The 126,064-nt window shown below is 37.5% G+C and overlaps 1 protein-coding gene across 4 annotated transcripts; it reads left to right on the forward strand.

The window, feature by feature from the left end:
• Positions 1-1,656: 1,656 nt before the first annotated feature.
• LOC5568595 (dual specificity protein phosphatase Mpk3) lies at positions 1,657-114,930 on the forward strand. Of its 4 annotated transcripts, none has more exons than XM_021855939.1 (6): positions 1,657-1,898; positions 2,576-3,327; positions 94,583-94,691; positions 111,967-112,159; positions 112,538-112,673; positions 112,760-114,930. In XM_021855939.1, exons 2-6 carry the CDS (start codon positions 2,937-2,939, stop codon positions 113,299-113,301), a joined length of 1,371 nt encoding a protein of 456 aa, XP_021711631.1. In that variant the 5' UTR covers positions 1,657-1,898; positions 2,576-2,936; the 3' UTR covers positions 113,302-114,930. The 4 variants fall into 4 exon arrangements, with proteins under 4 accessions (XP_021711631.1, XP_021711632.1, XP_021711629.1 ...); XM_021855940.1 differs by having other exon boundaries at positions 2,597-3,327; XM_021855937.1 differs by lacking the exon at positions 1,657-1,898 and having other exon boundaries at positions 2,404-3,327.
• The last annotated feature ends 11,134 nt before the right edge of the window (positions 114,931-126,064 follow it).

Below are 126,064 nucleotides of genomic sequence, written 5' to 3' on the forward strand. Positions count from 1 at the left end.
TCAAATTAACCAACTCAGTGGTCTGGAACTTTTCTGGAAAATGACTGGAAGGTCAGGGAAAGTCAGGGAATTATGTATTCAAAATTGAGTCGCCACCCTGGCATATTAACTAATTATTTGAGGAAATTAATGAACAAAATGTATGTAATACTGTAATCAATAGTTCATTGATTCATTTGAGTGCAAAGTTGGGTGCGAAAACATCGCTTTTTCAATGTAATTGGAGTAAATGGAGCATAAAAGTGTTCACGACTTCTATCGCGTTTTTCTTAGGGGCGTTGTTTTGCTAGTGGGACTGGTATGCATTTATGGACAGTTAAGTCTATGAACAAGTTTTCCAAACATAACATCATTATATTTTGAGTCATTTTCAAGTTATTTGCGAAAATTACTGTCCACAATTGAGGACGCTGGGCGTTAACTGGTTAAAGTAGTTGAGGTGTATCGTGGCTTGATTTGCCAAATTTTATGAAGAACAAAACTCAGCGAATTGCATCTTGAGCAATTTCTATTGGCAAATCACCCTTTTAAAGATTTACCGAAAGAGATTACTCATAAAATAGTTTTCGACGATTTCTTGCACAAATTCATTCAAGTGACTTCCGTTTGAATTGCGTCGTCCGATCAAGAAGGTGCTTTCTTCTTAAGCGATTCCAAGCCCGAATTTCCCACGCATCTAGATAGATAAAAAAACACGTTTTCATATTGGAGGGACTGAAACCAGCATCTTCCATACGTTCTACTTAAATCAAGCATCAATCCAATTACCCTCATGCCCACTAGTTTGTTTCTATTTTAGTACAACTTGGTTTAACGAAAAAAGTTACTAATTGAAACCCTTTTCTCAGATTAATAAGCGACTCGGGACTTTCCATGATCCCTGCACAATCATATTCAATGACACACTCGTTCCAATGCCTAACTCTAAACCTATTAGGCGATGTATTTGATTCAACTCAGTAGTGTACCCCACTATCGCAAACAGAGGGCTGCAACCCAACACATTACCCAACCCCACACAGATTGCAAACTTTTGCAACCGAAGGTCATCATATCCACATCCTCCGGTGCACTTGCATAACCCCCCGTACGAACGCGCCTGCTAAACTGGCCTGAATTCGTGTGCTATGTGCACACATCTACCCTTCCATACCCTCCGTTCCAAAACGACGTGGTCCTTTCTCGTTAGACATCAGCAGGCCAAAGGATGCCAAATTTTAGTGCCTGTCTCGGTACGTCCTTCAAATTTTCAACCAATACCAATCTGTTGCATACATGCAGGATGCACGCGTTGTGTGTGCGCGGTCCGAATGACGGTGAGGCCATAGTAACGCGTCTGCGTCCGCGAACGCGATGCGATCAAAGGATTTCCTGTTGTTGATATTCTGCTTTGCGGGCTCGCACACGCGGACGCGTCGCTCGACGCGTTTACTATGGCAGCGCCCTGAGGCAGTAGGCTTTGCGAGGCACCCAACAACCCTCCAATGCATTTGTGTTCCCGATCGACACACGGTCTACTTGTGATGCACAAATTCAGCGGGCGCGCCGGGAGAGTGAAGGAATGTTGCTTTCGAATGGGTTGGCAATGTAGGCGCGTTCAGTGCGCATGTGCCATACTGGTTGCATATCTGCTGGCAACACACAGCCCAAGAATTTCCTTCTCCAAAACGGCATCGGCAGAGGCAGAACGACTGCCCGTGAGATCCGGGAGAGAGTGTGATGTTTTGTACAATTTAGCATTATAGACTGCTGGGTGTTGTTATAATTTTCCGGTTTCCCGTTTAGTTTTGATGCCCCCGTGCATCGAAATCTCAAGTGTCCTCAAAGTTGTGAAACGGAATGTAATGAGTGATGTTTTATTCGTGAGTTGTTGATGGGTTTTTCAGCTGTGAAAAAAGGTGTGCATTGTGGGTGGAATGACGGGTGATGTTTTTTTTTTTTGTCAACGGTGGGAGGGGATGCTGCGCGTGCTACAGAAGATGCGAACGGAGTCCAAAAGGAAAGGACCACATCACAGCGGCTAGATTACGCAATTTAGTTTTGTGGACGACGGAAGTTGGCCTTGAAAGTGTTTCGTGATAGATTATTTCGCATAATTGCAACAAAGTTGGCCATGTCAATTCATCTATCTAACTATCGAACCAGTTTACCAGAATTTGAATCTGGTTCCTTTGATTATTTTCCAACCCCTGATGTTTTGAAGCTGCAAATGGCTAACGCTGTCTATTCCCCCGTCGATGTCAAAATTCATTGAAGACTTACACAAACTCAAGGGCCAACACTCACGCAAAGCGCCGTTGGTTCTCTGCTTGTGTTCAGCAGCGCAGCACACATTGCCATGCTTCAGCCTACTCCATTGGTATGCGTTCGCCCCAACACATGAACAGGCGATTTTAATTCATTATTTCAGTCGGATTTCGTTCAGAAAGAACACTTCGCGGTCTCTGCTTTACTTGGTGGAGTCTCTTCAAACGCTACGGTGGTGTGGTCCCGTTCTGATGTCCCGGTCGTGTCGTTATCTGTAACCATACGCAGTAGTCCGTGTTTCGTGCCTCCAATGCATACAATATTGCAGCTCTAGTGTTAATCTGTCCAGTGTCACACAAGCGTCGAGCACAGTTGATGCATAATAATAGATAGCTCTTTGATTGGAAAGCCGTGTCATAGTTTCGAATTAGAGAAAAAAAAACAATAACAAATTGATTTGTGTGATGAGTAACATCTAGGTGTGTCGATAAAAGTCTTCAAAAGTCGTCGCGATCCAAGTGACCCGTAGAGGAAGTTTTTGATAGTTGTCATGAAGAAGTGAATTCCGTTGGTGACCGTGAAAGCATCTGATTTACAGCATCGCAGTAGGCGGTGCAGTGTGTTGATTACCATAGTGATTGTTGTTTTTTTTTTCGAGTGTTGTTCGTGCAGTAGGCTTAGTGTCCGAGATGCCTGACCACGATATCGAGATAATAACAAGCGAGCAGTTGCACAGCGAACTGCGAAAATCGCACAAAAATTTTATCATTCTCGACTGTCGCAGTTCAAATGAGTTTACCGAGAGCCACATCCGTACGGCGGTAAACTTCAGCATTCCGAGCATTATGCTCCGAAGGTTTGCCGCTGGTAAGATCGACATCACGTCAACGATCAAGTGCCGAGATTTGAAAGAAAGGATACTGTCCTGCTACAAGGAGAGCACCTTCGTGTTGTACAACAATAGCAACGATGGGGTGATCAACGATCCTGGCTACAATAATCAAACGACAAATGACACTACAATCAACGTGTTGCACAGAAAACTAAAGCAAGATGGCTGCCGAGTGGTGTGTCTTGAAGGTTAATATACACAACTGTTTAATTCCTTACTATCGCCCAGTTTCCGCCCATTTCACCCAGCTAGCGATACCCGATCCCACCAGCTGTATCCATTTAAAGCCATTTCCTTATTGATGTGATCCAGATCTTAGTCATCGCCATTCATCATTAATTGATTTAAAAGGAAATATCATTAGTGCTGTGTTGCTCTGCGCTTCTGCTGTTGTGTAGAAAATAATTATTATTCATAGCCTGCTACGGTGGTGTTCGTACATGGAATCCAGCGGTGCCAGTTATTCCAGTTTTGTCGGTGGTCTGACTAGACATTAGAATTGTGCAAAACATTCTCTTCTGAAATGCGGGTGCAAATTATTTATGTCAAAACTAATGCGATTTTTTGGCATTCTAAATGGCAGCATCAAAAAATTACTTCAGTTATTTAGAATGTTTATTGAATATGGAGGGTAAGGAGCGAAGTGAATGATGATTGTGGCGAAGACTAGTTTCAAATACTAAACAAGAGTGTAATTATTACCAAAATTGGTGTGTGATACTTCGAAATCTACTAGTTTATTTTGAATATTCAAACTTTTTTGTCTGAATCTAACAATCTAAACAATGCGGAATTGCTCCAAACTGTGGAAAAGCTTCTCGTTCAGAACCTTTGAGGTTGTCTTTTAGAAGCTTTCTCTCATAATCTAAGAAATATCTCACTAGAAATTGGAAAACCTCTCGTTAAAAGCTGGAAAACTTCTTTTCCAGATATGAGAAAGCTGGAAATCTTCTCTTCCAGAAGCTGGAAAGCTTCTCTTCCAGAAGCTGGAAAGCTCTCTTCCAGAAGCAGGAAAGCTTCTCTGCCAAAAGCTGGAAAGCTTCTCTTCCAGAAGCTGGACAGCTTCTCTTCTAGAAGCTTGAAAGCTTCTCTTCCAGAAGCTGGAAAGTTTCTCTTCCAAAAGCTGAAAAACTTTTCTTCCTGAAGCTGGAAAGCTTCTCTTCTAGAAGCTGGAAAGCCTCTCTTCTAAAAGCTGGAAAGCTTCTCTTCCATAAGCTGGACAGCTTCTCTTCTAGAAGCTGATAAGCTTCTCTTCCAGAAGCTGGAAAGCTTCTCTTCCAAAAGCTGGAAAGCTTCTCTTCCAGAAGCTGGAAAGCTTCTCTTCCAGAAGCAGGAAAGCTTCTCTTCCAGATTCATACTAATATTTTTTTACTTTTTCATTCGTTTTGCTGTTATCCACGTTATCTGTTTGTCTTATTTCGTTTAGTATGTGATGCATCCCGCAATGTAAAAGTTACCTGCATTATCGAAGATACCCCGTTTTACGGTACTCTACTTGAGACTTAAGTCAATTGAATCTTTTCTGTTGAATGGAAAAAAAGAGAAGGTGGGTTTCCTGAATATGATGCTGTTTTCAGAAATGTTCCAGCACGTCTGTAGTAAAACAGTTGTTATCAGTTTCAGAGTTTATTTGAGAATGATGTCTGGTCAGTAGAATGTCAATGATTATCCTAAGTCATAGTCTACTATGATTGGGAGTAGCTTAGTATCTAATTATTATAATTAACAATAGAACATACTATATTCGGTCATCCTGACTCGTCGATGTCCCCATCGACGTCATAATTAGAATTTAAATTGGAATCTGAGAGCCATTTTCGCATATTATTTGGTGAACAAACTGAACTGAATGGTATATTTGATATTTGAAAACCGTCTATATCTGTGACAAAGTACCGATCATTTGGCAAAACCTTCTTTATGATGTATGGACCTATAAACTTTCTTGATAATCTATTATTAACTTCAGTTTTAAGCACAATAAAATCGCCTTCTTTGTAATTTTGAACAGCTTTTCGCTTTCTTTTGCTTCTGATCGAATTTCCAATATATTTTGATTTCGCGATGGAAGTTGTTTATTTTTACTAACGTTTCTATGTTATTGCTTTCTTTGTTTGAATTGTTCTGGAGTGTACCAAAAAGCAAAATACTTGGAAAATTTTTAATAACCCGTATTATTATAAACATATTCTAAATTTGGTAACAAAATATCCCATTTTAGATTCGTATCTTCAATTAATTTGGCTAACATGGGAGTGAGTGTTCTATTGATTCTTTCAGCTTGGCCATTCGCTTCAGGGGTATAGGCTGCTGTTTTAATATGCTCGATACAACGATCCAAACAAAAGTTTTTGAAACTTGTAGATGTAAAACAACTACCTCTATCAGTAATAATTCTTAATGGTCGGCTATAATGGTTGATATATAATTTTAAATTTTCAATAACTTCTTTAGTGTTAGTCGTTTTAGTAGGATAAAATTTAACATATTTTGTGAATGCACCTACTACTACAAGAATGTACTTAAAATGTTTAGATGATCGTTGGTCAATCGGACCATAATGGTCTAAATGAAGAGTGTGAAATGGGATTTGTCCTTTATCGATAATTTTGAGAAATCCTTCTTTTTTCGTATCTGATGGACTATAAAATATACAACTTAAACAGTTATTTATATATTTTTTAACAATTTTTCTCATGCTTGAAAACCAATAAAAATGTTTAATCTCTATTATTGTTTTCTCTATGCCAATATGCCCTAATTGATCATGACATATTCGTATGATACTATCAATCATTATTTTAGGCACAACCAGTAAAAGTTTTTGATTATCTTTCCTAAATAATATTCCATTTTTTAATTCAAAATTTGGAAAAGTATTTGATTCTAAGTGAATTTTGATATTTCTTATTTTATCATCTTGTTCCTGTGCTAAAATCACATTTCGTTCAATGTCCTCAGTATTCAATAAGCATATATGCTGCTCTTGACTGTAATCCAGCTTATGCTTTCCTGATTTTTTCTCAACATCACCCATTGATAATCTGCTTAAGGCATCTACATGTTGCATTTTCATTCCATCTCTATATTCTAAACTATAATTATAATTTTCTAAGAACAAGGCCCATCGACTTATTTTAGGATTAATTTCTTTTTTAGCCAAAGTTTGTGCTAAAGCATTACAGTCAGTGAAAATTTTAAATTTTATACCAGACAAATAAACATGAAAACGTTTTAAGGAATGAATTACTGCCAGAGTTTCTAATTCGAAGCTGTGTAACTTACTTTCATATTCATCCGTTTTTTTACTGAAGAAGCTCACAGGGTGATAATTCCCATTATTTTGTTTTTGTAAAAGAATCGCACCGAAACCATGTGAGCTTGCATCACAATGTAATTGCGTTTCCGCTTTTGGATCATAAATGGCTAATACTGGAGCTGATTGCAGTTTATCTCTTAACATTTCGAAAGCTTTAACTTCATTTTCATCAAAAACAAATTCAGCATCCTTTTTCAACAAATTATGCAGTGGCCTGGCGATTGATGCAAATTTTCTTATAAATTTCCTAAAAAACTAGTCAAACCTAAAAATCTTCGAACATCTTTCGTACTCTTTGGTAATGGAAAATTGGAAATAGATTCAATGTGAGATTTACTCGGTTTTCTTCCATATTTATTTATAGTATAGCCTAAATAATCAATTTCATCAAAACAAAATTTACATTTTTTAAGATTTAGTTCTAATAAATTCCCACTTAAAATTTTTAAAACCATTCCTAATGTAGGCCAAAAGGAACTTTTAAATATTCATATTGTCCATTTGGAGTAACAAAAGAAGTGTATTTGGTACACTCAGAAGCCATTTTAATTTGATGGAAACCTGATTTTAGATCCAAAATTGTATAAACTGATTTACATTTAAGCTTGTCAAAAATATCTTCTATCAATGGTAAAGGGTAATTATCGCGATATGTATCTTTATTTAATTTTCCATAATCTACGCACAATCGTATTTCATCATCTTTCTTAGGAATAACCACAATTGGACTAGCAAATGGAGAATCACTTTTCTTAATGATTCCCATTTTTAGTAGTTCATCAACTTTTTTATTTACTTTAGCTTTATCATTTTGAGAAAGTCTTCTTGGCTTAAAATGAAATGGTGCAGCAGATTTAAGCACTATTTTCATTTCATAATCTACTTCAGGAGAAACAGGACGTTGACAGTTAAAATAATACATTTTTAAAATATGATGTAATCTTGCCAAATAATCTTTACCTATATCTCCTACATGCTCGACAGATTTCAAATTGCAAACAATGTTTGTATTTTTTACCTTTGTTTCAGCTTCGTTTGTATCATGTTTAATTTCTTTTTTAAATACGCGAATTTTGCTCTTTTCAATAATAGTTTTCATCATGGGATCAAGAATAACATCTCTTCCAATTATTACGTCATAGGAATGTATAACCGAGTCAGGAACAACTAAAAAAATAATTCTGAAAAATAAATTTTGAATTTTTACATTAGTAACTAATCTACCAACAATCTTTAGTCCAGTTCCTCCAATACCCTTGTAAAAGCTTTTACTAATATAAGGTAAAATGTTTCCACGTTTCGCTAAACCAAGACGTATTAAACAAACTGGACTACCTGTATCAAACAATGCTTTTAAATCAATTTTAAATTCAGTCAACGTAATATCTACCAATCCGTCGTGCTCTAAGTCATCTGTCTTGTATTCAATGTCTTGGTTCTGGACAACTGCAATCCTTGACGGTTTGTCATATACAAGTTTCCCTCTGTCATCAGGACTCCATTTGGATGCAGTTCCTTTGAATGTTGATCTGCTGTAGTGTTTTCGCGGCCTCGTACATTTCGCAGCTATATGTCCAGGTAGATTACAATTGAAGCAAACAGGAGCATTTGACACGGGTTTCTTGGACAGATGAATCGTTTGAAAAGCTTTCAGTAGACTTGAAATTGATGAAAATCCACCCATTTTGGCTTGGTTCTTCAAGTGACGATCAGGAATACCTTCAATCACATAGTCAATGAGCTCATCTTCATCCATTTTCAACGGCATGGCTAGACTTCTTTTTTCAACAAAATATTCCAGAAATGTCTCCTCCATTCTCCACTTTCGCAGTTCAAGTTTTCTTCTTACTTCAAATGCACTAATTGTAATAGTGAAGGTCGTTTGAATAAGATTGAGTACTTCTGAGTATGTCTTGTTGAACAAATTTGATTGTGACGATAGCCAAAGCTTTGCGTTTTTCTGCAGGTGTTTGAAAATTATAAGTTTCATAACTTCTTCTTCAACCTTGAACGTTTTTCTTGTCTGCTCTACGGTATTGATGAAAAAATTCACGTCTTCATTTGGCGATCCCGAAAAGAACGGCAAGAAAGCAGATAATTCATCCAACTTGATGGCGTGCGTTTTAGCTTGGTTTAACTCAACTTCAACATTACAGCTACGTTCTCCGCTAATTTGACTAATCGAATGACTTGGTCCTGCGATCATCGTATCGGATTCATTGATGGCATCTTGAGAAGGAAGACCACTTCCGAGATTCTCTGGTGCTTCATTTTCCGACCTCAAACGGCTTCGCAGGAACATTTTTCGTATCCCACTTCTGATATTTGTAGTAAAACAGTTGTTATCAGTTTCAGAGTTTATTTGAGAATGATGTCTGGTCAGTAGAATGTCAATGATTATCCTAAGTCATAGTCTACTATGATTGGGAGTAGCTTAATGTTCTATTGTTAATTATAATAATTAGATACTAAGCTACTCCCAATCATAGTAGACTATGACTTAGGAGTAGCTTAGTATCAAATTATTATAATTAACAATAGAACATACTGTAACGTCACAGTTTTGAGCTACATGTCGTTAAAATTCTATGAATGTTTACATGCAATTTATACTAAAATTTATCATTCTTTTTAGTAATCTAACTTATCAAATATGCAGAATAGGACTCAAACTTTCATGTAGGGTATAGTTTGATTTAAATTGAATTATTAAATTTCGATTAAATAGATATTTTTTTTGGCAAGTGTCGTTTCCAAAAAAATTTTTTCGTTGCTTCCATATGCCGAGATACAACACTTTTCTAAAGCAGCAACAAACAGCTTTCGATCATCAAAAGTATTATGATCTTTAATACGCAAAGTTTAAATTCTGTCCTAAATTAAGCTAATAAATCGCAATACAAGCTGGTAAACTTGTATACAAGTTGGCTAAAATTGTTAAATAATGTTCTATAATAAATAATTGTGTGTGATATGATATTTTAGAAAAAGGAAATGGTTTCAACATTCTTAGAATAAGTAAATAGCAGTATTTTGGCGCTTGAGAGAAAAAAATGTCCGCATTGTAATTTTGGCATGACTCCTTGTGGTAGGCACCACCTTCTAAGATCTTATGTGAATTCAAGATGTGTGATCCTTGGCAATATTCCTTAGTGGTAATAGCATGAAATCATACATTTATCATTTTCTCAGGATTTTTATTGAAAATTAATTAAGATCCTTTGGAAAACCCTGGACAAATTCCCAGATAAATCCTCGATGAATTACCGGCGATTTTTCTTAGATACTCTTTTGCATACTCCTAATCAGATTCTCGACGATTTCCTCTCGAAATTCTTAGATTTTTGATAACTAAACTTCCTTTTGATGGATTCCTATTGAATAGATCTGGATCTGGAATGATCTTGGGGGACATCGTAGAGCGTCTTTGTATTCCTCATAGATCCTTCATTAATTTGTTGACCTGGTATACTATCCAACAATTCATTTAATAATTGGAGATTTTAATCAAGCTACAGAATCAGTAATAGATTTATTTCATCCATCTAATTTTTAGTAAACTTTCCGCCTATTTTTTTTTTTTTTTTTTTGGAAATCAATGTTTTGCGTCGTCTGGCATCACTCTACTGCGAGAATTCAATACCACCACTCGGGAACACAATATTGTATGAATGAGATTTCCATTCCTATACACATGGCCTCCTATGATCGCTGGCGGTTGTCAGTTTCATTATAAACTTGTCCAGAGATTCCACCACTGAGTGTTGGTGCACATAGCGCATACCTACACAGAGACATGTGCCCATGTTCGTCGCACAGGTTGTTCACTGTGTCCCCATACCGATCTGCCTACATCCCGAACGCCGTTTCCAGCAGGCTATAAAACGCGCCTGCGCATTGTTTATATATTTACAGTCGATTACTGTGGCCCGACATTGCGCCTCCCTTCCGCTCACCCTCCCCACACCTCCTTGCTCCTTGTTTGTGCGCGCGTGTCTTCCCAATTCAACTATCGCCTTCCATCCTGCCCCAAACCGAAACCAAACACCCTCTCCACCCACTCCCTCGCACACACTCGCGTCTCGCCCATAATCAAGATTTCATTCAGTTTTATCAACCCAACCTACGCGAACCTCAAACGAGAGGCATTTATATAGTAGACCAGCGTAGTTTTTTTTGCGCTCGTGCCATTTCTTTCCAACCAACGGTCGTTTGTTCTCGCTTAGCTATTTTCCCTCCCCGCCGAGAGCTAACTTCTCGGGCCAAGGGAAATTCGGAGGGAAAACTCCCAGCACCTACGCTGCTTAGCTAACAATTCCGAACGATTACGTTGGGCCGTTGCGAATGTAACCAGGTCTCATCCCATCATCGGCAGCTGCCATCGGTGCCAATATAGTAAATTACTGCTCCGGGCGCTTCGATGTAGAGCTCCTAGGTACATGAGTAAATGAGACCGCTGAACAATCGGAAAACTCCCCCGCCCTAAACGCCCAGGCACACTACGATGGCGACGCCACATTTTCATTCATCTTTTTCCCCCCGATCGGCGACGAGGAGCGTGTCGATATGTCGTCGCAGAAGCAGACATAGGAGGCGATGCGACGTCGTCAAACGGAGTGTGCGGAATCCCAGTTGGCCTTGATGACGAGGTTCTTCCTTGGCTCGTGGCGCAAGGGGGGGAGTAGAGGAGGAACATTGGAAAACGAGGCCTGCTACGGTGATCATTTCTTTCCCAGAAGAAGCGCGGCAGGGTTTTTCCAAAGATGGAACATTGATGGGGAACCCATCCGTCCGCCGGTACACGCCTTTTGTGTCGAGCCCACGCGCACAGCGGAAGCACTGCAAGTGGGTGGCGTACCTAATATTGAATGGGGCGCTGGACGTTTCACCTTTTTAGATTGACGCTCCTGACTTTCGATTTGGGATGCCTCTGATGAAGAAAACGTTGCGATTGATGCACATGTTCAGGTGAATTACCGATACACGGATGAGGGATCTAGACGGTCCCAAAGTTCCGATGCACATGATAGGTATCGCAATGTTGGGTTTTAGACAGGAAAATATTTTAACGATACCTTGATAAAACCATGACAATTTAAACACCAAAAGCTTTTTGTTCAAAAGGAACATTTTGCAATTTCTTTCTTGAATTTTACACGCATCAAGATATGCTTCAAAAGAATTTTTTAGCCTATTTTAATGTGTGCAAAATTCTGACAAGGAATTGATCAAGAATGCGATTTTTTATTCGTACGAATTTGAAAATTAAACGAAGCTGACTTAGTAAAGTTTTGCTAGGAATTGACAACAATTTTCGAGCGATTATTTTACGTCCGATTTATATCTCGATTGCCTCCAGGAACAATCCCAGAAATCACTACAGGGATTCTTTGATCAAAATTTGCTGAAGGAATGAATTCAAAGATCACCCTCGAATTTTCCCAAGATTTTTTGAGAATACTACAAGTATCAAACGATAAATTTTTCTAAGGATACATTTAGACATACTTAAAAAGTTTCTCAAGGAATTTATCTGGATCGCTAGATTCAAAAGTTACTTCAATTTTCTCGAGAATATCTTTTAGGACACCTACAAGAATTCCTCAAGGAAATTGTAAAATAAATTCATTAAAATATATCTTCTCGCTTTACACGAATAGTTGCTGCCTGAGAGAGAGAGGAGACAGCTCACTGACAGTTGGCATGTTGTCTTGCCTTCTTTGACTTATTTCTTGGGTTGTGCACAACGGTCGGATGAACTTATTTTGGTTTTTGCGAACGTTTGGAGGGCGAAGATTTCTTTGAAGTTTATGCTGTGTTTTCCACTGAGGAGGAATTGTTGTGAACTTTGGACTGAGGACTTCTTTTTCGAACTGTTGGTGGCAAGCTGTTCAAGAGAACTTTTGGCTTTAGAAGCGTTCCAGTTTCTGTATTGCGTGGATTTTGAAGTTTGAAGTTGACTTTCAAGAAGAGAAACTTTGACGTTTTTTGATTGAGCTGAGTACAATTTTTATGTTTCTTATTCCTACAATTTTCTTCATTTGTAGCTTTTATTAGGTTTTTTTTTGTTGATTTATATTCCCCGTTGTTTTCCAATTATGGAAACCGACGGGGATTCACCAAATTCAAAAGAGGATGATCATTCTGCACCTCTTGAGGCAGCATCCAAACCATTTCGAGTTAAGTTATTTCCTGCCAGTTTTCTTGGTCCATATCCAGTTTATTTTCGGAAAAAGGACAAACCTATAAATGTTTTGTTGATTTCTGCAGAGGTGTATAAACAATACAAATCTGTTAAAGAAATCAAAAAAATATCTTTGGATAAGTTAAGAGTAGTTTTTGGTTCTCGTGGAGATGCGAATGCTCTACTTGAATCTAACTTATTTTCAAATTAATATAGAGTGTACGCACCTTGCGACTCATGCGAAATTAGTGGTGTCATTTATGACGAATTTTTGAGTTGTAATGATGTTATTGATTATGGTTTAGGAATTTTTAGAAATAAATCAATTTAACCTGTGAAAATTCTAGATTGTAATAGATTATCCAAATTATCATTTAATGGCAGTAATACAAATTATGTCCATTCTGATTGTATGAAAATTACTTTTGCGGGCTCTGTGATTCCCGATTTTGTTTCAATTGACAATGTTACATAAAGTGTGAGACTTTATTATCCTAGGCTAATGCATTGTACTCGTTGCCTTTTGTTTGGACATACTTCAAATTATTGTTCAAACAAACCAAAATGCTCGAAATGTGGTGAATCCCATTCGTCATCAGAATGTGATAAACATTCTGATGTTTGTATTTATTGTAAATTAAATCATAGTTCAATCAAAGAGTGTTCAGTTTACAAAGCAAATCAACAAAAGTTCAATCAACAAATTAAATTAAAAAATCGTTTCTCTTATTCAGAAATTTTAAAAGCTTCTGGAGATTTTGCTTCTTCTAATATTTATGAAACATTATCAGATTATGATGATGATAATTTAAATGAAAATTCTAATCAATTTATATACAAACCTCCAACCAAGAGAAAGAGACCAAATTTATTATCTGGTAAAATTAATGATAATTGTGATCCTCAGCCATCTACTTCATTTGATAAAAGTTTTCCTCCTCTTGATACTACTTCAAATCCCAAAAGTATACCAGGATTTCCAAGAGTAAATGATGATTGTTCCAACAATAAAAACTCTAAAGAAAATATTGATGATTCTGCAAAAAAAATTGACAATCATGATAATTCCATTTTGAGCATTTTGGAACAGGTAATAGATTTATTAGAATTAAATGATTTTTGGAAAAAACTGATTAAAAAATGTTTACCAGCTTTAGCTTTTCTTCTTGATAAATTAAATTCTTTTGGGTCCCTCTTTTCTTCATTATTCTAATGGCTTCAATCGATTCTAAGACCCTGAATGTTTTACAATGGAATTGTCGTAGTATAATTCCTAAACTTGATAGATTAAAATCATTGCTGTCAAATTACAATATTGATGTATTTTGTTTAAATGAAACTTGGTTGGTTGAATGCAAAAACATACATATTTCGTCATATAATATTATTAGGAAAGATAGAAACACTCCATCTGGAGGGGTTCTTATTGGGATTCGTGATGGTATTCAGTTTAAATATTTGGATTTACCTCCTAATTCATCTGTAAAATGCATTGCTGTTACTATTAAACATAATAACATTCAATTTTCGATTATTTGTTTTTACATTCCTCCAAATTCTGTTTTTTCTTTAACACAAATTAAAAATATTTTGGATAGTGTTCCTTCTCCATTTTATATATTAGGAGATTTTAATGCTCATAATATAGAATGGGGTAGTAATAATACTGATGGCAGGGGAAATTTGATAATGGAATTGGTTGATGTACTCAATTTAAATATCCTTAATGATGGATCATTCACTAGAATTGCTGTTCCACCTGCCCATCATACATGTATTGATTTATCTCTTTGTTCCAATACTTTATCTTTTTTTTCTTCTTGGAAAATTATCAATGATCCTAATGGTAGTGATCATCTACCTATTTTAATTGAAATTTCTTGTTCTAATTGTAATTCTACATGGAATGAATCATTTGTTCCTGATCTGTATAGAAATGTAGACTGGGAAAAATTTTCTGATCTAATTTCCTTTTCATTAATCAGTTTTGATTATTCTTTACCACCACTAGAAAATTATAAACAATTTTCTAAGACATTAAATCATTGTTTACTGAAATCTCAAAGTAAAAAAATTAAATCAAGTATTGGCACTAAAAACAGACGTCATTCATTTTGGTGGGATAATGATTGTTCAATAGCACTTAAAAATAAATCAGAAGCTTTCAAAAAATTCCGTCGTATTGGATCAAGGGAAAATTATTTTTCATATTGTAAAGCTGAAGCTCAATTTACTCGAGTTACTAAATATAAAAAAAGAAATTATCGGAGAAATTTTGTTGAGAATCTTGATAGAAATTCTGGTTTGTCTTCTTTATGGTCGGTAGCTAGAAAATTGAGAAATTTTAATTTTTCTCCTCCAAATATTTTAGAGTATTCCGAGGATTGGATTGATACATTTGCATCTAAAATTTGTCCAGCTTTTGTTCCTCGCGCTACTTCTTTCAAAAATAATCAAAAATATAATTATTTTCCTGAGCTTTGCGCATTGTTTTCTTTAGAAGAGCTTGATTTAGCGTTATCTATTACTAAAAACACTTCACCAGGAATAGATAACATAAAATTTATTGTATTGCAAAATCTACCCCATGAAGGAAAGTCTCATTTATTGGCATTGTATAATTCATTTCTTCAGCAAAACATTTTCCCTTCTGAATGGCGTTCAGTTAAGGTTGTTAGTATTGTAAAACCAGGCAAGGATCCTTCGTTGGTTGATAGTCGTAGACCAATTAGTTTATTGTCATGTCTTCGCAAACTCATGGAAAGAATGTTACTAAATCGTCTTGAATTATGGGCTGAAAATAATCAAATTTTATCATCTTCTCAATTTGGATTCAGGAAACGTTGTTGTAGTACTCGTGATGGCACTGCCCTTTTAGCTTCGCAAATTAATCTTTGCTTTAATAGAAAGCAGGATATGGTTTCTACTTTTCTCGATGTTTCAGGAGCTTATGATTCTGTTTAAATTGATCTACTTTTTTATAAATTAAATAGTTTTAAAATTCCATATATAATTACAAATTTTTTATATAATTTATTCTCTTTTAAAATAATGCATTTTTTTCATGATGGTTCTTCTAAACTTATTCGTTATAGTTATTTTGGACTTCCTCAAGGTTCTCCTTGTTTGAGTCCATTTTTATATAATTTATTTACGAGTGATATTTCTTCTGTTATTCCAAACGGTTGTCAATTTTATCAATTTGCTGATAAAATCAGCAAATCAGGATCATTTACCCAATGTATTGCTTGTTTTGGAGTGTATAATCATTATTCAGCATATTTTTTCAAACTCCAATCACCTTGTTCAATTTTCGTAGCTGAATTAACAGCCTTATATTTTACGTGTTCTTTGATTAAACAATTTTTACCCAATATTTTTATCATATGTTCAGACAGCTTGAGTTGTTTGAATGCAATTAAAACTATAAATTTTAATTCTAAAACTCATCATATCATTTTGAAACTTAAAGAAGAACTATTTTGTCTACATACTCAGGGATACATTATTAAATTTGTTTGGGTTCCTTCTCATTCCAATATTTATGGTAATGAGCAGGCTGATTCATTAGCTAAATTGGGTGTTCGCTGTGGAATATGGTATGATCGTCAAATTGCATCATCTGAATATTACACTGAATTAAGAAAATATTCTTTAATCAATTGGCAGATTTCTTGGAATTCTAGTGATAAAGGACGTTGGTGTCATTCTATTTTTCCTATTGTAATCAAACTACGTGGTACAAAAAAATATCTGTTGGAAGAAATTTTATTTGTACATTATCAAGAATAATTTCTAATCATTATATTTGTAATAGTCACTTGTATCGTATTGATATAAGTGATTCTAATTTATGTGATTCTTGTGAAACTTATGAAGATATTGATCATATAGTTTTCCACTGTACTCGATACATTATTCCAAGAAATAAATTTGTTAGCGATTTAAAGAACCATCATGATCATCTTCCTTCATCTGTACGAGACATATTAGGAAGTAGATTCCTACCATCTTTGAAATTACTTTATAGATTTTTGAATGATGCTTCATATTATGTTTGATACTTGTTTCTTTTTTATTTCAGAATTGGTTTGAAGAAAATTTTCCCAGATTTGTCCCGTTTTGATGATTTCAAGTAGATTCTGGTTCCTGGTCCTTCTTGAAGATTGTGGCTCTGCTATGGATTAATGCCGTTTGAGCCTTTAGTTTATAATTTTTTTATAACGATTTTAGAAAAGATAAAGAGGTTTTATGCCTTTTTTAGAACGATTTCTTTAATGATAATCACTCAAAGGGGCTTTTCCCTCTTTCTAAATTATTTAGTTAAAATAAATAAATAAACTTATTTTGGTCAAAATCATATTCGCTTCGTGTTGTTCACTATGAAAATGGATACGAATATCGAAAAATCAATAAGAGTTTGCCAACACACAACTGTATTTAGATATTCGACTTGTTAAAATGTGAAAACATGGTAAAGCACCTGGAAGCTCTGCCCTTCGAATGTGCGGATTTTCTGTGACATTTGGTGACAGGTTCCATTGACTTTTGGTACCTCGCAATCTATGCCAGCTGTCTCCTCTCTCTCAGGTTAGAGTAAGGTGGGGCAAAAGTTCGACCTTAGTGGTATAATCAAAGTTTCCAAGAAAATAATAGCAGATTAAACAAAACAAATACCATACAGCGAACCTTCAAGATATTGGCTATAATTTTGCTCAACAAACTTGTGTCAAAATATTTACCCATTTTTAGTTATAACAGTTTCAAAATTGATTGTCTTAAGCGAACTTTTGCCCCACCGGTGGGGCAAAAGTTCGAATCTAGTGTGGGGCAAAAGTTCGTTGGCTAAAACACAAAATATCAATACTTTTATGCCAGTCATACTTTATACCAGCCGTAAACTTATGTTTGCAGAAAAATACACACTAAATTTTCATCAAAAATGTGCCCAAAATAGGGTTAATTGTAGTACACCCAAAATATAGCAGTTTTTCGCGAAACTAAGTGGAAATGTAAAATTTTTGAGACATTTTTCGCACGATCAGGCAAATTTTGCTAAATTTAAAGATAATATATAGACTTCAGGCAATTTGAAAATTTTTCCGTGAGTTTATACATGGGTCGAACTTTTGCCCCGCAGATTCGAACTTTTGCCCCGCTATGGGCCAAATTTTTTTTCCAATAATTTATGCAAAATCTAATACACGTAAAAGCATCCTTATGATAGGCCTAGAAACGCCCTTACATAAAATATTGAAAAATATTTTATCTTCATTTGGTTCCATGCATCGAAAGTTTGACCAAAAATTACAATATTCACGTCGAAAAACAACAAATAGCCATAACTTTTCCAAATCTCAATCGATTTTTATAATATTTGGAGTGAAAGTCTCTTACTTGAATAACATTCGAACCACCATGACATTTACGAGATTTGTTTTGAATTGAGCTAGAAATCTTAAAAAGAAACTCTTACCCCACTCGAACTTTTGCCCCACTTTACTCTACTGCTAGATTTAAATTATCCAAATAGTTGACTTCGATCGTTTATCTTTCGCATTAGGTTGAAAAATTGCCAATATATCAATTTATAGCATCGAAGAACTGATTAAAAGTGAGGTTGTCAGACGCTTGTTCTTTCGCAACATAACCTCATATTTATTCGCCAGTCGGGTGTAGCCACAAAGGCAAAAAAAGTACTCTGGCAAAAAGCTCTGAGTTGATAATTGTGGAGGTGTTTGTAAGACGCTGAGAAGAAGGCATTTTCTTAGTTGTGGATTAATTACATAAAGGAAAAAAGAAGCAGAAAGATGAGGATGAGAAAAGCAGGTTGTTTTTTTTATTGTTGAGTCTTACCTCAAAAAAATCGAGATCAGCTTCACCTGAAATACTTTAACATTTACTACTCTTGTAATTCCCCTCAACATGCTTCTAATTTATTAGGAGAATATTTTCAAGAACGATTTGCCTTCTCTCCATAATTTTCAGAGGAATTCTCTTTAAAACATCTCTGGAACATCTCTAGATTCCTTATTCTGAAAACAATTTCAAAGATTCCTAGAACTATCTATTTCTGTGTTATTTCGAATATAATCCATAAATAACTTCAACAATCGCTCAACGTTCAAGGATCCATACTTGAAATTTCTCAGCCATTTTTCTATTCAAATCTGATATTTATTCGTCGAAAATTATTTTTTTTTTTCACTGTTTTGCGGTTGGAGAATCCAGTTTAAGGGGGCAGGATCCGTCATCAATTTGAGAATTTTCAAAAGCAGCTCAATTCAGCTTTTTACGAGCGCTGATGCCACGCATGAGCTCACTTTTTGGTAAAGCTAAATATGCTGTTCTGCTCAATAAAGGTTGGTTTGCTACTGACAAGGAAAGGAATCGCCCATCTCGTTGCGTGGAAATTTCTTCCCAGAAATTGTCCAGTAAATACCTTTTTCTTATCGCAGTACGCAGTTGAGAAGTACTTTTCTGTTGAACTGGCTTGGGTCGTTTGAGAGCTGATCGACAAGTTTGATAATCGATCTCAATGGTTTTTGTCAAACGACCCAAGTCAAACTTCAGAACGCTTGATTCCTACCAGAAAACGAATTTGCTTGTGGCGGCCATTAGCGCTCGTTAAAAGCTGGATAGAATACAGTGAACACGCTTTCATGTAAAGTTTTATGATATTGATCGAAAAAAAAACCGCTTTTGATAATTCTAAAATTAATGACGGATTCTGCCCCCTTAAACTGTTCTTTCAGTATTTCTTCAAGAGATTCCGCCAGATTTTTTTACAGGCAACACTGTTAAAAATAATGAAGATTACACATCATGTAAACTTCATTTATGCCATGTAAACATGATGTCATGTAAATGTAAGTCAGAAATCTTGTAAAAATGTGTTATATGTCATGTAATCACTCAGAATCCTGCTGGATTAAATGACATATAATTGAAGTTTACATGACATATCATGTAAATATCCATGGTATTCCACGCTCCAATTATGTGCATTATATGCCTCAGAAATTTACACGTTTCGTTCGAATAATACTTATTTATGAAAATCGAAGCAAGCCGTGCGCGAGGGCGGCAACGTTTTGAATTTTCTGTCACGTTCACTTCGGTTCCGCGGCATTTTTTTCAATTTGGCCGGTGAAAACAGATTCGGGTCGTGCTAATTTAGGTAGGTTACGGTTCAGACTTTACTGTCCAAAGCGTGAATAGTTCATTTGTTACACGATTTGTGGTGTTTATTGGATGGTTTAAGATTACAGCTAGAAAGTGATCCGTTTGTGGACCCGATTTGTGTCCGAAAGATGAAAAAAGGACGTAGTCAGGTGTGTGAAGAGAAGCTAGTTTACTACATTGGACATTTTGGCGAAATATGCAATGTTATGAATTTGCTCATCTTGAAGCTCTACTAGAGTGTCCAATTCCCGGTCATTTTTATCGTCCCGGGATTCGACACAAAAATCATAGCTTGTCCCGGGAAATCCCGAGATCCCGGGATTTATAAAATTTTCAATAAAACTAGTATTTTGTTGTGTATTATGTTTTTAAATGAAATAAAAAGATAATGTTGCTTTCCAATAACACAGCGCAACAAAAATGACATTTTTGCGTGTCTCAAGGATCAAATTATGTGTCTCTATTAGATTAAGGGTTGCTGAATCTGATGCCGTTCTCAGAAATTTCCCAGCACGTCACAATTTTTAGCTACAGGTCGCCAAAGTTGTATAAAACATTGGTTTTATTGATGTTTACCTAAAATTTGAAGCATATATTTTCAAACTTTTTTGTGATCTTATCCACCAAGCATGCAAAAGAGGACTTAAACTTTCGGTTTAGATATATTTTGGTGGAAATTTCACGATCAAATTTAGATTAAACCGATCTTTTTCAACATGCTTGCAGTCTCCATACAAAATTCTTCATTTCTCTTATATGGCAAAATACAATACTTTTCTAAATCATCAATAAATAACTTTTCCGCATCAAAAATATTATAAACTTTGATGATAAGTATTGTTATACACATAAAGTTTGAATTCTGTGACAAATTAAGCAAGTAAATTGCCTTACAAGCTGGCAAACTTGCATGCAAGTTGGCTGAAATAGTCAATTTTTGCATTTTCAACAACCAATATCTCAAAAACTAGACGTGCTATGACATTTCTGTAAACGGCAATGGATTCGGCAACCCTTAATTGAGTAAATAGAGGTATTTTGATGCTGGAGACAAAAACGTGTTCCGCAGTGTAATTAAAACAAATAATATCTCATTTATGGTTTTCGTCTTCTGTTGAAGTAACTAAACAAAAATCAAAACTTAGCTTGACTAATTATGGGTTTGCTTTGTATTTTTTCGAATTCTCTTTAACACTTATGAATGGAAGTATGGTAAAAAATAAAGTCATAATATTAAAGCAATTTGCTTCAGACATTTGAAAATTTATCATAAAACAAATTTAAAGATATTTGAAGGTTATGTTGAATATCATGCTAAAAGTTAATAACTTAAAATTATTGACTGAAGTTTAGATGTACTTTCAAATTCGCTTTCTCAGAATCGGCTAATAAAAATGGCTAATGTTGAGGAAAAAAGCATTAAAACATTACAACAAGACAAATAAGAATATGCGTTTCTTACTTGGTACATTGGTCTTGAAAATAATTACTATTTACTAGAGTGTCCATCCCGGGACATCCCGGGACAAAAAATCCCGGGATTTGACAAATTTCGGGATTTCCCTTTTCCCGGGATATTAGTTCTGACATCCCGGGAATCCCGGGATTCCCGAAATGTACGTAGAATTTGATTAAAACCGCTATATTTCAATGAAAAACAATGACATTTTTCTTATTTGATGAAATAGAAAAGTATCATTGTAAGTTTCTTTGAAGGGATTCCTTCCAAGGAATTGTTTCGAATATTAATCAACAATTGTTCAACAATTGCTCCAAGAATTGTTTTAGGATTTCTTCCTAAATCATCAGGGATTTAGCGAGAAATTCGTACCGGGATTTCTACGTGTATTGTTGTCCAAAACTGGATCGAAAGATCGAGTTTTCTTAAAAACATTCTTCTTCCTAAGAACTGCTTTGAAAATATTCTGAAGATTTCTTCGTAGCAAGCCTCCGGAATATGCTCCAGAGTTTTTTCTTCTCTTTGAGAGATTCCTTTGAAAACTACAAAGAATTATTCATCCAAAAATAACTTCAAAGATTTATCCAAGGGTTCTTCTAGAGTTACTTCCAAACGATTCCACATAGGGAAGTATTTTTATTTAAAAAGGATTTTCTGAAAAAAAAATCTCAGAAGTAACCTTAAGATGACTGGAAATTTGTTGATTACAGATTTACAGATTATGTCGAAATATTACGCCTGGGACATAAGAACTATTTCAATATTCGATATTTACAGTTATCATTTGAATAGCACGTTGTGCTCACCAATAATATATATTGAATGATATGCCAACCTAGCAAGCATTTCTGGATTAAAAACTCCTAAATGGGTTTACAACAGACGTGATTTCTTGAGCTTTTTTTTCGTAGGAACAGCACGGAAAATCTCGAAGGAATCTCTGTAAGAAATCTTTGAATAAATCCTAGATACAATTCTTCTAGATAGATTAACAAAGAATCGAAGAATTAATACTAATCTCTGAGAGAAGTAGTAGAAACAAACCCTTACAGGAGTTCTATGAAAATTGTCTGAAGTAATTTTTAAAAATCCTATAGGGAAACTAACTATAGCGATTTTAACCCTGGTTTAGAAATCTTTGGCTGGAGGCCACTTTCCGGAAATTCAAAGGAGCTTCATTGTTATAGGAGCTTACTTGTTAAAACAAAGCCAATGTTCTGAAAACATTCAACCAGGTCCGTCACACTCGGGCTCAGATTGTGTACCACTTCTAGTACTGCATTTGGTCCCTCGGTAGTACAAAAGGTACCCAAGTTTGACAGATCGCAGTACACTTTTCACGGCATTCTAGATTACCTTATGAGCCATACATTTTTGAGCAACTGCAAGGGACATCGAGGTCTTTAATTTGTCTTTGATTCAACTTCAATCGATAGATATAGGTTATCAAGCTTAATCTCAATTGAGTGCTAATGTAAACCTTCACCTGACGTTTCATAACTTCTTGCCTGTACTCTGTGTACTTTGTGCCTACCCATTCATTCGGAGCAGTGCTGTCACCCCATATCGCAAGTGTTTTTTCCCATGTGCGAACTCGCTGTGAAATTACGAGCAGTCTCACGATATATCAAATACCTAGTAGGTACCTACTTGCAACAACAACACCACATCAAGCTTCGTCGCCAACTAGCTACAAGCATTGCCCATACCGCGTGAACGTGATTCCATCGGTGGCGCTGCAGTAGGAATGCCAATCGCAGTAGGCCGCGTCGCGACTTCAATGCAACCCAGCTCCGAAGTGGTGTGTAGGTGCATCACTATACTACTCTCAGCGATCGAACGACGAGAAATACCTCACCGCCTCAAAGCAAAGCAGGCGTTGCTGTGGAGGAGGAAAGAGTGAATGCAGATCCAAACTGCAAACTCAACTCAACCACCCAGCAAAACGTTGTGAGTTGTGATGCCGCTTTGACATACTGGACGATGTGACAGGGAGGGGAAGGAAGGTGTGAGCAGAACACGAAGGACGATTTCCGCTCATTCATTTGCTACTCTTCACAACTCATTCATTTAGCTGGTGCGATTTTTTTGCGCTGCCTCACGGTCAGGGCTGGTAGCAAAGTTTTTGTAAGAGACTTGGTCACTATTTCAATGCAAGTCTCTGAAAAGTCTTAAGGTATCTGATGTCTTTTTTTCCAAAATGGTCTATAAAGTCACTTTTTCACACTTTTTTTCATGTATTTGAATCCTATGAACAGAATTTCGATAGAGAATCAGAAAAGTAAATTTAAGTACCTTGCACCTTTTAATTCCGCCCTAATTGCTTATCTTTGACAGATACGCGTATTTCGACTACCACTTGTAGCCTTCTTCAGTGTCAGTTACTCGTATCCACTTCAGAGATTTCTATCCATTTCTTCAGAGATTTGTACTGAAATACTTTCAGGGACTCCTTCGGCTATCCTTCTACCCTTCTGAAGATTTCTCCTGAGTTTGCCTGAAGAAATCGTTCGAGCACAATGCTACTACCTTCAGTAATTTCCATAGAGAATTCGTAACCGATAAAATTTCTTTGAAAATTTTCCCAGGGGCTAACCCAGTATTTCCTCCAGAGATTTACCTAGTTTAATCTTTTATTAGTACTTGCCTTGTCTCTTTTTCAGGCACAAGCTCCTATTTTTAGGACACATAGTCGCTACCAACCCTGCACGATCTATGGCACTACACGTTTGTATTTTGTGGTTACTCGTTTCACCCACTCGTTTCACGCGATCGGGCCGTCGTCAGCACCCGGGTCACCTCCGCCAGTCAAGCTCATTCATAAACATTCGATATTAAAGGAGGAAGCACAGTCAAACCTGACTAGATCGATATTCTTCTATTCAAAAATGGTTTCTGAAATCTTAGTAGGCTAGCAACACCTTACGAGTTTCTTTACTTTACAGAAAATCTGTTGCTCCATATGGCTGTTCTTTGTCTCAAAGTCGCTCCCCGCCAAGATCATCCGGCTTACGGGGGATTAGCTGTGACAAATCACAAACATGCCGCACCATTACTGGTGGCGATGACGACAACTTTGCTCGCCTACCTCGACGGGTGGCGGCGGCGGCGTCCGGTGAATGACACAACATAATGTGTCAGATGAAAACGGATTATTCAAAAACAAAATGAAAAACAGCGAATACACTATAGGCGGTTTCCATACAGACTGGCGGCCAAAAATATTTTTTCCATCTCATGTCGTATTTATGAGTTTTATGATACAAATTTGATGTTTTATTTTCAAAAACAAGTTTTCGAGACTAACTTTTGAATAGGGCCTATAGCGAAATATTAAACTTTGTTATTTATAATGCATATAAGCCATTTATGCGATTAACGTTTTGCAAACCATTATATATATTAAAACTTACATAAAAATGATGATTTGAATGATTTAGCGAAATTCAGTTATTTTCTGAATCAGTTTTTAGCTCTTTTCAATAGAAAATGGTTAAAAACATTGGAAAAATTCAAAAAGCCTTATATTAAAAAAGTGCAAATTTGTGCAGCTAAATTCTTCACGATCCTTTAGTTTACATCTCAAAGTACCCTTGGAACTGAATTTAAGCCTGGGACAACTTGGGACAAAAAAGTACTCGATGTGTTAACTGTAAGCTTATTCGGTTTTTTAACCGCTTTTTAAAAAAAACATCATAAAAGCCACTATTTTGAAGCTTTTTTTTAGTTTTTTATTATTTCTAGGAAGCCTTTTTTGTAAGTTTTCAAATGGTGTAAAAACATTTTTCGTAAGTATTATAGAAAAAAAGTTATATTCATTTGAGTAAACCATAGTTTTTGTTAATAAAAACAAGTTTTTCTCCATTGGCCCAACTTTGGCATCTCATATCTGAGTGTGCAATGCAAATCATGCCCTAATATTTTGGGGATTTCTTAGCAGACATGTTTACAATGAAATGGCGAACAAGAATTGAAATTTGGGGCACATCACTTTTTTGATTATTGGCCACCTAATAAGCCATAGTGGAATACGAGTGCGTATGTCCGCTATGGCTACTGGCTCCTTCTAGTCTCGAGTGGTGTAGGAAAAACAACCAGGGGCAGTACGAAGGAAACGGACCATCCGTCTATATACGGAAGCCGCCTAGGGTTACCAGACGTACAGTAAAATAATACAGTCAACACCGTAATCGAGTTATAAAACAAAAGTAGAAGTTGCTGCTCATGGCTACCTGGATGATTCCTTGGATCGCATTCGCACTTGATTACTGTTTTATAACTCAATGGTCCCTTCAATATCGAGTTAACCGTAAAACTTAGTTTCGACGACACAAAAAATATCTACGGTATCCGTGGAGGACCTTTGAATGGCGTTGAAATTTATATTGATGTTTATTTTTTTTTTTTTTTTCATTATTTTGAAAATAAGTTCAGTGTACTCTTTTGCACTCTTTTACAGAGATGAAAAAATGTATTCTGTCCGGTTAGAACAAATATGGTAACCCCGAAGCCGCCGCCCGTGAAAAGGAATGAAAAATGGAAGGACCAATCAGTATTGTAAACGTCGTCGTCGGCGTCTCTGACAAAAGTCAAATGGATCCCATCGTAGTAGTCGTTGGCGGTGGCGTTGTCGTCGCGTTGTCATCGAGTTAGCGGCGTAGTACGCTGCCCATAACTGCAAAACAGTCACATTCTACATTTTTGACAAAATGGAGTTAATACCATGGAGAGTCATCAAATGATAAATACTTTCGATCAACTTACTGAAATCTGTGAGATTGTTCTAGAAAATTCGAAAAAAATACCAAGTTGTTTTGTCACATTGGTAATTATAACCGCATAACAGTCACATTGAGATTATAAATGAGCCTCGTAATGTGATAGCAATGAAATTTCTATCAGAATTATTTTCTGACAATTAACCTAGTATGCGATATGAGTTGTACAAAATATCAGCCTCAAATAAGCACTTTTGAGTTCCTGGTATTTTTTAGAAATTTTAGTTTTCTCCCATACTGCCATAAAATGCATACTTGGTGTTCCATTTACTCAATGCCTACTTTTGTCGAATGTTACAAATATGCAGTTATGGGCAGTACGGTGCATTAGGTACTGTTTGCTCCGCCTTTGAACCCAAATGACTCAAATGACTTGAGCATTCAACGGCAAAATGACTGACTGTAGAGCTCTGTAGCAGCCGGATGGGATGAATGAATCGTTGAATTGAAATAACCGGACGCGAACCGCGTGGCCGGGACTGCAAAAGGGGCCACTTGTCGTCGCAGCGACTGATTCAGTCGAGCTTCAGATGAGCGTCTTCTTAATAGAGGCTGCAGGAGGAAGGGGGATAAAGGCTAACTGCAGTTATAGGGTTAATATTACATGAGTAGACACAGTTGAGTTTTATGTACAGTAATCTCTCCCTTATTCGATATTCGGTATCTCGATATCGAGTAAGAGAACAATAGCAAAAGTTGATTTTCATGGCTACCTCGACGATCCCTTGAATCGCAATGGCACTGGTTTTGTGTTCTATAACTTGATATCTCCCTAACTTTATGACCCTTTCAATATCGGGTTATGGACAGTTGACTGTAGCTTGCACAGCCTAGCGTGTAAATTCGCAAGTAAATTATTCTATTCCATGATACTTGACCATTCATCAATCTGTTTGCAAAACTAAATTTAATTCAATCTCTTTCATTCTCAAGACTTCTATAATTATAATCTGGCGCACAAAGATTTTTTTTGGGAAACGAAGACTTTTTCAAAGAGAGATAGGGTGTCTGATCCAGTCATAGTGTGTGTACCAATAATAGTGGTAGTGCCGTTTCAAGCGTGTTATAGCCAATTTTTATTTTTATGTGTATTTTTCTAACATGGACATTGTCAAAATGATATGAATGTGTGAAAAAAAATCTTGTGAAATAGTAAGGAAATAGTAGAAAACAATTAAAATCCTTAACTTTTTTGCTCCTTTGCACCAGTTATAGTGGGGCGTTCCTATAATAGTGAGTTTCAATGGGAAATCAATGTAAACCACTATTATAGGAACAAAAGTTAGCAAATACCACTATTACTGGAACGTGTTCCAGTAATGGAGGAAATGCTTTTTTGATAGATTTAATGATTTTATCATTCTAAGATTATTTTTTACGTGAAATATAATAAAAAAGCTTTCGAATGACGTATTCAGATATAAAAAACGAGTTTCCGTTATTTTTTGGCGATTTTTTATTCCTCAACCCGTTACTATTGCCACTATCACTGATACAGACGCCCTACGTTCGTCAATGTCTACAAGATAATTAATAAATTTCAAACGAGATCGTTGTCTAATTACTGAAAAATCAGTATATTGACTAAATCTTGGTAGATTACTCTTAAGATCCTTGTCAGATGCTTTGTGTGATTTTAAATATCAGACGAAATTCATAGAAGATTCTTTAATAGCTCTAAGAGTATCTATTCTTAAAGTCCATAGCACATTTCTTGCTAGATCTTTGCGATAGCTTATCAACTTCCGTATTATTAGACAATGTTTAAGACAAATGTTCGGACCAGATCGTCGCTTCTTATTCCATTATTGGTATCCCGAAGAACCTAATGAATTAAAGAGGCCCTTCAAAATAGGGGTGACTAGTCAACAGAGATGGTAGTGTCTAAGAATCTCTATATATAAACTATGCCTAAAACGCGTGTTCAAAAACAGACTGATTAGTGTGTGGGTACGAAAGGGTTCCCTACACAAAGTGTGCTCGGAGCTTAACTTCCAGTGGGATTACACTCAATATGAGATCCAGCACAGCAGGCCTTGGCTTGCATCGAATATCATCCACTCACTCACTGTTTCTCCCTCGTCCGGGTAAGAGACATGCTGCGCTATTGTGCTTTGCTGGGTGATTCCTTTCCGGCCATTATTCGATTATTCACAACCAGGAGCTAGGTTCAATAGACGACTCCTCAGAGAATCCAACTGTTCATTTCTCAGAGGGTCTTTCTAAAAAATTCTGTGGTGATTTCTAGTTACATTACGCCAAATGTAACCATATGTATTTAAAGATTTCCTGAAACCAAAATTCAGATGTTTGCTTGAAGATTTCTTCAGGAGTACATAAAGTGATTCATTCACAAATTTTGCAAGAAAGTCCTCCCAGATTTTCGTTCGGGATACAAAAATTTCCTCCCAAAAAAACCTCTGAAAATAATCCTAGAATTTTTTTAAAGATTAATTTCTCAAGCAAGTGATCTTTCTCGGAACTCATCCAGCGATTTTTCTATAGAATCCAGAAATAACTTTTGAGTTTCCTTCGGGATTTTTTAAATTTCTTCTTATTTTCGTTGATTTTTTTTTTAATATTTCTTTAATTTATGTAACAATATCTTGAGAGATTTTGCTTTAGGAATTCTTCAACAGGTTCTTCCCAAATTTTCCAGGATTTTTCTAAGAATGCATTCAAGAAGATTCTTAGGAAATTTTCCAGAAATAATGAAATCCGGTGGATATTTCCATACTTAATCCTGAAGATATCACTGATTCTGGTAAAATTGATGATAAATTTCTAGAAGAGAGAAGCATTACAAAGATCTACGGATTTATTCTAGATTCTTGAGATAGTTTTAAATAAGTATCCCGAAAAACTGATAAAGTAATTATTGGAAAATTAACTGAACCCTGGAAAAACTCGAGTTGAACTTTTAAAGGAATTGCGGAACTGATTGCTGTAGCATTTTGTGGTCTTAAACCAAAAACGAAATAAAGACCTCCATATTTCCATAATTTATGAAACAATTCCTGTGATTATCTGAGGGATAATTCCTGAAGAAGTGGTTCTGAAATGACACAAAGTAATACTGAAAAATGAACATAAGAGCTTTTCTTATTTGATTTCTAAAACAAACATCACGTTTTTTTTTCAATCGTTGAATAAACCTATGTATAATATCCGGAAGTATTCTTGTAGGAATATTTTTCTAGTTATTGCTTTGAGATGGTAATTACTAACAAAAATCTTTTAAACTGAAAAAAAAAATTTTAGAAATTCTGTAACAATGTTAGACTGACGATTTCCTGTAGTAAATTCTGAAGAAATTTCTTTAGAGCATAGCTTGAGAAATCGTTTGTTGATTTTCAAATCGAATTTCTGAGGGAAACACTAGAGGAATCTTTATAATAATTTCTGGGGGGATCCCTGGAAAAGTCTTTGGATGTATTCCTGAAAAAAAAAGGCTCTAGACAAATCACTAGGAGGATCCCTGGAGCTTTTCCATGATGAATTTGTAAACCTATATAATACTTGTTTAGTAATCTTTAAAAGGGATGATTCTGAAGTAGTTGCTGACCTTCTCTGGCTCAAGCTATAGAGGGCCCCTGATATTTGATGATTAACAGAATAGTGTACTTTTGAATCCAAAACACGACGTTCTGTTTAAATTTACAGTTCTATAAGGTTAAAATAAATGCTGTTTATCAGTATGAATGAATGCTTCAAACCTGATTTTTTCCTTTTTGTACACAGTTCAGTTTATTTAAAAACTGAATTTCTACTGCTATAGGAAATATTCACAATGATCTCGGGGTCCTGTGCGGACCGCACCCCCCTAGCTACGCTACTGCAAAGCCTTGATTCAGACCAATTTGATAAGCTCAAGACAAAAATTAAGTCACATTATTCGAACTTTTAACATACAAATTTTGCTTATTTGTTCCTCATAAATCCAAAGAAATTTTCCATAAATAATTTATTTATGATCTTATCAAGCAACCAGAAAATGTTTCTTGCACGTTCAGCAGAAACTTTTCAGAGGTCTTAAGAATAATCCATCAAGAATATTTCGAGATCTCAATTGAAATCGCATCGATCTGCAAAGTTTTTCTTACGAGATTTAACTAGTTTTATTTTTAGAAATCCGAAAAAGGAACTATCTACAAAGCGATTTTTTAAAGGTTCAAAAACTGTTTACCGCTAAGATCTTGCAAATACTTCAACAAAAAAAATCGGTTTCGGGAATCCCCAAAGTTTTTCATAGGAAATCGTGAAGGATTGCCTTGAGAATTTGTGAAACAAGAAATGCCTCAAACATCGAGGATTATCTAAAAAAAAATCAAATCGTCGAGCATCATCTCAATTTTATAGAACGTTCTAAGCAATGCTGTTAGACTCGCACTCAAATCTCAATCATTGAGTTCTCTCGCGAGAGCAAACTCATTTGACATCTGTTTCACAAAACTCACTCATAATATTTTGATGAATACAAGCCAATGTATCAAACAGATGAGTCAACTCATGCCTGTTGTTCTGGCTGTTGAGTTGTGTAACTCAAGCGACAAAAAATCTCAAGCATGAGATTCGCTCAAAGCTGGTTCTGAGGGTACTTCAAGTTTATCATGAACTAGAATAGATCTTCATAAGACTTTTTACCGCCAACGAACTTGTCGATGTTTCGTGAATTAGTCACTCATCTTTAGCCAAACAATCACTCTTATTCACTAAACGTAAAAAAAGGAAACTTTCCTCCATTTATAATATAGATAAAAGATAAACAGAAAAAGTATCCATGAACTAGAAAACTGAAAGGCAAAGCACATTTCTCGCTCAACTTTTCAAAAGGACCTATCTTACATTGAGAGGTTCTCTTTTTTTACTTTTTCTTCTATCAACAGCTGAATGGTTAATGTACATCCTCTGTTGCGTATTTTTTCTAATGAATCGCTAATCAAGGAAATTGCCTTTCGATCCAAAGTGAAAAACTTCTCAAAAGCTTTAGTATTCCACTGTTATAATCAAAAGAGAGCGAGAGAGGAGAGAATCTCTCATTTGTACATAGGTCTTTTGTACATGCTTCTCCCTTTTGGTTCGGGTAGGGGAAATCGACCGAGTATATCGTGAGTTTCTGGGAAACAATGTTCGAAGAATGAGAGAGAGAAATATACGAAAGGTATGACGCATGTCGCGCAAAAGGGAGTGAACCGCTCTTTTTTCCGTTCGCTCGGTTCAGTTCGCTATTCCTTTGTGAGCCGCTGAGCCACTGAATCGTTCAAAAGATCCGGTTCACTAGAACGAATGATTCGGATCGGATCCGTTCAATAAAATGAGCCGTTTTGCCCATCTCTAATTCTTACAGAGAAGACTCTTGTTAGGCTTTTAGCGAGATCATTCTTAGGAAGAATCACTTCTAGCACTTTATCTTTTGATTTTATCAACAACGTCATCAGTATTCCAGCAATGTTTCGTCATTGATACATGGTGCGATTTTTCGTATATTAGTCAAAAAAAAAAGGAACAGGTTTCTTACATGTTCTATAGTATTTACCAAACGAATTTTTTTTAGATTTCACTAAAAAGCATTCACAGTTGAGGGGGGCAAGCGCAAAGGGGTGTAAATGTTATTTTGGTCGTTTCCGATTTGGGTACACAAAATTCTACGGTTTCCAAGCTTTCCAACGGTATTTTAAGAGGGTTTTTTCAACCTACAGGAAAAAAATAGATAATTCTTAGAACGTCTTTTTTTTTGGTCCCCATACTATTAGAATGGAATCATAAATTACTGCTCAAAAGCAGAATTTTGTCACTTACACCTCTTCGCTTCCAACCCTCTCATTTGTTTCGTGATATAAAAATATTTGTGAAGATTTTTTCCGGACCTCCAAGCAGGTTTCTTCCAATGGATTTCTAACAACATTGATACCTGGTGGATGGCTAAAAGCATTTTTGGTAGACTGATTACAATTTTCATAGAGAAAATCCTGAGGTAATTTGTAGCAAATCCTGAATTCTCCATGCATTTTCAACGACAATACTCATGTTAAGAAAGATCCTTCTTGGAAGCTCCCTGCGAGTAGTTTAAATTCATAAAAGCAGGCATTGCAGAATTCGTTCGCATTTGATTTTGAAACACGATCAAAGCAAGCGAAGAAAAACATTCCAACTGTATCGGTCCATGATCTGCAATGTTTTGCTACTTGTAGCAAGCTTGATAAATGACTGCAGCGTACGAGGATCCCAAAAGAGTGCGTTGATAAAATCCATTTTTTTGCTTGTTTATCATTGGAGGTGTTTTATTTTACTAGCACGATAAACAATCCTCGAACATCCGACAGCAATAGTGCCCCCAGGTTTGGAACTTTTCTAGATATGTTTTATTATGCATTGCTATCCCCACGATCTAATCAGAGCTGTAGCGGTATATGATAAACAGGCTCACATCATAATCTCTCAATTATCTCAGAATTCAATCCCTTCCTTCATAACAGTTTTGTCGAGAATCACGCCAAGATTTTCACAACTACCTCTCAATGTATCTGTAAGTGCTTACGAGGTTCAAGCAATGTTTGTCAATTTCATCTAAAATGCTTGTCAATTTAATTCCAAAGATGTCAGCCAATTCTTACATGATCGATGGTCACTCGAGACTCTTGATGGTGTTTGGGTTCGATTCCCGGTCGGTCCAGGATCTTTTCGTAAAGGAAATTTCTTTGACTTCTCTGGGCATAAAGTATCATCGTACCTGCCACACGATATACGATTGCAAAATATGGTAACTTTGGCAAAGATAGCTCTCAGTTAATAAGTGTGGAAATGCTCATAGGAACACTGCGAAGCAGGCTTTGTCCCAGTGGAGACGTAATGCCATAGAGAAGAAAACATCTTTGGATCGAACATCTTATTCAAAAATTAAATTCAATGCTCTAGTAGTTTGTGAAATCTCACGAATTTTGTATTAAGGAGCCTTCTTTATGACCCGGGCCTGCCAAGCCCAAGCTACACTGCACCTATGGTCGCTAAAATGATGACTTAGATCATGAACGTTTCCTAAGAAACCTAAGAAAGATTGATTTCCTAAAGTACAGTCCTTGAAGGTGTCAAAGCATACTCTAAAAAATTAGATTCAAAAACATAAAAATTAGGCCATCTGCATACAGTGACCGGTGAAAAAAAGATCATTTTACCGTTTTCCATACAAAATGGCCAAATTTGGTGATTTGGATATTTTTTACCGCAACTAGGAAATAACTTGAAATTTGTGCAGTGAAAAATTGACAACATTTTGATCACCAACATTAAAGTTATCTCCAGTGCTGTTAAATGTCAAAATTTTGGAAAAAAAATAGAATGCTCATAGGAACCTCCTATGCAAAATATCACATCAGCACATAATACCAACCGATAGTAGTAAGGAAAAGGTCACCGGAAAAACGCTTTTCCGATTACTTTTTCCACGGGGGTCGATGATATTAGCAATATTCAATTGTCGAAGTCACGTGAATTCATAACATTTAACAGCTCTGATTATCTCAAATTCCCCATGTTGTAAAAAATGCTATTTTCTCATTTTGAACTATTTTTGAAACGAAAAAAAATAGGGCAATATGGCAAAAATGTTTGATATATCAATACCAAAATTTTGACATTTCTTTCAATATGGGACATTTACGATAACTTCAAATTGTGTGATCAAGTTTCTAAACTTGGCCATTTTCTATGAAAAACGTAAAAATGATATTTTTTCGCCGATCACTGTATTATCTTACAAGGAGTCCGTCACTGTTGATTACTGGTAAAATTCTTGAGGAATTCTTTCCGGGAATCCAGACTGAATATCACTCTAGACCCTTCGTGAATGCTTTGCGATTGTTAAACCCCTCTTCCAAATGATTTCTAATACCATTTAGTGATGGGCGATTTTTAATCGATGTTCCAAAAATCGATTTTCTCGTTCCGATTAATCGATTTTTTGAATCGATGTTTGGAGCACTCAAAATCGAGTGAATCGATTTTCTTTACTCGATTTTTGTTTCGATTCGTAAGGTAGAAATTGATAAGATTTTTAAACGAGTTGATGACCCATAAGCCTAGTTTTGCATCCACCTTGAAGTGTTTGATACATAATTTTTAATTTCAAACGTTATTCAGTTTAAGGAATTTGAAAAATCGTATGCAAATTCATTTGGTCTTATTTGCAGAGCATATTTTGTTAATTTTTCATTTGAGCTTGGAAATCGAATCAATTCAGAAACATCGATTCGAATGGTCAAATTCGCCCAACGCTAATACCATTCATCCTGATTGATTTCTCTACAAGTTCTTTGTAGATCCATTTCAAAGTATGATTGTCTTTGAAACCTGGGATGAAATACTTTTAGGTCTGTATAATTCTTAATATGATCTATTTGTTGAGTTCCCGAGATGAATCTGCATTTAAAGCTTCATGCAATAAACTGAAATAACTTTGTCACAAATCACATTTGTATTTTGCCTAAAGTCTTGTCCGACACTCTACTGCTTCTGAAAATGCCTAGTGATTTTTTTTCCAAAACTTTTCAGCAAATCTCACAAACATTGAAGCTGGTTCATTCTAAATTATTTCGAAATGATGAACGAAACTCTTGAGGAATTGTAGTAGTGTTTTTCTACGTAGATTTGAAATGAGATTCTAATGAGTTTCATGGTGGATTTCAGGCAAAATTTCTAGTGGTATTTGGATGAATGTTTCATAAGACTACCGAATTCAAGACTTGTCTAAGCGTGATTATTAATAAATGTTTAATACATTGAATACGACAGCATTACCTGACAGAAAAAAATAAAATCGCATGACTGCTTATAATATTCTACTAAAAAATTAAATCCACCAACACATAATCATCCTACGTCATACTACATCGTTAAATTTCATAACTGTTAGAATTTGCATAATATTTCAAACTGAATATCGATGAAAATGAACGGAAATAAATCAATCCAGGACGGTACTAAACGAATGAATTGATTACTACTCATCTTACTGAACCAAGACAGCAACCTTAGTATATGGACCAGAAATAAAAATGTATATGAATTAGACAATTTCATAAGATCTCGTAAACATCTACACTGAGGAGTAATCGCAGCAACCGTAGCGATATCATACGCCACCGGCCTACTAGATAACCCCGAGTGTGTCGAATACTCCTTTCAAAAATGGCAAGGCTTGCTATTAGCGCTCATCCATCATCGGTGATCGAGTGCTTCCCACGACTTCCTTGGCTAAGACCGACCAGCATAAGTAGTAGGAGCCCCATTTGGTGGTGCAGTTAGCCAAGAAGGCGACCATGTGACCGAACATGTTCTCGTCCGGTCATTGAAAACGATCACCTACGCGCCAACGACAACTTTTCTGGGCCGGAGCTGTTTTGTTATTGTCCTAACTCTGACTAAGCTCGGAGCGCGACGCGTGGGCAAGCCAACTTGAGCGGATCGTTGAAAAAAAAAAGCCCACGAGACCCGGTGTGGTCTACTGCTGCTGTGAAAGCAAACGGGGCAAGGCGAATTAGCACGCACCTTCCGAAGTTGGATTGCACCATTTCCTCTCCAATTCTATCGCTATCGTAAAATGACAACGCGTAACCGTCGTCGGTCGTTGCCGTAATAGGTTTGCCCATCCGGTCGAAACGAGCACGATCGAATCGAAAGGAAAAAGTAAAACAGTGACTGATAAGGTTTTCTATCAATCGAGCACCATCTTGCCATCAACCCTTGCGGCGTCACCGTATACCTACGGAGATTAGATAGGAAGCAACTTCCGGTCAAACGGTGCACACCGATCCAATTGTGCATTCGCTGACGATCGGCTATTAACATGGCTCTTGCATGTGTATTAGGGTGTCCCAGATAAAATCAACGTTCGAAAAATCCCGTGCACATGTTTGTAGAACAAATCAACTATCTATGAAATCGTTCAGAGGTTCCGTAGGACGATTTATGAAAATATCGAAGGTTTATATTTTTCTGGGACACCCTAACGTGAACCCCAGCGGCGTTTGATAAGAAATTGTTTGCAATGAAATCGAAAGATTACAGTATGCAGAACAACAGCTGCATTTAGCTGACCTGTGATCGAGACTACGAAGTAGCAAGATTGGTAAGAAACCTCATTCCAAAGCCTACTCATGCACGTTTTGTTGGATAAAGAACGCGTTTCGTAGATGAGAATGATGAAGTCAGCCATGACGTCAGGATGACGATATCGACATTCAGCGAATTCATTGCCTACTGCCATGTCTGTCTGTCCGTATGTAGAAAATAAATCGATTTACCCGTTTGCAAAGCCTGCTTGGACGCCAGTGAGTAAACATTTACAAATAACACTCTGTAAAGTTTGCCATCACTAGCGGCGAGCACAAAAAAAAACAGCAAATAAACACACTTTACTCGGAAAGGCCGTTGTTTAATCTCGCGCCGGTCAACTCCCGTCTGATGACCTAATAATTAGCAACCATTCGATAATTCCCACATTGCTTTCCGGCAAAATTCTCACGAGTTCAGCTCATATAGCCTCCAGCAGATTCATAATGCTCGCAACGAGAAGAACATTCCGAGAATCCGACTCCAAAAGAGAATCTCCAAGTAGGCTGGTCAGCGCATCAGGATCGCCACGGCGCGCAGTCGACGCCCATGTAACGCAGACTTTTTCGCATCACGCCGACAAAAACATCAACGCGAACTGATCATTCGATTAACGAAGAACAAGTTTAAAAATCAGAATGAACGCCCACCAACGAACGGAAGAAGACGGACAAAAATTTGTGTCTGGTGTGATGGTGGTGCTGAAAGGCAGACAGACATCAAAATTCATGAATGAAATCCCCCGACACGTTTATGTAGGATACACGTAAGGTCGAATGGCTTTCGGTCATAGTGGTAGACATGGGTTCCCACATAAAAAAAGCAGAAACTGTTTTACTTCGTCGTCATCATTTACCTACCATACATACACACCAGAAAGCACCATAGTCAAAGCACTTTGTGAAGCACCGTCATCATTGCATTGTCGTCGTAGTAGGCGACGACGAAGTAAAGCAGCCGTCAGTGGTCAGTGTGGGAAAAGCGATATGAATGGTTTCTCCTTTCTCAGTCAACAGAGAACGCCAACCGACCGGACTGCTTGGATGAACAAGTTTTTAGGGGGCAATTATTCTGGACGCTTTTCATTCATCGGGGAATAGCAGGCTGTGTGTGTTCATTGAGATGTTGCGGCAGGGGTACTGGCTGTATAGTGCTCATGTTGGAGAATCGGCTAATCTGTTGAGGATTATACGTTTTATTAGGTTCATGATATCATTTATGAGTCAGCCTCAAAGTGTGAAGATTTAATCAGGTCCGTCCCACTCGGGCTCAAATTGGGTACCACTTCTAGTACTGCATTTGGTCCCTCGGTAATGCAAAAGGTACCCAAGTTTGACAGATCGCAGTACACTTTTCACGGCATTCTAGATTACCTTATGAGCCATAAAATTTTGGGCAATTGCATGGGACATGGAGGTATCTATTTGTCCCTGATTTAATGAAAATTTCCCAATAGATTACAGAATTACATGTTCGGGTTTTCATCTATCTAAGCCACCTAATTTGGAGCTACGTTGAGTGTAAGGTCAAAAAATGGTGGTATGTCAATGGTCCTCGCTTGACCCTCTTACTTTTTTGTAAGTGTATGTATTTTGACTGCCCTTGATAGCCGATGATTCCTCCCAGGAATCTGGAACTATAATTCGAGTTTCCTAAGAGATTTACATTTAGTTTAATTGAGCAAATTTGTATTTAACCTGAGAGAGACTCGCGAAAAGGAAAAATATCAACGTCATATGCAGCCCAGATTCCCCTCTCACGAAACGTCAAATGCAGCCCACCGTTTTTATGGCTGAAAATGTGAAAAGTATTGTGTTCAAAGTAAATTGTTATTAAAAACTTCTATCAGCGGAGCAGTTTTTTCCAAAGTTGCTGATAAATCTAAGCAGAAGATTAATTATTTCTAATGTCTGCTACGTTTATTGGCATGAAATTTCACTCAAACGGCTATTTATGATTCGATGTGATGCAAAGTCAATCATTTTTTGCTGAGAGGTTCATGTGAGGATTTGAACGGCTTGCGCATAATTGGTATAAACACAAAGTGGAATAAGAAAAAAAACTCAGCAATCACAGAAAAAGAAGACCGTCTTCGCGAGTCTCGTCTCAGTATTTAACCACTTCTACATTTATAAGTTTCTAGAAAAAAAAACATTGTTTTTTTAACTATTCTTTGAGTAATTCCTTCTTTTAATGTCACTTGTTGTTCTTTTGGTATTCTATCTTGAATAACTTAGTGATTTCACCTGTAAATCCGTCCAAATCTTCTTGTTCTTCTTAGCATTAACGTCCCCAATAGAACAGGGCCGGCTTCTCAGCTTAGTGTTCTTATGAGCACTTCCACAGTTATTAACTGAGAGCTTTCTATGCCTAAACTGCCATTTTTGCATTCGTGTGGCAGGTACGATGATACTCAATGCCCCCAAAAAAAGTTCGACGAATCATACATGTGACGCATCAAAAAATCTCAAAGAAGTGTTTTAGTGCTTCATTAAAAAAAATCCGCTTATTTTGCTATTGAATTTCTTTAAGAATAATTTCTTAAAATATTCTTTACAAGGATCCTAAGATATAGGGAACCTAAGATCCTAGGACAAAGCATCACACCATATAATGGAGCTAATTTAATCTTAGAACCAAAGGATCAAATGATACATACTCTAGTGGAATTAAATGGTCTAGTACTAAGTTCGATTTTTTCATCTATTTATCTTAGAATCTCCAAAAACAACTCTTGAATTTGTCAAATAATTTCACAAGAAAATTTCATAAAAAGTCCTTTTATAGAAATCTCCAATGTATTCGATCAGAAAAAAGTCATAACTTTTCGGACTTTTTTTCCTGAAGCTCACCCAAAGAATTGCTAACAAATTCCTTATCAAAGTATTACAGGAGTTCCAGTAATCCAGTAGTTTGTTAAGAAGGGCAGGTCTACTGTATGTATTAATAGTGCTCACGTTGAGGAATTAGATAATCTGTTGAGGATTATTTTGCAGGTATTTTTCCAAGTATTTGTTATTTATTTCTACTAGGTTTTTCCAATACATAATGTAGAGTTCCTTCAAGAATTAATCCATCAATTTTCCTAGTAAATCACGTCATATACTTTTGAGTGATTTTTAAATAATTTTCAAAGGAAATACTTTGAAGTGTCTGTTGAAAACATCCTGGGGCTACAACTCATGAAATTCTCTAACGAATTATTTGTACGGTTGTTGTAATTCCTGGAAAAACTAATGTAAACATTTCTTGTGCATTGCGTAGTAATGGAGCAATTTGTAGATTGCATACTGAGAGCTTTCATGTTTTTCTCAATCTTATTCCGAATGCTAATGGAGGGCTATTTTGGAGTGAATAGCCATCCGATCAAAGTTCAGAGTTTTTAAGACATGAGAGCACCGACGGGATTTTGGTGGGTGGGAAGGTGATGGTCAAGGATTCACCATAAAAGAGTGATAGGATCAGGTTATGACCGTTAGGAGTGGTATTGCCAGGGTGGCCACCGAACCGGGAAAAACGGGAAAAGCGGGAAAAAGACGGGAATTTGAATCCACCGGGTAAAAGACGGGAAAAACCGGGAATTTGAGAAGATCACCGGGAAAATCGTTTTGAACGAACATCTTCAAGCTGTAATCTACACACCAACTTCCAAAATAAGTTATAGAAAGTAGTTATGTTTAATGATATTGCCATGAGACATCCTAAATTTTGAACAAATATCTTTCAAACATTAATGATTTAATTTCTACTATCCTACACCATATTTCTTACAAAATGTTTCACTCTTAGCAATGTTTCGAACTATTTTTTTGATTTTTTGTGCTCGCACTGTCAGGGCCAATGTTTTTTCAACTTTTCTCTAACTTTTTGTACTCGACTTTTTGAGTCAAAGTTTAATTACTTATTGCAGATTGGTTTTGTTCTCTTCTGTAATTGCTGAATACCACAACTTTAAAACAAGTCTTTATTTATAAAATCTTTCAATATGTCACTAGTAATCTAATCGACAAAATTTTGAATAAGGGCTCATTTAAGGCTCATTTAATAACGATCAAGCTGTTACAGCTCATATAAAATGTGTAGTGCTGAAATTTTGTTCGTTTTATGATCACCAGAATACAACAAATCCATCAAATTTTCAAAGCGTACGGTTGTCACGTTCTATAGATCTTGACACTTGAACATGAAAATTCGAAGTTTGGCTTAAAGGTTATATTGTTGGTAAATATGGTTCAAATAGCATTCAAATTAAACCCCTGTCGTGTCAAGAGTAGGATCTGTTTTATTGATACTGTGGTAGCTCGACAAATGTCTGTGACTTTTGAAAATTAATTATTATTGTTGAGCTGTCAAGTCTATAAGTACCACATTGGCGACGAGCAAGAACCTTCTGCGGATAAGTTGAAAATTCTAGTTGGCACCTGTAACTAGAGGTAAATATAAATTGTCTGCATTCCTGACGGATAGCATCTGATCGGATCAGACAGGAGGAAAAACGAAAAAGTCTCGCCTCCTAGGAGGGAGGCGCCTTAACGGTGGGTGAAAATCCGTTCGGAGAAGGCAAGAATGGCTCGCCTCATAAGAGGGAGTCGCCTTAAATACGGGATGGATGAAAGTCCAGCCATAAGGAGGCAAAAATATCTCGCCTTATAAGAGGGAGATGCCCAAACGGCAGATGAAAATCTGACCGGAGAAGGCAAAAATGTCTCGCCTCGTATATGAGGGAGTCGCTTTAACGACGGGACGGATGAAAATCCAACCGCAGAAAGCAAGAATATCTCGCCTGTTAAGATAGAGATACCCACATGGCCGGTGGAAATCTGACCGGAGAAAGCAAAACAATTCTCGCCTCAGAGGAGGGAGTTCCTTAAAAAGGCAGATAGAATTCTGATCGAAGGAAGCAGAAATGTCTTGATACATTGGAGGGAGACGCCTTGCCGGCTGAGAAAAATCCTACAGGATAAGCCGAAAATGTGCGATAGGGTACACGAGGGAAGCGTTCTTACAACGGGAAAAAACAACCGAAGAAGGCAGGTGGACTGGAAAATCAAAGTTGGAAAACAGAAACAGAAGTTGGAAAAAGTGTTAAAAAGACAGCTTTAAAAACAAGGAAATTTCGAATAAAATATGGTAATGACATAGATTGCGTTACTCGTCGAAGAAAAAGAGATGTGGTAGCTCGACAAACGTCTTAGTAGACCGTGACTTTTGAAAATTAATTATTATTGTTGAGCTGTCAAGTCTATAAGTACCACAGGTACAATTAGCAATCTCTTCCGTATGATATATAGCTCCAGAGCTCCATTGATCTTCGACGAACGCGAGACAAATTGATTCAGATGAATACTATACTATGCCATAGTTTTCAGAATAACATGTTATATAGATTAGAACAATCTAATAGTCGACTTATTGTTCCAATAGTGAAAGTATTGATAAACATTCAAATTACTATGGAAACACAACTAAACAAATTTAAAACGATTAAAAAAAATGAAGTGTTTTTCATAGAAACGATTTAGGAAAAGTTAATTAAAGTCGTTGGAAAGAATGGATCAAAAACCGGGAAAATTTTGTAAAATATACCGGGAAAACCGGGAAAAAAGCGGGAATTTCAAAATCGAAATTGGGTGGCCACCCTGTATTGCTAGGAATGGTTATTTTCACTCCATAGTTATCCGATGGTCTAGGTGTTGAAACACAATAATTTACTCCTAGTGTTCTGGCTCTTATTATAGCTTAGACTCAAGCGCCACTACTCGCTCTCTGGAACAATAAAATGTAAAGAGAGATAAATTTATAAAAAATTGTAATTCCCAACACTTATTATCCTATAACATGATTTCGATAGTTTATATGCGGTATTAGAATATTATTTTGAGAATTGTTGCAGAATGTCTGCTTAGCAAGTGGTCAGTGACATTTTGACGCCAATATTGATATCAGAAAGTAATGTGAGTGAGGAGGTATTGATTTTTTTTTAATAGGCACTCCGTGCTTGTGGCCACTACTGTGCCGGACTCAGTTGATCTGTAGCTTCTTTATCGATACAGATCTATTTTCAACTTATCTATATTTACATCTAGTTTCACTCTCTCCTACACTTTTACTCTCACACCGAGCAGGTAGGAGGGAGCTCTGCTATTAGTGAGGCTAGCTGCCTGCGAAGAGGATCAGTTTGTCTCAGTCACCATCTGATACTGACGGAGGATAGATGTGCTCCCCAAAGCACGGTCCTCCGTGAAGCGTCTTCTGGTGGTTGGACGAGTTTTTTGTGGAGGGGCTGGGAATCGAACCCATGACCTTCCGCTTATGAAGCGAAAGCGTAACCTCAAGGCTACAGACCTCCCTAGAGTTATTGATTTAGACTTTATTCCTATTATTATCTCCTTGAAACCAGATAAAAAATAAATTTGTAATACTAAACCCAGCATCCTCAATACTGGACCGTAAGGCATTGTATGCAAATTTTGATATGCTAAAATGGGACTTTTTCTAATGAAATAATTTCTTGTGCCCCAAAAACAAATACTATGGAATACCCGGAAGATTTTGATCCTAAGAGAAACTCAAATTCCTGAAGGTATGTATACTTTATTCTGTCCACTACTATAAATCAACATTTTTTTTTTATTTTTCTTACAAAATTCATTTAAAGATTCATTGAGTCTTTCCTTATGAAATGTCTATAGGTATTATGATAATTGAAAATGTTTTGTAATTTCTCTCTAAGAAATATTTCCAAGAATTTTTAATGGGTTTTGCTTAGAGATTCAGGTCTTTCTTCTTTGGGAATGCTTTAAAAATCATCTTCTCCTATTCTTTCGGAAAATGGTCTTGCTATTTTTTTCCTCTAGGGTTCTGTTTGTGTAGTTATTTCCGTTTTTTTCAGAAATATTTTAAGGATTTCCCAACATTCCTTGTGAAACACATGTAGAGATTTCTCGTGGAATTTTTTCAGGATTTTTTTTCAGAAATTCTTCCAAATGTTTTTTCTAAATCATATGTTTTTAAATGCGAACCTTCTCAAGTATTGCTTCAAATGGAATGCTCAAGAGATTCCTTTAGGGCTCTTGTAAAAATATCTTGTAAGTTTTCTTGCAGATTTTTTTTGTGCAATCACTCCAAGGATATTTCAATAAAATCCTTCAGAATGCCTATGGAAATACCTCAAATAACAAAAGTTCAACCATGTCTATGGATTATTATTAGCTTCTTTAAGGGGTTCAATTTTAGAAAAAAAAATGAGAGAATCTCTCACTTACCGCTCTTTGTAACAAATTTGATCCCCTACACCATGCCTGCCCAACCTTTTTTAAACCACGGGCCAAATCGCAAGAATAAGTTTGTGTCGCGGGCCACATTTTTAAACGCACAAATATTCCTATGCGATCTGACGAAAGTTAGTAAATGAAGTTCATAAGACCCGACAAAATTCAGTGAACGGAGTAAATTTCATTTGAAGAAATCGATAAAAAAGATAATTGCTGCTGGACATTGTGAGAGTCCCTTTCAAAATTATATAATAATCTAGTCCAGAATATTTTGAAGAATCTACCCAAAAAATTTTGGATCCTGTGAGAATAATATCTAGGATTGTTTTTTAGAACCCTACTCCAAATTCTGTCAGAATCCGACCTAATATTATTAGCATAAGCAGAAGTGTGCTAAAATTCCGATCAAGCTTTTACGAAATTTTTGATCAAAATGTCGAAGATTTTACAACTTTCGTGCCTTGGTTTCCTTCAAAATCTTATTCAATAATCATTTTGAAATGCTATCTATAAATATTTGAAAATGCCTAAATTTCAAAATTAACCTGCTCATAATTTTATTATAAATTCGTTTAGTTTTCTGGCAAAATGTTACATAACGTTATGTTGCAATCTTGCCCAGGATTTTACATACCTATGTACTAAATTCGTTGAAAATTCTGGTTATGGAATCCTGGTAAACATTCTGTGAGAATCTTGTCAATGTTATCCGTGAAAGTCGTGTCCAGAATTCTTAAAAAATCCTGTTCAAGATTTTGAAAAAAAAAATCCTGCCTTTCTTATAATCCCGTCAAGGATCAAATGTTCAAGGACAAATGAATGAATGTCGAAAGAAGCCATGGTAGAAACATTGTATAACACTCATAATTTTAGATTTAGGATTTGAATAAATTTAGTATCTAAGAAGGTTTATAAACAAAACAATATAAATAATTACTATACCAAAATTTTAGGTTGAAACTAAATTAAAAATTAATTAGGTTTTTATGTTCTAATTTCGGGTTGGTAGAATATTCAACGGGCCAACGGGAAGAATCTTCGAACCTTCCGCGGGCCACACAATATGAGGTCGCGGGCCGGATGCGGCCCGCGGGCCGTACGTTGGGTAGCCCTGCCCTACACATCATAAGAGTCTGTTTATCGTCTACTGCTACAGATCTGATTATATCGGGGGAATAACAGCGCTTGATAAAACCCAATTAAACAAGCTCCAAACTTGGGGGACACTATTGCTATCAGATGTGCTGGGATTAGTTATCATGGCAGTAAAGTAAAACAAATAAAAAAAAGATAAATAAGCGTGAAAAATGGATTTTATCATCGCTTTTTATCCTTTTGGGGGTCTGCTTCACCGCTGCGCTTCATCAAGCTTGTTACAACTTGCGAAACATTGCCGTTCATGCACAGAAAGAAAAATCCAAGTAAATTTCAGCGTTTGCACATAAAGGGAATACCAGATTTGTCGCAAATTTACATGACACATCGTGTAAAAATAAATCCACATCATGTAACTTTCTGCGAATTATTGCGTAATCGGTTAGTGTGACTTACATAATGTTATTGTTATATGACGTGCAAATTTGCGACATATCTGGTATTCCCTTCATGTGCATGATTTTATGCTGAAATTTACATGGGTTTTTCTTTCTGTGCATGAACGGCAATGTTTCGCAAGTTGTAACAAGCTTGATAAAGCGCAGCGGTGAAGCAGACCCCCAAAAAGGAAAGCGATGATAAAATCCATTTTTCACGCTTATTTACCTTTTTTTTATTTGTTTACTTGCTGTGTGGACCGATACAGGTGCGATGGTTTTCTTGACTTGCTGTGATCATGCTTCGAAATTAGAATGAATGAATTATTATTATGATGGCTTTTTGGATCTCATCATGTTCATCGCCCTCGAGAAATTGATAAGGAAAACGATTATTAGAGAAACTACTAGAGGAACTACTACTCTGAAGAAATTTTTTTTTGAAATCCCTGGATAACCTTGGAGTTATCCCCAAATTTCCAGGTATCGCCAGATATTCTAGCGGGAATACCTTCAATAACTTACGTTTTCGAAAGACTTTCGATGTTTTTTTTTTTGTAGGATCATTGGAAGAAATCCAAGAATATTCTTCTTCTTCTTTCTGGCGTTACGTCCCAACTGGGACAAAGCCTGCTTCTCAGATTAGTGTTCTTATGAGCACTTCCACAGTTATTAACTGAGAGCTTTCTTCGCCGATTGACCGTTTTTGCATGTGTATATCGTGTGGCAAGTACGAAGATACTCTATGCCCTGGGAATCGAAAACAAATCCTTTACGAAAAGATCCTCGACCAGCGGGATTCGAACCCACGACCCTCAGCATGGTCACGCTGAATAGCTGCGCGTTTACTGCTATGGCTATCTGGGCCCCACGAATCTTGCGAATATCTTGCGATGATTGCGCTTTGAATTCCTTCAAGTATTAATTTTGGAACATCTCCCAGAATGCATTCAAAAAGTTCTTCAAGAATTCTATTCGGCATTCAATCAGAACACTTTTCATCAAGTGTTCATTCAGAATGTTCTCCCAAAATTTCCTTGACTTATTACCGTTTTGACTCTAAATCCAGACACCTAAGCACCGGATTAACTTCAAACATCATTTTTTATAATTTATGATTCCTATTTGCCTTATGTACTGTGATTTATTATGAAGCTAAAAGGTTATTATTTGGCGATAATTATACAAAAAGCGAATGAATATGCAGAAATATAAAATACGTCTTGCTTCGAATTCCGGACACTTCTACTTTGTATGCCAGATACTTCAACTTAACATTTGCATATTATGTATAGAATTCAACTCAATAATAAATATTTTTTAACATTTTGCTACACGTAATTAAGAAAGTCTCGAGTCGTGAAAAATGCTGAAGCTGTCAGAAAGATACAAAAAGTTCTGGCAAAATCGCTGCTCTCGACTTACGCTAGGCCTGGACTCACAAAGGAATCTATGACAAAACATCGAAAGACAAAACGTCGAAAGGACAATAGGTCCTTTTGTCCATAAACCCTCACAATGTACCTTTCCAGATGCATCAGTGCAATACCAACTGATTTTCTTTAATTCGAAATTATGTCATGATTTAGCAACAATCATCAATGACACATACAAACTCTAATTACGGCCTACTTCGCCTTAATAGCAACTGTAAGATGTAAAAATTGGTAGACTATCGTTTCCCTTTTTTTTAGTTTTTTTGTTGCCTACTGCGACTCATTAACATCATTGGCGTAGGAACCCTCCAGAATCATCCAGCCCCCCCCCCCCCCCAGAATTTTTGATGATAATAAAAAAATGAAAACAATTTAACTTTGAAGCAAAACCTTCTGAATCAACTTACATGAGTTTTGTTATTGACAAAAATCGCTTCAGTAGTTTCGTTATTTCATGTTGTACTACTACTATAGTGAGAAAACCTTGCTTGCCTTACACAGCATCAGCCGCCACGGTTCTGATTTCGGTGAATCTTGCGACAACCGAAAGATACCGTCTGGCTGTCGATCGATTGGTTACTATTAGAACTAGCTTCTTGTTGTATGCGATAAGCGCAATTTTTCAACATCCTTGTTGCCAAAAATTACGTGGTACAAAAATCGTCAATATCCTGGTAATTTGATTCCCAAAATTCGTTTTTTTTTTTAATAATTCAAATAATGCTGTGTCAGCATTAAGCAGTATATTCACTGCATTATGATTTATCATGTTGTTTAGGATACCCTGCTCGAGGTATCCGGTAATTATGATTTCCCTTATGAGAATCCACAAAAAAAATTCATTATATTTAACTCGTATAGCGCCCGAAAAAAATAATTAAAAACATGAACAAAATTACTAAAACAATTTCTCAGACAATACATAGCAGGAATTTATGTCGAAAAATAAGGCTATACTTTCAAGAAATTTCAGCATGGCCAAGTTTCCTTCAGATGATTGGCAGAAATCTGGAAAAATGTAATGAAATCGACCATAGTATATTATTTCAGCAATAAATTCTCTCTTTGATTTTGAATCAATTGGTTGAGTATTTTCACATGAATAAAATAATTGCCTAAACTTCTTGAAGAATATATTTTATAATTAGATTAATATCCAACAGATTTGCTACATTTTTTTCAAAAAATCTTTTAGATATTCTTTATAGAATTTCAGTATAATTAAATTCCTCAAGAAATATCGAAGAGTGGCTTCAGAATTTTGTCAAATCTCATGAAAATTAGTCAAATAATATTTCTGGACTTGTTCATACTTTCAAAGCGAATTCATCCTGGTGGACATCCATTCCATCTAAGTTTTTTCATTAGCTAATTGATTCCGGAATATGTTCCCGGATTTGCCTAAAAAATGTTACTTAATCTTTCAAGAGTTCAGTTTTCTCTCGCAATTGTTTTTGAAATGTCTCTAGCTTTCGAATCTTCAGAAGAAATTTGTTGAGAAAAAAAAACAGAATTTTTTGTTTCTGAAATTATTATAGCGGCAAAGAAATTTGTAGAGAAACATGTATCAAAATATCTGGAAGGGATGGAAAAATGTGTTCAGCTTCTTTGAAACACTTTTTTAGAAATTATTTTACTAACTATTTGTAGAATCTATATTCTTGGTTTGAATTTTTGTGCGATACGGGAGTGGAATTTCTAGAGGCTTTCTGGCAGAATTCTAGAAAAAATTAGAAGACAAGGAACGGTAGATTTAAAAGATTGTTTCTAAAGAAGATTTTGATGAAACTTCTTGAAAAAATTGTTTTATTAGTAAATTCATAAGAGAAGTTTTAACTCTCCTGCAATGACCCTTATCTTTCATTGTATTAACTGCTACAACATTTCGTGGTTTCTCCTTCCTCAAAGCGTCATGAGGAACTTCGTAATAAAATCTTTCCAACATTTTGATGAATCTAAAAAATATGTAAATGAGGAGTAGGCAAAAATAAAAGAAAAATTGCAGAATTTTTATAACCATACGATTTCCGAAAGTCCATCAGGACTTCCTCAACATGTTTTCAAAGTAATGCAAAAGTTTCCCCTGAGATTTAAGTTCACATTACAACTTCGGTAATGTTCTTAAAAATATCGGCAATAGTTTTGCGTTAAACTTCTACAGTAATACAAACAATTGACAAAAGACCCTTTAAAAAAGTTTGTTTGGAATTTCTGAAGGTAGGAAAAAAAAGTTCAACATTAATATGTTCACAGTATCATGAAACTTCGGAGTTCATACAAAATATTATCCATGATTTTAGTTACAAATACTTTTAGTAAAAATTCTATCCATTTTAGCTATTTCTTGAACCAGAAAGAATACTTGATGATACTTCTGGATACATATGTGAGAAGTTCAAGAATGAATTGCTAATTCTTAGTAAATATGATGCAAATGTTTTTCAAAAAAAATCCAAATGAATCTTTAGGCCGATGCAAATATTAATTTTTTTTTATGTCAACACCCCCCCAACCCCCCCCCCACCCTTAAAAAATCCGAAAATTTTGAAGGGGATATAAAAAAGATTAATAATTTTTTTGACATCAGTTAGGTTTTTTTCAATTTTTAAAGTAAAAAACAGGTAAAATAATGATCAAGAGGACGTTTGAAAAAAGTTTAACAACTATCGTTAAAAATAAAAATTCGAATTTTTTTTTTTAATTTTTATTTTTTTGTTCCTTATTTATTTTTAACAATAATATGATTCTCTAAGAAATTCCTGAACAAATAATTAGGCAAATTATTGAGTGTATTCGCGGAATAGTTTTTGAAAGAACAGTTGAACGTATTCCGCTATGAACTTTATAGGAATGTTAGAATTCTTTAAATATTTCTTAGTTGGGCATTTTTGAAAATATAAAAAATATATGTTCGAGAAAGTTTTGAAGAATTGCGGGATGTTGCTCCTGGATTTTAAAGAAATAAAAAAATCAGCTAAGGTACTGCGGGGCAAGTGGGTAAATGGGGTAAGTGAAAATAATTGGTATATTTAACTGAATATGTGAATGAACGTTTTAAACTCATGCGTAAGCCTTTGAGGCCATTCAGAACATTACAATAGTTAATAAAATCCTGAAATTTTTCAACCATTATTGCATAATAGAGCGAAAGATTTTTAACCTGTCAACTGTTACTTCGTAACAAGTTGGCGGCGTGCAATCTTATTTTAATATTTTCAGTGGAAAAAAGTTGCGGAAAATAATTTTCTGTTCCGCTTTTAAGTTGTTCTCTCTGATAGTTTCAAACTGAAATAATAAAAGTTTCAGAATTAATTCGACGCGGGCCTAAAAATAACTTAATTAAAACACCGTCATTTTCCTAATCACGTGAGGCAAGTGAAAAGTTTCTCATTAGAGATTGAATTTGTGTTTTCTCTTTAGGTAAACAAGGTTTGCAACTATCATAGAAACACAGAACGTGCTGATCATTCAAGAAAGACTATACTTAAAACGTTAAAAGCTGTTAGGAATCATGGAACTTCTCTAAAAGAGGTTGCCAAACATTACGATTTTAATGTGTCTTCATCGGACAGCCAATTGGAAGGAAGACGTTGATTGAAAAGTTCCAATATAAGAGAACGCACGGAAATCTCGTGGAATGTCTATGTAAAGCTAGTTTAAAATATAAAAACGGGGTATAGGTCTATCCACACAAAAATGATTCTAAATGATTTGTTGAAGGATTCCGTTCCAAGAAATGATTTCTCCTGAAGCGTCCGACGGCATATCCCACTTTCTTAAAAGCATATAACGAGCGATGGAAATTCAACAGAGCAGAAATGCAATTGCTGTCCCATGATGTAAGAACTAACATTGTATATGTTGTAGTTAAAATGTTGTAGAATCCTTTAAACAAAAATAACTGAACAGAAGAAAATTGAAGTGACAAGAATAAAGTTTTCTATGTTTACATATTACTTATGTTGTTGTTCATTGGGATGCCTCAACAATTGTTAAAGTTAACAGAAATCGAGAATACAACTGTTAGTTTTTCAATTTACTGTTCGAAACGACAAACTTTTCACTTGCCTCACTTGTGGGGTAAGTGAAAAGAAGAAAGACATTTTTCAAAAACTTTTTCTGTATTTTTTTCCTTCAATTTTACATAAAAATCAATTTCAGTATACTGCTTATATTTGGTGGTAGTCAAGCTAAAAAATATACACGACCTCATTTATTTCAATATAAAGTCTTTAGAATTTGAAGAATCTCAACTATACGATTCTCATTACCCACTTGCCCCATGGCACCTTATTAAAAAAAATGCAGATAGATCTACAGAGAAATCATGCATTACATTTTCCCAATTGAATTCTTTTCATTTGCTCATGAAATTCTTGTGGAAGAATCATTCAATTTTTTTGCAGGAAGTCTAGATAATTTTTGCTCCGTTTTTTCAAACAATCCTGTAGAGAGACTTTAGGCAGAACTTCCAAAGGTCAAAAAGTCAAATTCATTATTTTGAGTTTTGTGCAACGTAAGAACTATATCGCAATCACACGAAGTGACGCGAAACAGGAGACAACACTTATGCTTCTTACAAATGTAACTGCTGACAAACACTCTGAAGAATTCGTGAAATGAATTCTTGCTTAGTAATCTTGAAAACATTTTTAGTGAGACTCCTAGATTTTTTGTACTATTTTTTTTTAAGAAATCCTCAGTAATTTCTGAGAATTCTAAACTATGTTATAAATGAACAACTTTAAACTAATAATTGGGATTCATATCTAATATGTACATAGAGGACCTTCCAGAATAAATTATTTAAAAAAATTCTAATGCATTCTCTGGCGGAATTTTTCGAGAGATGTTTTAAGCAATTCGATAGATGTTCTTCGAGAAATTTTCTGGAGAGGTCAAAAAGTGTGGGAATGAATTTTCGTCTGAATCCCAGGATGCACTCAGTAAAATCTGGTAAATGGGATCCTGAAGAAAGCACTAAAAAGTACAAAAAAAAAATCATGAAGAAATTCCCGTAGGAATTCTTAGAGGAATCTCTTCAAAGCACATAGTTGAATACCCGAAAAGTTCGTGGAAGAATCACAAAAGAAATTCCTTGTGGTTTTTTGCTAGAATTCTTGGAGAATTTTCGACTGGATTACACAAACAATTGATCTTTTTCGTAGCGCAAATTAAAATTTACAAATACACTGATGTGCCGAGTTAAAATAACTAATAAATGAAATCAATACAAGTCTGTTAAAACTACAGAATTTTGAAAATCTTGATTATTGTGCTCGACATTACTTCTGTAAAAAAATATTTGCTGCCCCCCCCCCCCTTAGGCCCCCTCCAGGAAAAAATCCTAGCTACGCCAATGATTAACATCTACAATATACAAATAAGGTAAAAAAATAGTTTTGTACATACACTGCGGAAAAAATACATAGTTTTTTTAGGTTTTAAATCATGACTTATGAACCAGCCAAATTATTGTTTCATTCAAAGCTTAACCATTTCGAAAATGGGATCATAAGTTTCATAAGCGAGAGCTATTCTTTAAGTTCCATTACTTGAAATAATTTTCACAGGAATCGAACTGCTCCGCTTTGAATGTTGGGTACAAGTTATACATGTCAATTTTTGAGCACGTTTGAAATAAAAGGCAATTATTGATGATGGGTATGTAATTGAGCAATTATCATTAGGTTTATTACCAATTTTCATTGATTGACCTATGAAATTCAGTAATGAAATTCATCTCCAAAATTATATGTAAAACATACAAATTTCAACAATAATCGTCGCGTCAAATCTTAATCATTCCTTGAGAAATTATTAACTTTTTTTGCCTCAATGTAAGTAACATAAGAATTTTTAAATTTATATTGTTAAAAATGTCAAAATAATCATAGTGCCCGGCTTTTGAAACGTCCGGCAATGTGAAGCAAAACGATACTACACGAATTTCTGTAGAAGATGTTGAAATGGGTTTTGAAAGGCTGTTTAACCTTCCTTAGTCCCTAACAAAAAGTTACAAATTGTGACTTAAGCTAAGTATGCTGTTCCGCTCAAGAAAAGTAAAAATTTCTGCGGAAGAAATGGTCAAGAAATTTTGTACAGTGAGCTCCATTTGAAATGACATTTCTTTTCAACTGCGTACTGCGATCAAAGAGAAATGCTTTTCTTGACCATTTCTTGCAAGAAATTTCCCACGCATCGAGATAGGCGATTACTTTTCTGTTCAAGTGCATACTTCGCTTTAGGGTCGTTTTCGACCCGAAAATTCAAACAGCTCGCAATAATCAGTGTGTCCACCGAATTTAGTTCTGTTGGGCTTAAATGAAGGGCACACATGTCTAGTTTCAGAAACCCTCCCGGAGATCCGGATTTGGTCACTGTGGCCACCGGGAACCTGCTACATATGAAAAAAGTCCCTTAAGAGACCCTTACTTTGACGACCTGTAGTTTCGTAACTGAACAAGTAATCTGAACCGCCCTCATATTGTTGAACAGGTATTCACGTGGACTGTGAATAGAGATTCTCAAATCGCTTAGTTATTCATACCCGGTTCCGGAAACCCGGAACATCCGAAAAGTAAGCTTCTATCGTAGTTCTGTATATGTAATTCACATCGGTGCTATTCGGTTGATGGATATTTTGGCATAATTTTTTTCTGTAATAAGGAACACATTCCCTGAAAAATTCGTTCCAGTGAGGTCAATGCGCAACTGGTTCCTGGAGTCCCGGGAGGTGGCCAATCTGGACAAATCGATGAAATTACTCAGATTTGAACCCCAAAACCAAATGCATTGTGTCCAATTCTTTACGATTTCTTATGTTTGGATGTATTTTGCCGAAATAATGAATGAATGGTCCAATGGTCCTTTTGGAGCACCGGAATGGCCACCGGGAAACCCGTAATATGGGACCACAATATTTTAGCACCAAAAATAGGCATGCGACGGCTCAATCTTCATGATTTTGCATCCCCGTGACACTTCTAGTTCAATTATTGATGAATGACCACTTTGGTTCTTCTGGCCCACCGAAATAACTCAGGAATGGCCACCGGAAATACCCGTATTGTGGGACATATCAGTTTTTGCACCAAAACTAGGCATGCGACGGATCAATCTTCATGATTTTGCATCCCTGTGACACTTTTAGTTCAATTATTGATGAATGACCACTTTGGTTCTTCTGGCCCACCGAAATAACTCAGGAATGGCCACCGGAAATACCCGTATTGTGGGACATATCAGTTTTTGCACCAAAACTAGGCATGCGACGGATCAATCTTCATGATTTTGCATCCCTGTGACACTTTTAGTTCAATTATTGATTAATGACCACTTTTGTTCTTCTGGCTCATCGAAATAACCCAGGAAATAACCCAGGTATTGCGACTGGAAATACCCGTATTGTGGGACATTTGAGTTTTTGTACCAAAACTAGGCATGCGACGGCTCAATCTTCATGATTTTGCATCCCTGTGACACTTCTAGTTCAATTATTGATGAATGACCACTTTGGTTCTTCTGGCCCAGCGAAATAACCCAGGAATGGCCACCGAAAATACCCATTTTGAGGGACTTTCCAGTGAATAGTGAACGAATATAAAATCTGAAGTTCGTAGACATAAAAGTCAATTTGGACAAATTGAGATGTAAAATTTGCGATACATAATGGAATTATTCTAGTGAGCTTCGATCCCACGACCCCCAATACGCTAGACTGGGCACGTTAATCAACTACGCCACAGAACGGGTAACGATTCTACAGCGTAGTCGTCCAACCTGAAACCTGAGGACTTGACTGGACTTTTACTTATTATTGTATGAGAAAAGTCACATGCCCGAAAAACTAGGAAGATTGAGCCGTCGAATTTCTTGTTATGGATCAAACACTAATGTACCCCACGATACGGGTTTCTTTGGTGGACATTCCTGGGTTATTTCAATGACAGCAAGAGACCAGACTGGCCATCCATTCATTAGCATGTGAGATGGATCACGTGCTCAGAAAATTTGGAAAATTGAGCTGTCACATGTCAAGTTTTGGAGCAATATCTGAAATGTCCCACAATAGAGATAACACCGATGGTCATGCCTGGGGTTTTCCGGTGGTTATAATGAGCCAGAGTGGTCATTCACTTATAATTTAACTAGAAGAGTCACAAGTATTATAAATCATGAAGATTGATCCATCGCATGCCTAGTTTCGGCAAAACTATTTCAATATCGCATAGAACGGGTATCTAAGGTGTAATTCTTGGGTTATTTTGGTAGTAAAGAAGAACCAAAGTGGTAATTTATCTATAATTGTACTAAAAATGTCACAGGTATTCAAAGTCATGAAGATTGAGCCTTCGTATACCTAGTTTTGGTACAAAACTGAAATGTCCCACAATACGGGAAACTCCATTGGCCATTCCTGAATAATTTAGGTGGTCTCGAAGAGCCAGTGCTCATTCTGCTATAATTGAATTAGAAGAGTCACAGGTATTCAAAATCATAAAGAATTATCCGTCGCATGCCTAGTTTCGGCACAAAAAACCATATATCCCACAATACGGGTATCTCCAGTAGTCATTCCTGGGTTATTTCGGTGGTCCAGAAGAAACAAAGTGGTCATTTATCAATAATTAAAATAGAAAAGTCACAGGTATTCAAAATCATGAAGATTGAGCCGTCGCATACCTAGTTTTGGTACAAAAACTGAAATGTCCCACAATATGCGTATTTCCGGTGGCCATTCCTGGGTTATTTCGATGAGCCAGAAGAACCAAAGTGGCCATTCATCAATAGTTTTGGTACAAAAACTGAAATGTCCCACAATATGGGGATTTCCGGTGGCCATTCCTGGGTTATTCCGATGGGCCAAAAGAACCAAAGCGGTCATTCATCAATAATTGAACTTGCAAAGTCACAGGTATTCAAAATCATGAAGAATGAGCCGTCGCATGCCTAGATTTGGTCAGAGTTGCTTGCTGTCACTATCAACGCTTGAAATTTGCTTATTTTGTACAGGCCGACTGCGATACAATTCGGATCATTCCTTATCACATCAACATCATGCTGCTACTCCATCACCAATGCATTGATGGCGATAGACTGTGGATATCACTGATGGATGGGTCAAGTTAAGCCTTAAATTAAGTCAATTAAATGGCAATTTATCAGTACGATATTCTTGATAGTGCTGCAGACGAATTGAAACTGTGTGTTAGTCACTGAAAAACATTAATAGTATGGGTATTTACCACGTGATTACTCATTCTGCAGTGATTGTGATCTAGAGTGCGATGTCGCATCACCGCTGTTGGTTGTCAGATCAAAATGATATTGATAGTTTGCAACTGATATTGACAGTTTTAGTCCATCAGCCACCAGCGTATATGACTGATATTGTGCAACTCTGGTTTTGGTACAAAAACTGATATGTCCCACAATACGGGCATCTCCGGTGGTCATTCCTGGGTTATTTCGGTAGGCTAGAAGAATCAAAGTGGTCATTCATCAATAATTGAACAAGTAAAATCACAGGTATTCAAAATCATGAAGATTGAGCCGTCGCATGCCTACTTTTGGAACAAAAACTGAAATGTCCCACAATACGGGTATTTCCGGTGGCCATTCCTGGGTTATTTCGAGGGGCCAAAAGAACCAGAGTGGTCATTCATCTAAAATAGTTCTAGAAGTGTCACAGGTATTCAAAATCACGAAGAATGAACCGTCACATGCCTGGTTTTGGTACATAATCTGAAATGTTCCACAATACGGGGATTTCCGGTGGCCATTCTTGGGTTATTTCGATGGGCCAAAAGAACCAAAGTGGTCATTCATCAATAATTGAACTTGCAGAGTCACAGGTATGCAAAATCATGAAGATTGAGACGTCGCATGCCTAGTTTTGGTACAAAAACTGAAATGTCCCACAATACGGGTATTTCCGGTGGTAATTCCTGAGTTATTTCGGTGGGCCAGCAGAACCAAAGTGGTCATTCATCACTAATTGAACTAGAAATGTTACAGGGATGCAAAATCATGAAGATTGAGCCGTCGCATGCCTATTTTTGGTGCTATAATATTGTGGTCCCATATTACGGGTTTCCCGGTGGCCATTCCGGTGCTCCAAAAGGACCATAATAACCATTCATTCATTATTTCGGCAAAATACATCCAAACATAAGAAATCGTAAAGAATTGGACACAATGCATTTGGTTTTGGGGTTCAAATCTGAGTAATTTCATCGATTTGTCCAGATTGGCCACCTCCCGGGACTCCAGGAACCAGTTGCGCATTGACCTCACTGGAACGAATTTTTCAGGGAATGTGTTCCTTATTACAGAAAAAAATTATGCCAAAATATCCATCAACCGAATAGCACCGATGTGAATTACATATACAGAACTACGATAGAAGCTTACTTTTCGGATGTTCCGGGTTTCCGGAACCGGGTATGAATAACTAAGCGATTTGAGAATCTCTATTCACAGTCCACGTGAATACCTGTTCAACAATATGAGGGCGGTTCAGATTACTTGTTCAGTTACGAAACTACAGGTCGTCAAAGTAAGGGTCTCTTAAGGGACTTTTTTCATATGTAGCAGGTTCCCGGTGGCCACAGTGACCAAATCCGGATCTCCGGGAGGGTTTCTGAAACTAGACATGTGTGCCCTTCATTTAAGCCCAACAGAACTAAATTCGGTGGACACACTGATTATTGCGAGCTGTTTGAATTTTCGGGTCGAAAACGACCCTAAGTCACAATTTGTAACTTTTTTTATGGAAGCTCCCCTAGGGGTCATTCAAAACTTTTGTTTCCGCAAAAACAAAATTTCCAACAAAAAAATAATTGTCAGAAAGTTTCAAATTGCTAGGTTATTTTAATCAAAAGTTATATTGATTTGAATTTTGAAATGGGTCGAAAAAGACCCAAGGTCCTTACTAAGGTTAAGGAATTCCTTTTGAAGGTTTTGAAAAAAAATAGATTCTATATTTCATTTAGTAAATCTATCAGAAGTTCCTCTTTTTTATTCTCCTCGTGTTCCTAAGAAATTTAAGAAAACTCGAGGATCTTCAAGCCGATTCAAACGATTCAGAATGTATAGAACATTGTGATTTTTCTGACCCTTCTTGGGGTTATAAGTGTCCTGTTATTGTCCTCAATCATATGGTAGTTTAAAATTTTGAAGCGGGGGACATTGACCATCTTTGTTTTTCATGCATTTGGAATTATCGATGAGAGCCTACTGGCGTCCCCGAACTATAAATGGAACTCACCCTTTATTAGCGACACTTCCTCAAGATGCTACGGAGTATATAAGGACTGTTCATTTTATAAAGTGGACACCTTGTGCATGCTGTATCTTTCTTATTAATCAATGAAATTTCAATCGGTTTTTTGCACATCGTTCGACTAGTATTGTACAATGTTGTGATAATAAAAATTCTCCAAAATAATCAAATTTCACACGAATATGGAACAACGATTAGATCGGTCGATTTTTTGAGGTTATCAAAATCAATGATTGTGAGAAATTGGCTGGAAAAATCGATAATTTGTATTTTCTATTTTCAAAAAAGGCTTGTTCTTCGAAAGCATCATCAATCAGAAGCCTGATGGAAAAAATCAAGTTATTTTTGGAGCAACAATTTTACAGATATAATAAAATAAATTTTCCCGTATATTTTTAAAGAATTTTTTTAAATTTGATGGGAATTGATATGAGTAGAATTTTTTGTGTAAAAGTACGTCCTGACGGAAGTCCTAATATAGTATTAATATGAAAAATAACTTACGCCTTCATAGAGTTACTTAGTAAGTCCCCACGTCACATTCAAAGCACAACAGAAACACAATTATTTTATTCTTAGAAGACCTATCAAAGTACATTGACAATCATCAAAATTGGCAACACTGCTGTAATAAAATCGATTTTATTTTCCACATATTATTTTCATAATATGTTATTCTGAGATTACCAGTTGAAAAATTCGGAGAAAACTGTTTCCAATTTTCTGTAGATCGATAAATATGCATACATGATTTTCAAAGTATGAGACTTTTTAGTAAAACTACCATAAACAGTAAAATTTATACTTAAGACTGCAGTTTAATCTCACGATTTAGCTTTCGTTTATACTAATATAGTTTCTTTTGTAATCCAAACTAGTTTTGAACACGCTTTTTACTTTTCTCTTTTGCTGGGAGTGAATGGATGGTGTATCAGCAAATTTGGCCAAATCACTCAAGTTACCTAATGTCATAGAATGGTGGAATATAATTGATATTTTTAAAGCTTTACCTTTAGTAGAATAGTAAAGGATACAAGCATATAATTTGTTCATAAAAATAAGGATTTTTGTTTTGCGAAAAATAATGTTAAACTTTGACGGACAGCTTTTTCTAAGAGTTTTTGGAAAAAACTATTTAGCTCTTCAACCAAAAGCATTTTCAAAGATTTTATATTTTCATAGCATTTTAGAATAATAGGTCAACGATACACAGAAAACCGATTACGATTTTATCAATAAATAAAAAAGATATAGCATAAACAAAGTGTCCACTTTATAAAATGAACAGTCCTTATCATTCGTACAGAATTTCTAAGGCCAACTCTGTAGATGTTCTTTGATAATTGCAATGAGCACTTCTGGAAATATGTCTTGGAAAATTAGTGGATTATCCATGTAGAACTCACGGGAGATCCCTGAAAAATCGTCGAAACAATGCATGGATTAACTCAAGACCTGTCGGATCGTGTAACGCATCTTGAAAAAAGCTCGCTTCTTATACACAGCACGAGCGTTATGCTGTAGGCGACAGCTGAGGCGGCTTTTGAGCTTCCAAGGCATTGTTGGAAGAATGTTGGCGATTTTTCGAGCGATTCCTACTGAACTCCCGAAGCACACTTTGTAGAAGTTCTTGGTTGAGTTGAATTGATTAATGCCTGGGAAATTACAGAATCAATTTTTCTTGATATATTGTGTCATTATTATAAATCAAATTAGAATCACTAGGAGTGCTTTCAACATTGTTGAAGGAATTCCAGCGAAACAGTTATAGAAGTTTCTGCACGTTTAACCATTTAAGAATCTTCAGCTTGTTCTGAAAAAGTTTACAACAAGTCACGATTGGTTCTGTAAAATTAATAATAAAACATATGAGTTAAACTATATAAGTGTGCCTAATAAAAATGAATCGTTTTCACGACATCTTTATCGAAGTGAAAAGCAAATTTTACAAATTTCATTGAGATTCTAAAATGTCCCAATCCTCTGGAATTTGTTAAACATTTGTATCAAAATCGAGTTTGTAAATTTCTCTGTCCATATTTTCAATGCCCACTTTTAACACGGTAGTCTAAGAATTATTAATGCTCTTGGTAAATTCCAAGCAAGCGGTTTCGTTTTCAACATTGCCGGAGTGAAAGTTTGGCTCAATGTTTGCGTTTTGCTGGGCAGCTTCTTGTTGAACAGTCGAGAATGGATTGTAAACTGGTGAGCTCGTTTCATGATTTTGTTTCTATTGAGTTGTAACAGCGAAAAGGATACTACGTTTGTGTATATATTCAATGAGCAGGCAAGTTTTGCATAATGTGGAAATGCTATTTTTTAAATATTACAAAATCTTTCAATGGTTGTACACTATCATTGCAGACATTGCAAAATTTTTCGAATAGTTCGTCATGGAAGAAGTCGACACATTGGGCGCTCAGTCAAGCTTACAATTGAGGCATTGTTATTGACGTTGAAGCTGGTGTAACACGTAAAAATTATACGTTATTTCTGATTAACTTCTAGGGCTCTTACAATAATTATAACTATAATAGTTGTTTACCAAGACGAATCCTATTATTGAACCCTTTTCTATTTTCCAAACTCCTAGTGATTTCTCGTGGAAGTGCAGAGTACTCAACGGCCAAGCGAGTATTGCGTAAACTTCTCTTTCCAGTCCTAAATTGGCCTGCATTCGGACGCAGCTGGTACCGGTATTGCTTAGTACAAAGAATGGGAAATCCAATATATGCACACTGAGGGTGCAACTAATGTCAAGTAGCATCCGTTGATTCTTTGTGCAAGTATAATTGTTCTTGCAATAACGGGGTAGCAACTGCGGGCGGTCAATCATGCTCATGCTCAAGGTAATCTAAGAATATATAAATACGGGAATTATGGAACAACATCGATAGGTACGTTTGTTCTATGTTTTTTAATCAAAAAATAAATCACTAAGCTGATCTAATTAATGATCTTAAAGTTTCTTCAGTCTTGTTATAATGACCGGCTTGAAAAAACAGTTACTTTCAGTATACGTTATTGGATACCATAAGGCTGAAAAATTTTGACTTCCATGGGAAAAAAGTTTTTACCCATGTTTGTCCTATTCATGGTTTGATTCCAAGGATATTTCAATAAAAATTCTTCAGGATACCTACTGAAACATCTCAAAAAACAAAACTAGGAATCACCCTTCAGGAATTCATCCATGAATTTGATAAGGAATATGGTTATTAGAGTAACTACAAATCTGAAAAAAATCTTTTTGAAATCCCTGGATAACCTTGAAGTTATCTCCAGTATTCCAGGTATTGTCATGTTTTACCGGGAATGCCAAAAGGATTATCTTCAATTATTGTTTTACGTTTTCGATGATTTTTTTTTCAGGATCGCTGGAGGAATTCCAGGAAAATCTTGCGAGGATTGCCCCATAAATTCCTTCAAGTATAAATTTGAGTGTCCTCCCCAAAGCTCATTTGGATGAAAACTGAGTCTGCACCAGGTCTTTAAATTTTGTATGGAAATTACTATGGGAAAAGTATGCAATTCATTCAATCGGTCATAGTGTTTACCTACGTGCTTTTGAGGGTTGGAGAAACGGATACTGTTAGATACATTCGTCAGCTACAACATTGTCGAAGACCAAATATTGCAGAATACGTTTTCTTTTGATTTCGAAAGACGATCAAAGCAAGCGAAGAAAAACATCCCATCTATATCAGTCTATGATAGGCAATGTTTCGCAAATTGTAACAAGCCTGAAAAACAACAGCTGGGAACGAGAGCCCCAGAGAGAGAGAGAAAGCGATGAGAAACCAATTTTTCTCATTCATTTCTCGTTGGGGTAGGAGTCTTACTTCTCTGCCATGCAACAAACCCCGAACATCTGATAGCTATAGTGTCCCCAGGTTTATAGCTTGTTTATATGGGTTTTATCATTAAGTGTTAGCCCCCAATTCAATCATAGCTGATAAATAGATAGTAGATGATAAACTGGTTCTCTTGATGTGCTGCGGATCATAATTGTTGCAGAGAGCGATAAGTGATAGGTACTCTCAATTTTCTCCGAATTGGGTCCTAAAATTTTGAATGAATTCTTGTTTTTATTTATTAATACGAAAGAGCATGTTCTTTCAACTACTTTAGCATTTTTTCCAGCTCAAATAACGACTGTAACATATTTAAACTTTAATTTTAAAAATGATTCAAAATATGAACCTTGACACTTTAGATCATGTTTGACGTTCACTTTGTCGACAAAAATGCCACAGGGGCTCATCTTTTTAACACTGGGGTTGTTCCTATCTGACATTTCGAAAGCGACACGGAAAACAAAATATACCCCAAATTTGAGTTTAAACCAAAAGATGTGACAAAATCTCAAAAATCGTAAAAATAATTTTTGAAAACGAAAACTATTTCAAAATTGAGTAAACATGTGTTTCTGGCCTAAACTTAAGCGTTTGGTACCAAAATTGGGGTAGGGCTTTAGGATCCTATTCATCTCCAGTATTCCAGGTAGTTGAGTACAAATTTGTTGCTGGCATTTAGCAATTTCTATCCGTGGAACAGGTAGCTTTGAGGTTATGGAATAATACTTGATTTCTCCCGAGAATTCCTCTCCGTTTTCGTAAGAGTGCATCCTGGAGGTGCTCCAGTTACAATAAATTCTATAAGAAAATCCCTTCAGCCGCTCTTCTCAATTTTTGTTATCAGGTTTTCCTCCAGAGATTTATGAAAAACCTAGATTACTCTCAAGAACTCTTTTACGTATTATCTTTGGTATTTTTTCGGAAATTACATAGGAAATCCGTTAGTAATAATTCTTGAATTCGTCATTCTACCCTGAATTCAAACAAAAATTCCTCTAGATTATTTTGCAGGGATGTTTAAAAAACTGCTCGAGGAGTTTCTCCTGAAGTTTTCAAATAAATTTCTTCTAAGATCCGTTCGAAAATCCTTTTGGAACTCTTCCGGAGTATTCCTCCAAAACTGCTATGAGGTTTCGTTCCAGACGTTCTTCAATCTTTTATCAGGATTTTTTTTCTGATTCAGAAGTATATATTCTTAAATATACTCATTTTCTATTTCTTTTATATATTACAAACTCCTCCGTTAATTCTAGTATAATTCATTCATAATTTCTAGTAGAATTCTTCTACAGATTTTTTCTGTGTTTTATCAATAAATACTTCTTCGCAATTGATCGAAGAAATCCTCTGGAACCATTTACCCCGTCTACGTAAAACACAGAGAACGAAAATTTTATAAAGCTCTTACATTAGAAGCACCCCATCCTCCTTTTTTAACAATGATTTTGGACCCCCGCTCTTTAAGCGCGTTACGTAATATTTGAAAACCCCATTTGATATCTGATTATATGCCATCAAATCGGATAAAATTTGTTTTGTATTTTATCATCGTAATAGGCCGTTTTCAACATGAAATCTTTTATGAAACGGGTTACTTTGCTACCTCATTGAAAATATAATGACTTTAACGTGTTAATGTGTTGTTCCATGTCTCACATAGCTTCACTTTCAAAAGCACAAGAGCCCATCTTGTCCCCAACCGAACAAATCCTAATTGTTTACATAGACTCACAAATGAGCCTTCCGTTGGGTTCCGAAAAAGATTCCACTTCGCACTGTCTCCTCGGGCTATTTCGGTGCCGGACTCTGCCCACGAAAGTTTCCATCGCATTATCAGCAATCCAAAATCATCGGAGGCATCGTTAGGATGATTGGCATGGACGAATACACAGAACCTGGCAACCAGATCCGCAGGGGCTTTCTGCTCCGAGAACGATGAAGCAGCTATTTTTGCTTGCTCATTTCATGCTTGCTTCGAACCATGTTTCGAGAATTCAAAACTCTAAAAGCATAAATACATTAACGAACAATTTTTCCGGGAAGTTTGGCTGGAGGTGGAATTAGAGCTATATTGGCAATTTGACATAGATTTTTTCGAATTGGGCTTCACATCCTTTCATCTAACATAAACTGTCAATTTACGCTTAATAATCGCCAGAACTTGGATGGCTTTCATATAATTGACACTTTACAGTACTAGACAGAATCAAGAATTAAGCTTTGGCCATTTTTTTAATACAAATTCGTCAAGTTTAGAGGCCTGAATCTCGGATTCTATTGATAACTTGAACATCATTCAGTCTAAAATTTTTATCATTCAAACACAAAGAAGTCAAAAAGCCGGATTCCAAGTCTACAACTTGTCCATTTTGTATGGACTTGCATGGACACTTTATTCCTTCCAGTACTGTGTGTACCTACTCTAGAACATTTCAACCGCACCCCTCTCTCTGCTTCGGTAGCTGAAAGCAAATCCGGGGGTCGAAACATAGCAGGCCGCAATGGCTGGTTTTCGCACGTGGGCGTCGTCGCTATCTTTGATTATCGACCCACTCAGAGTCTATGAATGGAGAGTTGCGCGAAGAGACTTCTTTGAATGGTTGTTCTTCTTCGTCTTCGAAAACAGCCCCTATCTGTTTTGCTGGTCTGCTCGATAGGTAGACGGTTTGACAGTTCGATAGGTAGATTTGGTATCACTCTTCGCGCAACTCTCCATTCATAAACTCTGGACCCACTCATATTCAGCTCGCATACCTACTTTGTTAGGCTCAGTTTTTGTCGCGTAGTCCTGCACTTGTCGCTATTTACCCACGTGCAAAAATGATACGTTCCGCGAAAGTTAACAGTTCTGACGAGCGAAAAAGAAAATCATCGATCATGGATGGCAACAATAAGCGCACTGCAACAGCAGCGGCTGCTGCCAAATTGGTACCTGCTGGGCATATGTAAATTGACAATAGCCGGCAAATGAGCGCCGGAGTTCGCTGCCGCGTGGGACGATTTGCCGTGGAATTGAAGCTTTGCTGTGTCTCTATGTTATGGCTATCAGAAATTTGCCGACAGCGGAAATTCCATTCGACGCACGCACATTTCCGTTTCCCTTCGGTTTGCTGTGTCTCCGGTTTCTACTTTATGAGGACTGTGTCGAAAAGCAAATAGGGACATTTAGGATGCTTGTTCTTCAAGGCATTAATCTTTTTGAAAACCTTCAATATTAAGTTCAAAATAGGACTATTATTTTCTCAAAAAGATTTGTCGCATTAGAAATAGAATTTCCGGTCCAGTTTTCCATGTCTGTTATTCTAAAACGATGTCAATTCCAACCCAACTTTTCTAGAACAGTTGAGAATGTTGCTATAGTACTCTCCATAACTCGATTTTGAAGGGATCATCGATTTAGGGAGATATCGAGTTACAGAACACAAAATTAATGCAAATGCGATCCAAGGGACCATCGAGGTAGCCATGAAAACCAATTTTTACTATGGTTCTCTAATTCGTTATATAGAGATACGAGTTGATTATTGACTTTTCGATACAGTCCTTACTTGGCTGCAGAAAGCAATGACACCCGCGATCGCCAAGTGGGTGTAAAGTGGGATCTCGTTTATTTCAGCACGCGCACTCTATTCCATGACGGATGGAGTGTCTGTGTGTGTGTGTGGTTCTAGCCAAAACATGAACCACCTTCCGTTGTTCCAGAGAACGAAAGCGGACGCATCCGACAGCCGGTTTTCGAACAGGGCAATTAGCAATTCTTCGGGGAAAAAGTCATGATGCAACATTCGACTTTTTGTAAGTTGGAATCCGCACCGATGGCTCATACAGTTTGGTCTCCTATGATGGAACGCTGTCACAGTTCTTCGATTGGTTTGGATAGAAGGTTCACACTTAAATTATTTTACCGAGATTTCGGCATTCCGATTTTTTTGCCGAGATTTCGGCGAACGTTACCGAGATTCGGTAAACGTTTACCGAGATCTCGGTAAAAGTTTTACCGAGAATCGTCAAATTATTACCGAGATATCAGCTGTTGGGTTCTCGGCGAAACCGTTTAAGTGTGTTGGAATTATGCTTGCAGCACTGGTATGCCTTATGCCTATAAGAATGAATCGTTACATCTTGTACCGAAACTGATATCTCGATATCGACTCATGAAACCATACTGAAAAAAATAATTTCTTGGTTGCTATGATGGTCCCCTCAAACAGCTTTTCAAAGCATTTCTGTTCCATTACTCGATATTTCTATGAGTCGATGGTCCCTTCAGATATCGACTCATGGAGGTTTGACTGTGCATACATACATCGGGTCTGGAAATAAATAAACTCATATTGAAAGACAATTTGTAGCTTACTAGTTTTATGTAAACGCTTCAATCAGTTTTCTGTAAAGTTGCTGTTCCATACTCGATAATACAATGAATTGATAGGGGAAAAGCACTATTTTTCGACCCACAAGAATTCTGTGCTAATTTTCGGATTTCCATACAAAGTAGGCTAAAACTGTATGAAGGCCGAAAACTAGTGCTGGGTCGAAGATTGGTGCTCTTCCCCTAAACACAGTAGACATAGGCATATTTTTTGCAATTCCGTTGCAAATCAGCCTACATTTTATCAAGAGAATAGACAACATAACGGCCTACTTTTCCTTCCAAAAGAAACTGTGCTGAAAAGTACTACTTGTTAGCACTAATTTCAGTATCTAAAAGTAGCACTTTTTAGTACTGTTGTTGAGAATGACATAGTCAACTATGTTCTGATTCTACATCCGTATGATGAACCGAATTGTCTCGGATTCGAACTGTAGATTCGGATTTAGATTCAGAAGCTAGTTGACTGTGAGGAATTCTGAGTTGAAATAGGATGCAGAGGAGGCAGTAGAATATGTAATTTCACTACAAAAAAACATGAGCTTCATGGGCGATTCATACAGTAAACGTAGTACGGCTGTACTAACTGCAGTAACGGCAATAGTTGATTTGGCCTCAAAATGATCGGAACTTCATGTACACGGGTTGTGTAGGAAAATTGGCACATCAGAAACAACTGTACAACACAGTACAAGGTTCACGAATTTAGAATATAAGATTTACTTCGGGAGATGCGTGAAAATTTTTGACTGTCATGTTTATGGTCATTCTACTGCATCACAACCTACCTGATTGAATAATATCGAGTCGCTTTAACGCATGAACGCCATGTGGATCCTTTTGAAATATGATTGTGATCCCAAAAATGATTTAACTCAAACGCCATTTTTCGTAATAGAAAAAATGCAACGCGTTGCAAAACTCGATTTTTTCAGCACTCGTTGTATTTATCCAACTCAGCAAACCTCGTCGGAACAATGTACGACTCGTGCTGAAAAATCATCATTTTGCAGCTTGTTGCTTAAAAAACTATTGTCAGTCTAGAAATTCAGGTTTAGCTTTAGTATTTTAAGGCTAAGTAGCCCGTCATTCGGTTTGATAGCCATGTTGACATTGTAACTCTCAATATCCATAAAATAAAACTCAGTTCTCACAGCATGCTGATACTTTCTCAGTTGCGTCAGTGCAATTTTGATTTTCATTTATTCAAAATTGTGACATGATTTAGCTACAATCATCAATGACTGCTACAAATTTCAATCAAGGGCTATTTTGCGTCAAATATTTTAGACTCTAGAGGTGTAGTATTTTTATTAGTAATTCCTCTAAAGATTCTTACAGAAATTTTTCAAGAACATTCTAACATTCATTTAGTTATTCCTCAATCGGTTTCGATTTTCGTTCAAGAGTTCCGTTTAGGACATTTTCGAGAACTCAAGCAATGATTTCTCTAGAGATTTCTCCACCAATCTCTTAGATTTCCTCAAGAACTGTCATTCAGTTTTCAGTTTTCAGTATGCTTTCTAAACTGTTATCAATATCATACAACTAAATGCAGGAAAACAAGTACGACGATGAACCTCATTGGCTCATGTACCGAAATTTTTCAACAAATTTGATGTTAGTGCCCAAAATCGGGTCTAAAATTATAAATCGGGGACTCCCATTTCGGGGTGAAATTGATCACTTGTCAATGATATTATTGTTAGTTTCGAAATCAACTTTACATACTTAATTTGGGCCTCCTGAATCGAAATCTGCTTGCCAAATTCTTAACAAGACAATATTTATAATCAATAATTAAATTTCAAGAATACCGCGAAAAAACGCCTAAATGTAGGCAATTTCCAAAGGATTTCCCTACTCAATTTTTCAACAAAACGAGCAAATTGGTAAGAGTTTTGATATTAAAATCTGTTTTGGAGATATATTGTTAGCATCCTCACAAACTTTCAGGTTTACACCTTGTCCAAATCCTTGTTTAGAACTAGAAGTTTATAGATGATGATCAATTTCACACTAAACTTGATTCTAGACTTTTACTTTATTTTCATAGAAATAAACATTCTGTGGCACAAGAAACTTCACTATACACAATTAGACATTATTTAAGACAAACAACGTTCATTTACTATAAGTTGCAATGAGCTTGGTGCACTATTAGTAAGAAATAAAATCGCGTGACATGGTGATCAATTTCACCCTACTGATCAATTACACCCGAATTTACGGTACTTCTAGAAATAACTCCAGAGATTTCCCTTATAATTTATTAACAAAGTGCAGCTGCAATTTCCCAAAGAATTTGTCTATTAGTATCAACAGGGATGCCTCCATGGAATTATCAAGAATATTTTAAAGACTTCAGAAATTCCTAGAAAAATCTGAAACATTTCCCTAAAACAAATCCTATAATAATCTCCGATAAAAGTTCTGTAGAAATTCATGTTGAACAGTTTCAAAGGCGTCTTGGAGGTTTTTTAGATAAATTTCTATGGATAAAGTCTTGCAGGTTTTACTTGAAACATTTCTTGAACAACACTGTACAGAATTCCTGAATAAACTTGTATATAAATGGGCGGAATAATTTCTTTAATATGGAGATTTTGCTTGAAAATCGCTAGGAAGAACTGCAGGAGTAATTTGTGGATGAACTGTTGGAGAAGTTTCTAGATAAATTTGTAGATGAGTTCAATGAATACTCACTGGTCGAATTTATTGTGAAATTTCTGAAATAGTTCCTTGTGAATTTCCTAGAATAACCCTTGGAACCAATCTTGAGCTTGATTGGCCGCCTGTGGATGCTACTCCAGTATCGCCAGATCAGCTGCACTTGCTCGGGACTAACATTTTTAGACTACGATGACGCCCGCCACGTCAGAATGCTTACCAATGAGGTGAAGGGGGAGGAATTGATTATGCATGCAAAACTGGCCCACAGTAGACCGGATATACCCCTGCATCTACGCCAGTGCATGAGGGAAAGTGTTATGGCAGAGAGGCTTACTGTTTGGTTGGTAGACTGCCTATGTATCAGGCGTGGTATAAGTATGGAAGAATACTATGAACGAAAAGATCAACTGCGATAGATTAAGAGTGGAAGATAGGAGCAAGTGAAAGATACAACTACAAAGTACGAGAAAAGTGGCGGGTCTGGGATTGATCCCATGACATTCTGCTTATGAAGCAGAAGCGATAACCATTAGACCACCAACCCCCTCATGCTGGAATGAATTTGGAATTGTGATAAACATCAGATGATTTCACTAAAAGGTTCATATGAAATTGGCTGAGAAATAACTGAATTGCAGCCATTGCGGCATTGACCCTTCTTTAGACATTCTTGCAGGGGTCTGGAAAAATATTTAACGAATTTCCCCAAAACTCTGTAATAAGTCTTTGCTAATTTTCTTGGAAGAACTCTTTAAACAATCTTTGGAAGATCTGCTACTGGAGAAATCGATGAAAAACTGGAATTGGTGGAAAAATCTCAAAAGAAACTCCTAGACAAGCACTTTACAAAATTTTCATAATAATCACTATGGTAATTCCTAATAGAAGGAAAAAGCGGTGGAAAGACCCATCACACCGAATGACATTACCCAGAATTCCAATATTACGGGGAAATGCATCAATATCATGATGCCAAGATAATTATAAATTCGGGGAAATATCATTTGGGGTAATGGAATTCGAGGTGATGGCATTCGATTAGATACCAAAAAAAAACTATTTTAGGATAAGGCTCTAGATTTTTTGCAAAACTTTTTTTTTTTTTTTGATAATTTTCAAAGTTACTTTAGGGATTTCTCGACATATAATCATTGAAGCGTGATAGATCATTAGGCTAAATGTCGTTTAGCCGAATGCTTCTTCTTCTTCTTCTTCTTCTTCTTAGCATGACGTCCTAACTGGGATAGAGCCTGCTTCTCAGCTTAGTGTTCTTATGAGCACTTCCACAGTTATTAACTGAGAGATTTTTTCGAATCGAATTCAGCATGGCTTTGCTTTGTAGCCGCGTACTCTTACCACTCGCCTAAGGAAGGCCGCATTTGCCGAAAAGATCATTAAAAAGTAAGTCGTGCAGAAAAGAGGTCAGGTCAAAAGGAAAGTTCGGCCTGAACGGCATAAGTGAAACCGACTATAGCGCCAAATGCCATGAAGCAAAATAGAATTCCTTTCTATGATGACATAAGAGGCCGTAAGGCCGAGAGACCAAAATTCCGACAAAATTATTAGATTGACAGCAAAATAACAAACATCAACATCCGCTAGTCCAAAATGAATATTATCATTGTTAAGACCGAAAGATCTGTTAGATTGAAAAGTTCATATGATTAGAAGGATCTTTAGACTGATAAGCACAGTAGGCCGAAGAGTCTTAAAGGAATCAAATAGTAGAGCTGAACATTATAAGACAGAATGCCGTTAGGTAGACTAACATATGAAAAAGAACAACCTTTACAAACAGAAACTTTTCGCATTCAACCCGATTTCAACAACATTTTAACAAATTCTCCTAAACGTTTCCAACTAACAACTAGAGGTAGTAGCTAAACCTACCTTCTAAGGGTGAAAGTTTACGAGAATTATTTGAAATGTGCCTATTGTGTGTGCGAGCAGCTATTGCTTGCAAAGTTTAGTCCGTCTTTTCCACATGTTAGTCATGAATATCGGCTTGAGGCTAACAGTTTTTCTATCCCAAAAACGGTTTGGGCTTTACGGCTTTATCCAACATTCTGTCTTATCTTTGAAAGTAATCTTAGAAATACCTGTAATGATCATTAAAATACTTTTGGGTTGATTTCTTATAAAAACATATACATAATTTCTTAAAAGCTTCCTGGACGAATATGAGTAAACATACTGCAAGCGTCGTATGCGATCTCATGTTCAATATTTGAAGCAGTTCGCGATATACTAGCGAACATATTCTTTGTGGTGTTCCAGGAAGAGATAGAGATATTCTTCATATTGAGAGGACCATCAAATTAGGAAGACATCGATTCATAGAACACAAAATTAGTGCAATCGCGATTCAAAGTACCATCGAGATAGCCATGAAAACAAACTTTTATTCTATAACCTGTAACCACTAAGTAACCGCAGCGCCACCACCAGTGCAGCGGCGGGTTTTGAAATCAAATAGTAAAAAAAAAACTGCCGATATTGAGAACTCCCGTAGATTGGGTTCAGACGGAACTATTTTTTTGAAGGTTTAACCCTCTAATACCCAACCCCGCCTTTAGACGGGGTACACTTTGGAATTTTGTGTATTTTTTCGTAGCTCGGAAATCAAAATGATTTTATTTTCGGCTAATACCTTAACTCATAACAAGCATATAAGACAAGTTTTTTATGACTTTTGAAACTTTTTTGTATTTTTAGAAATTGTTTGAAAAATTGCATTCTTATATAACCTACAAATGCCTGGGCTTCATTTAACGTGTAATATAAAATATCGTACCTTTTATATTTTTCTACGATTAACCTATCACAAAAGAAGAGCCTGGTGGTATTAAAATCATTTCAAACCTGTTTATCCGTTAGTTACACGGAAAACAAAATACGCTCCGAAAAAAATTAAAAATTAAATATTTTTAAAAATACCGTAACAATTTAAATTTTTATTATTGCCAAAAATCCACAACTAGAAGAGGCTTCAAGAAAAAATGAAATAAGCTAGGGATGTTCAAAAATAAAAATTATAAAAATCAAAAACCAAAATTTAAAAATTTGCAAATAAAAATAAATAAATGCCCAAAACGTGTTTAGAACGATTTTAGATAACGAAAAATAATACTTAAATCGAAAATAAAAATTTGGGTATTAGAGGGTTAAGTCTACGCTATAATTGAAGTCGCACAAAACAGAGTTTTGTTGCGCAACATCGGATGATATTCTCCACCCAATCAGAGCAGAACACGTAAGGACCAACTTCGGGTCCCGATTTTGATATGCAAATATTTGCCAGCTCATAGTGATGACCTGATATAGGCTTGGATTATTTCTGTAAGATCCGTGCGAGAGATAAGATCGTAATTGAGTGCCAAGCAGCAAGAAGTTGAATTCAATACCACAAAAGCCAACCAAGTGTGCCTATAGTATAGTGGGTAATAATTTGCCAATCAAGTGAATCTAGTTTAGAAATTATTCAAAAATAATTCTTCTAGTTTTAGTAGCCGAATTTCTGAAGAGAAAAGTTTTAAACCGCATGAAGCTGTGCTTTATATTGCAAAAGTGAGCCCAGCAGATTAAACCGTTATTGTGAATTAAACGAAACTTACCAATTCCTTACCTTAGTTTTAGGCCTTTGCCACTAGTGATACATAGCGCACCCAATATAGAATTGTGATTATAGCCTGTGAGCTATTACCGAAGGTAAATTTTGTTACTTTAGTTGTATTAAATGCATCCACCTAAAAGTGCCGTGTTGTCACCTGAAGAACCTTCAGGCGAAGGTTTTTTTTTGTGATACTAGGTTTCGTCGGATTGGAGATCGATTCCACCACGCCCATACCGGCGTACGCCACGTGTCCGCTTTGAGTAGCTCCTTGGGACCCCAAGTCGCAGCTAGGCGCACGTGTAGCATCGGGCAACCACCCATCGGAGTTGAGCGACTGTTGCAACAACGACCAAACCACGATACATATTGAGGTGACACACAAGCTGTAACTCCAGGTTAGACTAGTCTGTAAAAAAAACGTGCACGTTTAGGGCCATGATAGGGATGTATAGAGAATATATGAACCCTACGAATTTTGTACTCAAAGTTAGACCCTAAACAATCGTCGGATTACGCAGAGAAGATTCCAGCTGTTATCAGATTTATTCGGTTCGATTTCCGTGTAGTTTGGGTTTTAGCCATTGTCTTTACCTGACCTGCCCTGAGAGGACTAGCCGGGTACGGTGATTGAACACGCTCTTCCGCAGTACAAGCTCTCGTACTGGCGCTTAAGCGGGAGAGTTTTCGAAAGGGTAGTTCATTGAAGAACTTGCCGATTTTGCGGACATAGTTCGAAACATTTGGCAGTAAAACATCTACGTTTGATGGATTCACTCGCTGGTTTGCATTATTTCCGCCCTGCTGTCTACTAACTGTTACAAACCTCGAAAAAACGATCTTTCGAGTTATGGAGAGTTGACTGTATCTGAAAATAATCGTTCCCATTCTTGATCTACGGACAAATATTTCGAAGAAACTCCTGAAAATGATTACTAAAATTCACCTGGAGATCACCTAAGCAGACAGAATCGCAAATCGACCACGTTTTGATCGATGGACGGCACTTCTCCGACATAACCGACGTCAGAACCTATCGTGGCGCCAACATTGACTCCGACCACTACCTGGTGATGGTGAAACTGCGCCCAAAACTATCCGTCATCAACAATGTACGGTACCGACGCCCGCCCCGGTACAATCTCGAGCGGCTGAAACAACCGGATGTCGCCAATGCGTACGCGCAGCATCTTGAGGCAGCGTTGCCGGATGAGGGCGAGCTCGATAGGGCCCCTCTTGAGGACTGCTGGAGGACAGTCAAAGCAGCCATTAACGACGCTGCCGAAAGCATTGTCGGATATGTGGAACGGAGCTCAAGAAACGATTGGTTCGACGAGGAGTGCCAGGAGGTTTTAGAGGAGAAGAATGCAGCGCGGGCTGCAATGCTGCAGCATGGTACGCGGCAAAACGTGGAACGATACAGACTGAAGCGGAAACAGCAAACCCGCCTATTCCGGGACAAAAAGCGCCGCCTGGAAGAGGTGGAATGCCAAGAGATGGAGTTGCTGTACCGTTCTCAAAAAACGCAGAAGCTCAACACATCCCGCAAAGGCTTCGTGCCGCGAGCTGAGATGTGCCGGGATAAGGATAGGAGCATCTTGACGGATGGACGCGAGGTGATCGAAAGGTGGAAGCAGCACTACGATGAACACCTGAATGGCGCAGAGAACACAGGCACAGAAGGTCAGGACAGCGAAGGCGATGGCTACGTCAGCACAGCGGACAGCGGAAATCAACCAGCTCCCACGATGGGGGAAGTTAAGGATGCCATTCAACAGCTCAAGAACAACAAAGCCGCTGGCAAGGATGGTATCGGAGCCGAACTCATCAAGATGGGCCCGGACAGGTTGGCCGCTTGTCTGCATCGGCTGATAGTCAGAATCTGGGAAACGGAACAGCTACCGGAGGAGTGGAAGCAAAGCGTTATATGCCCTATCTACAAAAAGGGCGACAAACTGGAGTGTGAAAATTATCGTGCAATAAACGCCGCCTATAAAGTGCTATCCCAGATTCTCTTCCGTCTATCACCTATAGCAAACGAGTTCGTGGGAAGTTATCAAGCAGGTTTCATCGACGGCCGCTCGACAACGGACCAGATCTTTTCCGTGCGGCAAATCCTCCAGAAATGCCGTGAGTACCAGGTCCCTACGCACCATTTGTTCATCGATTTCAAGGCGGCATACGATAGTATCGACCGCATAGAGCTATGGAAAATCATGGACGAGAACAGCTTTCCCGGGAAGCTCACAAGATTGATCAGAGCAACGATGGACGGTGTGCAAAACTGCGTGAAGATCTCGGGCGAACACTCCAGTTCGTTCGAGTCTCGGCGGGGACTACGACAGGGTGACGGACTTTCGTGCCTATTGTTCAATATTGCGCTTGAAGGTGTCATGCGGAGAGCCGGACTTAACAGTCGAGGCACGATTTTCACGAGATCCGGACAATTTGTTTGCTTCGCGGACGACATGGATATTATTGGGAGAAAATTTGAAACGGTGGCAGATTTGTTCACCCGCCTGAAACGCGAAGCAACAAGAGTCGGGCTAATGGTGAATGCGTCGAAAACAAAGTACATGCTGGTTGGCGGAACTAAGCGCGACAGGGCCCGCCTAGGAAGCAGTGTTACGATAGACGGGGATACCTTCGAGGTGGTGGACGAGTTCGTCTACCTCGGATCCTTGTTGACGGCTGACAACAATGTTAGTCGGGAAATACGAAGGCGCATCATCAGCGGAAGTCGTGCCTACTATGGGCTCCAGAAGAAACTGCGGTCAAGAAAGATTCACCCCCGCACCAAATGCACGATGTACAAAACGCTCATAAGACCGGTAGTCCTCTATGGGCATGAGGCGTGGACTATGCTCGAGGAGGACTTGCAAGCTCTTGGGGTTTTCGAACGCCGAGTGCTAAGGACGATCTTCGGCGGCGTGCAGGAGAACGGCGTGTGGCGGCGAAGGATGAACCACGAGCTCGCTCAACTCTACGGCGAACCCAGTATCGTGAAGGTAGCTAAAGCTGGAAGGATACGCTGGGCAGGGCATGTTGCAAGAATGCCGGACAACAACCCTGTAAAGATGGTGTTCGCCACGAATCCGGTCGGAACAAGAAGGCGTGGGGCGCAGCGAGCTAGGTGGATTGACCAGGTACACCAGGACCTGGAGAGCGTGGGTCACAGTCGAGGATGGAGAGAAGCGGCCATGAACCGAGGGAATTGGCGAAATATTGTTGGCGAGGCTTTATCAAGATAATTGATGTAAAGCCAAATAAGTAAGTAAGATTACTAAAATTACTTGGAAGAAATATAAAGAAATATTTAGCCACAGCACGTGCAATTTCCTGAGAAAAGTTCTATGTATAATCGTTAAATAATTTCCTAGAGAAATGCTTGTAGGAATTTCTGTTGTTATCTCAAAGAAGTTCAAGACCTTCAACCAGAAATCCACTGCTTCCCATCGGAACGACTGCCTTTCTTTTTCCAAAAATTTCAATTTTCTACAAACAATCCCCGATTTTCTTCGATTATGCCTTTAGAATTAACAATTCACATTAAAAAAATACTACAATTCCGCTTTGAAATACAAAAACAGTTCTGCACGTAACTTCAGCAACTAGAAATTTCACTTGATTTAACAAAATTGGTGCAGTTTCTGCTCAAAGTACATATTATGGTGTTCACGTAAGCCTACTACGTACTATTTTATTTTGAATACCGTAGTTGACTTTAACTAAATATCGTAGATTACATTGAAGAACGATTTATCAATATTCGGTAAGTGTTTTTGGGATCCAAGGTTTTTGAGGGTCCATTTTTTTTCAGTTTCAGTAATCTGGGATCAGCCTCTTTAACCTAATTCAATTCTATACTAGAATAGACTTAGTCTCATTCTTATCAATTGTGCTCTTCGAGAATAGCCGAATCATACAATATTCAACCAATTCACCTTAAAATAACCAAATACAAGCTAACAAAAAAAAATACCAACTGGATTCTGCCGTAAAACAATTGATAAACTGACAATGACAAAATCCCGCTGCTACTTGACCGCAACTTCCATCAAACCACCCGAAAGCTCATCGAAGCGATTGACGCCAAATGAAACTTCCCACGCCAATCCATTTTCACCGAAAGCTATGACGCAAAAGTGAAACAACCAACGCCATTGCCGCACCGTACCCCCCCCCCCTTCTGGAAGAACCATTTCCATCGGAAACTGTTCTCAAGATTTTGCAATGACGTCACGATCTGCCGTGACCACCCCCCCTCGCGTTTGGTATCCAGAAGTTGGTTGATGATGCTCACGAATTATCATGAAAATCAATAGCAAAACAAACCAATCCAAGCAAGCTGGTGCGACTCAAGTGTCATGCCGCCACCATGAGCAATTTTCCCAAGCGGGTTGCTTAGGTGCTGGTGCTGAATGACGCGACGCCTGCCTTTCCCTAAAATGTCTGCGTCGTCGAGGAATTAAGAAGGATCGGTTCGCTTTTCGGCGGGTGTGAAAATTCTACTACGCCACCGGTGAATGGGTGCAGCGTCAGCGCCATTACAGTCAATCCTCCATTGGTCGATGTTCCAATTCCATCATGGAACCATACCAAAAACAATAATTCATGGTTACTGTGATGATCCCTTCAAACAGTTTTCTAATGTTTTTTTGTTCTATGATCTGATGTTTCCATGCAGGGTTGGGAAAAATTCTGAAATTCACTCTACAGTAGCCACGCAAAGAAAAACACAGTCAGCGAAGCCAGTGAAACTCACGTCCATCGCTGCTGTAGGCAAAAAGCCTTGAAAATTACAAAACACCCGTTGCTAAGGGCAACCCAAAATTACTGTAGAAAAATGTTCTATTTCCCGCTGCATTTCCCGCATTTAGAGCATTCAATGACTAACGTTTTCGAAAATTAATGCACCCAACATAGGCTACTTAATGAGATTTACGTTTTTGAACTACTGTACTGGGAAGAGCCACGTGATTTTCGCGAAATTCAAGCCTACTACTATTACCATTCCCAGCACTGTTCCCATGAGTCGTAGATCTCTTCAATACCAACTCATAAGGGTTTGACTGTATTTCCAATCTGCCCGCCATCCATGTGGGCGGTGGGTGGCAAAAAAGGTCGGCACCCGAAAAGAACTTTTCTCCATGGGTTGCTTCGCTGATTTGTGTCTGCTGCTCGTCCCGACGCCAATGTGTTTTATAGCAGGATCGAAGATATGGCTACTAGATGAGACAAATGCGGGAGGTGCTTCAGATTCCCTCGGCGACGACAAAGCAGGCAGCCGCGGCCGACAGTCTGCCCTCCAGAAGGGTAGTAAGCAAAACAGAATAAACTTACACAGCACGTGTGTAGGCGGGCGGACATAAAAGCAGCGTGGGCGGCAGAACGTCTATGTAATCGACAGTAGACGAGCAAAAGGAACCAAGTTTTGTGTCCATGTACTGGGGTTATGTTTCACGATTACACTTATGTGTCCTTTTTTTTGGGAGCAACCATGTTTTTTGCACCGAGCGAATGTGTTGCCAAACACCTAAGCTCTTAGGCAAATAATTTCAATGTTTGTGTGCAGTACCAACACTAATGATGCAAATGTAGTAAAAGAAATCAATTGTTGTTGTACACACCCACGCAAAGCCTGACAGCTTTCGACAAGCTAAGAAGCCTCGGTTTATCCTAGCAACCTAATGATGCTGCCCGACGCTTTAGGGCAACTCCGTTGCTGGTTCAATTGTTGTAGACCAAACAACAAGCGCATGAGCTGTTTTTCCTAATTTGTTTCGGTCGTAGAATGTAATTGCTGAGTTGTCAAATTGCTGAGGAAATAGATGAAACAGTTCTCTATCAGTATTAAGTTGTAGCAGCTTTTAGTGAAGATGAATGCATTTTAAACTTATTCAAGTATTCTAATATTTTTTATTCACACCTGACTGTATTAATTTTTACAATGCTTTACATTCCTTCACACGAATATTTTTTTTCATTAATTCAATAATTATGAATAATGCATGGTCTTGGTGCCAAGATTATTTTTTTACTTTTATTGTAGACTGTTATAGCTGCTGAAGGAAAATTCAGCATTTCAGAAAATAGCTTTAAAAGAAGCAAGTCACAAGAACTCGTTAAAAGTTTACAATTGAAAATACTCTATAAAATATTTAAGGTAACCTACACAAATACACCAGGAATTCATTCAAGGTTTGATTCTGGATTTTGTCAGAAATTTACATAGCAATTCAGGTACTAAAAAGAAAATTTGGAAAACAATCTTCAAAATTTCATGGATGCGCTTCACCATGGATTTTTCAAGCAATTCTGTTGGAATTCTCTTGTGTTCAGTTTGAAATGACGTTTCTTTTCAACTATACATACTGATATTACGGAGAAAAGTTTTCTTGAACGTCTTTTTGTCAGCTTGCAGGATTTTTTCACTCATTATATAGAGCAATAAATTCCTTTCAAACTGCAAACCCCTCATCATTCTAGTTGAAACTGCAGAATGTAGTAGTTGTTGGAAGATGTTTCTTTGTTTCAACCGAAATTCTTTGAGAACTACTCCGGATTTTGGGCGCATACTATAAAAAGAGCAAGATCCAAGAACTTCCAACTAACAATTTTAGCGCTATAAGCCAAGATTATTTGCTTTGTGCTTTATAACAGTTGAATTGAAGCAGCGAACGCAGCATACAATGAAAGCTGTCAAAAATAGAACGATTAGCGTTAATACAGCTGTAACGCAAACGTTTTGCAGCTACAAATCTTAGCTGAATAAATTTCGTTTGCTGCTTTCACTAAGCTGTAACTCAACACCGTAAAAGATAGCAACCTAATTATGTGGAATAAAACTCGCCATCATCAATTGTCGTTAGTTATACAGCGAGCATACAGCAGTATGCTGTAAAACAACAACTTGTGGCGCATCTACTCAGCTTGTTGGATGTAAACATTGCGTTTGACGTTTCGCACCCTTTTACCGCCTGATGAAGTGGTGTAAGCGCGGCTATGGCATCTTTTACGATCATTATAAAATATTGTGTGAACCGTTTTCGATGTAGAACAAAACGGTGTGTTTTCTTTGCCTTTCGATATAGACTGTGGTGGCAACAAGGACAGCGTCGAGACTTCTGGATGCAGAGATCGTGAGTTCGATGCCAAGCGGTGGCAGGTAACGTTGGGAACATTAAATTCAGATACTTATGATATGAATTCCGGAAGCTGTGAAACAGCTTGAAAATAATATTTAATCGATAATGTATAATAATTATCGAACAGTTGCGAAATGGTTGAGAAAGCGCCTTCCGAAGATGTTACACAGCTACTTGTCGTATAACTGTCGAGATAGAGCAATGATCGGTATGAATAAGAGCTGCCAACACAGCTTAAAAGTAGCTGAGTAGATTCGCCAGATTTGTTGGTAAAAGGATCGCATAGAAGCTTTCGTTCGTATGTACAGCGCCTTTAATCAGCATAAAGCCGTATAAAGAGGGCCTAGAGAATGTTTACATTTGCACTAAATGTTAGTCGGGTTGTCACTAAAACCACCGGAATTCGTTAGATAATAACACTAACATACTCGTACATAAATTACTCTAAGAAATTTCCACAGATATCATACAAAAATGCGCCAGGAGTTCCTACAAAGCCTAATTAAGGATTTCGTTAGAAATTTCTGGAAAGGAAAGGTAACTTCAGGCATCAAAATTTCAACCACTTATTTATGAATAAGTTCTTCGGGCTTTGTGATCGGATGTTACCTTGCTTTCCTGATTAGTTTCATTAAAAATATCGCTTTACATCATTACATTCTAGTTTCCTAAGGTATTTAATGGTAATTGCTATGATTTCTGTAGAAATCCTTGAAAGAATGTATTGCAGAACTCCAGCAGGGTTTTCTTGAAGAAACTTTAGAAAAAAAAATCAATAGGAGAATTAGAAGAATCTCTGGATCCCTGAATAGATTTCTGTTGGAATTCCAGAATCAAGACTTTCTGAAAGAATTTCAAAAGAAATTTTAAGGAGAGTCATCATGAAAAAAAACGTGAATGAGACCATTTTTTTCTTAAATTTTTTGGTATGATCTCTGGATCATTAAATCTACGAAGAATTATTGGACGATTCTGAATAAATTCTTGTGTAGCTCCTAGAGGAATGCCTGATATTTCTTCAATAAATTTCTGATTGTATTCCTGGATTAACTTTTCACACATTGTTGGAGTAATTCATAGGATAATTCTTAATTGAATTTCAGAAAAAGGAATTGATGAAGGAATACATTAAGGGAGGAATAACTACTAGCTCCTGAAGCAATCTCTAGTAGAATTTATATAAGAAACGACTCATGAGTTCCTAATACTCTGCGTAGAAGTTTTTAAGAGATCCTTCAAAGAATCCATGGTGGAACTATTGGAATAATGGTAGAGTTAGGGGATAAATCCCTGAGTAAAAGTTTATAATAATTTCATGAAAAAATGTCCAAGCTAGTTCCTACAGAAGCTTCTAAAGGAATCTTTGAAATCTCCCCAAGCAACATTGATAGCTGAATAACAGCTTGTCCAGCTAAAATACGGTTTATACAGCCTCTTTTCAGCTGGATAAACTGTTATTCAGCTACCAATGCTACCTGGGTCTTTAGGAAATTCTGAGCGGTCAGGGGAATAATTTCCGAAGTATCCCTAGAAAAACTTCGGGGTGTTGAAATTAAGGAAAAATTTCTATAAGACTTCATAGAAAATTCTGAAAAAGTACATAGAAAATTTACTGGAAAAAAATAGAATTACTTAGCGCTTGTTTAAACTCATAGCATTCTTTTTGAAACCATTTTTTTCGGAATATTAAACAATTTTCAGATTTTTTTGTTTATTACGAATTTCTTCCAGTTATACATTTCAAGTAGAAACTAAAGGATCTGGAATATGCTCTAATTGGCTCACGATGACCAAATTATGAGAAAACATGAAATTTGATTTGCCTCACGGCAAGTTTCATGTATGATCATAAGGATCACTTTTTATAAGGCAGGATGCCTTTTAAACCACCAGAAGAATCCCCCGAAAAAATCTTTGAAGTATGTCTTGTAGCCTCGTAATCATATAAAGTAATCCATAAAAGAATCAAAAGATTCTCTGAAGAGATCCATTCAATAATTTCTGGAGTAATCCCTGGGAAAATCTCAAAAGACTTTGAGAAATCATTAGAGGAGACTATGTAACAATCCCTAGACTATTCTAGATGGAATTTTTGGAAAACATCGTAAAGGAATCCTCCCTGAATGAATCTCCTAAGCAATAATTGGAAGAATTCGTTAATGATTTCTACGAGGAATTCATGGAACAATTATCAATGAATTTCTGAACGAATTATAAGAGGAATTTCCTAATGCACAAAAATAAGTATAAACTAATGTACAAATATTTATCATAATATTTTAATAAAATAAAGATTTTTTAATTTTAAAGCCATCAAAATGTAAAGCATAGCACTTATAACAAGAATGACAGTAATATCATTTTTACTATAAATGATTACATCACATTTGTATTGAGAATAGAGTTTTTTTTATAGGTGATCCTCTTACCCCACTATGGTGGAGGCTGCGCGTTTATCGCTGAGGCTCTATGGGTCTCTTAAACATAAAGTTATCATACTTGAATTTTATTTCCGTTATTACCAAATTAGTAAAAAAATGTTATATAAGGAATCGAAATCATTCGACATAATTCTAACTTATAACTATTATAACTTTTGACTTCAATCGCAATTTTGAGACCTGCTCAAATAGGGCACCAGACATCTCCAGGAATTATTTCGAAAATTCCTTCACGAATAATCTCTACCGTAATTCTTACAGCAATTTCTTCACTAGGGCTTTTGCCAGAGATTGCTCCAGGAAGAAAAATTGTTTTCCATGATACATTTTAGACCAGTTTTGATTGGGCTCTTGATAGGCTGAACATCTTAGCAATTCCTCCTGGAGTTTCTCCAGGGATTCGATAAGCAATTCGTCCTAGGATTCCTGCAAACAATATTTACAGGCATTTAATTACCGGCATATCGGTCTATTTTATTTGAAGTAAGAGGGAGCATGGAGAAGAAAGCAATGAATCTAGGTGGATAGGTACCGTAAGGGAACGGCGAGAGAAATTGGATTAGATGTTGAAGAGGGCATACCATATAGAACAGTATTACTTGAAACGTCCTTCCTTTTGGCTAACGTACCCTATGGGAACGGCTTGGCGTGTTGTTTGAATAACACTACCAAGACAGTCAAGACATTTACAGAGATTCCTTTAGAGATTTCACAAGGAGTTTCTGCAAGAATGTCTCTAGTGATTACTAAAGTAATTTTTTTACTGGCATTCTTCCAGCAGTTTCTCCAAGAAATCCTCCAAGATCTGTTCCAGGAATTCTTTCAGGAAAGCTGCGGAACTTTTCCAGATAATTTTAAAAGCGATTTTTTCTGGTATTCTTTCAGAGATTCCTCTAGAAAATCAAGGATTCTTGCAGAGAATCTTCGAGGTAACACTTTTTTTTAATGAAGGGATTGTTAGAGTATGTTAATGTTCATATCTTCATGGTTTCCCCCAGGAATTTCTCTAAGAGTTACACTAGGACATTTTGTTTCAATGGTTACTCAAGATATTTATCCAGTGATTTCTTCAGAATTTTCTCTGATGATTCCTCCACGGAAACATACAAAGATATCTCCAAGTAGTCCTCTCAAGATGCTTCCAGGAATTATTCCGAAAATATTTTCTTGGATTCCTCCCGAAATTAAGAACTACTTCAGGGATTATTTTACGAAAATCTCTACAAATATTCCTCCTGTAAATGCTTTACATTGATTTTTTTGTTAAATCTCGTCATGGAATTATTGATTTCTCTAGTAAAACCTCTACAGCGATTCCTGCAGGGATTTCTTCAGTTTTTACATCAGGAATATCACAAAGGATTGAAAAAAAAAATCTTAAGGATTTCCTCTAGAAATTGTCCAAGGATGGGCTGGTAGACAATCAACTGCACATTTTAATGAAATATGCTTTTCGTCTACGCAGTAGGGTGCGGCTTATTTTTCAAAAGTTCTCAAAACTAAAAATTCGTGTGCTCTACTGAATTTAAATCACATTAAAAGAGAAACCTCAAAATCTGAGCCAAAAATATTAACATTTAGAGGTAGCGCAAGCGTGTTGAAGGTGAATTTCAAGCAATAAAAAATGACCTGCAGTTAAGTAAACATAACTTTGTTATTTTTCAACCGATTTTAAAACTTTTAGCTCCATTTTCTTTCAAATTAAATTTATAAAAAATTTGTAGAACATCAAATTTGTCTAAAATCAAAACTTGTCTTAGTTTAAAATACTTTTATCCAAATTTTTCCTCATTTTGCAAAAAAAATCATTTTTGTTTAACCATAACTTCATTAAAACTCAATCGATTCCAAATCTTTTTACATACTTTTGCAGCAAATTTATTTGTTTTTAAACTGTACCTACAACATTTTTTTCTAAAAAATATTTTTGACTTAGGTATTCAACAAAAACTATCCAAAAACAAGATTTTTCAATGAAAAAATCAAATTTTTTTGGATTATTTAATTTTTTTTTCGCCGAAAATAGCATTTTTTCTATAAAACTTAAATATGTAAAGCATCTTGCCTTTATAACGAGTTGAATAGTGCATATATTTTTTAACATATGCATACATAATTTTGTTTCAAAATTATTTAAAAATTGTTGCAAAGTCCTTCCCAAATGTTTAACAAATGAGGAAAATCAGTTTCAGCTTAACAGACAATATTTAACTGCCAAAGATTTGACAAAACTGGCATTTTTTCGTTAAAAAATAATGTTTTTGTGCAGTTTTTGCTGAATAACTTGGTCAAGACATTTTTTTAGTGAAAAATGATATATGAAAGGTTTGAAAACACTTAAATTAGCTTCAAAAGCATGTAAAAAGATTTGGAATTGGTTGAGTAATCATGAAGTTATGGTCAAACAAAGTTGACATTTTTAGTAAAATGAGGAAAAATTTGGAATAAATTACTTTTTACTAAAACTTGTTTTGATTTTAGATAAATTTGGTGTTCAACAAAGTTTTTACAAATCTAATTTGAAGGTTTTGATGCTAAAAGTTTTAAAATCGGTTGAAAAATAACAAAGTTATGTGTACTTCACTGAAGGTCATTTTTTATAACCTGAAAATTCAACTTCAAGACGCTTGCGCCACCTCTAAATGTTAATATTTTTTCTCAGTTTTTGAGGTTTCTCTTTTAATGTGATTTGAATTCAGTAGAGCACACGAATTTTTGGTTTGCACCCTACTACGCAGTCTTTATTATAAAAAATCCGGTAAAAAAAATAAACAGCGGATCCAAAAAGCATATTTTATGTTCCAGGGATTTTTTTATGAATTCCTCTGGAGAATTCTTCTAAGAACCCCTCGATTGGTTCTTGCAAGAATTATTTCAGACATTTTTCCAGGAATTCAACCGGCGATTCTTCAAGGGATTACTCTATTTTTTTCTAGAATTACAACGCATTTATCCGCATCGACCAAGGAGTGTGGGTTCGATTCCCGCTTCAGTTAGGAAAACTTTTCGTCAAGAACGTGTTTCGATTGTGAAATTGGGCGTTGCATGCTAGTCCGTGGTCTGGTGTGGTGCTTCTTTTAAAGGACAAAAGGTCCACTGGAAGCATTTACGTGAAGGTGTTTTTTTAAGATTTCTCCAGGGATTGCTCTAGGAATCTTTTCAGGACCTCATCTATTTTCTTTCAAACATCTTCTTGAGAAAAAGAATTCCTAGAGGAATTTTTAAAAAAATCGCAGATGAAATTCAGGATGAATTATTATTAATTTTGATGAAATCTCTGGAGGAATTCATAGGTAAATCTATGTAGGAATTTATAGAGGATTCTCGAAGAATTGCCCGGAGGAGTTCTTGGAGGCCCAGAACGAGTCTCTAAAGAAATTTGAAGGGGAAATCCTGGAAAATTACCTGAAAAAATCCTTAGAAGAATTCATGTAGCGATTTTCTGGATGCATGCCTGAGGGAATTCCTAAAGTAAACTTTTGAGGAATCCCTAAAAGAATTCAAGAAGTTATTTATTGTAAAATACCTAGATGATTTTCTCCAGGAGAATTTCGGGAGCGATCCCGGAGGAAGTCTCAGGAATAATTTATAGAAGAATCTCGAGAAGACTACCCGAGAATATTCTGGAGAAACAAATGGAGAAATATCTGGAGTAATGCTTCAAGAAATCGTTGTATTGTAACTTGGAGGAAGCCTTAAACACATCACTGCATAAATCCTTGTAGAAATATTCAAAAATGTGACAAGTTACCCGACCAGAACCACATAACAAAATTATAACACATTCCTATCAGAAGCAGTTAAAAATAACAGAAGTTGATAAAATTTTGTTATCAAGATGGCTTTGTTCTCAACTTGTTATATTTTTAGTAACACATTTATAACAACATATGTTATATTTTTAATATCGCATTTATAAGTTTGTTGCAAATAACATCCGATGTCATAAACAGTCACATAATTTGCAATAACTTTGTTATTTGGTAACATACTTGCAACACATTCTGTAATTATTTTGATATAATTGTAACACAGTTTGTTATATTTTAGTTTAATTTGGTGCAAACTTTGTTAGAATTTTTGTTATTTTAACTACTAACGGTACATGTTTTATAACAACTGGTGATATAAAAAAATCATATCAGGGGAACACATTCTGTTATAATCTTGTTTCTTCCGTCTGGTCGGGTAAGAACAAAGCCATCTTGACAAAGTTATATGAACTTCTGTTAATTTAACAGCTTTTGTTACAATATGTCATAATCTTGTTATGTGATTCTAGACGGGTGTCTAAGAAGCCTGAGTGGCCCAGAAGTTACATATATCTGAAAAAGTTCCCTGAGAAATCGTTCGAGAAATTTCTGGAGAAATTCAAGTTAAAATCTTACTGGATGAATCTTATAGAGGAATCACTGAAGGAACTTCTGGCAATATTCCTGATGGAATTGCTGGTATTTCTGGAGTTCTATCGGAAACGGTCTGGTAGCGAACAAAATTTGTTTCTTGGAGAAATCTCAGGGTAACCACTTGTGGAACCCATGGAAAAATCGATGTAAGGATTACAGTAGAGATTATCTTGGATCTTATGGCTCCTGCACATAAGGCTGCATCACGTGCACAGAATGCAATCAGTGGATTACAACAAAATTGTATCACAATTATATCAAGATTTGTTACAAATTGTTGTACGTTGAGTTGTAACAATGTCCTTACATATTTAAAACAAAATAAGTTATAATAACAAAGGCTTTTTCAAATTTATTTAAATTTATAACATAATTAAAACAAATCGTGATAAAAAATCGGAGGGAAGTTATACATGTGCGCTTTTATTCATGTAAAAAACATAACAAATTTTGTTTTAATTAAGTTATGAATAATGACAAATTGAGTTATATTTTTGTTTGATTTGAAACATAATAAGTTACATTTTTGTTTAAATTATATTATATTTTGTTTCAATTTTGTTTAGTATAGAGGAAAATGTATTGAATTTTTTGTTATTTTATCTACTACCGACTAGTGGATTACAACAATATTGTAGCACGATTATATCAAGATTTGTTACAAATATCAATTTTTGTTTCATTTTTGCTAGAAGTACTTTGAATTCATGGAAGATATTTAAACATAATTGAAACAAAACCATATTAACAAAAGCTGCTTCAAATTTGTTACTAGTTAGAACATAATTATAACACATTTTCCATAAAATTTGTGAGAGCAATTGCTTATAACAAATTGTACAAATAAGTAATGGGAAATAACAAAATGAGTTATATTTGGGTTTGATTCGTGACATAATGAGTTACACTTTTGTTTGAATTATAACATATTTTGTTTCAGTTTAGTGTAGTTTAGAGTAAATTGTGTTATAATTTTTATTATTTCAACTACTAATCATTAAAAATTATAACATACTTTTTTAGAAAAAACGCGATAACGGAATAGCAAAATCTGTTTCAATTTGGCCGTAACGGAAATGATATTCTAATTTAATATTTTTATGTTTGGGAAGCCCAGCGGTAAACACGCAGCATCTCAGCTAGACCAAACTAAGAGGCATGGGTTCGAATCCCACCGGACGAGGATCTTTCCGGGTTGGAAATTTTTTCGACTTCCCAGGCATACAATATCATCGTGCTTGCCAAGCGATATACATAGGCAAAAATAGTCAGATGGCAAACCTCTTCGTTAATAAATGCTGTGAAGCAGGCTCTGTTCTACTAGGTGCGTAACGCCAGGTATATGGCATGGTGTCCATTTACATCTGGATGAAAAATCATGTATTTTGAGCCGTCGCATGATGGTACTATATGATGGTCTGAAAATGTCCACATCACACCCTAGCGGAACCGGATCCGGAACACTCCGAAATACCGGCCAAAGCTAAATGTTGGGCCTTTTGGTGCTCTTGTAAATCGGATTGAAAAACCAAGAAATTCGAACCGTCGTTATATACATGTGTATGAACTGCTGAATATGATATACGCCAGTTCCTTCTGAAACAGGCTCCAGGTTCCCTTGTGCCCTTGTGCCCAGAATGGCCATACTGACAAACAATTTCCAGGGTTCCATTTTTGAGTTCCATATCTTTCATATAAAGCTAAAAGAACGAAAATCGGTTAAGAAATGGATTTTTGAGAGCGTTTTAAAGCCATGGGTCATTTTTGACCCTTAATGCATAATGTGTCACTTTTTTTGTAGCGCCGCTCCTAGAGGTCGCTGAAAGCTTCTTTTAGCACGAAAATGTTCGTTTTCAAAAGTTAGGAAAAGTCAGAAAATTTCAGATTTATATCTCTGTTCTCTACAAAGTTACAGCTTATTTACCGTGTCGATTGGCCAAAAATGACCCCAATGCACAAGGAAGGTTAATAGGAAATAAAGAAAATTTCATTACAAGTAAAATTACATGCGATATTCATTCGGTGGCCGACTTGCCACATATGGGTGGCACACTTGCCCCATAGTGTCGAAAAATAGGTTATTTTGGATGAAATTTGAGAAGCTCCAAAACTAATACTTTTTAAAATTATTTTCTTTTTAAATGGCACAGTGGTTATGAAAAGATGTGAAACTAACATCATGAGGCTAAATTGGTGGATTTTATAAGCTTTAGGCAATGTTAGAGAACAATTTGCTTAAGGTGGCACACTTGCCCCAAATTCCGCTAACTAAGAAAACTCAATCACAAGCCAGTGAAACTCACTCGTATTGCTGCTGTTGGCAAAATGTCTTGAAAGTAGCAAACAATCCGTTGCTAAACGCAACTACTGTAGAAAAATGTACTATTTCTCGTAGTATTTTTCACATTTACATCATGTGATGACAGTACTGATTTAAAAAAAATCATGCTTGATGAGATTCTTGCTTTTAACGTTCAACGCTCCGTCATCGTAATCATCGTCATCATTCAAACTTCAAAAGCAGTTTCTCTGCCCAAACCTAAAAAGTATTCGGTGAAAATGTGTTCACTGTGATTCGGTTAGAGAATAGAATACAGTGAACACATTTTCCTGTAAATTTTCTTGATTATGAACGAGAAAACTGCTTTTGAAAATTCCGAAATCAATGACGGATCCTACCCCCTTAAACCACTGTAGTGATGAGTGCCACGTAGGCTTTGCAAAATCCAAGCCTACTACTATTATCATTCCCAGCCCTGTTCTCGATTCTGGCAGCTGCTGCGATAAAAATCAGAACTGCTCAACAAGCGTTCCACGGTGTGCTGGAACACACATATTATCGAACTTGCATGAACCTCCGATCTTTTTTCACTAAAAGTTAGCCTTGATAGTCAAGAAAAGCTTGCGGAATATTAAAAAATCTTTCATCGGCAAAAAATTGAAAAAAGTCGATTTTTGTATTTTTACCCTTCTCCCATATATGAGTTCATAGGAGAATATTAGAGTTATACTAATTTTGATGCATTGCAGACTTATTTGATATACCTAGATCACGAATCGATTACAAGACGTTTCAAATTGAGCATAATTTCTACCTACATTCACACAATGTGACCAGCCCATTGTGGTATGCCGTTTATTAACGACATCGCATTTTTACATAAATTTATTAAGGTAAACATACTACAACTTATCAAGTTTCAATCAATGTTTCCTATTCTACTGAATAATTGAAATTATTGGAGTTCGTTATTGAACATGAAGCTTTTTTAAGATAACAGACAATTGTATAATTACATGCAACCATTATATAGGGCAATGTACTGTTTCAATTTTGTATGGTATGTTCACTCTAGCTGATCTTGTTATTCACATTTGTTTTGATTGAAAGATATTCCTTGTATGTGTAACTTTTCAAATATTATATAATATATATTTGAAAAGTTGTCATGCCGATTTATATTCAAATCTTGCAGCCGCTGGTTGGGTGCGTTTGCTAAAACCTCACATCATTAACATATCCTTAGTTACCTTCATATACTTAAAACTAAATACATACCATAAAACGGGGTAACTTTGATAGTTTTTTGAGAGAAAACCGATTTTTTTTATTTGTAAAACAAGCACTGGTTTGTTAGTTATCGATTGTACATGAAAGATTGCATAACGGTTCGATCTTAATGAATCTATAGTTTTTCATATAATCGAAAGTCAGTTTTTGGTAATGGGGTAACATTGATAATGAGTAGATAAGCACATGAAAATCCAAAACAAACTATTGTTTGACATCATCACAGTTTGAATTGGATTGGAGAATGTTAATAGAGAAGCTGGTTTGAATTTTATCAATTAAAGTACACAGTTTATTGAACAAAAAACATCTTTAAAAGGGTTTTCAGTCAAAACAAACATAATAAACACCATTATAAGTTGATAATAATGGGTATAAAAATATATCTCTGAATAGATATCTATCGATAATCATGTTTCGACATTGAATTCACCATAAATCAATCGTTTTTGGAACATGAATGAGTATAAATCGACTGAATCCCGTAAAGTACATGAGGCGTTGCATACCTCTAGGTTTTTAATGTTTTATGGGAATTTGTGTCTTTGATTACAAAAATGATTCCAAATTGTAAAACTGTTTTTCGCTATGAGGTTTGATACCGGATTCATGTTCTACTATAGCTAGGCCATCAAGCATGCGTACCGAACTCATTATAGTTTCATGAAATAGTGATAGTAAAACAGATTGTTTGTGAGCGTTTTGAAAGTACCAAAATCTCATCATTTTTTAATATTCGAATATAAAGCCTCACATACTCTTGATTGGCACGAAAACAGCTCAGAGGTGAAGTGTCACACTGATACTCCTTAGTTTCGTATTCGTTTTGCTTAACTGAATAACATAATTTTGGTTATTTTGTTTAGTGTACGTTGCGGATCCCGCACTATCAAAGTTACCCGCATTTTCAAAGATACCTCGTTTTACGATAATAAAATTTATGTGTCCATGTTGGTTATTGAAATTGTTGTGTCTATTTCGCAAAATGTGCCCTCCATAAGTGCGAAGTCGTGAATAAAAGGGCTGGATTACGTTGGATCGATTTGTTACCGTCGCCACATTTATCCGAAGTAATCCAGCCCTTTTACTCAAAATCAGGCACTTCAAACCCCAAATATAATGTGCGCATTGCATATGAGTAGATTAGTGACTGCACAAAACTTGTATCACGATGAGCTTGAGACCACCTTCACTGTTAATCATGTTATAGTGAACCATTCACTGTTAATCATGTTATAGTGAACCCGCTTTCAAGAAGTTTGCGCGTATAAGCACATGAATACAGCTTATACTGCCATGTGTATCAATTTCTGGGAATTCCTATTCTGATTAGAAAACTGTACCACATACGTAAAATATTACTGATTTGATTCAGAAAGAAGAATACAAAGCGTTCGTATGAGCTTTTCTGAAGTGAAAAGTGAAATTTCCATTATATAAAATACGGCATACCACTATGGGCTGGTCATATTATGTCAGTGTATGTAGGAAATGATGCTTAAATCTAAGAATTCATTCATGTTAAAGATATGTCATGTCAAATTGGTCATTAGGTCGTTAAAAGTCATCATATTAGTGTATCTCTAATATTCTCCTATGAACTCATATATGGAAAAAGGGTAAAAATACAAAAATCGTCTTTTTTCAATTTTTTGCCGATGCAAGATTTTTTAATATTCAGCAAGCTTTTTTTGACTACCAAGGCTAACATTTAGTGAAAAAAGATCGGAGGTTCATGCAAGTCCGATAATATGTGTGTTCCAGCACACCGTGCGTTCCTAATAGTTAATACTTAAAGTGTCAATATGGATTGAAAACGTTTCAAATCTTTGTCCGTATCAAGCCGCACCAAATAGAAGGTCAATACCTGTAAAACGCGGAAAATATTCAAAATTGTATAACCTCAAATCTTGATTTGATTCAAAACATCTCAAATGGAAAATTGGGTTTGCTTTTAAAGTCTATTTTCGGATTGGGTCTATAATTGAAGATTGCACTATGTGAACTCGTTCTAATTGCATGGCCTACTATTGGATTGCTATAGTTTAGCAAATTTAAAGTGCATCCATCAACCCAATCGCAGTCTACTCCCGAAAACCCTAGAGTGAAAACATAACGAAATACAATCAACGAAGCAAGTTCCATTCTATACATACCTACACATAACGAAATGGCAATGTCGCATGAGAACAACACATTAGAACACACCATGAATGAATCAGTCCCCCTAGGATTCCTCTGTGTCAAAGCGAAACCCAATTCGTGCCAAAAGAGCTGAATGAAATGGAACAAAAATCGATATTTGGCTAAACGAGTGCTCGTCTGGTCTATGGGACCTGAATGAATCGTCACAAAAGATTGCTCGTCCGGGGGACTCCACCCTTTGCTATCATCATCATCATCATCATCATCATCACCATCATAAGAATTCATTCACGATTTCCAGAGCATACAGAGGCAGACTGGAATGTTGGTCATGGGGCACCATCCGTTTGCAAATAGCGCAACTGTCGACAGCTTCTCCCATCCGAACAATGAGCGGATGGACCCCCCATTCCCCTCAAATCGGGTTAGTTAGTACGCACCCGGTATTTTTTTTTTCTTTTCTTTAGAAAAGGAGGCAAACGAGTGGAAGTTATGCATAAACATGTGGCCATTTCCCGGTGCAACTCCAGAGGGAGCACACGAGGGCCTACTTGGTTATTAGCCACCATCAGCCGCTTCCTGTTTGCTATACGATGATGCGCGAGCAGAGAGCTCCACACAAAACAAGCTCCATCGAACAAACAAAGCAAGCTCTGCTGACAGCGAGGCAATCAAATTCCGAAAATCGAGAAAGAATAATTTCCTCTTTCTCCGGCGTTTTTTTTTTTCTTCGTTGAATGTTCTTTTTTTCTGTTCAGCATGAATTCCACCGAATAGCACTGCGGGCTAGCGCCTAACAAGGCTGAAAATATGGGATCTTTGACCCTGAAGGTCGTGTTCGCCCGTTGGTTGATTATGAAGACGTCTCTTCTACTAGTGGCAGAAAATGTAGGTACAAGGTGCTCTCGTTTCGACCGATGCATATTGCTGCGAATGAGAAAACAGTAACAGAAAATTCCTTTGAGAAATCCGTAACAATAGAAGAAAAGAGGTCATAAAATATCCGATTACACAGCTCAGGGGAAACGACGTTGCACAAGGGAAGTGCCTATCTAGTTGGCGCTGCATTCGGAGCTTGGAGTCGTTAATGACGGCTGCTGGTGCGGTGGTTGCGTGGAAACGGAAGGAAGAAAATGAATGAAAACGACCACCGTCTACTGTGATACACGCCAATAAGTAATGCGTGAAGATACTAGGAAGGAAATATTACTTCATTCAGACAAGCTCATTCATATTTTTCCACTGCAATTTAGTTGTCTTCTGGTTGACATGCGTTGTGATTCAACGTTGATTCAATATTGAAGAGCATGTAAGGTAATGATGTGTTTGTAAAGATGAAACCTATAAAATGCTTATGAAAAATGATATTTTGAATAGATTTGAAAATGAAGAATACCAATCAAGCATAAATTCTCTTGAAATGTTCGATATACATGATATTATTATTTTTTTTTTTTTTTTTTTTTTTAAATCTTTATTAGAGTGTATTTTAACGCACGAGGGCTAGTTCTACACTTAATATTATTTTGATGTTTGAAGTTATGGAAATGTCAAAATTACAAAATAATGTAAATCATGAATTTCAACATATATTTTTGAGTATTTTTTTGCAATCATGAGTTTAATTTCAATAACGATTAGACATATAGATCCGTGGCTATTTGGCTACACTTTCGCTTGATAAGCAGATGGTCATGGGTTCGATTTCCTTTTTATTAGTAAGCTTTGATGATTCTACTGTATTTTTAAAATTTGGAAGAATTTCCGCAGGAATACAACCAGAAAATTCCAATTAAATTCAATTTAATCCATTATTTAAAAAATTAAATTAACATAACTCAGTAAAACATATGAATTTAGTTTGTTTTTTACAGATGCCTGTATTTTACATTTCTTTGAATTTAAACATTTTTTTTCCGAGTACATTGCATCCTTTTGCAACGCTAGGTGAAACGATCCCACTTTAAGTTGTGCATCAAACATAAATAAATTTGTCGAATTCAAAGTACCAATGAAAGCCAAACGCCCACCTAGAAACTCAAACAATCCCCACTTTGAAAAAGCACTCTCCTTCGCACTTTACGATCTATCCATCTATCAGCCGCCGGTCCTCCCACGCAACGCCATTCTGTCATGTAACTTTATGTTATGTTCTATACCCGGTTCTCTGTGTGTGACGCAACTGTGCTCTCCCCCCGTACCCACAATGCAAACAGCCCTACCCCCAGCAGCCTTCCGAAAACTGGCACGGCTCGTAACTTTCATTCTTGAAAAATGAATGGAAAGCTTTGAAGGGCTTTTTTTTCCTTAAACCCACGCAATGCCAACCATCACAGAGAGTAGGCGAAAAAACACAGTGAATAACCATTTATTCCTGATACCGTATTCCTTCCACCATAACCTCAATCATCCTTCACCACCCGCAACCGTTGGAACAGTAGCCTCCTTCGATCACTAATATATTTTTTTCTTTCTACACCGCCAACTTTCTCTTTCATGTGCTCCTTGGATGTACGTGAACAACAACAACAATACCAACACCGACGGCGACGAATCCTGGGCTGCCTACTGTGATGCCTGTGTTTCTACTTCGCCTTCCACCCACACACTACTACGAACGAAACGCACGTTGCCATCCTTGCTTTCCCGAATCGCGTAGGCGGCTATGCGAACTTTCGGCAATCGTTTCCGGAGTGGTGCGAGGATGAAGTCATCAACGCTAACCTGCAGTCGGGATGTGCCGCTACCGAACAACTGATGGGACTGAGGTGAGCGCTGCTTCCGCAATATCACGTGTGGTGTGTCCTGTAGTTTTAAGCATTGAGTAACGATTTTCCGCGGCAGTGCGAGTCGATAGTTTGCTGTAGTGTGCGTCTAAAATTACGGTTAATTTTCAATCCCGTCGTCGAGTCTAGTGCGCGCGGAAAAGCGTGAGAGAGTTGGGCATTTCGCGTCCATTGTTGAATGATCGATTACGCGAGTGAATGCAACCTTTCGAGCGAAAATCACTCCCAAGTGTTCCATAGATGGTCTACGACCGGTGCTATAGCATCAAAACGAAAAGGTTATAACGATATTTCACTGCTACATGATAAAAGTGTAAAGTGCTAGTTGAATTCGTTACATATCGGTGTGGACGCGACATCACTTTCGCAAGTGAAGACATGTTGAAAACGCTACGAAATGATCGGATTCGTTTTGTGAATGAACACGTGGGACATTTCCCCAAATCAACGCACATGAACCATCTATTACGTGGTGGAAAAAGGTTAGCACAAATACTGTGAGGAGTTTTCAACTAGATCTTAGATACGTTCTGGGAGTTTTCAGAAATTTCATCGGTAATGCGGGATTTTTATTTAAATGCTGAAACTTTTAGATAATATCAACGTAATCTATAAAAATTAAGCTTCATCAATGTATTGAAAATCAATCGGATTTGTTTTCAAGAATCAGAAAAACAGCGATTTTGCGAAGTAGGCTACTGTTTTGGTCTGGTTTGACTTTTTACTGCAGCCCTAACAATTGCAGCTGTTATAATGCTTTCCGAGTTTACAATCAGAATGGCCTACTATCTTGCTTTAGTGAGATCAACGCAATCAGTATAGACACAAGACTTGCTTTGATATGAACTATTGCAGTTAAAGAATAAGTGATTCCTCAAAATAGCAAATCAATCTGATTCAAATTCACTTGCCATAAGTCTAATGTATGCCGTTGTAGACCTTAATAGCGAACATTACTCGTGGAACAATTTCAACGATAGGATTTTGTTTTACGATTGCTTTTCAGGATATTTCTTACAATATTCTGATAGTCCTACTTGTATTTCCTCTTCTAGAAACCCTTCTACTATTGATTTAGTCTTAACTAACTCTAGTCAGCTTCGTATCCAATTAGTTATTGTTGCACCGCCACCAAACCGGATCGCGCCAGTGAGACTCGCGACGCGCCTCAACTCGCGCGATTTTGAAATCAGTTTTTTAGTGTGGCGCTGCATTCTTACGATTTTTATGAACACAGCGCACTATTCACATATTAGCTGCGACGCGCGGGGCCCGAGAAAACAATAATTATAAATAAATGTTGGTCTTGATTTCTACCGAATACATAATACTCACGCTGACTTTGATTCTGCTAACGAAATTTGTTTTCGAGGATGCTCTCGAAATATTAACAAATTCCATTGCACGTTGGTCCCAAAGCCATATCTAGGAAGACAAAAATGTTTGCGCCTGAGCCGTCAGTTTTAGATATATGGTGCCTTCGGGAAAGTTTCTCCATATCTTGTAGATGTGATGTGATGTGAAATTGGGGTGGCCGGCATGGTTAATGAGACAATTTTTTTTTGCTGGCGCATTTAGGCCTATACAATGTTCTACAATGTTTTAGAACAACAGATTTGGAGCAACTTTACAGAAGAACCTAAATTTATATCTCGTATGGTTCACGAGTTATGATTGTTTGTAACAAATGCGTTAGGGTGCATCTGAAAAATCAGTTTTTTCTTGATAACTTTTTATACGATAATTTCTCGCAAAAACTTTGTTCCGATCAAATGTAGAACTTTCGATGTTTCAGATGAAATTACTACAGCCAGCGTATTCGTGGTCTTCCCCGAAGCCGCCGACCTCTGCCTGGTTCCCTGCTGAATATTATTATCGCAATTCTTTCTTCCGACATTCGCACTAAGTGACCAGCCCACTGAAGTCTGCCGTATTTTACACGATTGATAATATTCGCATCTTTGTACACTTGATACAACTCGTGATTCATGCGTCTGCGCCACACACCATTTTGGAGTTTCCCACCGAGTATTGTCCGCAGCACTTTACGCTCGAAAACACCGAGAGCTTTCCGGTCTGACTCTTTCAACGTCCACGCTTCGTGCCCGTAGAGAGCCACCGGAAGAATCAATGTTTTATACAGGGCGAATTTTGTTTCGGTTTGCAAGCTGCGGGACCTAAGCTGGTTACGTAGTCCGTAAAAGGCCCTATTCGCAGCCGCAACACGTCTTTTCACATGTCACAAGTGTTCCAAGATAAACAAATTCTTCAACAACTTCAAACACATCCCCATCAAACACTACCTCAGCACCTACACCACCGTGCCTGACTCTATCTCTACCTGCAACCATGTACTTCGTTTTGGTAGAATTAATAGCCAGGCCTATCCTCGCTGTCTCCCTCTTCAGAGGCACGAAGGCCTCTTCCACTGACCTGCGATCAATTCCAATTAGGTCTATATCGTCCGCAAAGCCAAGGAGCATGTGCGACCTTGTGATAATAGTGCCATTTCTCTGCACGCCAGATCTCCTAATAGCACCTTCCAGTGCAATGTTGAACAGTAAATTCGAAAGTGCGTCTTCCTCCTTCAATCCGTCTAACGTCACGAATGATGTTGACACCTCGTCTGCGATCCGAACACTTGATTTCGAACCATCCAGCGTAGCACTTATCAGCTTAATTAGTTTCGCCAGAAAACCATTTTCATACATTATCTACCAAATCTCATTTCTTTTCACTGAGTCGTACGCCGCCTTGAAATCAATAAACAGATGGTGTGTCTGCAAGTTGTACTCCCGAAATTTGTCTAGGATCATTCGCAAGCTAAACATCTGGTCCGTTGTCGAACGGCCCTCACGAAAACCAGCTTGGTATTCGCCGACGAAGGACTCCTCGAGCGGTCGCAGTCTGTTAAACAGGAAGCGCGACAGAATTTTGTACGCCGAATTCAGCAGGGTAATTCCTCTGTAATTGGCACACTCCAGTCTGTGCCCTTTCTTGTAGATAGGGCGGATGAGGCCATCCAACCAGCCGGCGGGCAATTCTTCGTCCTCCCATACCTTTAGAAGTACTCGGTGGATCGACTGGTAAAGCTGCTCGCTTCCGTGCTCCACTGGTACGGTATTGTGCCGCGCACCATTAACCGTTGCATAGAATCTCGCATATCGCGCCGTTGTTGTCACAACTTCGTGGCTAGGGTCCCACAGGCTGTCGACGTCTCCAACAACGTTGATTCTTCCCAACTGTTCGTCTAGTTGCTGACGGTATTGCACAGCTACCCCATCAGTCGACAAGCGTTGTATATTGAAGCGCAGCGTTCTGTTTGTTGTGGAATTCGTGACGCTGGATAACCGCGCCCGAATTTTAGCAACAACGAGATAATGATCCGAGTCAATATTAGGGCCTCGGAAGGTCCTGACATCCATGACATCTGAGAAATGTCACCCATCAACCAGCACGTGGTCTATTTGGGAGCAGGCATCGCCACTAGGGTGTCGCCAGGTGTGTTTGCGGATATTCTTTCGCGCGAAGTATGTACTGCTGATTGCCATCCCTCTAGCAGCAGCGAAGGTTACTAGCCGCAGGCCATTATCATTAGTAATGGAATGAAGGCTTTCCGTTCCAATGACGGGTCGGAGGAAATCTTCTTTCCCGATCTGCGCATTTGCGTCGCCGATGACTATCTTGACGTCTTGTTTTGGGCACTCTCCGTAGGCCTTATCCAGGCTCTCATAGAACTCATCCTTCATGTCATCGGGCTTATCGTTCGTTGGCGCTTGTTGGCGTTGCTGATCAGGCTGTAGTTGAAGAACTTGCCCTTCATTCTCAACACACAGATTCGGTCGCTTACCGGTTTCCACCGAATAATTCGCTTCATCTGCTTCCCAATCACTATGAAGCCAACTCCACGTTCTGCTCTGTCGCCACCGCTGTAGTAGATGTGGTGAAGTGTTGGCGATGGAGTCCACCGCTCGGAATTCGCGTTCTCCGGTTCTCGGCCAGCGTATTTCCTGGATAGCTGCCACGTTCACGCCGACATTCCGCAGTTCACGAGCCAGGAGCCCAACACGCGCGGGTTCATTCAAAGTTCTCACGTTCCAAGATCCAACTTTCCAATCGTTGTCCTTTACTCGTTGCCGGGTCTGTTGCCGTAAAATCAATCCGTTTGCTCTACTTTTGCCTTTCTTGGTTGGTGAAGAGTCTTCGATAGGCCACCTAACCAGGGTTGCGCTACCTACATCGTGCTAGAGGGGCTGCCTCCTCGATACTGACACGATACAACATCGTCCGCTTGTTCTTTACATGATGACCACGGTCATAGCCATCACAACCATCCACCTTTATCAGGGCTTTGGACCTGTAGCTCTGGTTCTCAATAGTTTCAAGTTCTTTCGGACATGCTACTATGGTGAGCCGTCATGCGCTAGCGGTGTTAAATTCCTTAACATTAACCATACCTTACTTCCCGCGATATTCTCTCATAGAGATGAAGAAATATCTGCAATTAGTTTTGGGCATCCAACTTATCCCATTTAATCCAAGTCAATCTATTTCATTTGGGCAAGATTCGCCTGATCAAGAAAGCATGTACAATGTACATTGTACATTGTGCAAGAGCTAGATATAAGTCCCAAATGTCTGTCTAAAGTAACGAACCGGAAGGTGGGCCTGGATCATTTCTAAACAGCTTCAGCAAATAATTTTCCTTCCTATGGCTTTGGGTCCATTGAACATTGTTGAAACAAGGGGCATTGCAATACCAAAATGTGAAATGAAGTTTAAGCGTGTTATTATGGTTGACGATCTTACATTTGGACTGGACCTAGGCTGTATGCCTAAGCTTATTTTTTACCACAAAAAATATTCAAACAGCGATAACTTTTTTGTTTTTCGATATTTTTGGACCATTTTTTCACAAGTCCTAAAAAAACTTCTGTTTTTAGAATCTGTGTCAATATTGGTCATTTGTCATATGGTTTTGAAGATATTTAGATGTTTCTTTGGGGACCGACATAACCCATATAAAATATCTTTGGCCGACATTTTGTTTCTAGTTAATCTTTAAAAAAAAAAAATTAAATATGGGCTATACAATGTCAGATTATTAGGAGATTCTTCAAAAATATCATGAAAATTGGTTGTGTTGTCTTCAAGAAATCTGAAAATTACAAAATAATGTTTTTTGAAGATTTCAAGGTCTTTATACGGCCAGAAACAAAAATGTTCATTACTCTAAAACTGTAGCACAAATTTGCTTCTTTTTTTTACAGCAGACTCTCATTGAAGTATTGTTTCGAGAAGCGCATGATCAAACATGAGGAAAATTCTGAGATATTAACGTGGGTTACGGAAAAACGTCGGTCCCCCAATAAGTTTTGGAATATCTCCGGAACCAGATGACCAATGATCAATATCGCAAGAGATTCTTAAAATAGAAGAGTTTTTAGAGGGCTTGTGAAAAAATGGTAAAAACATCGAAAAACAAACAAGTTAGCGCGGTTTGATTATTTGTTAATGGTGAAAAAGTGGAGCTGCCGGTAGAGGCGTTAATAAAAATTATCTGAAATTTTGAAAAAGCCTCAATGTGGTATCTCGCTGTTGTAATACCAGAATTAAGGCTCTACGGAGGATCCAATGAAACATTTGAAGATGATTCTGAAGCAATTGAATTACAAATAATTAACATATAACTAACAAACTTTGATTTCATTATAAGCCCGAGTGAAGTACTAATAGTATTCGCTTGCGTGAAATTCGGCAGGTTTCAAGAAAAATCTTAAAAATTATGTGTGTACTAAAAATCAAAGCTTTAAACCGTTACGCCTTCAAAAGATGAGACTTTCATAATTTTCTCTTTGAAATCCTCAAAACATTCCTAGCTACCATTTTGTGCAGATCCTTTTTGTGAAAATTGAAAGAACATCGATAGTGCGTTTCTAAATAGATTTCAGAAGAAATCTAATGGAGTTCTTGCAATAAAGAGCCGGATCCTCTTCTTGGCACTTCGATTAGCTTTTTAAAAAAGAAAACTTAACTTATATTTGGTCAAAGTATGCGCTTCTTATCTAATTCAACAGCACACAGTGGGACGAATGCTCAGAATCGTGTGCTTTTCGAGCTTTTCTTCAGTAGCGTGTTAAAACATGCTTCTATTGGTACCGTAATCCGGGGTAACATTGATCATTTTTTTTAATATTTCTTCAATATTTCGTTTGAAAATGCAAATGTTGCCAATTTTATATTTTCAAAACGAATACTGCCACCCATAGCTCGTGACTAAATATACTGTATTTTGTTTTTTTGAATGATTTGAGCATGTTGAAAAAAATGTTTTGAGTGACTTTTTGGTTTAGCTGATATGGGGTAACATTGATCACCTATATAAACAACATTCGGTAATGTTGAAAATGTCGTTACTTACTTAAATCATGCCTCCTGAAGTCGATTATGAAAGCCGAACGCTTACAAGTCATTTAATTTTTAGGTAATTTAAAAATTAAAAATTCCTCGAACCACGGAATACGCCTGAAAGTAGGCAATTTCCTAAGGGAATTCTACATTATTTACAGTAATTCTTAATGTTGCCTAATTGAGCATACTTATCTAAGTTTTGACAACGGAATCGTTTTTTGGCGATGCCATTTTTGATGGAAACCGCATTTCTTTTGTGCATATCGTTTGCAGAACTTATGTGAGACATGAATCTTCGGTAGTGAAATCATTGTTTCGAAAAATTGACAAATTTACGCATAAGATAAACGCAATTTTTTGCAAAAATCTTCGTTTTAATTAGCTTCTGAATATTAGAAAGAGAAACGCCATTCATGATTTGGAAATGTTCCATCAATAAATGATGATACAATTTTGTTATGAGATGAGTCGAGTCATTGCAATCAATGTCACCCCGCTGATCAATGATACCCCGGATTACGGTATGTTGTTTTCGGATGAAAATTTTCACAAAATATATCTCTGGTCACCACCAGAGCATTGAGTTCGGAATCCCGCCACAAGTGGTGTTGCAAATTTCAACTTTTTTGTTTAATGATTTTCAAATTCGGTGTCTTTGAAAAAGTTGTAAATTATTAGAATTGATACAAGTCTGCGGAATATACACGAACTCTCTGGTAAACCTAACGAAATGCAAAGGACTTCAAAATATCGTTTAATTCGAATATTTTCCAAATTAAAAAACTTAAAAATGTTCTACAAATTATGTAAATAATTGAAATTGAAAACTTTGATAAAGTGAATTGGGTTCTAAAATACATATTTTTGGATGCAGATAAAACCTTCCTGTGTTCAAACTATATTATAGTCAGATGCATATTCTAAAGATTTCACCTGTAGGAAACCTGAATATCTTAAACCCTTATCTTTAGTCTCAAAAATGACCGTGTCGCCTTTACCATTCAAAATCCCATAGTCTATGAAAAAGAAACGGATTTTAACTATTTATTTCAAATGAAAATAATTCATCAACCAAATCTAACATTTTCCATTTTTAGAAAAATAAAGTTTCGCAGGTGAGGAGAATTTATACGTATTTTCTAATTTTACTCGTTAAGAGGAAAATAACCATCATCGTTTGGCAAATTTTCAAAACCAGTTTTTTTTTTGCTCAAAATTGAAACAATCATCATGAAAATCTATCATTGTATTGCGCTTACTATTTGTAATCCATTGATAGATTTTCATGAGGTAAAAGCTGACCAAAAACTAGTTTTTAGTATTCAATGATTGCTGATGATTGAATGATGGATTCTTGAGCCTTAAAATATTAAACATCAATGCGATTCTACAGCTTGGTTGCAATTCTCCAAATGTTTCTTTTCCGAACAATTAAACTTGGTTTAAATACAGGTGATTGATTTGTGGGTGTAGGCACTAAATCATAAAGAGCTATTCTATTAACTAATTTGTCCATCTTTACCACGCGTAATGAGTTAATTAATTTAATAACCATGCGGATTGGATTACCGAACAGCTCAATATAAGCGTCAAGCTATTCTATGTTTTTTATACTTTCTCCAAAAATATGAAACCCTACAGGTCGCTATTTTTTTATTGAATGAAATTCTATTAGCAATCACTGAAATAACAAAGCTAACAGCAGGATTGCTGTTCTCTTCATATAGCAGACAAGCTTTGCGAGAGAGAGAGAGTATGATCATTGGAACATAAAATTCAATCTCCAGATTCATAAAAACATTATTTCTATTTATTTATTAAATTTTCGATGTTGGTGTCTATAACTTATGCAACGTTGTGAATAATTGTTAAACACTTTTTTTTATAAATAATTGAAAAACATTTTCCTGGACATTATGGAGTTCTTACGTTCTTAGAATCTAAAATAGAGGTTTATGATAATCGAGATTCTTCGTTTGATTAACCATGGATACAGGTGAAACCAGTATCTAGAATATGTAGTTGATTATAATGTAGATAAAACTCAGGGCGTTTTTATGTTTAAAAATGTAATGATAAGGTCGATTCGTACCGTTCTATGTCACCATTTACCATGCGCATAGTTTTTGTCATGATTTATTTTCGTATCTTGAAGAAACGTTGTTGATGGAGCAACTATGTTGCTAGTAGTGTGCGCACTCAGTTTCAAAGGTTTTCAAATCTTATTTTACAATGAAAGCCATAGAAAGTTGAAAAAATGGCTAAATCATTATTTTTTCAATAAAATTGTTATAGGAGGTTTGACTGTATTGTCCAAACCATTTTATATTCGCTCAAAAAATAAATATGGAGTAATTAAATCACGACATAACAATAAATTCAATGTTATCCAATAATTTCAAGCCTTTTACGCTGATGCACGGTAATAGGAACCATAAATATTGAAAAGGGTCCATTCACCGTGCATTGGTGTTTCGACTGAAAAACAATTAAAAATTCATCTTACTAGAAGTATCTACAGCGAAAACTTATTGAACTTTAGAAAAATTCGATGCTCTAACGTTAAAATAAAAAAAAAGAATTTTTGGCGTTTCTACTAAGAGTTTTAAAAAATCCCATAAATAAACAGAATTCACATGATTTTGACTACATAAACACTAGGTTTTTCAAAAGGCTTTGCGACTATGTGAGAACTACTTCTTTTCATCAGTTTGATCTTATATTGCTGATAAAAGAATAATTTATAAAAATTGTATGAATATTCTGTAGAAAATGTGTATGTGTACACGGTGAATAGAGGCCGCACGGTGACAGGTGACTTAACGGTATTTCGTTAGGTTTACTAGATAGAATGTTGGTGTATTTAATAAACTTGTTTCAATTTCATTAAAATACAACTTTGTCAAAGACACCATATTTGATGGTCGACCAGTTAAAAAGTTTAAATAAACAGTGAAAATTTTCATCCGAAGACACATACCTACCGATAAAACAAGGTTTAGCACGCTACTGAAAAAAGTACATGATTTTGAGCGTTCGTCCCATTGTACAGCATCGGGAAATATCGAAATATCTTTCCATATTTTTTGTTGGCACTTATATTTGCAGCATATCAACCATGCTCAACGCATAACTAGCACTTATCTATAGCTTACCATTTTTCGGTATAATCTAATAAGGTATTTATTTTTCAGTAATCCAGGTATTGGAACTATCCCAATTTGGAATTTTTAGGGTATTAAAAATATTGCTTAAACATTCACTAATGAAGTATGGGTAAGCTACTGTCATTGAGGGGTTTATTTTATAAGTTGAGTCGATCAAAATGACTCGACTGGACGTGGAAGTTTTTAAAAAAATACCCATATTCCCTTGCTTCTGAGAAAAGGGAGCATTGTGAAAATCAGCAGCTCCATCAGAATTTGTTTGAAATAGTAGTGTAGTAGTGTCATTACTAATACTGTCTATCGAAATGGTTTTGAGTTATTTGTCATTTGAGTACTATTCTGATTACTCCTGTCTTTTACGTATGATTAGAGGCTTAAATGTCAAAAAAAGTTAAACAAAATTCGGCTGTTTAGTAGAAGTTCTAGTTAGTTTCGTTTTTTGTTGTTGAAAGTATTTATTGGTTATATTACGTTCATATATCCTTGTCTGTTCATCAATTTCTCGACACTAGCAAGTGTACCCTAATGATCTATCTCAGCGTCTTACTTTCCATAGACATTATTAAGTGAATAGTTAAGAGTAAAGTTACCTTAGGCTTTTTTTTTTGTTTTTTACAAGGGGGAAATCTGCAAACAGATCCCCTGAGAAGGTAACTCAGGGAATGCGGGGATGACGCACCAACGACGACCCGCTAAAACCAGCCTATGCACTGTGCATGAGCAATTCATTTAGAATTGCTCAAGTGGTGAACAGTGCATCGACATGACCCTTGGACTCAGACCCTCATCTCCCCGGAACCACCTTACGGTATTTCTTCGGGAAGGGACCAGTGCATATAGCACAACACATGTAGCAGAAGTAGCCTAGGCAAACTGCTTCTCCTAGCCGACTTAAACAATGTTAAAAGGGACCAGCCTCGGCAAGGCTAATCTTCTGCAGCCAACTCTTGGTCGACGCGCCGTAGGCGCTGCAATTCTAACATAATGTGAATGACAGACGTAGTTACTGCATTCCAGCACTCGGCATCCGCACACATTCTCTCTATAATATTGTCGGGGGACGTGTCCCCTCCGCATGTAGTGAGCATGCGACCTCTCACAACAATGAAACGGGGGCAATCGAACACGACATGCTCCGCTGTTTCCTCTACACCAGCACAATTGGGGCACGCAGGAGATTCTGAGTGCCCGAACCTATGCAGGTACTGTCTATAGCACCCATGTCCTGACAGAAACTGCGTCAGGTGGAAGTTCACTTCCCCATGGCTTCTACCATACCAATCTGACACATTTGGTATTAGTCGATGAGTCCATCTACCCTTAGTGGAGTTATCCCATTCCTGCTGCCAGCTTCTGAGCGTTTCCTCTTTACACGTGTCGCGGACTCCTCTGGTACCCCTTTGGTTGAAGCATTGAGCATCTTCCTTGATGATGAGCCCGATGGGCGTCATCCCGGCTATGATGCACACGGCCTCTTTAGATACCGTCCGGTATGCACTTGCTACTCTTAAGCACATTATCCTGTACGTGCTTTCCAACCGCTTTAGGTTTCTGTTCGTTCTAAGCGCTTTTGACCAGATTGGTCCTCCATATCTTAGTATGGATAGCGCCACGCTTGCCAGCAGCTTGCGTTTGCTGGCAATTACAGCAGAGCTGTTAGACATCATCCTCGAAAGCGCCGCTATAGCCGTAGATGCCCTTTTACAGGCATATTCAACGTGGCTAGCGAAGCTCAGCTTGTCATCGATCATTACCCCAAGATGCCTAAGGGATCGCTTGGACTCTATGGTGCAATCACCTACCGAGATAAGCACCCGTTGCTCGGACTTGCGGTTGTTGACCACCACCACCTCAGTCTTGTGACGGGCCAGTCCTAGTTTCCTAGACTTCATCCATTCCTCAACCAGGGAAATAGAGTGCGCTGCTGTCAACTCTACTTCCTCCATCGATTCACCATAGACCACTAGGGTGATATCGTCGGCGAAGCCAACAATCTTAACACCCGTCGGAAGGGGCAGCCTCAGTACGTCATCGTACATCGCATTCCATAACAGCGGGCCCAGGATTGAACCTTGAGGTACTCCCGCGGTAATTCGAACGCTTTTCTGCCCCTCCTCTGTGTCATACAGTAGAATCCTACCATCAAAATAGCTTTCTAGAAGCTTACACAACTGCACCGGTACCTTGAGGCGGTGAAGCGCGTGTGCTATTGCTTCCCAGCTTGCGCTGTTGAACGCATTCTTCACATCCAGAGTGACAACCGCGCAGTAACGGATGCCGCTCCTTTTATGCTCGATTGCCACCTCAGCTGTTTGAACGACCGACTGGATGGCGTCCAGAGTAGATTTACCTTTTCTGAATCCAAACTGGTTGTTGGACAGGCCGTCCGCACTCTCCGTATACGGTACTAGTCTGTTGAGAATCAACCTCTCCAATAACTTGCCCGTCGTATCTAGTAGACAGATAGGTCTATACGCCGACGGGTCACCTGGTGGTTTCCCCGCCTTTGGTAGTAGCACCAATTTCTGTCGCTTCCATACATCCGGGAAGATTCCTTGATCAATGCAGCGTTGCATCGTGGTTCTGAACATGTCCGGATCCGTGTTCACTGCCGCTTTTAAGGCAACATTCGGGATACCATCGGGTCCCGGTGCCTTGTTTGACGCGAATGATTTCACGACTTCTGCCAGCTCTTCGTTCGTCACTCTCGCCACTTCTTCTCCTTCATCTGCCGCATACGGCGCTGGGGGCCATGGGCTTATGGGATGGTGCGGGAAGAGTACATCGATTATCGATCGCAGCAACTCGGGCGATTTCTCTTGGGGCGCTATGGCTCCTTTGGTCTTAGCCATTACCACTCTGTAGGCGTCACCCCATGGACTAGAATTGGCACTCTCGCATAGACTTTCAAAGCATGCCCGTTTTCGACTCTTGATTTCCTTTTTGATTTGCCTCTCTGAATGCTGCACCGCGTTCCTCTCTTTGTGCTTCTGTGCGTGCGCGTTGCATTCTTCGTCTAGCCCGAAGGCAGATTGCTCGAAGATTTGCAATTGATTCGCACCACCAATACACTGGCGGCCTGTTCTCTCTAGGAGGGGCTTTTCTCGGCATGGAAGCATCACACGCTCGTGATATCATAGCAACTAGGGGTCGTCCATAAATGACGTAGCTTTTTAGGGGGGAGGGGGGTCTTCACGAATTTGTGACGAAGTGTGACGAGGGGGAGGGAGGGGTCCTAGCTAGTGGACGTAGCATTTTGAATGACGTCCGTAAAAAGAAAGGCGCTGAATTTTATACATTTTTTTATGAAACTTCTTTTTTTTTACTTATAAACTTGGGTTATGAAATTATGATTAAGCTTCAAAACATTAATATGACAAGATTGAAAAAATATTTATGAAACTTTAGATTTTCTTGATAAATGCAACCAAACAGACGTTTTGAAGCTTTAAATAATTAGGTGAATATTAAATTATATTTGTGTCTAAATTAATAAATTTATAAATAAACAAAATAAGTTTAATGAATTGAATAAAAATCAATGCTCTAACTACTTGAAGTACATATTTTTTGCCATTTGTTAACATGACATAAAGTCAGCCGTTTTCGTTTTATCCATATTTCTTCAAGAAAATAATATATGCTCTTCTTGGCAAATATTACATTTAAAGCAAGATATTCATTCCGTGAATTATGCCTTCAATATTGCAAGAGATCTCCACCCAATCATCTCATCATTTGTTTTGATATATCAATGCTCTTGATGGAATAGCCTGAATATTAATGAGGATAATAGATTCGAGTGTTAACAAAATTGCCCTATCATTAAATTTTGTTAATAACTCGGTAATTTGTAGAATTTTTATTATTCAACGGTTTCATTATAGGTTGTATAAGATTATTTCAATATGGAAACAATAATAAAAATCAACTGAAATAATAATAGAGATTATTGTATTTGTATAATAATCGCTAAAATTTTCTAAACATTCCAAATATTTCAAGTGTAATCTTTTATGTATCTGACCACTGTTTGCTAAAATGATTTGAAATTGGATAACATTAACGATGATTCTTTTCAAATTAATATATTTTCTTGATCATCTTCATTGAAATCTATTTCCTAACAACGATTAATTAAAAAAAAAAAAACAATCCTCTAACATAACGAAACATTTGTTAAATATATTTTAAAATATATTGGACCCTAACTCCACAGTAACGAGCTTCATCAATCCAATCATTTTTTTTTGTTTTTTTCATATTTTTTATAGTAAACTTGTTTTTTATGGTAAGAACAGCAATAGTAATATAATTTAGTCTATAAGAAACTGGAAACCAAAACCAAGGAAAATGTTTATTTAAAACTTTTCCAAATTACTTTTGAGCGCTACTGTATATGAAACTGTTAGAATAGATTATCCTTTCATTTCAGTCAGTAATTAATGTCAAACTTTGTATTGTATTCCAATTTTTTGTTTCAACCCAGTCACTCAGGAAAACAAATAAAAAAATATAGGGGGGGGGGTGCTCGATATGCTACGTATTTTCCAGGGGGGAGTACCAGCATTTGTGAAGAAATGCTACGAGGGGGGAGGGGGGTGTAAAAAATCAGTGAAAAAATGCTACGTCATTTATGGACGGCCCCCTAGCTCTTCACCGTTTAGGTCCAGAGTGTTTCGTTCGCGCCTCAGGGCTTCAGTGAATACTTCGCCGTCGAAGCGCACTGTTTTCTATCCTCGGGCTTGGGTCGAGTTACATCGCGCTGCCTTCTGCCCGCCTGGTATTATACTATAGCGAATCGATTGATGATCGCTATGAGTATAACCGTCATCAACGCGCCAGTTCATGGTACCTAAAAGGTTAGGACTACAAAACGTCACGTCGATTGTCGATTCTGCCCAGACAACCAGAAGTCGCATAACAGTTAACGAACAAAGTCGTTAATTCATACAAATTGCATCACTCTCGCATAACATGGTGGATGAAATCACTTGATCGATGAGTTTCCTCGCATAAAACGCTCTTTTATGAGTTCATATGTCCATTTCGTTTCGTCCCGTATACCCGCACAAGGTAAATCGGATCAATCCGTAGCAGCTGTCAAATCAACTTTGTGATCATAAATTAAATCGCATAAAGGTACCGATTAGTACGCAACAAAATCTGCACACTCGCATTGCATGCTATTTTTCATCATATAAAATATGTACGTTTATCGCCTCCACTTTTGTACGTATAAGGCCTTTTCGCAACATCTTGTACGTGAAACTTTGCACATGTAAGCATCGCATAACGCAAAAGGTGATTTCGTTATGCGTACATTTTGGTTGTCTGGGTGCACCATTTCTGCGGAAGGTACTCACTGTACCCACATTTGCCAGCTCTACATTTAATGCGGCCAGGGATTCCAACAATAGCTGGCCTCTTTGATTGGTGCAGCGGCTACCCCACTCTACTGCCCATGCATTAAAGTCGCCAGCTATCACTACTGGCTGCCGATTAGCTAGTTCGGCCATCATCCTGTCAACCATGTGGGAAAATTCCTCAATCGACCACCTTGGGGGCGCGTAACAACTGCAATAGAACACGCCGTTGATTTTTGCTATCACAAAACCGTCATTTGAGCTAGTGACTACTTCTTGGATTGGGTATCGTCCTGTCGTCCCTATAGCTGCTAGCTGTTGAGACCTATCCGCCACCCAGTTCCCGTTGTTGGCTGGTATGCGGTATGGGTCCGATAATAACACCACGTCAGTCTTGGTTTCCGAGACTGACTGCCAAAGCAGCTGCTGGGCTGCATCACAGTGGTTTAAATTTAACTGTGTTACTTCCGTTTTGGCTGCTTTGATACTCCGCTTGTGCCCGGACATTTGGGTCCGCCCGTTAAGTGTCCGTTGCCTGCTCTGTCGACACATATTAGGCACTTAGCGATTTGCTTACAATCGCTTGCCCTATGGCCTTCAGCGCCGCATTTTCTGCACATCTTACTTCTGTCGGGACCATTGCAATTCCACGACTTATGGCCCTTCCCGAAACACTTGAAGCAAACTTCAGGAGGCTGTTGTATGCTCAGCCGGCAAACCGACCAGCCTACCTTGAGTATGCCCAAGTTCTTCGCTTTGTTGGCCTCTGCGACCGGCAGCCTGATCGCCGCCACCTGGGTGCCCTGCGGGCCCTTTCTAAGGTGGATGGCCTTACTGGCTACGTCGATGTCACACTGCTCTTTGAGGGCAGCCGAGACCTCCGCTGCATCGGTGACCTCATCCAGATTTTTACACTGGAGAGTCGCTTCAGCAGTAAGGGATCTTACATCAACCTCGTCACCAAGTACTTCTTGTGCCAGTTGCTTATAGACTGCACCCTTTTCCTTGGCGTCCTTCTTTAAGACTAGGATCATTTCACCAACCCTAGTTCGCCTTATGCTTCGCACGTCTGCGCCCAATGACGATAGCTTCTCTGTGCTCCGCATCGCCTTCAGAACCTCGGCTTCCTCCGTTTTGATAACGAGGGCTGCGCCTAAATTCCTACGTTTCGCTGTTTTCGGTTTAGCGCTCTCCTTGGGCTCCGTTTTCGGTTTCCTCTGTTTTTTCTTATTTCCAACTCGTATCCACGGGTTGCTGTTGCCTTGCGCCCGTGGTTCCTGTGGATGCACTGCCTGGTTCCGGTTAACCCGTGGCTCCTTTTTCTTGGCTTTCTTGGCCTTAGGATTGGTGTTGGCCTCTCCTTAGGCTTCTATTACAGTCTATTACAAGATTCTCTTTTCGGTGGAAAATGCAATGCTTCACAACGCGTACTTTATACTTGTAAATTTTGCGAAAATTGAGCTGGAATTAGATTTTTTTATGCCATTGTTACAAAAGAGGTATTCCTTATTATGGCAATGTAAAAGCCATATTTAAAATAAGATTGTCGCCACTTAGTTCCACTCAGTGAATCTACTAGTAATTTTCCTCAGAGTAATATTCCCTACGTCATACATGATAACGATGTGTCTAGCTAGCTAATGGCTACGGAACATTCTGGTGAGCAAAAGGCAAACTGATCGTCACCAATAGTATTAATGTCCACTTCGAATAGATTAATTATTTGAAATGGGCATCAATTCTATCAACGATGCAGAATGTCCGTTGGATCACATTCGAAATATTATTACGTCCACGCCAAAAGAATTATGACGCGGCTTTAAGCAAAAAATGCCGAAAGGTGATACCACCACTACAGGTTACGCATTTGGTTTCCATCATATGGGCTAATGGATAATGCATTCCCATCGCGGCAAGGTCGCGTAACCAAGGGGAGGGAAATCCAAGCTGTCGATGTAGTTAACCTAAAAATAATGGCTTCTCATAGCCGATACGTCATGGGCCAGTTTTGCTTCATTAAGCGTCCCAAACGTGTATTCATGCACTTTATCAATACCCTCTGATTTTGTAGTTTGTTCCTAACGTCTGGTGAACTCTAACTTTGTTTTTCACAAAAGAGTACATGGAGAATTTCGGTAGCGGATAACGGTAACGTGACTTGTGGTCGACATTGACTAGTGATAGAAGTTTCAATTGTAGAGTTAATGGGATAATCGATTTAAAAAACCATCGCCTTCTTTGTTCTCAATATCTAAATTGATAATTATCCAATTAATTGCAATTTTCAATTTCTTATTTATTTTCTCCCTCTAGATCGCTCCGCATATCGATCCCATTCTCGGACTCGGCCTGCAGCAGCAGCACCGAGTCGTCCGACTGCGAAAGTACAACGAACTATCTCGCCGAGCCGGTCAACGTCGAGCCGGTCGAGATCATGACCGGCCTCTTCCTCGGCAACGCTTCCCACAGCGAGGATCTCAAATCGCTGAAAAAGTACAATATTAAGGTAAGATTGGTTTGTGCTATACTTATAAGGTTGGTTCCAAAAATCGTTTTTGCCACATTGTTCTTGATCGAATTCAGAGTATATCTGCCAAGCTTAAACAATTGTCGTGCATCACAAGTTAGTTTCATCTGCAATTACGTAAAAATTAAGTTGACATAAGTTTTCAACAGACAGTCTCTCCTTAACTCGATATTGAAGCAACCATCGAGTTAGGGAGGTATCGAGAAAAGTAACTTTTTTGTCTCTATTTTTAATTCAAATGAGCTCGAATTTTGTAAGAAGACACTCAGAATCGAAAGAAAAAGATTCTTGGATTCACCTAACTATATATCCTTAATTTGATTGTAATTTCTTAATTAACGTATTTCTTAATTGCAGTATATACTGAATGTTACACCTGACTTGCCAAATGTATTCGAGCGCGATGGACACATAAAGTATCTTCAAATTCCAATCACTGATCACTGGTCCCAGGATCTGGCCGGGCATTTCCCAAATGCAATAAAATTTATCGGTGAGTTACATTGTTCACTATTCTGAGGATTGGACTGCCCCTTGAAGGACGTGAATAAATTAATCAATATCAATTCCCATTTCCAGACGAAGCCCGCTCAAAGGGCGTCGGAGTGCTAGTTCACTGCCTGGCGGGCGTTTCCCGGTCGGTGACGGTGACGTTAGCCTACATCATGTTTGCCCGAGCCCTCAGCCTCAACGATGCGTTCTCGTTAGTGCGGGCCCGCAAGCCGGACGTTTCCCCCAACTTCCACTTCATGGAACAGCTGCACAGTTTTGAGCGCCAACTAAACCTCGACGCCACTCACCGAGCCAAGCTGCTTCCAGGTGTATGCTCATCTGCCTCGACGCCTTCCTCATCGTCCGCTAGCGGTGCATTTCCATCTTCCAGCGGACTGGGCCTGCAACGCAACCTATCCAGCGATCAACCGCCAGGATCGCAGGACCGAAGTGGCCCCGGATCCGGACCGCGGACTCACATGGGAAAGTACAGTTGCACCTGCTTTGAAGTCGAATGCAAATGCACCCAAGCAGCCATTGAACTACTTGGGCCGTTTAGTAGTGGCATCTCTCCGGACTCCGGCATCGAATTCGACCGGTGGACACCCAGTAGTAATACGCCTAAATGAGGTTTTGCCGTAGAGAAGACATTCACTCTTCCAGACCCACTCCCAGTGCTGCCAACCGAATCATCCTCGTCTTCGCAGCCTGCTTCGACTGATTCGCCAGTATCGCAAGATACTGAGCAGTAGATCGCAGCAACCGGGATCTGAAAGTGCTAATGTTTTCTCTACACAGCCATATTGAGAAAGGAAAAAATCAGGTTTAACTACCCCTTTACACGTACAGTTTTTGCAACAGAACAAAGATTTTAATGTAAACGATTGATGTTAGATTCCTCAAAGGAATCCATTTAGAAAAAAAACTGTAACCCATTGTTTTTGAATGTGTAACCGAATGGAAGGAATTTCCCTCCAAAAGTCACAAATTTAAACCCACTTTAGAAACCAATCCACGCGGCAAAACACGATGGAGCGTTCAAACCTACTGGACAAGTCAACGGAACTTCTCTCAGTAAAATTGTTTTTGGAACGCTTCAGGCCGTCTATTGGATCGGTTGTTGTTTTTCATTGTTCAATCGATGAAAGTGAGACGTACAGTCACAGTTTTTTGGATCCAAATTTTATCATGACGCATCAAAGTCAGGCCAATCTAATTAAAATTTAATCGAAATTGAAACATAATTTGTAATAAACTGTAACAGTTTTTCTAAAACCCGAACTACAAGTTGCATAAGAAACTTTTAACAAAAATAAACTATAAACAAAACCTACGCTTGAACGTAAGCAAAGCTAGTAATGGCGATTGTTTTTTCGCTGTATTTGTATTACAAGTAAACTCAAAACTACTAAGAACATGAATGAGATCGCTTTTCAACTGCAACTAGCAAAATTCATAAGAACGCGCAAATGTCTGCCATACGTTTGCGAAAATGTACAATTCACTAGATTTTTAAGTTACTATGATTTAATACGATCGGATAAGAATCTTTCAGTTCAGATTATATTAATTTTAATCACGTTAGTTATTACTAATCAACAAAATATTATTGAATTTATTGGTAGAAAGAGATAATTGAGCGCAATAAGTGTAATAGGTACTCATATACGAAATATTTTATTTATGTTGATCTTTTTTACTCTTGATTTATCGATTTACATATATTTTAATTCAGCTACTGTCGTTCGAAGACATGGGCAGCTGTCGCCAAAATCAAAAACTAGAAAGATATGAAACCGAACAAACCCAGTTGATTAGATGTTTATCGACTAGCTTGTATGATTAACTCAACACAAATAAAGCAAACAAACCGTAACTGTTGGTTTTACACAAGTTGATGGGAGAACAAAAGTCTAATGAATACAATTCTAATCAATTCATAATAACACAAAGCAAAACAAGTCACAATTTACAAAAAAAATATGAACAACAGAAATGAATCGCATAAATTTACTGAAATCACACAAAAAAACACTTTCACTCAAAGTCTAAATGAAATTGTTCCCGCGTACTATGTAGGATAAATATTGAAGAAACTATAAGGAAGAAACACACACAGCAGAAAAAAAACAAATCCAAGCAGGCCGCATTTGTTTTAGTTTCATTAATTTCAAATAACTTTACATGATGCTATATGGAGAACTATGAAAGAGAAAACACTATAGAAATATATTCATGATATTTATGTCAATAGTAAACTATTTTTTGTTGTGTATCTAAGCCATAAAATGTCCGAATATCCCTGGAAGGTCAAGTTCTCAGGTCTTTTTCTTTAATCGTGAGTAAACCAATCATTATCCAGCGTTTGACATGTTCATTGCATACTTGAAGGCGTTTGGGGCGTCCTCAGAATCATTCAATCAATGATTAATCTATCATAGGTTAATGAATAAGGGTGCAGGAAATTCCATTATTTTAAGAATTTTTAAAGGCAGTGTAGCCTGCAAACTCAGGGAAGTGGAAATCTACAGGGTCGTTTAATGCGGATCACTTGAACTCACATGCACACTGATTACTTTTTTTTTTGTTTTTTACAAGGGGGAAATCTGCGAACAGATCCCCTGAGAAGGTAACTCAGGGAATGCGGGGATCACACAGCAACAACGACCCGCTAAAACCAGCCCATGCACTAAAATTGAGCAATTCTTTTAGAATTGCTCAAGTGGTGTACAGTGCATCGATCCTTATCTCCCCGGAACCACCTTACGGTATTTCTTCGGGGAGAGGCCAGTGCATATAGCACAACACATGTAGCAGAAGTAGCCTAGGCAAACTGCTTCTCCTAGCCGACTCCAACAATGTTACAAGGGATCAGCCTCGGCAGGGCTAATCCTCTGCAGCCAACTCTTGATCGGCGCGCCATAGGCGCTGCAATTCTAACATAATGTGAGTGACAGCCTTAGTTACTGCATTCCAGCACTCGGCATCCGCACACATTCTCTCTATTATATTGTCGGGGGACGTGTCCCCTCCGCATGTAGTGAGCATGCGACCTCTCACAACAATGAAACGGGGGCAATCGAACACGACATGCTCCGCTGTTTCCTCCACACCAGCACAATTGGAGCACGCAGGAGATTCTGAGTATTTGGTATTAGCCGATGGGTCCATCTACCTTTAGTGGAGTTATCCCATTCATGCTGCCAACTTCTGAGCGTTGCCTTTTTACACGTGTTGCGGACTCCTCTGGTACCTCTTTGGTAGAAGCATTGAACATCTTCCTTGATGATGAGCTCGATGGGCGTCATCCTGGCTATGATGCACATGGCCCAAGGGGTGGATCACTTTTCCAATGCACATTTAATGTGCATCCATTTGCATCAAATGCATTTTTTCTTCATTTACATCAACTTAGCACTGACACCGTCATATCATCATAGTAGCATGGCAACATGTCATTGTTTGTTGTGAAAATTTGAAAGCTCTCTTAATATTTTCCGCAGTTTAGTCGTGTACAAATTTAATTAGTCTATCAATTAACGATAATTACGTATGTTATTTATCATAGTATTTATTTCTTACAGATAATAAATTAAATTTGAAGCAGATGTGATGCCGTCCTGCCAATTATTGGAGCTTTTCGTAAAGGCATGTTTATCATTGATTTTTTTGGGCTGATCAGTAACCTATCATTTCGTGAACTTTGTGAAAGAGGGTTTATACATTGAACGGTATCAAAGACAAAAACAAAAATAAATTCGAAACATGATTTCCAGAAGAAAAATTTGACTATTTCCTACTCCCATAACCTTACATGTAGCTGGAGTTCTGCTAAGCCGTATACCTGGTAGATACCTGCCAATATTTCGACTACAAACTATGAATATAAGAATCAGTTTACGATCGTCACATTTGCCACAGAAAAATAATTTCATTCGTGACGGCTTTCATTCGAAGGGTTATTATGGTTATTATCTAATGGTCGAGAAACACTTGTACAAAAACTCCAAAACTGGGCATGATTCACTGCACATTTGAATTACGTCATGTATTATAGATAAATTATGACAATAAGTTCTTTTGCCGTTAATTTCTTTACTAGTTTCTCGCCCTCCAGGTATCTATCGGAGCTGCACCGTCGTATAAAATAATCTTCCGTCAAGAAATCAGCTACCAGTACATCAAATTCCTAAGTATAAGGGTCATTCCTCTCAACCCATGAATTTCTATCGTGTAGGACTTTGAATCTGAAACAACGAACAATAAATGCTCTGCAATGCAAAAGTATCACTCTGTGATTGGACCAAAAAATATGTCTACGAAGAGGTTCAGTATTTCTCTATAAAAATCTGATACTCCACCGCCGATATCCGTAGAGAATGTAGGATCAAAAATGTATGTTGATCCCGCCTGCAAAGCCTAACAAACCTGTCAACAAAACTTTATATTTTAAATGAGCTTTTTTTAGCAACACTTATAACACGTTTTCTTCACCACCGCTTAAACGTGGTTTACGGCCTAAGCGAAGATAAAGAAATTGGCCTTTGCAGACCATTGTAGTTTGTGGTGGGACTAGTTTGACACTTCAACGACGATAACAGTCAGACATTATAGCAATCCATGATTGGTAAAGGAATGAGTACATTTAAATGCATTTGAATGCATCCAAATTCTCAGATACAGTCATCTCTCCCTTACTCGATATTGAAGGGACCATCGAGTTAGGGAGGTATCGAGTTACAGAACACAAAAGCAGTGCAACTGCGTTCCAAGGGACCATCGAGTTAGCCATGAAAGCCAACTTTTACTATGGTTCTCTAACTCGATATCGAGATACGGAATATCGAGTAAGGGAGAGTTAACTGTATATCAAATGCATCAGGAGTAGACCTATTCATAATTTCAAAAATGTCTGGAAACTCCCCAGTCAACCAATACTTTGATTTTACATGTCAAAATGAACTTCTGGTCAAAATTTCATTAATTTTGGAGTAAATTTAGGTGTGCTTCAAATCAGTTATGTGTTTTTGGGCTATTTTCAAGCTTTAAAAAATCATAACTATCGAAAGGAACACCAAAACTTATCAGAAATACCTCTATACAGTAGTTTATCCAATTCTACGAACTTTTGTCGAACACCATTTTATGATTGGAGTAAGTTTAAACATAGTTTGGTTGAGGTTTGTGTCTCGAAGTTCTTGAAAATCTCTATTTTCGGGAAGTGTTTTCTCTAAAAAGCATACCTGTATGAAAATTTCAGATTTCAAATTTCCAGACATGATGACTATGCACATCTTAAAGTCGATCCCGTTAAAAGTTACCATTTATCTTACGAAAATAAATTGTAAAAAAATAATAACTATGAAGCACATTTGTAAGTCCGCTGTGAGTGAGCCAAAAGCACCACCGTGAGCTTCAAAGAACATAAAAAATGAACACGTTAGCACTGCCTTTTCTCAGTCGATGATGATGATTGTTTTTGAATCGTTCTAAATGGTCAGTGAAATGCGATCAAAACAATCATCAATATTGGAAAGAAAAAGCAATAAGCCATTTTATGAGACGTTTCGAATCATATGTTTTTTGTTTGTTTACTAGCTTTGAAACTTGCTGGCGGGCCCATTTATTTACGTTTCTTCTAGTGTCACATTTGGGAGGAGCTCATTCATTAATGGCGTGCAACGAGATTTTCAATCTTCCCCAGTAAAATTAAAATTAGCAGGCAGGGAAGAATTTATATTATTTACTGGTAACATCAGACATGTAACCGCGTAGAAAAATAGCCAGAATGAGGCGAAAATGTCATCACCAACAAAAACGTTACCAGCGCCATTCACATATTATGCTAGTTTTTAAAACAATAACAATGAGCGGCCCGCCAGAAAACGTCAACCGACTGTCTTGTAAAATGGCTTATGCTAACTTGTTCAATTCATTCATTCGTCGGTACATGTGTCACGCACGATTTAACTTCCATCAGGTTGCGATGCTGTGTTCGATCTTTGGGCATTTTTTGTAATTTTTTACCTCAAGCAACACGATAGCAGATGATGGTCAATGAATTCATAGATTTATTATGTTTGATTCCCGTTGACTGAGGATGAAAGAAACAATGTCAGTGTGTGTTTTATATACCGTATATATTGAGAAAACTGTGATTTCTGGGAACTGTGGAGAACAAATCTGGATCAAACAATGTTAAAACTCAATTTAATCTTTTTTGAGTGTTCGACAAACTTTCACATAATAGAATTAGCTTTCAAATAGTGGTAATAGCAAGTCGTTTTGATTTTCCACATTCTAGTTATGATTTTTCAAACCTTGAAATAAGCCCAAAAACACATTTTTAACTTGAAGCATATTTAAATCTTTATCAAATGAGCTGAAAATATGACTAGCCATTGTTCTTGGCATGAGAATTCCGAATACTGCTTGACCGGTAGATTTCCAGACATTTGTTCAAATATGAACAGGTCTAATCAGGAGTGATCCACCCCTTGACATGGCCTCTTTAGATACCGTTCGGTATGCGCTTGCTACTTTTAAGCACATGATCCTGTATGTGCTTTCCAACCGCTTTAAATTTCTGCTCGTTCTATGCGATTTTGACCAGATTGGTTAATTGTTTGCAGGCGAAAATATCTAGTCGGCATTGATATTTCCGTCAGTTTCAATTGGAAATTTCTGCCCGACAAAACACTTGGAATGTGAAAGACGTTAACATGAACAGTTGGTTCTAGTGAACTATATCTGGAATATGACCTGCAGACTACCGTTAGGGGTCATGTACAAATTACGTCACGCTCCAAGGGGGGGAGGGGTCGAGCCAAGCGTGACATGCCTTACAAAATTTTCGAAGGAGGGGGTCGAAAAAGTTGAAATTTAGCGTAACATAATTTGTGTACCATCCCTGAATATCGGTTTGCCTTCTGATCTGCACGAATGCAACGCAACTCTCATGTAGACGGAACTGCTTGCTTCCAAACAGAGAGTATACATTAGTCTGTTAGGTTGCTAAAGTATGTCAAGCAGTAGTAAAGAAATTGTTGTGACGGACAAATCCTGGACTTAACAATTTTTACCGATTTTAGTGATGACCGCCACTAGGGCCAATTTTCAGATATGTGATTCTATTTAAACGTTTCTAATGACCGATAAAATTTCATTGCCTTCCTTCTACACCGCCTTCCTTTCGGTAGACTTCATTTGTTCTAATCCCCTATGAAATGTCTAACTTTCACATTCAAGACGAGGAGGACTTTATAATCATTCGATTGATTGCCCATGAGCTCAATGACAGAGATTCAATCCTGGGATTGAATCCGTGCACAAATCGCGCATGCTGAGATTTGAAAAATCAGGATTCAAAACGATCCCGCTCATTGAGATGAATTCAAAGCATGCTTGTTTGAATCTTGGAGCAGAAGGATGCTCTTAGAAGACTGGTTTGAAGTCATCCGTTGGGGATGGTTCATCATGTGGTAAATATACCGAACAATAGACTTATTCCTGTTTAGGTCACCAACAGAAACATCGATTATGACAGCACATACAGTATTGGACAAAACATTTGCAACTTTTTCGATTTTCCATACAAAATGACCAACTTTGGTAAGCTATATCTCAGTTATTTATAGACCGATTGGAATGAAATTTTGACATAACATCAGACATAACTTGAATTTTAACATATATTTTTGAGTAATTTTTCCAATCATATGTTTAAAAGCAGTAACGGTTTGACTAAAGTCAATTTTTTGACGATTTTTTATAAATGACATAATTAAACATATTAAAGAAATAGCTTCATGCTATCTTCAGCAAAGTTGTAGATTTTAACGATGTGAACAAGTTTGCTGAAGACAGTTTTTGTGTAGGGCTATCAGATTTTGAGATAAATAGTTTTGAATTTTTCGTCGCAAATTACACTTTAGATAAACCGTTATAATTTATAAACCCGTGATTGGAAAAATCACTCAAAAATATATGTTAAAATTCAAGTTATATCTGATGTTCTGTGAAAATTTCATTCAAATCGGACGATAAATAACTGAGATCTAGCTTACCAAAGTTGGTCATTTTGTATGGAAAATCGAAAAAGTTGCAAATGTTTTGTCCAATACTGTACATCTCTGGTAGTTAACTCAGAAATGAGTGTAGCAACGATTGCTTTATTAACGAGCACGCATGCGCGGGGCATGGAGCGCGAGTTTGCCATTTCAGGTTTGCTGAAAGTAGCAAATACTGGGTCCACAAGGTTACCTAGATAGAAGTTCCCTCTACGAAAGTAGGGTTCTTGAACTAACGCCACTTGGGCTGTACCATTTTGCATGAGTCTGCAAAGATTGATCGTTGCTTTTCTTTTATGCTGAAGATTAATCTGAGCAAACCTAACCGTAGCCACTACCCAAACTAGGCAGGATTAAGCTTTTTTAAAAAAGAAAAAAAGACAATTTACACCGTCTTCAGCACATAGGCTGCACAGACTGAACGATCACTAACATCAGACAACGGACAACACGAAACACCCAGTAGCCCAGCGATGAATTTTTCGTTTGACGAAAAGTTTTCACCGACTGGAGCGAGAATCGAACCCACACCCCGTGGCACAATACGCCTAGATGACTGACGCCGCAAACCGCAAGGCCACGAAGCCCACAATCTCAGCACGAAAAAGACCAGCAACGAAAAAACCAGATCGGTATCTATTTAAAGTCGCCAAAGGCGAAAGAGCACAGAATACACTGTGTAAAATGCATAATGCGAATCCATATAGGTGATAATTTTAATTAAATGCCAACATATTCATAATTCCACCCTTATTAAGCCTCCGGATAGAGACTGAAGAAGGGCAGCCGATTATCTCGGAGAAACACAAGGTCACCTGCCCCATTGCTCCGGGTAGCACATGAAGGGTTCAATACTGTGGAGGGCTTTTACAGGCGTATTCAACGTGGCTAGCGAAGCTGAGCTTGTCATCGATCATTACCCCAAGATGCCTAAGAAATCGCTCGGACTCTATGGTGCAATCACCTACCGAGATAAGCGCCCGTTGCTTGGACTTGCGGTTGTTGACCACCACCACCTCAGTCTTGTGACGGGCTAGTCCTAGTTTCCTAGACTTCGTCCATTGTTCAACTATATGGAGATAGAGTGCGCTGCTGTCAACTCTACTTCCTCCCAGTGTTGCTCAGACTCATTTCCCCGAAAATAACATTTTCCGAACTACGAAGCCACGAACTACTACAACCATGCTCTATCCTCCTAAGATAGAAAAGCAGATGGTTAAGCTTGAGTACTGCACACAAAATCGATCAATTTTGATCCCAGACAGCCACAATTCAAGTTTCGGTGAAATGAAATGAGTGAGTGAGTAATTGCGAATCATTTCACCGAAACTTGAATTGCGGCCCACCGAGATCGAAACTGTCGGATCCCATGTGCAACACTCAAGCCCAACCACCTCCCCCTCCATCTCAGAAATACAACGCACAGTTATAACAGTTCATGGCTTCACAATTCGAATTTCGGGGAAATGAGTCTGGTCAACACTGCTTCCTCCATCGATTCACGATAGACCACTAAGGTGATATCGTCGGCGAAGCCAACAATTGAGGCGGTGAATTGCGTGGGCTATCGCTTCCCAGCTTGCGATGTTGAATGCATTCTTCACATCCAGAGTGACAATTGCGCAGTAACGCATGCCGCTCCTTTTATGCTCGATTGCCACCACAGCTGTTTGAACGATCGACTTGATAGCGTCCAGAGTAGATTTACCTATCCTAAATCCAAACGAACTTTCCGTATATGGTACTACCTTTTAAGGATCAGCCTCTTCAACAAATTACCCGTCGTATCTAGTAGACAGATAGGTCTATACGCCGACAGGTCACCTGGTGGTTTTCCCGCCTTTGGTAGTAGCATCAATTGCTGTCGCCCCATTACATCCGGGAAGATTTCTTGATCTATGCAGCGTTGCATCGTGGTTCTAAACATGTCCGGATTCGCATTGATTGCCGCTTTAAAGGCAATATTTGGAATACCATCAGTGTACCAGTAGCCGCTCATGTCCCACTACTCGCTCACACTGAAAAAAGATAAGTTTGAACAAACTTAATCAGTTAACCTTAACCTCTACCAATTTTAAATCGACATATTAAAGCATACTGTGAGTAATTTGTTATGTATTTACTCAAGTAAGCTTACTTTTTAAACTTGTGAGCGAGTTACTAAAATAAGGACGGGTAATGGTACTTTGATTGTACATCGATTATTGATCGCAGCAACTCGGGCGACTTCTCTTGGGGCGCTATGGCACATTTGGTCTTAGCCATTACCACTCTGTAGGTGTCATCCCATGGACCATAATTCGTCCCCTTGATGCTACAACTAGATAACTCGAAATTTGAAATTTTTGACTTCAATATGCCAAAACATTTTTATTAATTAGATCTGTAAAATACCTACAGCTCATAAGCGTGTGATTCAAAATACACAAGTTAAAGTTTATTTTTCAACCATATCCTCTGCGATTAACCGTCACTTTGTAAAACGGTCATATTTTCAAAGTGGCACATTAGAAATAAATAATCTTCTACTTAGATTTATCAGCAACTTTGGAAAAAACTGCATCGATGACTGCAGTTTTTAATAACAATTTACCATTACCCCACAGTTATGGATCAAATAGTGTAGAGTCCAACCTATAAAATTCAATAAAACAACATGGAAAACGTAAAATGGTAATATAAAAGCACGAATCGAATCGTTTCAAATTGGAACTTCGATTAGTAAACTATTTTGAGTATAATATTTACATAGGATTGCATAAAAATTAAAAATTGTATCGGTTTCTGAAAACTATATTATGGATCAACGTTCATATTATGGATCAAATTGTGATATATTACGGATCAGTGCGCAAAATCAAGAGATTTTCAACTCAATGCATATGTATTGTATGTTTTGAAGAAAGTTAACAATGCGTCATATATTACTGCAAAAATAGCAGTGTTCGAGCTGGAAACAAGGGTAAAATGCCTTTTGTTTGTGATGCTGCATTGTAATAACTGAGACATGAACTGTTTTCGCTCCACACCAAGTTTTTCATCCATTTTTGTCGGCTAAAAAATGAAATTTACAAACCTTCATGTTTTATTAGTTTTATCCTTAGGGCTATTGTCTGAAAATGTCGAATCCAATGCTTAAAATGGCAGAAATCTAGATTCTATGGAAGTGATCCATAACCGTGGTAAACAATCATTTCCTGATCCATATTATGGATCACTAGTTAGAAGTGCTAATATTCGATATTTAGAATCAACAATCGAGAAAAATACTTTCCAAGGATGAATTCATACTCAATCGAAACGAATGAGTATGTTTTATGCTATAACATTTGAATTTTACCACCTGTGCACAGCTGTGGGAGCTTATGAATGCTGACGGCACTTCTTACGTAAAACGACCATATAATGTTAGCTGTGTGGTACCAACTAAACATTTGTCAAATACACCGCTATTTAGCGGTTGAACGTTGTGCTTAACACTACAAATGGTAGAAGACAAATAGTATAACATGGGAAAAATATGTTTTACGTCAACTTTTATGTTTTGAGCGAGTTATCCGATGTTGAACGCCAAAGTGATCCGTCACTGTGGGTGATCCGTAACTGTGTGGGCATGGTACTTTGAACACAATACTTTTCACTTTTTCAGCCATAAAAACGGTGGGCTGCATTTGACGTTTCGTGAGAGGGGAATCTGGGCTGCATATGACGTTGATATTTTTCCTCTTCGCGAGTCTCTCTCAGGTCCAGCCCAAAGGCAGATTGCTCGAAGATTTGCATTGATTCGCACCACCAGTACACCGGCGGCCTGTTCTTTTTAGGAGGGGCTTTTCTCGGCATGGAAGCATCACACGCTCGTGATATCACAGCAACCAGCTCTTCACCGTTTAGGTCCAGAGTGTTCCGTTCGCGTCTCAGGGCTTCAGTGAATATGTACTTCGCCGTCGAAGCGCGCTGTTTTCCATCCTCGGGCTTGGGTCGAGTTACATCGCGCTGCCTTCTGCCCGCCTGGTATTATACTATAGCGAATCGATTGATGATCGCTATGAGTATAACCGTCATCAACGCGCCAGTTCATGGTACCTAAAAGGTTAGGACTACAAAACGTCACGTCGATGATCGATTCTGCACCATTTCTGCGGAAGGTACTCACTGTACCCACATTTGCCAGCTCTACATTTAATGCGGCCAGGGATTTCAACAATAGCTGGCCTCTTTGATTGGTGCAGCGGCTACCCCACTCCACTGCCCATGCATTAAAGTCGCCAGCTATCACTACTGGCTGCCGATTAGCTAGTTCGGCCATCATCCTGTCAACCATGTGGGAAAATTCCTCAATCGACCACCTTGGGGGCGCGTAACAACTGCAATAGAACACGCCGTTGATTTTTGCTATCGCAAAACCGTCATTTGAGCTAGAGACTACTTCTTGGATTGGATATCGTCCTGTCGTCCCTATAGCTGCTAGCTGTTGAGATCTATCCGCCACCCAGTTCTCGTTGTTGGCTGGTATGCGGTATGGGTCCACACTACGTCAGTCTTGGTTTCCGAGACTGACTGCCAAAGCAGCTGCTGGGCTGCATCACAGTGGTTCAAATTTAACTGTGTTACTTCCGTTTTGGCTGTTTTGATACTCCGCTAATGCCCGGACATTTGGGTCCGCCCGTTAAGTGTCCGTTGTCTCACTTAGCGATTTGCTTACAATCGCTTGCCTTATGGCCTTCGGTGCCGCATTTTCTGCACATCTTACTTCTGTCGGGACCATTGCAATTCCACGACTTATGGCCTTTCCCGAATCATTTTAAACATACAGCCTACTTTGAGTTCTTTGCTTTGTTGGCCTCTGAAACCAGCACCCTGATCTCCGCCTTCTGGGTGCCTTGCGGACCCTTTCGAAGGTGGATGGCCTTACGACGTAGTCACACTGCTCTTTGAGGACAGCCGGACCTCCGCTGCATCGGTGATCTCATCCAGATTTTGACATTAGATAGTCGCTTTTGCAGTACTCACCAAATACTTCTTGCGCTAGTTGCTTTTAGGCCGCACCCCTTTGCTTAACATCTTAATTAGGACAAGGATCATTCCACGAATCTAGTCTGCTCACATCTGCGCCCAATCTCGATAACTTCTCCGTGCTTCGCTTCGTCAATAGGACCTCGGCGTATTTCGCTTCGTCCGTTTGGATAACGAGTGCCGAGCTTAAGTTCCTCCGCTTCTTCACTGTCTTCGGTATTGTATTCTCCTCACATTGTCTTTCCAACTTCTATCGAAGGGTTGCTATTGCTCTGCTCTCGTGGTTCATGTGAAAGCACTACCTGATTCG

The sequence above is a fragment of the Aedes aegypti genome, chromosome 3, assembly GCF_002204515.2.
Source record: "Aedes aegypti strain LVP_AGWG chromosome 3, AaegL5.0 Primary Assembly, whole genome shotgun sequence".
NCBI classification, from domain to species: Eukaryota; Metazoa; Arthropoda; class Insecta; order Diptera; family Culicidae; genus Aedes; species Aedes aegypti.

What these genes read in the sequence shown, in the direction of transcription:
- LOC5568595 (XM_021855939.1), top strand. Translation starts at nt 2,937, where the DNA reads ATGCCTGACCACGATATCGAGATAATAACAAGCGAGCAGTTGCACAGC. An exon ending in GAACAACTGATGGGACTGAG is followed by an intron (nt 94,692 to 111,966) that starts GTGAGCGCTGCT and finishes TTCTCCCTCTAG; the next exon opens with ATCGCTCCGCATATCGATCC. An exon ending in TGAAAAAGTACAATATTAAG is followed by an intron (nt 112,160 to 112,537) that starts GTAAGATTGGTT and finishes TCTTAATTGCAG; the next exon opens with TATATACTGAATGTTACACC.